A 126,864-nucleotide genomic window follows, 5' to 3' on the forward strand; every position below is an offset into this window, starting at 1 on the left:
TACTTAGAAACAGATGTTTATAATGAAAATACAGGTAGGAACTAGTGCACCACTAATGAGCTTCCTGAGTGAAACATCCCGATTCAGAATGGATCATAAAAAGCATTTTCGGATAAACTTCGGATAAACTGTCAGAAACTGTCAACAAAGTAAAGAAGTATGACATGAAAAAATTTATAGTAGTGCTGAGTAGTGTTACGCCCTATCCTTTTTTTAATCAGGTCTATTCACTGAATAAATGCCTTACAAGTCCTGTCCTAAGTAAATCTTTCACACAGAAAAATCATTGGTGACAGACTTCCTCCTATTTCTATTATCTATGTGATTAATCATCGGAATCTGTGTAAAGTATACAAAAAACGAAACTTATTCTTGGCCTGTCTCAGAGTCCTTGTTAACTGCATATTCTGGTAACTTCTAATCTGGATTTATATTACATGATAGCAAGAGAGTTATCAGCGGCAGGTAATATTTGAACTGTTTACAGCCTTTAAATAGAATCTTACTGAACTAAATCTTTAACATGTAAATTTGGTGAGTTTGGGGGAGAGCATAGAAATAATGACCAGTTCTTATATTGTATAGCTCTTTAATAACAGAGTAATACCGCTCTAGTTTTGTTTGCAAAACTTAACATCTGTGTCTACATGATTCCAAACAGATAGAGGTCATCTGCCACACTCAGATATCAACAGAGTCTCACGTTTCTTTTGATCTGACAAGAAAATCAAGCAAAAAGTACAGTCATTTTCTCACCATCTTCTAATCTAAACAGGCCTAATTACAGGCACCCATGTGAATTTGAGAGGTTTTATAGCCTATATATTAGAGCACACAGATTGCACAACATGTCAGGAAGCAGGCTGTGCTGTGCAACTCGAGAGATTACAGAGATTGAGAGGCAAGATCCTTTTTGGGGTTGCATCACACAAAAAATGTAAGTGTTGTTCTGCACTTTAGTTCATGAATGCTGGTGCAGATTGAGAAAGATGAAGTAATTAGAGGCTTTAAACCAGATAGGCAACTATCTGTTCTGCTACATATAAATAAGTCATAATTAGAAACTAGCCAACACCAAAGGTTTAGGTTACAAACACTCACTGCAACACACATACTTTGTTATTACCACTTTGGTGTTAACATTTGATATGACCACATCCTGTCCTGTGCTCTCCCTGTGATGTAGCCTTCACAAATCACACTTACAATTCAGTTGTGTTAAAATGAACAACTTATTCTCCTGCTGTTACTAATTTTTGGATGATTTAAGGAGATATTCAGTGCATATTTTTGACAGATGTTATGAATGGGGAGTAGGTCTTGTTCAAACATTTAAAGGAGTCATGTAAATGCCTTTTTAGGAACTTTTCAGATAATCTTTTCTTTATATGGCAAATGGAAATAGGAAGAACTGTGCCAGCAATTATTCTCTTGCATGATACACTGAGAATCACATTTGACTCTGTCAGAAGAGTTAGGCATAATACAAATCAGCAAATTGACAATAATTTAACCTACTATAATATGTTTGCATAATACACTGCTTTTCTTTAATACTAGGAAATTACTCTGATTAAAAACACTTTGCTGTTTTGTTTTCAGTAAGCGTTTTATTTTTAAGGATCAATGGTGGTGAACTTCCTTCTTCCTCCATTTCCTGTGTAAATAATTATAGGCTTCTCTCTAAATCCCTGGCAAAAGTGACAACTGATTTAAGGCACGTAAAATGTCATTTGGATAAAACACAGTGATGTTTCTAAGACTGAAGTTGTTTCTAAAGAGCTTAAGTGCACTTTGGTCTAGGTCGCCCTCTGACAGACTGTGGGATTCCCTTTAAGACACTCTAATCGGTATTTATAGTCTCAGAATAGCTTGAAGTTTCATAAAATTGTATTATCAGAAAGCAGCATAAAGTTTTGGAGATCAGATTTGATCTGAAACATCAACTAATTTTGATTTGCTTTCAATAAAAACGCCATTAGGGCTTGACATTGTACTTAAACCAACCCTTCTTATTTCACAAATTTTTACTTTCCACAATATAGTAACTATTTTACTGTAAACACATCTTTCCTGCACAGGCAACAGTTAATCCCAATAAATTTTGGGCTAAATCTGTTCTGCAATAAGTTTTATGAAATGATGGACAGCAAGAGTGAGGTTATCATGAGACATTTAATAATAAAACAAATATTCACATTTTCTTTACATAGTTTCATATAAAACAATATATTTTAATATATTTATATGTCACATATTTACAAAACATGCAGCACCATGTCTTTTATAATACTGGTGTTGACTTAATTCAATGAGACAAATAAGTGCCACTTACAGGATATTATTTACACTACAGTAATTTACTGCAATAACAGTGGCTCAAAGTTCCATAAAAGAGAAACAAAAGCAGCTCTGCCACTGACGACACAAATCGATTCCCCAAATCCTTCTGGAATGTCACTTCCTGATTTCAGATTCTTCACCTGATGGTGGGGAATCGGAGATGCTGGTCTCACAATGTTGTGTCCCTGCGGGTGTCTCGTTTTTCCAGGATTCATGTCCATCCTTCCGGGTGATGTGTTGGTGTCAGCAAATTTAGTGGGAAAGAATGTCTCAGGTGTAGAGTGTTTTGTGTGTGTGCGCGTGCATATGAGTGTGTGTCAGCATCTTTGGTAAACACAAGATTGGAAGTGGAGGATTTGTCAGTGTCTGCAGAGTCTGCACTGATTTATCGATGTGTGTCTTTGTGTGTGAGTTTTTATGCCCCTGTATGCGCCTGTGTGGTTGTGTCAGCGTCTCTGACAGGTGTGTAAGTTCCGGGCTGCAGTCCTGCTGACACCGTGGTCTCGGCTGACACCGTGGTCTCGGTTGACTCCGTGGTCTCGGCTGACTCCGTGGTCTCGCTCTCCTTTCTCTGCCCGGCACACCAGGCCCTCGCCGCAGTCGCAGCGCTGGAACAGCTCCAAGCCATGATTGCCTTTCCTGCGGTGGCGAGTGCACACCTGGCCCTCTGTCAGCACAGGCTTGCAGATGCGGGACCAAAAGTGCCTGGCACAGCACAGACCCTCGGAGCAGTCTGTGGATCTCAGACATGCATCACCCTCTTGGCCTGGAGACAGGGATAGAATTGACATTTGTCACATATAACACGTCTGAAAACATTTTGTTGACTCTGTGACACGAGGCCGGTTATATCTGACAGGTAACACACCTTTGACAGTGTTCGGTTGGAAGCCAGAGGCTGTGGGTGTCCTCTTTCCTTGATGCTCCATGGTGTTGTTGTGTTTATTCCAGCCAGTGGTGACAGATAAGTCTGAGCTGTGAATGTCATTCACCTGACAAACACCTTTAAGAGGACAGCAAATAAGAGTGTTAAAGAACTGTTTGCGACAGAAGATGACAAATGGAAAGTTTGAATGATAAACATGTAAAGTAAGCACAGAGAAAACTCAAACTACGTGAATCAGATGAATCACAGAAATGATCACATCTCTGATGTCTGCTCACCATTGATGCAGCGGTTTCCTGCGCAACACATGGAATCCCTCACACAGCGCTTCCGGCACTTACGGCACGGGAGACAAACACCCCGGGCGTCGTTGCAGAATTCATCACCTCCGCAATCTTCGTCATCTGTGCAAGCACCTGACTGCTGCAGCATAAAAAAAAAAAAGTTAATTAAAAAAGCCGAACATGTTTATGTTTTTACGCATGGTTTTGACTTTTACTCATACTAGAGTTAGTTTACCTGCAAGGTGTCAGAGGGTAATTTGTGTCCCATGCCACCAGGCGGTGAGGTGCGCGGACTTGGACTGACTGTGTCTGCACCTTTCCCCGCACCGGGTAAGGTTTTAATCGCGTTGGAATTCATCAGGACTGCTCCCGCGTAAACGTCTCCACAGTATCCAAACAGAAAGAGCTGCACAGCCAAAATATGGTGCGCAAGGGGCATCTGCATGATTCTTCTCTTCAATTCTTTAACAAACATAGAGAAAGAACGAAAAAAAAAAGATATCCCTTATGTTATGCTGAATAGCAAAAAGTGACAAAGTCCAAAACGGCGTGGGTATCCCAAAGTTTCCTTTGATCAAATCTAGATAAAATCTGATCTAGTTTCGGCACGATGCTCGGATGCCTCCTGACTCAGAAAAGTCCTGGGGTGATCTCTTTATACATGTAGACCTGTTTGTCTTCCCGCCCCTCGCTGTGCACAACAAAGGCGGAGGGGGAGGAATTTCAAACAGAGCCACACTGTACGGAAATAGCCATCCTTTGCACAGGACTACATTTCGTGGTGTTTGTGGAAAGATAATGACCCGCAGAGTCTGTCTGAATACCCATCAGCGGCGCGCAGGGGACATTCAGCAACACCCCTAGATTCCACAAGACATGATCAGACTTTAGAGTCATCAACAAAATCTCTATTGGATATCTCATCTATTTGTCTTTTAAATACACAAACTGAACAACATTTTTAAGTTTTCGCTGGTATTATCCGTCCTCTTTGCAAATACAGCATCAAATATGCACGTTTAAATTTTCTATACTTTTATAGATTGTTGAGATTCTAAAAAAAAATCACCTTTCAGTTCGTAAAATTGTAAGCATTTTCTTAAAATAAAAATTTAAAACCAACAAACAAAAAAACTTTCATCTATCATTTCAATAGCAGCCACAAGCAATCTTCATGACGGTGCAAAATACCGGCACATTTGATTCTTCCAGCCTCTTTCACATCCAAGATAACTCTAAAGTACCCTTTGGCACTTTCAGGACCAAAGTGACTGAAGTTACTTTGGTCGATTAACCACTTCATTTGATCCTTCTGATTTGCCAAAAGGTGGCAATTATCCACCAAAGTGTGCTTGATTACACCAGCGGCGGACATCAATGTGTTTAGGATATGCGAGGCATTATGGGGTGTGAATAGTTTGCCGAATTAACGGACTTCCGTAGGGGAGGCCTTCAAGGAGTGACTGGCACTTTGAGATTAAAGGCGACTCTGATCTGCCCCATGACCTGTTGGGCTCCAGCATCGCGACAGATGTCAATGAAGAGAGGATTTGTGTTCAGCAATATACAAAACACGGACGGACGTACGGGCAGACAGACAGATATGCTCTTGAATGTCACCTGCTGGTCAATTTCGATAAGAATGTGTCTGAGCGAACCAATCGGATTGCGTGGGGGTGCATGCGTTTGTGTGAGCACACATGGTCGTCCTTGGACATCTGACAAACACGCAGTACTTTGCGCGTCTGAATTGGTGCATATCTTTTGAAGTGGCGCTTTTATCTCCACCTTACTAAATGTCAGAGCAGGTAAGGTGGAGGTCCTTTGATGCAGTAGATCCCCTTTGATCTCCTATATGTCACCCTGTTGTTATGACCGAAGCCAGTTCCCTGCCCCCCAAACGGATTTCTGTTGTGCGAAAAACATCGAGCTGAATCATTTCCATTTCCCTCTAAAGTGCATGTCATTAACTCCAGGACTGATTATTACAGTTCGCAGAAGACCCTGGCTCTTCACCTAAAGGAAATTTTTCTAGCCAGGCGCTCCCTCAAGTGGCAGCTTCGGCAAACTGCAACTGACTGGTAGTTGGTTTACTCTTTTCAATCAACCACTCAACCAGAATGTTTTTATATAGTACCATATGTTTTAAACAAATGACCAAATGTCCCATGCACCACAAACTGTGAATGCCCAGGTTTTGATTTCTTTCTTTCAATCTCCCTTGTCCCCTGTTCATTTTTCCTGCTTCTAAGGTATCAACTTTAAGGACAAAATGTTGGCTCTGAATTATACCCCACCAACTGAAAGGTTTCATGATGATATTAAGCACTTGCATCCACTTCTTTGTCTTGTTCTTATCCCTAATCAGTTAAGACAAAAACTACAACAGACAAGCATGACTCAAAAGCATTGAGTTTTTTTTACTTTCTCTCTATATATTTTTAAAAAATCTGACACATGGCACTCTGCAAAAGTAAATAACAGGAAAAAATAACACAGGGCTGATGAAAGGCATTTGAGAACAAAAATAAAAGTCCTTGAGATTGGAGAGGACAAACATAAGGCTTTGTGATAAACATAAACAAAAGCATACATAAAATCTTTATTTACACAAATAACATCCCCATTCTTTTTCACCACCCAAGAAATAATGATTAAATGACCTTGACTTTTATTAGGAAAGCCAGATATTTCAGTTCTAATAAACAACAAACTGCAGGTTGAAATTGTGTGTTACACATTGAAAACTGCAAATCATTCTTGCCTTCTCTGATTGTTAAGATTTCATGGCTGTAACAAGTGATGGGTGGACCTTCTGGATTATAATTAATGCTCACTGGTGTCTCATATCAGGCCATAAGTGATTGATTTCTTCATTTCACAGAAGATCACAGAAGAAGAGAAAAGCATGTCATTGCAGCCAAGTCAGGTAATTTTTTTTAAATTAGTGTCTTCATAAAAGAAATTAAATATCATAAACAGGAAACGTTTTTCATTTATCAACTGTAAGCCTTAAAACAATTGGATTCTCTCCTTGGGTATTAAGCGTTTTTTTTTTTATAACAAAGGGTGAAACATAGCAGTCTAAGAGGACATATGTTTCTGAGGTGTATATGTGTTCATGCAGCATTGAAAAGGTCACGTGATGTTTATTTTATATGCCATTGACTTAAGGCACTTACAATCTGTTTGACTTTAAATTCAGTTGTTTTCTTAGTGTGGAGAGGTGAAGCTTGTTGGGTGACCAATGAGGGATTGTGACAGCTGTGTGTTCATAAAATGAGGGTTTTTTTCTTCTTCTTTTGCAATTAGTTTTCAGAACAAATATGAATAGGTTTGTTCACATATTTGAAAAAGATGTGTAAAAAGCCATAAAATATATGTATTTCCTATTACAGAAGCATAATTTTACAATATAAAAATTCCAAAAAAATTCTACTTTTAATTTGATCGGTGGGAAGTCCATGTTAGGAAGTACTTGCTTTTGAAGAAATGACAGTAGGCACAGATGTCTGTAATGCTAAAAGTCTTCTAGAAGAAAAGATAAATATAACTTAAAAAAATAAACTCATACTTTTATTTTTCAGTTGATCATGATATATACAACCTTATAACTCATAAACCATAACGTTTTGTGTGAAAAAATATAGTACACAAACCCACTAGAGAACTTGAGGGTCCCTGGTCTATATTGCCACAGTAAAGAGTAAGCACATAGATGAAAGAGACAAAGTTCACCTGTTAGTGAATTGCTACAAAGAGCCCCATATTTGGGACCTTGGGTAATATTGTCTTGGACATTAAGATTCGGTATTGCATGAACAAACATTTTGAATGGGTTTAGTGTGAAACAACAAATGAATATGAAGAAAAACACATCAGACCCACTGTAAAGTATGGTGGCAGATATGTTAAATTGTGGACCTGTTTGATTTTTAGAGAGCACAGCATAACCAACTCTGAAATTCCAGGATATTTTAAATAAGCCTCTGGTGGACTCTGCAGGAAACGGAAATAGATTTTATTTGTATATTTTAGAAGGCAATGCAAGTGGCAACCACAGAAATAATTCCCAGACAAAATGTACCATCTTCCATTGCTAACACAATCTCCAAACCTGAACTTTATAGAAAAATTTGGGGATGAGCTGAAGAGAAGAAGGCATAAGAGAGGATCCAGAACTCTAGACAATCAAGACATATTGTGCAAAGAAGAAACTCTATCCTTGGGAAATGTTATTAGATAAGTCCAACTATTGTCTCATTTAATAAAGCGATTTTGTATAATGCATTGGTAGCTGGAGTGCAAACAGTTGTGTTTAAAACAACTAACTCTTAATGGTTTTTATACTGGCTAAATGAAGTCAAATTAAAAGTTTACTTTTTTGTAATTTTTTTAAAAACTAAAATAAATGATGAATTTATTTTAAGGCATTTACACATCTTTGTCAAGAGTGCCAACAAAAGTATCTGGTTCACTATTGTTGAATTGCCCTTAAAGGCATTATGAAGCTGGCTGAAAGAGAAAGTTTGGAGAGATGGTTAAATTCGGGTAAGGAGAGATTGTCAAATTTGACTCATTTTAGTTAAAATTACAGTTAGCACAATGTAACATGGTGTCAAGATTTTCAGTCAAGTTTGAAAACTTACACAAGTCTCCATTTCTCTAAAGCATGACATCAATTACATCACAAAGTAATCTGGCACAACAAAAGAGGGCGAAAGAATCACAGTACAAAACAATAAACAGTACTGTCATCTCAACATTGCTGATCATAATTCACCAACAGCACCAAAGACACTGAAACCAGGTTCACAGTTATTTCAGAGCTGTACAAGAGCAAACGGGGAACATCGGGATTTGGTGAGCGGCGATAAGGATTTTAATGGATTTAAAAACAAAAAGAAGAATGTAATCTTGAAGCACAATAAAACGGCGACAAAGAATTTGACTCATACTAAGGTTTAAAACAGACTTCAGTTAATTTTCTTAAGTGCATAATGACACACTGCTTCATGGAGATGCTAGCCGAGCTGTCATGTGTGCAGATGTGTTTGATTCATTAAGCTTTAAGCAGGGCACTTAAAGAGTTATGACTCTTTCCACTGAATGCACAGTGTTTGTGCTTTTCAAGGTAGATAAAACTCATAGGAAGCGTACTAAGCGTTTTGTTTATGTTCATGTATGACAATGTAACGGGTATATTCAAACACTATGTGCCACACATAGCTTAATGTTATGCAGGTATGCTAAATAAGAAGAGAATCGTTGACATTCAGGTTAGTCTTGAGCACTTGATAACCGGAAACTATAGTGTGTACATCTGTGGAAAGTATCATAGATTGTTGCAAGTAGCTGCGTGTCACAAACCAGGCAGCAGCTGCAGTAACATTATAACCTATCCCAAAGTCCAGCGAACAGTTCTGCAGAGACAGACTTTGTAAATAAAATTGACAAAAGTTGCTCTATTTCTGAGCAACTTTCCCTGTTTTCACCCTCCTGTTAACCCTAGAATTCAAACTTAGTTAAGTTGTCACACATTCATACATCCAATAAACACCTTCCCCTGTTACAGGGGAAAACCTGGCTCCAGTATCAGGCTATGTTGTATGTGTGTGTAAATGTCTGAGTACCCCTGTGCTTTCTTTACCTATAAACTTGAGTATAAGACAACACTGAGGAAGTGCTACAGCAGTCCCAATATAAATGCTTTATCCAGAGCCACAGTGAAATAAAGGCATATCGGTGACCCAGAGGGTTTGCCATCCATCATCATTTCCATATCTTCTCTTTCATTTTTAATGCAGTTCCTTTTTCTACAAACAACTCTGAGTTGTCCTCTGAGTTGGCTTCCAAGCCATTAAAAGCCTACAAAAGAAGAGTTTCTTTTGGTTTTAAGTGGAGAGAGGTGAACTTCAAAAGTCAACATCCCAGCCAGAGGTGTCGTCAGGAGGCGGGTCCTCGTTGTCCTCAGGGAAGCTGTCGAAGTTACTTGTGTCGACTGCTGATGTGACCTTATCAGGACAGAAGAACAAAAAGCATTTCATATAAAAGCAACAACACGTTTAGCAGATTTTGATTATATGAGGCTGTGTAAGACGACAAGCGAGGAAAATGCTTTAATGAGAATTAATGTCAGCAGTGTGCACTCACATTAGGGATAATAGGAGGCGTCAATGTCCCCTTTTTCAAACCTTCCCAATTAAAGCCCTCAAACCATCTGAAAGAAAATCAGCAAGAAGCTATCATAAAAGAGAACAACAGAAACTGCAAATGGAAGTCCATTATGAAAGTTTGCTTACTTGTGCTTTTGGATGTCTTTGACACCATTTTTCAAGTTTCCAAGTCTTTCACAAGGATTATCCCTAAAGTGAAAACAGGTAAAGATTAAGCATTTAAACTAAATAATCAGACAAGAGAGTCTGGAGGCACAGACTCTTACCTGCATAGCTTTTTGATTAGGTTGGCAGCGTTTTTGGTGATTTTCTTTGGAAATTCAATCATATCGATGCCTCTCAGGATAATGTTGTAGGTTTTCATTGGATCAGGGCCAGAGAAAGGTGGACTGTATAACAGAGGCCATCATTAGTGTTGGGTAAAAAGAAGTACATCAAAATAAGCAGTTTTTTTAAACTCCAAATTAAAGTTTTTGTCTTTACATAAATAGTTTCCAACATAATTTTGCATAGAAATCTACAGTCATTTAATCTACAGCCTTTCAATAAATTAGAATATGCATTTCTATGAGGCTCGCCAGATTAAAGATATCAAATCACAATTTTTAAGCAGATATCCAGCATACATTTCATTTTGCCATACTTCTATTTTACTTCTATTTTCAAAATTGGTTTCTTTATTGGTCTGATGTAATATTTTAATTTTAAATGTTTTCATTAGCTGTAAGTGTAACAATTAACAGAAATAATGGCCCATAAAAAATCTGTCTGTGTTCATACATTGTGTCACAGTTAGTGAATTTAGTTACTGAAATAAAGTAATATTCAATAATATTCAACTTTGTTGGACATGACTGTATATTACCCCAGGGAACAGTGTAGAATCGTCTGTTGATTGGAATGAGCAGATTTTTAGTTTACTCTGACCAATAATTGGCAAACCAAAAAAATAAAAAGTTCCATTTTAATTTTGATTAATGAGCACAGCATAAACTAGGCATCTCCATCAGCTCTGGCTACCCACAACTGTCCTACACATGGAACTTTATTTTGTTTATAATCAATAGTACTAAACTTGTTAAATGTACTAACAGGCTAATGAGAGTTTAGCCTGTTAACTGTCTTTGTTTTAACTTTAAATAGTGATTTTTCTCTTGCATGCTTGACGTGTCGTTGCCTCTACGTCTATCATAAATAAATAATTCATATTATGATTTTGTTAACTAGAGTTTTTAAAGAAATATCAAAGTCAGCTAAAATTGGCATTAAGCAGGGCAAAGCTTCACAAAATCTGCAGAAATATCTGTATGACCAAAACATGACAAACATGACCAGGCTTGTATGTACCTGCCAGTCAAGAGCTCAAACATCAGGATTCCAAGAGACCAGTAGTCGGCCGAAATGTCATGGCCTTTGTTCAGAATAATCTCCGGTGCTACGTACTCCGGTGTCCCGCAGAAGGTCCAGGTTTTCTTCCCAAACCCAATTTTTTTGGCAAAGCCAAAGTCCACCTAAGGAGAAGATGAAAAAGTTATAATTTGCAACTAGTTTTATAACTAGATTTGATCAGAGTAAATAATATTTATTGCCAGGTATTCCGAAGCAGTATCGTTGATACTTTTCACATCATTAAAACAAAGCAACATGGGGCTTTTTTGTGCATACAGTGTTAGTATCTTTCTAAGATCCTAATATTTATTAGAGTAATCTGATGGAAACTTCACAAATTTATTAAACCCACATTTCATCTTATTCAATTTTGTGGTCATTTTCCACTTTAAGAGAAGGTCCATATTTCTTTCTATATTTATTTGGAAGAACTTGATATTTCTCCAGTTCATATAACATACCTGTTTAAAAAAGAGACAATGTTATAGCTAAAATGGGCAGACATTAAATATTGATTTCTTACCAGTTTGGCATAACCCCTGTGGTCCAATATAAGATTCTCTGGCTTCAGGTCTCTGTAGATGATTCCTTTGGAATGCAGATAAGCAAAAGCTTCCACTACACAAGCTGTGTAAAACCTGGTGGTTGAGTCCTCAAAAGAACCCCTAAGAAAACAGCAAGACAACAAAGCTAAATGGTGATCGACATAATGAGAAAAGGTTTGCAAACAAAATCCCTGTTGCACAATTTAAAAAAAAACTAAGGGTTTCTAAACATTGCATTTTGTCACTGATTCTGTGTTCATGTATGATCCAACTAAACTACTTGGATGGGGTGTAAAGGTTCTCACCGGTCCCGAAGTATGGTCCACAGTTCCCCGCCTAAACATGCTTCCATCAACATGTAGAGGTATTTGCTGTCTTTGAATGTTCTATACAGTCTGGAAAATATAATAAAACAGTTGATATCTACAATATTAAGAAATATCCAATTTACAATTAGCAATCCAGTTCTACTGCGCTAGGATGACATATTTTCATGTTAGTTTTAATTGCATTTTGTTATGGATGTTCTGAAATGAAAATACAATATACTCTATATATAATCTATGATGGCCCTCAAATGGTCAAATGATTATTAGCTCAATTTATCAGAAAGCATTTCAGAGTGAGTGATTCATCATCATCACAGACATTTGCATAGAATAAGTATTGCAATTAAAATGGCATTGTTGCAACATGGGAGTAGCCCTTATGTCAATTGAGTGGCAGTGGCACCAGTCTGCAGTACGTGAGTGTTACAGTTGAATGCTAATTCTACAGAAGGTTTTCACAAACCCAAAAAAGTCCTTAGCTACTATAGAATATTTGTAAAAAGGAAATGTTGTTTATTTACCTAAGACATTGCATTTTCCAGTGCCACTAAAATACAGTAAAGATGTCCAATTGTATAAAGAACAAGTGAGTACTGAACCATCGATTGGTAGCACAGCTCTACTGATCCAACATTTCAAACTCTTCCCCACTTTTATGAAGAGCCAACACGGGTCAAACTAGGCATTTCTAAACCTGAACCTCTGTAGCAACAACATGCTTAGTGGCTTCCTCAGAGTTTTGTACTCAAACAAATACATCTCTAGCTACAAGTAAACAAAGGTCAGATCTCAATGGCAAATCAAACTTATGTGTTTTTTAATAATCTACTTCGCCTTAAAAAGGTTGCTCATGTTATACCTGACAATAAAGTCAGAGTGAGCCTCTTGCATAATGAGCTTCTCAGATCGAATGTGCTCCTGCTGTCTTGTGTCAACAATGTGTCGTTTCTTCAAGATCTTCATGGCAAAAGTCTTGTTCTCATCACTCTTTAGCTGAACCTGTGGCCAAAAGAATTGAGTAACGGTTAATTATTTTTGTTAGTATGGATGTCCATCCTTTATGTTCACACTACAACGCACTGTTCCATACCAGCTCAACACGTCCGAAGCCCCCGACCCCTAGGGTGTCTATGATGTTGAAGTCAGCCAGATTGAGATTGAAGAAAAATGCATTTTCTGCTTCATACCTGTTGCGGCAGAAAAAAGGGGAGGAAAGAAAACATTGGAGAAGGATTAGAGACAAGTTGAAGGATGAAAGAACATATAATCCACTATCAACAACCTGAGGAAAAAAATATCCGTTTCTCCCTGAGCTAATTTGTTTGCAAATCTTAGAGGATTAGAATCACAGTAATCTATCAAGGATGTTATTGAGGATGTGGAGTGGATAAATACTAACACATGAACAGGATGTGTTTGAGCTTAGTCCTCTGGCAAATTGCTTCAACCTCCGCTTGAACACAGACTAAGTGTCCCCAGCCCGTCCCCATTCTCTACAGGAAAGAACAAACTGGAATATGTGTCGCACAAGCCTCCCGATTCTCATTTAGCACTGGAGACATACTTTGGCTCCGCCACTGGACATCACAATATGCCACTGATGACCCGAACATGCTGGCAGCAGAGATTGTTTCCACGTGTCTGAGCCTTATCCCCCAAACGCTCCCTGTCTTCTCAGGCTATAGTTTGATCCAGACAGAGTTTCATCAGCTCAGTTTCTGGATCAGTGAGCATAGGACATATCTGAGCCTGGACTGGCCTCCTGGGTCACTCAGAGCAGACTATCACTTCAGTGTCAGGTTTTAATTTATTTAGTTTTTGTTTGTTTGTTTGACCATAAAACAGCCTGACAGTTTGTGATTGATGAGGATTAAAAAGTACCCACTAGGAAGATTTTATTGGATTGCTCAGACAGGCTCTTTTGTGGAGCTGTAAAGACTAGCAATACTGTTTACTTAAGAGTGACTTTATTGAAAGCAGATATTTAAAATGTACGTACATTGTGGTATCACGTGTTAGCAGGCAGTTAAGCATGATGTTTCTCAGAAAACATACCAGGTTACCAGGAGACTCGCGTTGTATTTGTGTCTATGTATGCACTATTACTATCGTGTGACATTCCCCTGTGAGCCTTCTGCCCCTTCCTCCCCTCATCTAGGGTGTCCCAGATAACACTGCAAGTCAAAAGAAATATTGCATCTGTAAGAGAAGGAAACGACTTGGAGTAAATTACAGCACCTTGAAAAACTACTCATATCATTGAATTTTTTTAAGTTTTATTGTGTATTATCCCAAAAATCTTTGTATTTTATCAGGATTTTATGAGAGAACAATACACAAAGCATAACTGCTAAATGGAAGGAAAATAATACATAGTTTTCTTGTACGAATTTGTGCCTTCATAGCATGTCCATCTAGGTCAATGCATTAGATCCACCTTAAGCCACCGTGGCAAGCCTATTGGGTTATCTGGAAATATACCATCATCGTCCAGATGTATGGTTTCTACAGATTTCATCAAAGTTTCTTTCAGGATTGGCCTGTATTGAATTTCAGCCATTTTCCCACAACTTTAGCCAGTTATCCTACTCCTGCTGAAGAAAAGCACCTCCACAGCATGATGCTGCTATCACCACGATTCACTAGGTGACATCAAGGAAACTGGATTTTATTTGGGGGTATAAGATCATAGGGGTACAAGTACAAGTAGATGCCACAATTAGGCTTTTTTTTGTAAACATGTTTTAACCCAATAAATACCATTGTATCCCATTCCATTCTATTCTATTCTACAGTTATGCACTACTTTGTCTTGGTCTATCACATAAAAACACTACTGTAACACATGGATGAAATGTGACAGAATATATTAAAAAAATGGTAAGGATGAAAATGCCTGACATAAAATTTACAGATTTGGGAGATCCTAGTTGTACTTCATAAATATATTGGGGATGAGTCCTGTAAAAGACAAAAAATGTATGTTCTTTTAAGGCAGAAGGGTATTAAAAACTTAAGATTTTTGAAAATCCAAAGCATTTACTGGTAATAGCATTATTTGTCCAGCAGATAGCAGCACTTCTACTTATGAATTCACAGAACAAGAGCCTGAAGGAAAAAAGAAATAATGCAACTCAAAACTCAACCATAAAAATAACTACATGTAATCACTTCTTCACAAAAAAATATTTGTCCATTGTAGCCTTTTTGAGTGAGTGCAGTTAATTTCCTTTTTTTTTTAATTAATAGACTATTCATTAATCATTAGTCTCCCACTCTGCATATATATTAAATTCTTAAAAGGCTTTCCATAAAAGGAGATACAACCACACATGAACTGTTTGTTGTGCAAAACCAAGGCAGCATATCTCTTAAATAAACATACAGAACTGCTAAATTCCGGAAATTGCATTTGTGAGTAAACCCCATGGGGCTAGAACAGCACCACAACCTAAAATAAAATTAAAGACAAACACAAAGCTCAGTGGGATCAAGACCTATCAAGTAATCCTGGTTACTGTCACAGTTTAAAGGCCCATTACGTGAAACAAAAACAACATGTTACTTATTAATGTTACCTGGAAAGTCCATTACTGAAACCCTTTGTACTGTAATACTAAGGGTTTCATTACAGGTCAAGTGGGACCCTAGAGGGCGATAATCTGTATTACTGAATGGATGAGGTCATAAAGATGACGTAATCCCCATGGTGTGTTGGTGAGAGGATTGTTATGTGTAATGTGTGTGTGGGCGTGTGCGAGCAGGGGTGTGTGTGTGTGTGCCATTATTATCCTTATTTATTTTGTTCTTGAACTTTTTGGACCAGCCTAACAGGAAAAAGAGCAAGAAGAAAGCAGTCTGACCTTAAAGCTTAAATGCCAGTTTTGGTTAAAACTATATACTGTTCACTGAACTATAATGGTTGCACAGCTGACAGAGGCAGGGCTGAGTCATGTGCTTTCATATACACAGATCAAAAGTACTTTTACCACTTGAACCTGACTCCATTTTATAACAACAACCCTCTGTATAATTTTTGGGGAGTTTACATGATAAAGCAACACAAAGTAGTCAATAACTGAGAAGTGGAAGGAAACAAATCTTTTACAACAATGCTTTAAAAAGTAAAAATCTGTGATGTGTAGCTTGTACGTATTCCCTCAGTCAACACTTTGTAGAGCCATCTTCCTCTGACAGCCTTAGAGAAGTAGAAACAAGAGGTTTTTGCCTGTTATTTAATGTAAAGCAGCCCAGGCTTAGTTGGACTGGATGGAGAGCATCTGTAAACAACGGTTTTAAAAGAGTGTCACAGATCTCTGATGGATTAGAGCTTGATCAGGCATTTCTAACATAGAAAAATGTTTTAATCTGAACAAGTCCATTTGGCTGTATGTCTATGGTTGTTATCAAGCCTTTCGTAGCTTCGAATAGTTCTTCCTTCAAGATGGGCCGGTATATATATCTCCGTCCAGGTTCCTATTTATTTTAACCAGCTTCCCCATCACTTTCTAAATAAAGCGGCTCAACGGCCAGATGCTGCAACCACTGTTTTCCTCAACCGCTGTTTTTCAGTTTAAGTAAATTCAGAATTAAAGGTTTAATTCTAGAATAGAAAAAATGTTACAGTCTCTTTTTCTTGCATTGACAAGGCAGTCAACAGCAGAGATGACGGGGATGTATGCACAGTTTCACCCTACCTTCAGATAAACCAGTTTTTATGCTCGTAGAAATAGCGGAGTAAAAAGTTAAAAACAATCTACTTTATTTTGTGAACACGTAGCTTCTCCCCGTAACAGAAGAATGAGTTCAATCGAAAACAATATCAGCAGGTGGCACATAGCAGGGAGGTAGTCTTTGAAGAAAAGACTTGTCAGCCTCACAGAGAGCAGAGGCAGGTTGCGGTACAGTACTGCCGATATGTGCCGATTCTCTGTGACCAATTAGAGGCAGTTTCAGTCACCGTGGGACCTTGAGTCAGGCATGTTCACAAAGACACAAATATTCTCTGCCGGGGAGGGAGCGCCAGCAAGACAGGAGACGGCACGGGGCAGGGAGAGCAGCCTTAATCAGGGTAAAACGCTCTTTGATGCGACAGATCTGAGGGAGGCACGGGAGCAATTGATTCTATTTTAGGGTGAAGTTCTGAAAAGGAATCATGATCCAAATCATACCAAAGAATAGTATGCTACTGATTTGAACAGAACCAAGCATGTTTCTCTGAAGAGGGAAGGACAGAAAGAATGGGGTCAGCAATGTGCACAATGGGGTTTTTGTTATTCTCACTTCAGCTGGCAGAGACATTGGGGTACCTGGCCAGTATTAAACACCGCAATTAATCCACTGGACCCTGTTTAACAGCCATTCTCTTTTCTCATTGCCCTTATCTAGACTCAGTAACTGTTGCCTTTTACTGCTATTGGCTGACTAGATATTACCAACGTTCGAAGGATGAATCCCATTCCCAGCAGTCGTCTAGACCCAAACGTAAGTTTTGTCTGGTGACAGGTGAACTTCTGTCCCCGTCTCAAGTCTGTTGTAGCCTTAAAGATTTTTTATCTTTAGGATTGTCATTTAGTTTACTCAGCTACCGGCTAACTGTAACCCTCCTCCCTGTCCCTGATGAAAAAAAGGTGTCTCTTTACAGCATGACGTAGTCAGTACTATATTTTTCTGTACGGAAGGTGTGAATAGGGAGATTTGTACTGTTAGTTTTCTGCAAAGTGTAATATTTCATTTGGCTTTCAGAAAGCATAAACACAAATTTGAACAAAGAGCTCCCTTCATAAGTGCTAATGGAAAAGCACGAACACAGTATCACTCAGAAAATGCAAACACCAAAATAGTACACATAAAATCGCACATTAAATAGACCTGTATTTAATGGTCTACTGCCGTAGCATTTTTCTTGTGGAATAATAATTATTGTGCATGATCAGGTTGGATGTGCTGGAAAGTGAGGTTTGAAAAATTTGCTTAGTGTTTGTTCTGCAGTTCTCTTCTCCAACATTATGGTGAGCTAATGAAAAAGCAATTTTCTGCTGCTGTTCTCGTCCAGGAGGAGTACACGCTGCAAGTCAATGACTGTATGCAATGGCCTGTGTTTCCTTTGATAGACATTCTTTAAGCTACTTTGAATAATGAACTGTGCTTTCTGTACTATTTGATAACTAGAATCAGTTGGAAAATATCTATAGTTGAATTGAAATTATATTTTCTTTCTCGAGACAACAAGAAAGAATTGGCGCTATATGAATAAAATTGAATTGAATGAATAATGCCACACAGGTGCAATAGAATTAGAAAAAAACACCCTATTGGAGTTAATTCATATAAATGTATTTGTATCAGAATCTCAAAGTGGAACCATGTTGAAATTGCTCTGTTTTATTAAGTTTGTTTTGAGCCCAGATGGGACTGAAACTTGCATATAATTTTTAAAGATAAGATTGAACAGATCAAAAAATGTTGATTTCTAAAAGCCTGAAAAATGAGAATGGTACACATTTTGTTTTAAATAGTATCCTAAGGTAATAGAACCTGTGAGGACACACTAAACACAAAGTGGCTTCTTGATAAGTAGAGCTAGAAACCATTTCATGACTGCTTGCGTATTTAATTTTTTATTTTGTTATTTTTACAATGAAAATAAATACATAATAGTGTCCTCTGAAATAGAAGTAAATGCTTCACTATGTGGTTTTACTTTCTAGTCTCCTCTTGCTATTTATTATGGCTAAAGGTACAATTATAAACAGGTCCACTTGTGGCACATATCTTAAGAAAATAGCATGGCGTTGGCAGCCAAGATGTGCTGTAATTAATACAATAAATTTCTGCATACAAATTAGACATATTTGACTTACTTGGCTTTGGCATCGGCGTCCTCATGGCCTTTATTAGAAACATCTTCCAAACCTCCAATCAAGTGCTTGAATGAACTGGAACAGTAACAATAAATGTTAAAATAGCTCTGAGCAAACTTTTTCTGACACAAATTTTGCTACAAGAAATCACTGCCTATTCAGGATAAATTATTCAAGAAAACTCTCTTTAAAATGCATATGATATTTTAAAAGCTTCTGGTTACAGGGAGCAGTAAGGTGCAGTTTGTACTCTGCAAGTGATCTGCGAGCAGAAAATGACCAGACAGCCATAAAAAATACTGCCAGTTACTATTAAAAATTCATTAGCCTGCTTTTAGAGACGATCCTCTAAAAAAAAAAAATCACAGCAGGGAAGGTTTATCTATGCCACAGAAGTAAAAAGAAACCCTTGCGACAGCAGATGGTGAGTGAGTGGGAAGTTTAAGACCAAAAGTAGAGAGCACATAAATGTTTCACTGATTAAATTACAGAATTAAAATATATTCTGTTCTGTGGAGTGATAAGAAAGCCACTGGGCAATTTATAAATCATCATGAGGTTTAAAGTCCCAGTTGTTAGTTTGAACATTTTTTGTTTATAAAGATTGCATATGCAAATGTAGCTAAAAGAAAAAATTTATTTATTTTTTAACATCCTATGAGAATAAATTCAGCAGTGGATTTGACTCGGAAAATGAATGTCCTGTCATGCTTGTAAAATAAATCTGACACACTTACACTTAAAGCAAGTTACTTTTAGATTTTCCTTTAAATTATCATTAACGATTATAGTAAAAAACATCTAAACAAGGCAGTTTTCATGTGATGCTCAAGACCAACCCTCCTGTTGCCTGACTCTTTTTAAGAGAAGCTTTTGCTTAAATACTTGGCTGATCGAGTTTTGCTTTCCAGGGAGTCAGCGGCTCCCTGCCACTTGTTTTTATTACGTCTCTTTCCCACAGCTACCGCTGTTATCTTTGTTTTGCCACTTAAGCTGAGCTGCTTTCATTTTAAAGCATCCATGGGTGCTCGGAAAATGAATAAAAGTGTGCAGAATAACAAAGATTGAAAAACAATTATCCTGCACCAAAACTGGCCTAGCTGTTTGACACAGGCATTAGTCTGGCTTTGTGAGCTGTGAAAGCATTAGCTGCCTGTGTGACAGGCAGCAGCAATCACCCATGCTGGATGACTCCCTTACTATGTGCCTGTTTTCTGAGGCCAGCTGAATGTATTGGGTAAGATGACTCCAACTTACTCTGCTTTTCTATTCTGAACAATATCAAGAGGCCAAATAATACAAAAAAATCACCCTTATTTCCTTTCATAGCAGAAGTAAAACTAAAAATAACTACAATTGTCTAGCTTTCCTGTCTTAAGTCATTGAAATGTCACTAGAAAATGTCCTTCCTTTTAGGTCTATTTGCAGTTACAGAGCAACAGAAATCGCCGAAGAAAGCAAAGTAAAACACAGTCAAGTTCACAATTTTTGGCTGTAGATGTATTATAAATGAACATTACTAAAAAATGAGTAAATAATTGTATTGGAAAACAAAAATAGAGAAAAAATATTCTAATTTGCAAACACTTTTACTAGCAGAAGATGTGAAATATTACCACTATTACCTATACAAAGTAATCAAACCAAGAAAGTAAATATATTTACATAAAAAGTTCTGATGTAAATGCATTAAATTTAAGGACATTGATATGATTTTATTCATCACAGCAACTAATAACTTCCACTTTTTAAATGATATAATTAAATCAATTAACTTTTCAATGATATTCAAGTTTTTTTTAGCTGCACCTGTGTTTTGTTTCTTGACATGTATCTCAAATCATTTTGGCTAAGGTGAGGACCTTTAATGTTAGGGGTACAGAAAGGATCTCAAAAAGTTATGGGATGCAATGATTTGACCTTAGCGGGAGTAGCAGCAGAATTTAGGAACCAGCTTGCGATGCAATTAATTCCCTTTTCTTTTAAGTGCCCAACAGTGCAAAACAAAATAAATTTTGCTACTTACTCTCGATCGATAACCAAACAGGTGACTGCCTCTGCTGCGATGACATTAGCTGTTCTTATGTCCTCCCTGGAGAAAATAAAACAAAGAAAGAAGAATTAGCCTTTTTGAAACAGTGGTGCAAATAAAAATCAGCAATGTCATTATTAAAGTTCTCTGTTTTTATCATTAAAAGCTTTGTTACAACTGTGGGAGTGGACACAGTTCACAATTATTGTCCAATTTAGCTATATTCCCTCTAATTTAATGTGGCACGCGATAAAAGCATAATTTGCAACAGACATCCCACATCCCTGCAGGACTGGCATTACTCTTTATCATATTTGACACCGAGTTCATCTTCCTCTTCAGATGAGTCGCCCCAGTCACATGAATCTTCCGAGTCCGAATTCCAAGAATCCATCTTTCCCTCTGGAATATTTTCAGTGCATGAAGAACCACAACAATATGTTCTAAGTTAGAAGCAGAACTGAGCCAGAGGGAGCCTTCCAACAGAAGACATCTGTGGTCTTTCATCAAAAAAATTCAGTCCAGTTGAAGAGCAGTCAGTTCTGTTATAAAGAGTAGAAATGCAAAAAAAGGGGAAATTCAGATATTGTCCCATAAGCAGAAAACAGAATTCCCTATCTTTTCCAAAAGAAGAAAAATAAAATGGTTTATTTAAGGTCATTGGTATGGTTTAATTTCCAGCAAATCCAAACTAGAACACATGTTGGTCCTGATTGTGTGGGAGCAAATTCAATTTCGCTGAAGCGCTACCAGTAACTGGCAATCATTGTCTCTGTTTGCTGTGAAGTCCCAGAGATAGAGCGACCTATTTCAATGAACAGAGGTGACAATCCCTCTTCATGCCATCTCTACTGCCTCTGCTTTCCCTAGTCCAAACACACTCATAGGCACGGCCACCCACACCTCACCCCTCGCCCCCAAACACATAAACTCTGCCTCAGTCTTTCTGCTGACCCCGTTGAAAAAAGGTCACAGCTGGTGAGGGGAACAGAGTTTGAAATGTGAGGACGACAGTGAAGAACAGAGAAAGAGGAGAGGTTGGCAGCTTTTGACAGGGGGTAAAGGATATATCAACAGATGACCACGCACACTCTCCAGCTAGCATAATGCCTACTCTGGTATATTCACCCCCGGTAAGCTACTGTGACCTGCATCCATGATCTTAGCATAATACTCAGCATAATACTCGGTTTCCTCACCTGTAACACAATTTAAATTACTGTGAAAAAAACAAAAAGGGTGACTGGAAATGCAAAATTGGGACGGCTGCAAACAGTGAATAAAACTGTCATCCTGTAGCTAGCATTTTTTTTTTTATTTAACTTTCTGAACAATGTAACATGGCCTGAGATTTATTAAATAACAAAACTAAACACGTAAATATAAAAGGTTACTTATCACTTGTCCCTGCAGGTTTTGGTTGCTTCTTAAGATAATGAGAATATTCATATCTCTGTGATGTGCACAGTGTATATGTTACTATACAGTGCAGGTGGCAGGCTATGCTCAAGTTGGTGTCTGATTCATATAAAATTACTTGGTGCAAAATCAAAGGGCATCTTTAACAATTTCTAAATTATCTGAACTACATTTCTGAATGTGAGAAATAAATGGAGGATCTATCTTGTCCACTATTCATGTAGAACCCACCACTGGTAAAATCCCTTTTTTTGAAATTCCAACATATTGATACAAAATTCAATTTACCACTCACTCACATACAAGCACACACACGCACACGCCAACACACACTTTACATGTTTTTGCTTGTCATAATGAGCAACGGTTCCACCCACGATTGGTTATGCAAATTACTTGTCTTCAGAAAGTGAACCATGGGGACAGAACAAAACAACGTAGCACATAGGGCTGTCTTGAAATTGTGTTCATGCGGGCATGAAACATTCTGAGGAGACCAAGAGAGGTTCATATTACCAGGAGATTTTTACACCTGTCCCCTGCTGCTCAACTGCAGCTGAGGAAAACAACACTGGATCGCCCTGGCACTGATGCTGGCAATGTTCTTTATGAAATATAATCCCGAAACAATATCTGTCACCGTGACTCATTTGTACACTACTGAGTCTAAGTCAACCTCGATGGCTTTGAACCCGTTCATTGAAATGCCCTGGGAAGGTGACGAACACATTTGTACAAGAACCCAGTACGTTAAAAACAGCTGCGTGCTGAATCTGAAATGCCCTTTGGAGTCATACAGAAGCTTGTGGTGTGGATTTCCACACATGGCTGCAATGAACATGATAATTGGAAAGTGATCTGCTGTCCTGAAACCAGGGTTGTGAAAACAGTGCACACACACACACACAGACCGTAGAGTGGAAAGTGTATATCTGGTCTTAAGTGAGGCAAAAAAGAAAAAGAAGATAAGTTGATTGAAGAAGATATGTGGTTATTTTCCAAAATATGTACTTTTGCAAGCAAAATGAATAAAACCAGCAGAAAACAAGATTTTTATGTATTATTGGATTTTATCTCTAACAATTATGTCTACATAGAGATAATCTGTAAATATAAAAAATTGTGACTGCAGAAATGATTAGAGCTGCAACATTCTGACAAATATTTGCATCAGACCTTCGTTCTTTACTCATTTTCACTGTAGCTACATAAGAAACTTTCAATTTTAGTCGCATCTGGGAGGTCATCTTGTTTTGTATTGTATTTTAAAGTTGCACTGTGGACTGTAGCTTCATGCACTTTATGCATGTTAACATTCTGCATATGTATAACTTTAAACAATGCTACATTCACTCAGTACACGTATGCAAAAATGGAAGAGTCCTACCTAAAATTAAAAGGTACATGTTTTTGAACCATTACGCCCCTTGTAAAAATCACATTCTGCATAAATAAAACCTTTTTTCTGGCATACAGAAATAACTCTAAATATGTTGAGTTCAAAGCTGTTTATTTCAAATCTTTTATTAGATTCCAACATTAGATGAAAACATTAATGACTCACTCTCTGTTCAAAACTGTATTTCAGCAGAAAAAGCATTTATAGACCGATTCCAAACTGAACTGTAGATTTCTGAATATAATTCCAATGTTAGTGTCATACGGTAAACATTCCTGTGCAGTGTGTGTTAACATGTTGCAGAGGCATGCACTGCAAACAACAGCTATGTAAGCAAATGTCTACAGGACTTTAAAAATATTTGGTATGTTTTAGACAAATGTTTAACAACCAGGGATTACATACAAGGACATAAAACAGGAATGTAAATATAAAGCATGAACAGCAGAAGATAGGAATGTGATTTATAAGATGGGAAGAGTTGGAGTGAAAGGAATGAGATAATTCTATACAGCTGTGCTAACATCTTTGATCAATGCATTTTGTGCTGCAACCAAAACCCATATTAGGAAACGTTAGCAAAATTGTACTTGCGCAACACGACTGCTAAAAAGAAACAAAAAAGAAAACATTCAAATTCCGCCTAATATTTTGCTACAGCACAATAGCAGTACCTCTACTAGCAGGTTCTGGGAAGAAAAAAATATTAATACAGCAGCTAAAAAGATCTGTGCCTGCTGTCTTTCAATATATCAAGGTAAACTGCAAAATGATATTCCAGAATAAACCAGAATGAAATGATCAGACTTTAGAAAGCTAAAAGAAAAGAACTACTCGATAGTCTGTAAAACTAACTTCCAGCTTCTTTTATTTTTTGATTACAGATAGATTGGTCATGAATGCCAAAGCTGCAAAATATGTTATTGTGACATAAAAGAGTGTTTGAATAAAAAAATAATAACTTGGCTGACAGAGGCAACATACCAACACTAACCCTGGCTGTCGGTAATAATTAATGAGATCGCTGTTGTTGGTCTCTGAATGTAATCTGATATTCTGTCACTGAGATCAGCAGACATAGACAGTATTCACTCAGTGGATGTTTTAAGGTCAGAGATTGTTTGAAGTATTGTCACATATATTGTGAAGCCAACATTTTACTCTTTTTCCTGTAGAAGCTGTAAACTATTTCAAAACAGCACACCAAAGTGGATGCATTTCATTTCCTGGAACATGCATCTACTGGGATGTATACATAAATATCTACAGTGATGTTCATTCAGGGTTATACATAGACATTCTCAAGAGAAAGTGTGTAATCTATTATATCTTCTACTGTTTCCTCACACCAGCCCTCACAAGAATTTCAGCTGATTGTATACATAGCAGGAGAATAGACTTTGACTTGTAAATATGTTGTTCTCATAGATCAAAGACCAAATCTTCAGAAAGACAGGAAAGCTGGTGAATAGGGGCTATTGAGTTTCATGAGCGAGAACACAACTAGAACTCACAATTACAAGGATGACCCTTTCTTCTGATGAGGCTCATTTCTCAAATGAAAAACATTTAAAAAGCAACATTTAAGCAGGTAGCAAATTATAAGTAAGCATTGATTTTAAAAAATTGGCCTGATATAATATTCTTATTCTAAATGTCATGTTTTCATTAGCTGCAGGCTAAAAATTATCATAATTAATAACAAAAGTTTTTAGACATCCGTCTGTGTAATTACTCTAAAAATGTGTTTCACTTAATGAAAATTAACTTTTCAATATTATGTATTTTTTAAAAAGACTGGGCATGACTTCAGACAACTTTTTTTCCCTCACTGCCATTTAAAGGGTACACATCATACAAAACATATACTGTATGTATTTAAGGCTACATATTAGCCCTTAAATACATTACGTTGTGTACTTGGACGTCTCTGAAGTACAGAAATAGGGAAAGTTCTCTTTTTTTGAGTAAAGCACTTCACGGATGTATACTTGCTGAAAGACTTGACTCGGATTGAGGGCTGAGATTCTTCTGTCTATGGAACCGATGGACGCAGCATAACGGTAAGTTGCAAATAAAACTAAAATGACAAAAACCTTTTTATTTTAGACATGAGTTTATTGAATGCTCATAGGACGTCCTGGCCATTGTTTTTATAGAAGAAGCATCGTGTCTTCTGGTTATGTTAGCACTGTGTGCTCACCTTTAGCTCCTAGAGGTCATATCCACACTGTGTGTTTAATAGTATTATTATATCTTGGAGAACACATTATCCAAATGCATTTAGTGGCATTTCTGTGCCGCTCGATAATCATATATAGCTATGCTATCAAACTGCAAAAATAGTCCGGTGGAGTGGAGCCAGGACTATTGCTGTCCAGTTTTTGGCCTTAAGCAGAAACGCTTTGAGATGCCCCATCTACCGCCGAAAGGGAATGACCAACAATATTTATCAGTGCTTTTGTCTACATTTGGTCAAGGAAAATTAAGGTTACTGGAGATAACAGATTTTCAATCCCACTCATGTTGAGTGGGATTGAAATGAGGAAACAAGTGAAGTAAAATTAATTAAATGCAGCAATGTGGATTGTGATCCAGTTTGGATCACACACCACTCATCATATAAACTGAATAGAATAAGACTTACTGTTTCCACATGCTGTACTTGTTTGATGAAAACCCCTAAGAAAAATCCAAAATGTCTGACCTTACAAGAGCAGCTGACCCATATAATCATGACAGATTTTGTTTTCTTGAGGAATATTGAGGCCATTATTAAAACCAGAAAACCCTCAAAGTCAGCAAAACATTTTTGCATTAAGTAATTATTTTACATTAACAGACTGTAACACTGTCGATCAGAAAAAATCTTGAAGCAGGAAATTAGTCAAAATTCCAGCAAACTATTCTGAGATACTTTTGGAAGGATTCCCTAAATGTGTTACCCAAGTCATACAATCCAAAACAAAACTACCAAATACTAAGGAAATATATTAATATTTCTGATAAAAAAAAATTCTTTAAAAATGTTATTTTCCATTGATTTTCCTAATCCTAACAGATATAAACAAAGAGTGGAGAATGGCTTATTTTAATACAGTCTATGTAAATATATCATTTTGACTGCAGTACTCATGTTTTGTCATATGCATTTATTTAAAATGTACACAAAAGCAGTTGCAGCGAATATCTAAATTTACATAAGATGTGGTAAGATGACACTGAATTAGCATTGCCTTGGCTTAATTTTTCTCATTTGGTTTGCATATTTGTCTTGTTCCCTCTGCCTGTCTGACATTTGTCTTGCTTTCTGTCCCTCCCTCGCACTTGATTTTGGTTGCTGATTGCAGTCATCTGATTCTCATTTACCATCAGTTGTTTTGTAGAGATTCTCATTTTTTGTTCTACATTAGGGTTGACTAATTCAAGATTTGCACCTTTTTGACAGCCACTTTGCTATGTTCTTATCAAACAGCACATATTACAAGTCATTAATGTATAAAGATCACATTTTTATTTCTAACATAATACTTCCACTTGCACCAGATCATGTTTCCTCTGACTCGCATGCATTTTAATAATCAGCCTACTTTATATCCTGCAATCATTAGTTTTTAACATATGGGGAAAGACTAGCCATCTGTGTAGCTCCAGCTGTTGCCAGCTCATTACTTTCAATATCTCCAGGACTCCCTGTGAACTTAAACACTCGTGTGTTTTACCAACACATAAACTGAAAATCTTTCCTCCTTCTCATAATCCTGCTTCAGGTTTGTCGTAAGGTTTTTATGTTTCAAAGACAACATGAATGTTTGAAACCTGATTGGCTACGGATCTTGCATTCAGTGGCCACCAGATGGCGACATGTGCATTTATTTTTATAATGGAGGCTATTTCCATGAATGCATATCTTACGATTCTGTCTGACTAATTACAGATAAAAACTTGAGATTACACTCTGCCTTCACAATCTATGTTTGGGTAAAACTTTAAACACAGAGAAGCAACATCATAACAGCATTAAACAAACTGGAGAAGGGTAACACCACTGCTGGCCCTGGACAAAGGTCTTCAATACCAGAATCTGAATTTTGTTATTTTTTTTTAACAGGGAGTTGTTCTCTGGTGTCTGAATGCTGAAATAAACCAAATGTTAAACAACGTATGAGAATATTTTCATTTATATAACAGATCTTATTGTGGAATGTTGGATGTCTTGCTTTATATCTCAATATTTTATGCATTTTTCTCACAGATACATAATGCTACCTTTTATTAGGAGCAATAACAGTGAAATATTTTGTAGAAATGTCCATTACAGATACACAAAGAGAGAAACAATTTATTACAGTAGTCAAGGACAGCATGAAGATGTATTTGCTGGCAATGAAAAAAGGAAGTGAGAAAAAAGAGAAAAGATTGTCTAAATAAAATTTGTCTATAAATGGGAGCACGTCATTTGATCGTCAGACACAAAACCTATTGGATTACATGGTCCTATGTTTTCTGTTTGCATTAAGTACAAACAAACAAAAAATAAAGAAATAGAAATTATTTACTATGAACATCAATAGTCATTTTTTGCTGTTAGTAAACACACCATACCTAAGTGAGGTCATGCTAACTAGATAACTTGGTGTGCTTGGTTTTTACTGATGTAAAAATGATCAATGTCAGCAATGAGTTTGAAAATTAAGCATAAAGAAGCAAAATAGCTTTAAGAAAAATGAAAAAAAAGTGTTGTTGGCAAAGTTGTTGCTCATTAAGATTGTGTTTTGAAACTTAAGCAGATAACAGAAAGGCATAACAACATAAACTCTTATCCTGGGTTTTCAACATCTGTCTGTAAAGGAACAAGCTGGATTTCAAAATGTTAGCAACCTTACCTACCACATCGTTTTCTGTTGTGCTGTCGCTTAGACACAATTTTTTTCTTAATCATTTACAAAAGTTTACCATGTTCATTTAAAGGCTCCCACAAACTCTGGCGTACTTCAATTTGAGGAGCTCACCTCGAACTCGAAGCAAGCTCAATTTTTACAAACACAATTCAAAAGCCAAATGCCACTTACAGCATGAACGTCAGAGAAAAATGTTGCTTTAACCATAGTTCTTTAAGAGAAATCTGAACTGGCTGAAGTCTGTATCGACAGGTCAAAGTTGAACAAAACCGGCAATCAGCAGTAAACCCTTGATCAACAATTCTCTAAAACACAACATATTACATCAAAGATTTTCAATGTCAACTTTCATTGAGGCAGTCAACGGCACTTGATTTTACATCAATGACTAAAGCCTTCTCTGTGCGTCACTGTTGTTGCATCTCATTGAGTTGATTAGCAGATGAAGATTCTTAGACCAGATTTAACACCATTATAATCTCTGGCTGAGTGTTATTAGGCTGTTATGCACTCTTCTTTTACAAAGTGCAAGTGAGAAATGTCAGTTGTTGCTGGACTCAAACCAAATCTCACTCCATCTTTATGATATCAGCCTTTGCTGTACTGGATTTTAGGATTTCCCCCGATGTATCTCTCAATCAATAAAGCAGAAGGCTATTTTTTTGTTTGTCTGACAGCTTATGAAATATAAGAACATTTTAAAATGGATGATATAAAACATACACCATCTATTAACAGTGTAAAGAAAAGTGTGCCTGGCTAGACAATAATAATAATAATAAAAAAACATTTGGCAGTTTAATACAGGTGTCAAATGAAGAGAGTTGCAGCAAAAATAACATGTAAAAAAATTGGAGTCTATTGATGATAATAAAATGAAAAATGCTAATACAAACATTCACATCCCTCATCCTAGCCGAACCAAAAGCAGCAGTCACCAACACATCTCTGGTGATTCCCCTTCTTTCACTCCCATACACTCAGACAACATTTATGATAAATTAACAGGATATACTTTAAGTCGGTTCTTTCTCAGGAGAAAACAAATCAGGAAATCCCAAAGCCTAGAAGGAGTCTCCCTTCCTGCAAACCCAAAAGACCATCTGACCCCAGTCCTCATACAGATTAATAATTAATATTTGGAGTGGAGTGATGTCCCTTCCTGCTTCAAATGTTTTACCGTCATTGTGGTCTTATTAATAGACAGAATGATTACAGACCATGTACTCTATTGTTTGGGGTCATCAAGCATTGTGATAGACTAGTTTTAGCCTACCTAGCAAACATCCCAGCACAGCTAATGGGTAGTGTGTGGTTTGCCTAAAAGGGAACTAGACAATGCATTGCATTCTGGAATGCTTCAGGTGAATAGGGGTTTAAGTAATGATCCTGCTTAGAGACCATTGCATAAATGATCGTAATATAAACTATTAGTTTACATTACGACTCCAGAAGTCATGTCTTCCAAACTTTTTATACACAGGCTAAAAATATGATGACTAGAGCTCTGGGAATGTACATGCCAAACTTCTCAACTCATTCTTCATGACTTCAGCTCTATCTTGATGACAACTGTGTCACTTCCTTTAGGCCAATGAAGCTCACTTCACACAGGAAATGTGATTAGCCCACAGCCTGCAGTAGCTGGTTTACTATTACAACAAGGAAATGTTGTTCATTTGTTTCAATGTCTGGTCAGAAATTTAACCCCAGCTGCAGTTTGACTTCTCCATATTCCATTGTACATTATAGAAGAACTGAACAGTAATGTGCCACACCATATGTAGTGTATAGAGGCCAGAAATCAACCAACGTTCTCACTAAGAGCTAGCAAATAAATCTAAAGCTAAATGTGTCTTCTTTTTTTTTTTAGAAGTATGTCACTGGATAGTTTTTGGATGATAGCAATGAGCCAATGTTTTGTTTCTCAGCAGGTTGCTGGTCATTTTGGGCCATGATCAATTTCTACTTGGCAGATTTGATCTTTTTTTACATATTTTTACAATCAAGGATTTAAAGAAAATTTTAATCTGTCCATGCCTAATATTAGCAAATGTGGTTATTGGAATCTAATATTTACAAGCAGAAAAGCAATGAGTTAGTTTAGTTGAATTAGAGATCATAATCTGTTATATGTTATACAAGTCAACTGGCCCAAATGGGAAATCAGAGTAGAATTTATAATATCAGTAATCAGTACTTAGTGATAATACATGACATTTAAGCATCTTTATGATTACTCCATGATATCAATTATTTATCCATAAATACCAAATTAAAGAAACTGTTACAAGTATTGATTATCAAATGACTATTTGTGTATATGAAATAAGATGTTGAAAATTGGTGAAGATGAAAATTAATCTTGAACCCAAAGTGGCTGGTGAGAAAATGTTGTTTCCCACCTGTAACAGCACTGAGTTTATAGTTTTGCAGCAGCTTACGCAACTCAGGCTGATACAGTCAGAACGAGAACCTGAGCACACATAAAAGACTGGAGACATGATGGTCGAACTTTTGAAGGTAGCCATCAATACAGCTCCTCCTGATAATATCCACCAGCCCTATATCAACTCTGGAGACACAGTTTCTGGTTCCATTTATTTCTCAGTGCCTGTTCTAACATTCACTCCACCTTCAAAAGGCCCAGCAGAGCATGGACTTTCTGCTGTAAGTGAGGAAACCCAGCCGACTCCAGGAGTTGTTAATGCTTCTCTACATTGCACTCATTGAATCTGTTCTGTCACATACATCACAGACTGCAGCCAAAGAAAGGACAGGAATACATTTTAGAATTTTAACACAAAGCACTACAAAGAAAACCAATGGGGTACCTTACTATTTTCTCTCAAGAAGCAGGAAGCAAGTCAGGAAAATACTTGGCAACACATCAACAGAATTTGCAACTTTAACTTTTTTTTGTTCATGCCAAAGAGCCTTGAGTATAAAAAAGAAGCAAGGATGCAACTTCTTAGTCCTCATTTTCAACAACACTGCCTGTCTTCAGTTGCCATGTCTGACACAACTAAACACCGATGCACCTCGACAAACACCTGATTCTGAGAGGAGAGATTTAAGAATGAGTAGGAATTGGGAGAATGGGAGAGTTATTAGGCACAATCTTACCCTTGCAGTGCTTTCTCTCCAAACCAGTCACCTTTTCCTAGGCTGTGGAGGTACACAGGCTCTCCGTTGGGCAAATCTTCCCTGGTCACATTAACCTGCCAAAAGAGGGACATAATAGGAGGAGAGTAACAGGTAAGCAGGGTGTAGCATGAAGAAGGTGAGGAAGATCTAGACTGAAAGATGTCTTGCATCTAAAGGAAGATAGGAAGCATTTGATTAAATAACTGCAACAACATAAATTAATATCAATTATTTTGTTGGTTTGAGCACACTGAAAAACACTAACTTGTCTTTAAACATATTTTGTCACAGCCAGGTATTTATCTTCATGGTGCAGGAGTTAAGAGGCATTGCTAACTTCTTTATCAGCTAGATGGCACATATGAAATGACACTCTGCATTGAACCAAAGACTTACAAATTATAGGACTGGCACTTGAGTACATTTTCAGGGGAGCGGATGGAGATGATTGTTTCGCTTAATGAAGGCTCTCGTCTTCATCCATTAGGTGTCGCAACATAAATCCAGCAACAGCGTGCCTGAATGTAGTGAACAGCTGATTGACAGCCTAATTACCCGTGATCGTGTATAATCCTGTCGTCGCAGAGAAAAAGCAAAGAGAGAAAGTAGAGGAAGTGAAAAGTGTACACCAAAGAAGTTGTACTGCATCTGTTTCAGATCAGAAGGTGGAACAGGAAGGACAGAAAATCCAGCGTTTGGTTTACAAAAAGCTTTTGGGAATCTGTCACCTTGAGAGTGGATCCTTGGTTACCAACATATTTTCAGTACTACGGTTTGTCCTTTGGACAGCTTGTGAGTAATTTTTCAAAGCAATATTAACAATAAAACTCAATTACTTAATAACTTTATAGTTCAATGTGTGATTAAGTAGTGTTATCATTATGCAACAGTGGTGACATTTCATTTAAACTTGCATTGATTCTGCAGCAGTGGCATGTATATGCTGTGCATATGTCAGCTCAGAATTGATGCTACAAAATCTTTCATTTTTCAAATTTTGGCTGGAGACCACAGGCCGGAGCATTATTTATCTCAGACAGAGATATCTCACCATTGAAATGCAAGGCAGACAGATAATGTTGTAATAGGGGCAGCAAAGTATGCACAGGCTAATGGGCTGATTAGTAAGCTCAGTGTGTGCTCTGTACCAGTAAGGATGGGACCTTTTAAAGTATGCTGTAGCCCTATGTATATTGGCTGATTGATGCAATATGTGAAAACTCACTGCATGACGGATTGAGACATTTGTTTAAGAGGACAAGATGGAGTGATGCAGGCCAAATGTTTGTTAGTGTTTGTGTACCCTCTTGTTATGCTGTATTGCACAATTTCAGGTACAGTTTTATGTCCAGGTTGTTGGGCTCCACAAGCAAAATATTGTTTTTCACATATAGACCAGGCTTTAAGCTCTGTGAGGCTTTAATTAAACATGTGGAACCACTGAAGGCTTTCTCTCATTGTTTGTAATTAAAATGTTGTTTTTGGTTTTCTTTTTGCTTCGGATCTATATGTTTCTTTATTTAACTGAATTAAGTTAGTGTTGAGCAATTTATATTTCAATTCAATCTATTTTTTGCTGCTATAAATGTTATGGACAGATGGATGGATGAATGGATACATTTTTCTTTCCTGGTATATTTAGCAAGGCAACAGCTCAAAACAGTCCTGTGCAGCTCTAAATTTTCATTGGAAATGTATCTTAAACTGGGAACATTTTCAAACATTTCGTCTTGAAATCTAATTCTAATGTCAAGTTTGTTTCGTGATGGTGACATCCAGCCAGATGGATTTCCTGGTTTGTTTCTGATTTCCATTATACAATTTTTCTTTTCACATCTCTTTGAAGCTCAGAAAGAACATTTTTAAATTATCTTCAGTGGCTGGTTCCTGCAACGAGAATCAAATCACTACAGTTGAGCTGGTGAAAGGTGCAAAACAGACCTAAGTGCCAGTAAATACGCAGTAAACAAATTCCAATGCAAGTGGGTGGAAAAGCTGTTGAAGATGAGCATGACCCCCCCAGTCACAAAATAAAGAGGAAGACCAGTAGGCAAGTTGAAAGCCCTCCCACAGAACTGAGTCCAGTGTGAAAGCCAGTGTTGATTACTGAAAGGGGAAATCAAAGTGACTCCTTTCCCCTTTCCAAATACTCCCATCACTGCTGCAAAGGGATGATGAAAGAGGCAGCACTTTTCCCTATCCGCCAATCTGAAGATGACTGATGATAGCAAACTTCCATCCAAAAATATCACGCCTTCACTTCAAAGATTGGCATCTGTTGCTGTGTTTTATATGCCTGGATGCCCTGACTCGTGATGAGGACTGTCTTCAGGGTCTGGTCTGGTGTGACTGTCCTCACCTTTCCCTTGCTGATAATGAAGAAGGTGTCGCCTCTGGCCCCCTGTCTGATGATGTACTCTCCTTCTTCATAATGCGTCTGTCAAGGAAGAAGACAAAAAGGTGACAAACTTAAAAAAGAACTACTATTGAAAGATAGGAGAGTAGGCTATTAATATATACATACATCAATAATAATGTTTTTTATCCCTAAAATGAGGTAAACAGAAAAAAACAGGTCAAATCTATTCAATCTAATATGGATGGGAAATTACTGGTTCAAACCAAGAGTGAAATAAATAAAATCATTTATTTTCTACATCCTTGGTATTCCTGCACATGCTGGAAACTATCTTGGTACAAACTGGGTTTTGAAATGTTCGTCAGTCAACCACATAGAAGATGAAGGGGAAAAGCATCATATGGGTGAGAAAACAGTTCCTGGCTAAAATCTTCAAAACGTCTACAGAATTCCTGCAGGAAAAACCCAGAAGTAAAAGTTGAACAAAATAAAGGAGATGGGACTGAAGTAGAAAAGTCATGTGAAATCACAACAAAATATTATGCAAAAAAAATAAGGCTTTATTTCACCACAGGTGACAGCTATAAATCAGTGTGTTTACTTTATTAACTATTTAATAACCAAATAATCTACAATCTAAAAAAAATATTCACCAGTAGTTTAGACTTCATTAATATTTAAAGTCTTCTTGAATTAGTAAGCAAATCAGTAATAGAGAGGGTTCAAGCAGAACCTTTCCTATCTGAAATGTGAAAAATAAGCATTTTTAGCATAATGCAATGATACTTTCTGCTTTACACTCTATCCTGTTTCACTTAGTCAAGGTCAGTTCAAGCTCCATATGTTTGGCTGGTAAAATTTAAAAAAAAATTGAGCAAGTGGTATTGCAATAAACAGAGTTTCTCAATTCCAGTGGTCAGGGACCACTGCTCTACACTCTTTCCCTTCTGCCATGTACCTGACGTGAATAAGTGGGTGATTAACAGGCCTCTGCACCACTTGATGGAATGCAGAGAAAGTCATGCAATCGATTCAATCAAGTGGTCACATTTAAAATATGCAGGCCAGCGGTCCCTGAGGACGAGAATTAAGAAACACTGCCACTGGGATAAGTTAAAGTGCTGAAGTTATCAAACAGCAATTACAAAAAAAAAAAAGATAATTTTCTCCCCCACTGCATAAAATATATACATATGTGTGTTGCAAATAAATATATTCTTGAAGTTACATTAAACTTTTGAATATTGACATTTACTTTTCTCAATAAGTAATTATTTATTCATTATTGAAATACTTTCACACTTACATTTAAGTGTTGGTTGAACTAACTTCCAGCACTAGGTAGTATATACATGTTCTAAAGGGTCTGCTGCTCGAAGGGTAAAGTGATGAAGGTAAGTTGTGACACTTTTAATAATAGATGAAAAACACTTTTGCAGCATCTAGGCAACAAAATTTAAAGTTCTATTTGATCCTGCACACTGAGAGCATAAGCAGTCACAGAAACACTTTCCTGAGGTTGACTACCTGACATGTTTCAGTCTTTGTTTTACTAAAATATTTCACAACTTGTGAAATATCTTGTAACTGTTCCTGAGAAACTACTGAGATCAACAGCTCCTGTTAGACCAAATTACCTCACACTGTTAAATTTATGTTTTATTTTCCACACTATTTGAACCTTACTTTTTCTCCAAACAGAGTGCTACATGTCTGATGTGCATTTGTGAAAACACATGATGTTTATTTTAGCCCCAATAAATAGTTTTCCCCAAAGCAAATGAAACATTCTGATGCATTTTACTAATCAAAACACATTTATGGACTAATCAAAACTAAATGAATGACTAAACAGATGTTTATAGCTTCACTTTAGTAGCACCATTTGACTTATTGTCTCAAATTAAGAGAACGCCTTTGATAATACAACATAAAAATTAATGGTAATTTGTCGAAGCATTTCAAACAGAAAATTGGATCAATTAGTATACCTTGTAGATTTTTAATTACTTATAAATAGAAAAGCGTCTGGAAATTTATTATTTAATTTAATAAATACTATTTCTTAAATAGATATTTGGACAGAACAAACTCACAAAAAACAGTAATTTTAACAAAAGTACAGGCTGATCTCCACCAAGTCATGCTGTATGGATGCCATAATTTATGTAAAAGGAGGCCCACGTATTCAATTACCATAACTTTCAGAAGTCTGACATTAAAAAAAAAAAATCATGTAATATTGTAAATTTCTGAGACTTGGAATTTTATTTACTAAACATTTTAACCTTTAGAACAATTTCACTTTAAATATTTTATACTTTGTTTATAATTTAATAAGGGTCTTTTATTGCATGAACTTTCAACAATTTATTTGCCTCAGTGTAAGCATTAATACTCATTTCTAAATGTAGAAGTGTTTGTGTTTCCTCTCCAGAATATTTCTGGAAAAAAAATATCAAGCAAATCAGACTAAAGAAAGCTGGCAAACAGAATATTTGTTCACATTTGTGACAATAAGGAGAGCATTCTTGTCAACTAGTCTTTCTTTGTGTCTTTATTTCCGCCAGGAATTATTCACTATTCATTAGTATTTGAAACAAATAAGATCAAATAAACTTAAACGCCAGCATAGTTGATGTTTTTTTTTATTACAGTGTTTTTATATAGGACAAACATAAAATATCTCAATCTGCATTTAAATTGCATTGTCATATGATGCAAAATCTTTCTTAATTTTCATGAAATCTATGATTGATGCATACATTACGCTAATCTCTCCATCAGTGTTAAGTAATGGGAAAGCAGCAGTGAAAGCGACTGATGATGCTTTCCTCAGACCTCACACTTCAGTAAGAAAAGAAAAAAAAAGTCATTATAATAGGATTTAAATCATAATGGATGCCAAAGTGCACCATTGAACAAAACACAAAAATTGACTCATTTTGCAAAGCTTGGTTGAAAGTGGAATGACATCTGTCTACAACATAATTAATTCCTGAACAGATTAAGGACCACTATATAGTTGGTCTGCAAATTAGTTCAACATCACCACAGCAACTAAGCAACAATTGCACTATCTTCCATTAAACAAACTTAATAATCCCTAAACTGCTTTCAACAAGTAAACATGATCAGGAATTAGATTGTATTCTCTAAATAAAACAAAGGTCTGAATTAAAATCTGCTAAGGTAAATGCATGACTAGTGGGTTTTAAGATAGATGGATCAACTACATACCTCTTCAAGGACATCAGCAAGCTTGCTCAGAATGTCTTCCTGTAGGTCATGAAACGTGGGGACACTGCAGAAGAAAAAAATGATCTTTTTTATAAAATAAAATGTATAAAATTCAAATGTTTTGTCATGTACATTAGCCTACCAATCCACTTAGAAAGTTGCAGTTAAATAAGTTTGATCATCTGAACTCCAGGACCATTGTTTTACATAATAACGTGTGATGCCCTCACACAAGGACCTAGGAAGATCCTTCACACTCTTTACTCTCACTCTCATCAAAAATGTAAAGAGAAAATGTCAGATCACTCACTCAACTGCAAGGAAAATAATTTACAGAAACAAATATTTTAAACAACTCACAGGCTCGCTGTCCTAGCAACTATGGCCTGAGGTCATACTGTGTAAAGCCAGAGGTCTCCAAGACCTCAATTTTGTAATTCTTTTTGCACTCCCAGGTAACTGTGGTAACTGATGATGCAAAAGCACATAAATCTGCAGTCAAACAGAGAGTGAACAAATAAACCAGCAAGAGGAGTCTGCCAGGAAATATGTGTGCTCTGTCCAAAATGACCATTAGAGTAAAAGTGCAGTTTATCACTACTGGCAAAGACCAGGTCTTAGGAAAAGTTTGTTTTGGACAGTGACAGACAAACCATTTCTAACAACAGAATTATATGGCACAGATTAATGACCACATTTTAACATAACAGCATCACACTGGTAATGCTACTGTGTACAGGTGGTGATAAATTTGAAGGTGGCTCTGCCACTTTCCAGAGAGGGAAGCTTCCAGTTCTGATTTATTGTAACAACGCACAGCTCATTTTGAATGAGTGTATACAGACAGCATAATGATTTTTACCTTTGGACCCTATCTACAAGAGAATGGCTCCAAAAGATAAATGTGGGTAGATTGAATAACTAAATCCAAACGAGGTAGAGCACTTAAATGAAGACGTTACTTGAGAGATGGAGCACCATTATTGATGTCAGGCAGAGTTTCTGCAAGGTGCCTTCTTTTGCTAAAAAAGGAACAAAAAACATAGTGTCTGAGACTCAGGGTGTGTTTACAACGTAAACCCAGAAAAATATTTGTTCTCTTAACTTATTATAATAAATTGTTGATATCAAAGTACCCTGAATATGTTTGAAATGACATATTCAACTTTTTTCTACAGATTTTATACTTATATAATCTGAAGCCATCCATGATTTGGTCCATGAAGCCACAATTTCTATTAAAGCAGTTATGAGTACAAGTCTTTTGGCCCAAGTAATTTTTTATTATTATTTTGGGAGGGATATGAATTGCTTAGCAACCCATCTTTAATCCAGTCTTTGCAGATGATTATTTTTAGAAAATCAGTTTAGTGTTTCTTAAGCAACTGACCTATGAATCATTCAAGCACAAAAATAATTATCAAACCTAACTGATAAGCTCTGTTTTGTCAACACAGAACTGCTTCTGAACTGGCAAATAATAATAATAAACCATAACCTATAGGAAAAAAAGAAGAAAAAAAAAGCATATTGGGGCATATCATTGTGAAAAAAAGATATTCAATGAAAGCTCATGGAGATGAGAATATTTACCAATTTTAAAAACACATGAATATTGTAAAGTATTAAAATCAATAAATTAAAATAGAACAAAAGACATATGAAGACCTTGTGTGAAATAGTAATTCATACACCCCCTAAAAAAATCACTCTTAAAAGAACAGTCGCTGAAGGGTGCAGCCTATCATCTATGAATTCATCCAGTCGCCCAGTCGTATTGGCAAGGTAGAAAAGAAATCCTTGTAATTAGATTTCTGTCTTACATGTAGTATTATATTCTTACAGTATGCTGGTGTTAATATGTGTAGTTACAGCGTACGTCATCAGCTGCAAAACATTAATATATCAACGCGAGGCTGTGATGTTTGTTCCGGTGCTTCCAGGCAGCTTATATGAAGGCATTCTGCCTGTTATTGAGCGAACCAAATAAAACAGGGCTAATGTTTATCAAGAGCGAAAGAAAATAAGCCATGTTGCTGAACAAAGCCTTATCTTCCCATATCATCTCTTCCTCTTAGTTTCTCCAGCTCCCTATCACCCCCCACCCTGTGCTCATTTTCCATTTTTTATTACAGTAATCTTAGCCATCTTGTCTCGGCCTCCAGACCCACTTTGCCACTATGCTGATCTACATGTCTCCAGTTCCTCAACAGAAACACTGGATTTACTAGAGAGGCAGCCCAACTCTACATGAATTATACAGAGTTTGAAATGCTGGAGCTATGAAGCATGTCGACACAAACAAAAAGCTTCTGTTGTACAACTGTGATCCAACATTTAAATAAAAAATGTAATGTAATCCAACAGTTACATAAAATAGGATTCCTCTGTACCTCTAAACTAAGCAAATGCTGATTGTTCTCAAAGGCTTCTCTTTAAAGTGGGAGGGGAAAAGGTTGAGTGTTAGTCCACCAACTCTAAAATGTTTAGTAAAGAAAAAATGCATTTTGTAAATTTGTGAGAGATTGTTCACTAAGTGTCACCCTTACCTTTTCTCTCACAATGCATGAAAGTGATTTCAAAATATACGCTTGGAAGAGGAAAAAGCTCTTGACAAGTACACTCAGCTGCTGTATTTGAAATCATGTGGGATCAATGTTTCCTGAGTCTTCCTCCTCCACAACTTATAAGTGCAAATATGTAATTTTCACAGCAGTTAAAGGGCGGGTGAACGCTCACAGCAACCAGTCCGCTTTTGTTGTTCGCTAAAACCTATAAGCTCTTTTATTAGATCTTCTTCCGAGGAGCGCAAAGGGAATATAATTATGAGCTTATTAACAAATGCTACCATTAATCTCTGATTTCCCCCAAGACACCCGTCTATAAACCAAACATAGAGTAGATCTATTAAATATTTACTCATCTCTCAAACTCTTATGTAAGATCTGTGTGGAGAAGAGAGCTGCCATTCTGTATATCCTTATCCTATCTGAAAGAGGTTGTAAATGTTTTGGGATTTTTCAAGTCAAAAAGGTGTATTAATTTCTTTTTAAAATAATCTCTAAATTCTTAGATAAGTAATTACATTCTGTTTTTTCTACGAAGAACTTTCTGTGCAGCTTACTGCAGATAGTGAATTTCCAGGTTGAAAAAAACAATTTCTTTGCTGTAGGATGTAAAAAAAAATCGGGGTTGAAGAAAGACACCCTGTGCTGGCCCAAGGGTGTGAAATTTTCACAGTGGTTAATGGAAAAAGTGTTTTATATAGTATAGAATTTTTTTACATACTGTTTCCTCTTTGCAGTCAGATATATTTGCAACTCTTAGCAAGCAACATTGTGTGTATTGACCGAGAATGAGTTAATAAAAGCATTTTATTTCAAGTGAATAATCATTTGTAGTACATGTGGTGAGCATTATGCACGCATAAAACATTACTTCCAGCAAACATAAGCAATTTCTATCTACTTTTTTGAATCAAGTTGCACTTATTACCTTGCTCTAAGTATCACTTGAAAGGAAAAGCCAAACAGCATACTGACAGTTTGGGAGTTTATTAACATTGTAGCATTGTGAGCAGCAGTAGAAATTAGCCCTTAGCTCATACTAATATGTACTGTTCCCTTTCATTTGCCTTGGGTCAATAATTTACTTCAACAAATATGAGCAGTAGTGCATATAAATGATGTAAGAACATCAACTAAGTCATAGTAATTAAGGGTTACGTGTAAAAGAAAAAAGGTAGCACATAATTTCCCTAATTAGCTTGAAAATCAAAGCAAATTAAAGCTGAACAGAAAAAAGCAGGTCTATAAACGATTTAGAACCTGATTGTGTGTCTCCTTCTGCCCTTTGATGCATATTTCTTTTATCTTATACTTCATGCTCCGGGAACCTTTTTAAATGATAATAAGCTCCTCTTTATGAAAGTGGTTAGTGCTTTGTCGCTTCTTAACAGATAGGAACGCTGACGTTCTAGAAGAAAGACACAAGATATGCCTTTCAGATGGTCAAACGACGCTGTCTCTGAAGTTAGTTATCATAGTTATTGCAAAGAAAATCAAGAATTACAAATTATTTGAGAAACAGTTCACACACACACACACACACACACCCAATCCTGAATTCATTTTGTTAATTCATTCATTGAATTTCAGATCAAAGACCTATTCATACTGTTTCCTGTCACCATGAAACAATACGCTGCGGTTGCTCACCTTTTCAGAAACTCCATATACTCCGTGTGTTTAATGAGCCCCGTCCTCATCATGATCGTCTGAAAGCATTGTCGGTCGATGGCCCACAGCTTCACATTTGTTAAGGCTGGAAAGAAGACCACACACAGGTAAGGCCATGAAAGACAATTTCTGTCCTGTGGGAACCAGAATAACACAAAGGTGCATGCAGTTTATGCATAATGCATATTGTGGAAGAGCCTTATGTTTCGTGCTTTCACAAAATGAAGGTAGCAAATAAGCTGTGCACTTAAAACAGAAGAGAAATCAGAGTTAGTAGTGTAACCCAAGACAACTAGAACTGCTCCTTGGAGGTGTTAACCTTTATGTTTTGTTGCAATGTGTAAAAACAACTATCATCCAGGTGTTTTATTTTGCCTTAATTCTGGTCTGGAGCACAAGAAGAAAATTCTGTACAATTATTTTTTTTTCCCCACCCAGCAGTTGGGAGTTAATTCGTGTTACTGCATGGCTGGTTTGCCTCGAGTAATGCTACAACATTTATATTGGTTCGGGGTCATGATTTGACTGTGGAATATCCCATTTTTATTAGTTTAAGCCCCTGAGTTGGACTCTTTGTTCTAGGAGCAATTATCAAAATGTGTGACAAGACTGAAAGTCACTCTGATATTCTTCTGTAACATTTCAAAATTAATTATTCGCAAACTGACTGCTGTCTGTGCTGGCCCAAGGCAGCGGCAGCCCAGTACAACATACAAAGCAAATTTTGGCTAAAGTGGTGCAAGTTGTTTTCTTATGTAAATTTTGAAACGCATTTGCAGCATTTTCAGACTAATTAGTGAGAGAAGCTGGTGTATTAAACACCTTTTGTTTTCTTATTTTATTTTACAAGAAAGCAACATTATTTTTCTACTGACACATTAATGTTGGGTGATTTTTTTTTACAATATTCAAACTGTTACTTTTTTTCAGTGCCAGCAGTATGCGCTGTTATCAACACCAGTTTTTTAACAACTAAAGAGATCTTGAGCTTTTCACTTTGATACCGAACAGAACAAATCATCTCATGATCAGGCCAAAGTAGTTAGAGCTGCATTTAGGAAATCGCTATTAATCATGTTACTTTAATTCAGAAATGACCAAACAAGATTTTTTGTTTTTGAGAGACTCAAATCACATTTTGTAAAGTGTGAAAGTATTTAAGTTGGTTGTTGAATCATTGCTCCAGTGTTTGAAAAAAAAAAAAAAAAAATCCAATTGCATCATCAACAGCATAAATGTATATGACACTGGCATCCATGAAAGGTGTCCATGTAGAACTATATAAATTGTGAACTTTCAGTGACAGTTTTAAAGAAATGAATAGCAAAACCAAACGAGTGAAGGTAGTTTTTCAAATTACCTCAAGAATTTCTTTCAAAGCGTACAAATGATTCCTCTTTAAAAGCACATAATAATGCTTCTCTTTCATAAAATTAGAAATACAACGCTGAAGATGTGAAAGAATGAAACCTTGAAATAAGTTAGATTGTTTGCTTATTTCAACAAATAACATGCCATTTTAACCACTATTTTACTGTGGGCTTTCATGGTAATACAATGTTAATTGAAACGCATGACTTTCCAGTTAAGATATGCTGAAAGCAAAGGTTGAGAAGTTTGTATTATGGAGCTGGACTGGTGAATGATGTTTTAATCTTTGAAACCACCTGAGACTTACAGTATTTTTGCACTTTTAAAACAGCCCCGCTTTTAAGGCAGGTAGGTTTTGGAAGTAACAAAAAATTTCTGTTTCACTTAATGTAAGAAATAAAAACTTTTTGAGAACCATAAGATATTATTGGACATTTTAATGTAGCAATAATTAAGTGTGTTGCTCTTTTTTATATTTAAAAAGAACAACTTTTCCTATTTTTATGTACTCTCCTTATTTCAAAGATTACTGATGAATTTGATGAGCTCAAAAAGATTCTGCCCCAACATAAAGTAACTATTTGTTAATCAGACTGCTGGAAAGATGACCTGAAATACGAAAAGCTTCACAAAACAAATGCATTTGTTGGTTTCCTACTGTTTCAACTAAGACCTTATGATTAAAATTTTAGCAATGACTAGGTCGATCATTGATACAATTTTTTTTTATTTTTTACCCTCAAGAGTTTTTGCCACTCTTAGTAAATGACCTGTCCTGCTTTCTCACGCTCTAAAGAACTCATGTAGATATAATCAAACTTGGCTGATGTTATTAATGACTTTAGGGGAAAGGAGATTACTTTCTTCCACCCACCCCCAGCCCTGACAGCTGTATTCCTGTGAGACTCTCTTAAACAAAACACAGAGTTCACATCACTCTGTGGCTTTGTGTACAATTGTTTGTCAAAGTCAGGAAGGGGGAAAAAAAAAGACTGATGTTGACAAGTTCTTTAAAAAGAGAAAATGATGAAAGAGCAATTAATTAAAAGCAAGACTAGGACATTCACTGATCTCTTTCGCAACGTCGAAAGCAATAGTTTAACAGAATCCGAATTTAAAACCATTTTAGCGTCAAAACAATGTTCCTGACAGAAAACTCTTATGGCTGTTGCTCTCTCTAATTAGTTTGGAGACAAAAACTGTGTCTCTCGGAGCCCAGCAGCTCGAAGCTAATCATCCACAAGTGCAACGTGGATCATGACCAAGCATCAGTATGCAAACTACTCACATTTATAACTGCATTTGAGATTTTGCTGTACATTTCCTTTTCCAGGCAATTGGATAATCTCCACAGTAATATTGTAAAATCACCTGCTGCAGAAGGCAGATAGAAAAACACATCATTTCACAGCCAATGGTGTGATGAGGAAGTGAGACAGAAACTTCGTTTTATAATGCATGTTTTGTATCCTCTGACACAGTAAGATGTGTAATTTTTCAGGTCTTTTAATATTTTAACTGAAATAAACAAATTTATGTGAAAAATACCAGTTTTACCCATATGCAATAATATTTTAGCACATACAAAATATTTCACAAGGGTATTAGCAACTGACTGATGACTAATAACTAACAACTCTGAGATCCTGTGTCAGATCTGGTCATAGATTTTTTTTTTTTTTTGTCTCGAGAAGACATGACTTTCAGTATGACTTAAAGTTCACAGTATGACATTAAGTCATACTCCGGAAACTACATATAGACTTTCATATATTTGATACCCGTGACAAAATTGTGAAAAATGTCACACTAATTCGGGAATATTTTTTTTTATTCCTTCCATAACAATCTCTGGATGTAAAATGTCAGGAGTACAATAAATCAATAAAATTGTTTCTCCTATGTTCATGTGATTTTAGCCATAATTGTATTACAAGAACTAACACACGTGGCACATTTGCATAATCTCTTTAGCTTAAACCAAATTACAGTGAGTTATGATTGAACTGAATACAGGAGTAACTGCTTCCTCTACATGTATCTTTTTCCTGCTTGCTTCCTTTCACTTGCAATGTCTCCTGTATTTACAATTTAACCCAACATGGGTAGGAAGCTGAAAATTTTAGCAGTACGAGCAAACTGCACTGTTGATCCATTAAAGAAGGTAACTTGAATAATTGGTTTTCAATTTTCATCCGTTCTAAGGCAGAAATATGTGTAAATTAGAGGAAGTTTCCAAAACAGAAGGAAAATAGATGTTGAACGCCTGTCAACATGATGGAGTTAAGAAATGAGTTTAGCCTGTTTTAGTGGAAATTTGAAAGGACTCCAGATGACAAGAAATAGGAGAGATGAATTAACTTAACTGAGAATTCTGTCTACATATAAATATCTGGTTTATCCAGAAAACAAACAACGAGAACGAGGAACAAACACAATGTAGAATACCAACAACAATTTTCTGGCATAGAAAGATGGAGATTAAGAGAACAGATACTGCTGAAAAACAGAACATATGCAATAATGTGCATACCCAGCACAGACGAAAAAGTTATGTGTGATAAAGAATTCTAAAATATTGCGAAATGATTTCTATTGTTTAAAGTATATTCAACCTCCTGTGAATATTCAAGGGCACATTAGGATAACGAACAAAAGGAAATCACATTCGATACTCATGTATTGTCCTTTACACTCTGTATATCACATAGAAGTCCTGGGATATTTATAAATACTGTTGATGCACATCTTCATATTTGTCCTGCTCAGGATGTGCTAGCACAGATCCACGGAAGCAAACTGTGAAGTAAGTGGTCAGTAACCCTTGAGCACTCATATTTATCTGTACCTTCAGCACAAGCTAACTAGCTCCCCGAGTCTCACCGCAATTTAGCCAAGTCCTCAAATAATACGTTTACCTACTGCTGTGCGCTGCTAGCTCCCTACATATCTTATTTCCCAGTGCTCTACACTCCCACTTTCTTCCCAAATACTTCACTGCAAACACTACACAATTGCCAATAATGTCTGACCTCCCACTCACGTTGCTTCTGGGTCAAATCATTTCTCTCCTCGGACCTATTTCTATACACAAGATTTGTTGGGTCTGTGCTCCGAGTTGGGGCAATCTGTCCCCATTTTGCGCATCACAACAGTCCAAATAACCTTTTTGATTAGATAAGGTGTAACCAGATCCAGTTATGGCTGAAACTAGTAACACACTTGGAAGGGTTGAAAAAGTGGAAGGAGAAATGAAATATTGTGGAAAATATATTTAGACTCTATGTTTAGGATTCAAAGCAATTTGTGTGATTTCACAGATAAAACATGTATTTGTGTGCATTCTGGGTATGCTGGCCTCTCCACATAATTCTGAGATATGTGTCTGTCATTCACATTATTCACACTCTATGTCTTAGATTTTCTTCTCCAGGAAACAGTATCTATCTGACAGCAGTGTCATTTTCTGTAATGAGGGCATTTCTCATGTGGTTTGACCTAATTATAAAGTGCTGCCAAATTATAGCAAGATTCAAGTGGTGAATGAGGCAGAGAATGTGTCCTTACAGACAATACAGGTGCTTCTCAAATAATTGGAATATCATAAAAATGTCACGTTTTTCATTAATTCAGCTGAAAAAGTAAGACTCAACTACATTATTTCTTCATTGCGCACGCAGTATATTTCTAGTGTAGCTTTTGAGACTTAAACAACCTTTACATTAACCTCATAGTTCTTCATTAAAATGTTTTACTATTGGTCACTAACTGATTTCCTAATTGCAAAGTTTATTTAAAAGATAACTTTGATCCACCAAACAACAGTGAATTTTATTTTTCATGTTTAAGTAACTCAAACGCCCCTGACATTGTCTCTGTTTCAGGAATCAATTCCTGAAACAGGATTCCAAGGTTGTACCTCCTCTAGGTACAACTTCCTGTAGGTTGTAGTTATCCCTGTTGGTTCTGCAACCGTCCATCAATATGCATGGATGCAGCTCTCTGTGAGCAGCCATCTTCTTACCAATTACATCTGGCTTATCTTTTCTTGTAATAAGTGTCAGTTCTTGCCTGTTGTACGGCTATCATGTCAGCATTCATTTCCCATAACTCTACAGTGTATAACATGGCCATAACATAATTATGGTAAAATCTCTTTTTTTAAATTATTATTATTTTTATTTAACTCAGTTGTATGTAATTTTTTTATTTGCTAACAAACTTAATTGTCATTAGCTGTAAGCTACAGTCATCAAAACAACCAAAAATTAATTCTAATAACATTTTATACCATATGATATGACTTTCACTCTTTGGTCTGCATTATTCAAGTAAAATAACTTTCTCTTTACATTAAAGTTACTGATATTTACCAGTGTTGGACAGTAAGTTGCATTTGATTTACCCAGTTCAACTCCTCAGACATCGGACAAATGGAAGCATTGGTCTACGTATAAAAAATCTAAATTTTTAAAGAAATTATGTATGAATAGGAAAACCTCCATGTAAAATAATCTTATTTATGAGTTTGGTACGGCTGTATCCTATTTAATGCCAAGTGCATTCTTTTTCTTATTTTTTTTCCTTTTAGAAGTATTACTTGTAAAACAAACCACTGCTCCACCGTCTTTAATATCGGAGCCAGCAAGAGAAAAATAATCCCTCTATAATCAATAAACTCCAGAGCTTATCAGGAAAAAAAGCAATTTTTATCTTTAAATTTCTGAGAAATTTCATGCCTGGAGGATGAGATAGGGTACAGCAACACTCAGACAAAATAACAAGTAGTCTGCTATCTGAACTATTATTTATTTATTTTTTATTTTTTGCAATATCACCTGTTGTCCTTGTGCCCAGTTGTCACCTCTGGGGGTTTTTCTGTATTCTGTTGTGGATCAGGTCATAGATTTATTTCACTTTATTGCTACTCTACTATTGAGTAGGTACACAATGGAGGTGTAGAAGCTGAAATAACATTTTCCCACAGAAGATGCTGATAATGTGGATAATTTATATGAAACAGAAAGCAATAAGATGAAGCACTGAACTAATTTTACAATCAGCCAGATAAATATTTATTTTTTTACTTTTTTTCGTTCAGGTTCCGCCTCAACCAGCCAATGTCTTATTTAAAATGGAATTGAATTCTAGATGAATAAAAAGACTTTCAGATGTGGGTTAGAGGTTCACTGTTTTGATGAAACCCCACGTGGCCTGGATTTCAACAGAGGCTGCATGTTACACCAGTGATATTCTGACATATTCTGATCAAAAATGATGACAGAGGAGTCAAAAGAAGAAGAAAAAAACAGCTGTTGAGGCTTAACGTGATGAAAAGAATCTCAAAAACTGAATTTTAAAAATCTGTGCCTGTGTGAATCAACAACAGATAGAAAGATGGCAATTGGACGAGATTCTGACAGGTTTTTTACTCTTTAGAAGTTTGGTTCTATTTAATATTTCATGTGTAGGTACATGTAAGGCAGTAAACACTTATAGCCAAATCTAATATATGGCCCCATCTTAGAATAGAATAGAATAGAATAGAATAGAATAGAGATAAGCATTGTTGTCACTCAGTTGGAAAATTTTGGTCTATCTCACGTAACATATTTTGTCATCCCAGACATACCATATAGAAACGTTGGTTGCTCACATTTGACAGGACACTTTTCTGGCTTCAGTGGTCTTTATTTAACCGTGGTCAGACAGGAAAATGGGTTGTGAGAGAGGAGGAAAAGGTCAACAGGTCAGGACTCGGGCCTCTGGCTTTACCCCTTCGCCATCGGCATGCCCAAGGCAGATTTTCTTTACAATTGTGTGATTCACTTTATTAAATCAAGACTGTATCCAACCTCAAAGTTTACAGATCACATTGCAGTAATAGTAACTTGTATTTTTACTGTACTGGTCGTTTTGGATCATTAGATTTAAATACTTGGGGTCAATCAGAGACTAAGCTTTCAAGGAAACACCACACTGATACACCTTTTAAGCATTTTAATATCAGAACTGACTTAACCAACCATGCAGTAAAAGATGTAAAACAACAAGACATGTTGAAAAAAAATGTCATTTCCTTACCACCAGCAAATTAAATTAAACTGTGTGAAACACAGACCAGGATACAACTGTGGTAATCATTAATATATAAACTAAAGAGAAGGGAAGAAGTAGGGCAAGAACTGAGCCTTTGGATACATCTGTATTGAGTTTTAGAAATTAAGATTTCTAGCTGAATACAAGTTCATACTTAAAAGAAATCTTGAACAGAATCTAGGAGCACAACTTCTGTTTTTTATGCCAGAGTTTCAAAAATATGTGTGAAGATTCAAATGTAATTAATACAACTGTGCCAATATTTTGTTCAAACTCCCTTTGCCAACTAAACCTCAACACAACACTGTGTGAATAATGAAGCATTTGTTAAGCATGGTGATAGTAGAGGCATGCTGAGGTTATTTTACTGTCAGCTGCACAGATGCACTGCAAAGGGTGGAATAATGAAGCACCTCAGCGTAACATCTGATTCAATGGTGCCTAAAAGTGATGCCAAATAAAAATAAAAATAAAAAATTAGTTATGTTTTTCACATTTACATGTTCAACTACAAATTAAAGACATAATATTTTAATGGAATGTACAAAGCAGTGTTTTTGTGGAGAAGAGATCTATAAATTCGGATTAAATATGGTTTCCGTATTTAAGGAAAGGAATTCTATTTCTGAATGATTTTTTTTCCTATAGAGAGTTTTGAGGTTACGCTTTGAAAACTCTTACTGTCTATCGAATGGATGCACCAAGGTCTGCTTTTGAAAGTGACTGGATGTTTTGGTGTTCTTGTCTAACATCTCATTAAAATGAAAGCAAAAAATGTGCCAATGAATTATTTGTCCTCTACTTATAATCTGTTATTATATTCCATATTAAGAACATTTGTATTTCTCAGCACCTTTTTAAATCATTGCAATAAACCGTTTCCCTTGTTTATTTCTTTTAAAATGTGCATTAACTAATGTGTGCCTGAGGGCCTCATTTGTGCGATGATCTGTGTTCAGAGCTGCACAAAAACCTTTGAAGGGCTGCAAAACCCTTCCAATGGTGGCACCTTTGACGACACAGATCCACTTGGTGGAAACACTGGGCGCTCCAACAGGACAATGATCCCGCATCAGATCAAATTTTGGAAGAGCAGGCTAGCATTGACCTTCTTGAATGGGTTTTATCCCTAAAATGTAGGAGCAATGGATAATAAAGCAGCACCATGACAGGAAGCCAACCAATTCAATTAATCCTTTCTGCCGAGAAGAATTGTCACATATTGCAACTCTAACAGTCTGCAAAAAACTCATGGTGCCGAGGTTTAGCTTGCTAAGAGATACCTAACTAAAAATGTATTAGAGATTAGATGTATAATCCACAACAAATCTAAATTGAATTTTTCATATCAAAATTTTAATTGGTTATTTCACCCTGAAAAAAGAAAGAAGTGCCTTGTGTAGCCACTAGCTGTACAGAAAATGACAGAATCTACAATATACAGAACTAATGACAAATAGCACAGAAGCAAACAAGAATGCTTTGCAATAATAATACAAGCAATATGGTTGTGATAACAATGGTAACAAAGGGCAGTTGGCTAATCACTATTATGAAGGTACTTGTCTATAAAGGGAAATACTGAACAAAATTAAAGATAAACTGGATCTTCAGAGCAATGGCCCTGAAAGGTCAAGTGTACGTGCAGGTTATTGGACCAGGGGACAAGTGAATCAGGTCCAAATGTCACACAAATCCATCTTAAAGTTCATCAGAAATGTAAGCATTAAATATAAATGTTAACCTTATGCTGGTGCATGAAGACAAGTCAGATGAAAAAGTCAGAATTTATTAGCATTGATCCAATCTCCTAGAAAGCTAATGGAACTTGTGCAATTGACTTTTTGTATGAAGCAAGACTGATATGGTTTTTAAAGTTTAATGATGAGGAGAGTCATGACAGCAATTAGATTTAGATTGAAATGATAAATCTAATTAATGGATACACACTGTTCATGTACACCCAAAATGCGAACTGCAAGGAACAGGATAAACTGCAAAACCATTAATGTTCATTTTAGTGGTATGGCATATTTGTATGAATTTGTGGATCAACAGAATGACATTATATGAACAGAAGGGCATCTAACATAGAACATACAATTGATAAAATAAATAATGTAAGAGTTTAGTTATTAGTTATCTGTTTACAAAAATGTGGCTTTGTAACGTGTTCAGAACATTTATTTGATTTAGATAGAGTAACCTATCTAAACTCTGTCAAGTATTCCTTACTATATCCAGAGATGTAAGTGATAAGAAAAACTTTTGTGATAAAAAGGAAAAACTATTTTCCTTCCCCGTTCTACTGTACCTTAACATTAATCAAAAACTTACTTTGTTCTATATAAATTGCCCTCTTCTTGGTTTGTGAGATAAATTCTAATTATTTATTGTCTTCAGCATAATGGATATTCATCAAGAAACCATTTTCCACAGAGGAAATCAGTTTGAATAACTCTATAAATTTCAGTCTTGCCCGGATGCAGAAAATCAAATGGAGGAAATGAAGCGCGTTTGCTATTCATCAGCAGGCTGGTTATTTTTAGGTCCAACCTCCAGGTTGCACCAGGTGAAACTTTCAAAATGTGCCTTTTTTCTGTGGATCAATTCAAGCCCTGTACTAAAAAGTGTTGAATTACCAATTTTGCATGCTAGAAAAAAGGCAAAAAGAGCAACTTAGTAAACACTGCCAGGTCTGTTGTAGTGATTTCATATAACAGCATGCAACAGAGTGATTTTTATTTTTTGGGGGGAGGATTCAGCGAGCACAAGAGAATTGCACTTTTCATCTTCTCCAAAAATAAGCACAGACATAACTTGTTGCTGCATGTCATGAGGCCGTCTGTCAGTAAACACAGATGCTTTGCTTCCTGCTGAGAGAGGAAAAAAACATTCAAATCTCTTCACCTAAAAATAACTTGAGAATCCAGAGAGAATTTCCCACCTACTGCTTGGCTTGTGCCGTTGTATGTTTGAATAGACTTTTGATTATTTCTTGTTTTGATGAAACTTCAATTATTCTGACAAGAACTGCCTCCACACTGTGGGACTCCGGTGTTCTGCTTAGTGTCTGTAATATCCACAAAGAAGCCATTCAGAAGAATAATCATATAAACATTAGCCAAGTCAGCAGGTGGCCCAGAGATTATTAATGTCTTTATTTCTGTTTGAGGATGTTCGAGGGGATAAATTATTCTGATGTTTCAAATATTACATTTGACTGAGAATTTATTTATATGATAATGTCATGTTTGTTACATTCATCTTGCCAACTAATGCTCAACTCAAGGAGATTTGTCATATTTTCAAGATTTTATTTTTCTCTTAGCTGCCACAACCACTGAATGGTATGTTCAAAAAAAACTATCCCCGGGTTGGCTTGGAGTTGCACTATTTATAAATATACTGTGCAGAATGTAAATTTGAAACAGGATCCAATAACATGCTAACCATTTATAACTACTATTTAAAAGAAAACAGTCCATAAATGTGAGTGAGTTCAGTGAGCTCTTCCAACAAAGCTTGGACAAGTTTATATTTACCAACGGGTTGCATCACCGCTTCATTCTGCAAAACTCTCACGCATTCCTCACTTACAGGAACTGAGAGGAGCAACTGGTGTAATCAAAGCGAGAGGCTTTGCCCTATCCCTACTTAATGTAACATTTCAGAGATTAAATCATTTGCCTCGTTTTATGCATGTTTTTTAAAGAATAGTAACATTTTAAAAGGTGTGCTATTTATATGATTGCTTTCTTTTTCCACTAACTCTCCAATGATTTGCTGTCTGCTCCTTAATAAAAAAGTTTTTTTCAGTTGCTGTCCATTATTTTATCCTTCAGATCCCTCAACAGTCTCAGACAGCTATTTAATGAAGGCCAAAAGATAGGACTCTCTGTATTGACTGAAATGTTGCAAACCAACAACCAGTGGTTAGAGTATACATTTCTTAAAGGATCTGCACTTATTAAGTGACAATAATGGATGGTACACAGCTTTTGCAATACTGAAAAAAGCCAACAAATACTTATGCTAGTAAAGAAATAAACATCTTTATGTTAGATTTAACAGTTAGAAAGAATCATGAAACATTAAGTACAACAAACAAACAACTAAATATTTTTGAATAACAGCAGCTTGTAGTTGAGAAAATAAATATATATAATCAATTTTTCTAATTTCATGATTCTACCAGTTATGTCTTTGAAGTTTTATTGGCGTTTATGCTCTGAGTTTACATTCGCTTGTATAATTTCTGAGAAACCACCAATGAATATCTTAATGTTATTGAGGCATCAAACTTGCATGTTTCTTATTTTTTTTATTTGATTCTTAACATTCACATTTATTCTATGAAGTATAACAAAATTATATATTGAAGTAAATAGAGTTTAAATATGGCTTCTGCCATATTGAAGGGTTCCTCTTCAGCATGATAACTTTTTATTTTTTATTTTCTACAGTTTTCAATTCATTCATATTTAGAAGACGATCCTGAGATTTATTATGAAAAAGATCACAATGAAACAACTTTGACGGACATGTAATGTCTAAAACAACTGGTGTGCTATGAAAAAAACAGTACTGTGCTGTCCCTTTCTCACAGTGTTATCGCACTCACTGCAGGCCTCACAGCATGCAAGTGTGCTGCTCTCATTTTTTTATCAAACTGTTACAAAAAACAGCAATCAGTGCTCTTGAATGGAAACCATATTTCCCCCTTTGATCAGCACAGCAGTACTAACTGCACCTGTTTGAAAACACATTGTTAAGTGGTATGTCTATTTAGTTACTCCACCAAAATGCTGACCTCTAAACTGATATCCACTCTGATGTTACAGCATTCTGAATCTCAAAGCCAAAAGTAGAAGGGGCAAAGTCTGCAGGTCAAATTTCAGTTCATAAAATACCCATTTTTATGGTGAGTTTCCAGTGAGAAGGATGAAGTCAGAAGACATAATGTCTGGCAGAAACAGCTTGGACATTTAGCAAACTGGCACCCTAAACTAAGGACTTAAAAGCTATCTGGCCAGTCTGTCCCATTTTTCCACAGTACAAAATAACAAAAACAACAAGGTTTCCCCCAGTGTATTATAAGGCTTATGAGATACAGAGAAAGTTGGTATTATGCTGAGAAAGTTGTTTTTATCAAAAAGAAAAATGTACAAGCTTCAAGATGATGTTGTTATAGACAACATTTATTTGTCCACATCCTTCTGAAAATGCCTTCTGTGTCAGATGGCATTTTCTTTAAAAAATAAAAAAAACAAAGGCTGGCAGCACTTTTAAAATATAGATTTGTTCAATTTCTTCAACAATGATCATCAATGAACTGTAGTTCATTGTCTCACTACCATCCTCCTCAGTGTGAACACATCTCTGTAAAGCAATGCTTATCACAGATCCAATTGCTTTTCCAGTTTAAATTACTGCTCACTGCTATTTTGAGTCTTTCTCTGCATAATCTATTTCACTTACTATGTTTTGGTATGTTTGGTTTGCACAGTGGCACAGTTGATAGCACTGTTGCCTTGCAGCAAAAAGGTCCTGGGTTCGAGAAAAGTAAATCAACAAGATATAGAGTCGCTTCAGCTGCTCAACATCGTCTAATGGAAAGATTCCAGTGCATATTATCTCATTAGCCTTTCCCTATTGTCTCATGAGACAAGTGTAAAAATGTCTAAGAAAAGCAGCTGCACCTGCAGGCCTGTTTTCTAAATCATCGCCATCTGAAGCAGCCTCTCTGGATGTTTTAACCTTTCAAGTTGTCTATAGCCTCAGAAGAGATTCTAGCTCAAGGCTCACACCTGCGCACCAACTTAGAACTGGGACAACAACAGCAGCAGCAGGGGCCCCTCAGTCCAACTACTCACAAACACAAAAAAAGTATAGTGAATCACGGGAGGAAGTGGAAACAGATGACAGAAAAAGCAAAAAGTTAACTCCAAACTGACTTCAAACAGCTGGGGAAGGAAAATGCTCCTAACCTCACCATGGTACCACACGGTTTTTTTTTTTGCATGCTGGCAACAGTGCTACCATGGCAGCCATGGAAACGGAGCAGATTTCTTTCCTACTTCATCCCACAGGATTTCTATCTGCCAAAGCTATTCTTTCTGTCTTCTCCTCTCTGTTGTAGTGGTTTTTATGGTTATCTGCTGAAATCCTTTCTCCCATGACAATTATTATCCTAAACCTCTGCATGTATAATATGAACATACAAAAAAGATTTGACTCTCAGATATGAACTATTTTTCAAAAATCGTAGGCCAGAACCATTCTAAAACCTCCTTTCAGCAATTGTTTTATAGTTTCTATAGCTCTCCTCACAGTTCAGTCACAACTACAGTAATGTTATCTCAGTTCCTTCTCTGCCTTTCTAATTGCTTGTTAGTGCACAAGGCTAAAGTGTGCAGCCAATTTGTCATTTTACTCATTTTGCAGTTGCATCATTATCTTTTAATGTGTCTGTAGATCTTTCTCATCAGCCCTTCATTTCACTAAAATATGGCTCAACCTCTAATTAAGGTCAGCTCTCTAAAATTGGAAAAGAAAATGGTTCAAGAAGGGTTAAACCTCTTTAATTCCTGATAAACCTGCTCCTCAGGTCATTATCCACTTTTACAAGTTGGTCATGAATAAATCCATCATACAGCAAGTAAAACTCCAAAACATAGGGTTTCATATTATATTAGATAAAAAAAAGGTTTCTAACAGTTTAGCAGAACCACAGAGTGATAATTTTTATTAATATACTGGCTCTAGATTATGTGTTTATGAACTATTATGCACAGAAAACTCCAGACTAACTAAAGAGAAAGACAGATTCTTTCAGAACTGAGCAAGTATTATTATTATTATTATTATAATCTTCTCCTGCTAGTGTCTAGACAAGGACACTCTTATGAATGAAATTTCAATCTCAATAAGTTATTTTTTCCTGGTTAAATAAACAGGTGTCAGGTTTCATATGTGTCCTCAAATTAAAGCTCATTCCTGTATTTTATCTCCAGCAAAACAAAATTGATTGCAAAATGCAAAACCTGCAGCACAGTCAGTAGTAATCTCCAACAATGAAAATAAATAAACTAAAAAGCAAATGATTACAACATATAGTTTCTCTCTGTGCAGCAACATTTGCAAGGAAATTTATTTAAAGAGTTGAAAGTGTTTTTGTTTTTTGTTTGTTTGTTTTATAGCCAGACACAAATAGGTAATGGATTTTGCTAATGGCGTGTTTCAATAATCACAAAAATTTAATTACAATGCTAATTGGCGTTCTGTGGCTCATGCAGAAGTGGTGGAATCTGGCAGACAAAAGAAAGCTTCTGCTTACTGCTACTAAACTATTTGTGGAAAATATTAAAAATGTTTCATTTTGTGGCATCTATGAATTACTGCTCATATGTGAAGCATACCTGTCAGAGATGCAACAATAGATAATGTTTCCCACAGAGAATTGAGGAGTATTATTGCTACAATAACCGAGAGAAAGAGAGGAAACTGGCATACACACAATCTGACAAGCCTTGTGTTTTATTATTTAAACAAGAAAAGCTGTTATTCGCTGCGGTCAGCACACGCCATCATGTTTAACTTTGAGCCTGGTTCTCCCAGAAGTTGCATCCTTAAGTTTTTACAAAGAAAATACGCTCTCAGTGGACAAGGTGAATTTTTTGAAACACTGCGCAAACTGTGCTGCACTCACACTGATACATTAACACATGAACATTTTCTTCTCTGAGGCTGATTTCAAAGACAACTGCACTCACGGCAGAAGGAGGGGTAGTATTACAGCAACACACTCGAAGACGTCTCCAGAACCATGTTGTTGCTTCTGCTTTATTGACCAACAGCAGATCAACGTGACATGATCTGCTGTTTTTTAGTCAATCGAGCAATTGTATACTTTTCTTTTAAATACAGACAACTTAAAAAGGAACTAAACTAATTCAAAAATAACAACTCAGATAATTATATTTTACAGAGGCATTGGTCTGTGTAACTATTACAGACTCCAGATCACAGCTGCTAAAAGTATTGGTGTGTTTTCTGGATGTTGTGAAATATAAGCCGACTGTTTGGCCTATTGAAAGAAAGTTGTGTACTTGGTAAAAATGTCAAGATGGACCACAGAGTTTAATGGTAACATGTGTTCTGTAAAAGATGTCCTTGCACTCTCTGGAGGTCTTGGAGTACATTCTACTTCTTTCATTTTTACGAAACGGTTACAAAACAGCAATCAGTTCTCTTGAATGGAAACTGTCCCTTTACCTTCCTTTGATGGTCTCAGCATTGATCACTGTACCAGTATAGCTGACACAAATTGACACATATACAGATACAATGGTCACTTTTAGTGTGGTGAATCACAGTTAATGTTAGACTTTTGGTTCTTTTGTTGGACTTTTGGTTCCTTGTTATATGTTGTCCTTCTCAATATATGCCTGTCACAGTTTTCTTTTTTCCATTTATTTACCGACAAGAAAGAAAAAATGTTTTCTTTTTCTTCTGCTTTACAGAAATTGTATTTGTGCTGGTCTATCATGTAAAATGTCTCTTCCAATGAAATACGGAGAGGGACTTTTTTACTTTACAGAATTATGCTACATTTTCCAATAAGGTAAATATTTTTTGGCTGTTTGTTGCTTGCAAACAGCTCTTTAAATTGACTTTCATAAAGTAAAAGATGCACACTGTAACTGATTAAAGATTTCGTAACAAGAATGATGCTCTGGGTCTTAAACTTCTGGAAGTAATACTGAGTCGGGTAACTTCTATCTCTATGACCATAAGTCAGTGAGTCACAGTGCAGACTCCAACGTGCCAACATGCATATCTGTGAAGTGGAGCCGTTAAATCTTAAAGGATATATTTGCTTATATCTTGAATGATCAACAGTAGAGGGAATAAAAATCTTTCATCATAATGAGAATTCAAGGGATAAATGTCAAAAAGCTGGGATCATTATGAGAAAGAAAATGTCAGTTTGAGATTAATGTTGATGGTGAGCATATGAAACACAAATATATACTGCTTGGCACAAATATGCATGGAATTCATGTATGCATCTGGCAGTCAGTGGTTTTTGCTCCCTTTTTAATGCTCCCTGTTGATGTCAATTGATGAGAGCAATTACAAACATCAGATTTTTATCTAAATACATCCTACTTAATTTCCAAATTAAAGTGGACTTTGTGACGGTATTTTTTAGCTATAGATTTTCTAATAATTGTTTTCTGTAGTTCTAAAAGTGCCGGGTCAGATCTGGAAACAATTTTAGTCAGTGTTAGTTCAAATATAATCCAGTTACACAGTCTTCTCAGCAAACCCGCTAGAAAAAAAAAAGAAGTATTCGCTAGGGTGTACATGCACCTCACTGGGAATCTGCAATAAAGTAGGACAGAAAAAACTAAGCCCTGATTTTTGTATTGGGAGAAATTGTCTCGAAGTCAGTAAATGTTTGACTTTTTATTATATAATTCACGCATGGAAAGAGCTTCGGGTCTAAAACCTGCACACACGCCATCTCTCCTAAGGAAATGTACACAATCAATTGTCTGCTAATGTGTGTCGGCTAACTGGAAATACCCAGCTGTGCCCTAATGGCTTCTGTTAGGGATTTTTTGGTATTATCATTTTATTCTTATTTTAGTTCACATTAAGTCTATAGATCTTTGTGATTTTCTGTTTAAAGTGTTCTCTTCTTTAAATGACCTGGAGGTCACTACTGTCTGTTCAACTTTACGAGAAATAGATAACACTGAGTTTCTCAGCCCTTTTGCAAGAACACCCCCTAATTTAGTAACTACCTGTGAACAGTCGTATTTTGTTTTCTTGACAGTATTGACCGAGATTTGAACCGGGCTCAGACCTTTGATCAGATATCACATCTGGACCTGGGTTGTTAGATGTTTGGGTTAGAAGCTTTACGACCTCTGTTGTTTTTCCTGACTGCCCTCTTGCCTGTTCTCCTTTGACAATAAAAACAGGAGCTCATGTGAGAGCAGTTCAGAATGCTTTGTGGATTCCTCGGAGGAAGGATTCTCAGAGCCTTCTCCCAGGAGTTCTTAAAGCCTTCTCCTTTTGCAAAAGCTTGGCTATAAAATTCATATACGTTGTCTGTGGTTCTTTCTTTTATTTAGGTTCGAAAGGAAAATACCTATCATTTTGGTGCCGAAACCCGGGATCTCTCACCTCCCCCGCTGACAGGCAGAGGAAGACCCGCTGAATCCGTGCACGGCCAGATTCAATTGAACCTGGAAAGACAGACTCAGGAAGCAAATTCTTCGCTGGGCCAGCGACGTAGATCCGACTTTGTCTGCCAACGGCGGAGTGACGAGATCCGACTGGACAACCCGAAAACTACAGAAACGTAGGTGAATTTTAAGTCATATAGGTTTGAGTCCTTGTCAAATATTATTTTGACTAAAGAAATACAGGTTTAAGTCCTTGTCAAATATTATTTTGACTAAAGAAATACAGGTTTAAGTCCTTGTCAAATATTATTTTGACTAAAGAAATACAGGTTTGAGTCCTTGTCAAATATTAATTTGACTAAAGAAATACAGGTTTAAGTCCTTGTCAAATATTAATTTGACTAAAGAAATATAGGTTTGAGTCCTTGTCAAATATTAACATTTCAATTTGACTAAAGAATAATGAAGGGTTAGAGTCCCAGTTGACAGAGAGTTTCAACTAAAGGCAAAAGGATAGGCTCTTAGAGCGTCCTTAATTAGAGAACGCCTCTTAAGGGAAAGTCCTCACGTAGATAGGAAGTTTGTTATTTGCTGTGCTGATATTGGTGTTTTGTTTGCTGTTTTGTTGCTGTGTGTGCATGAAGGAGTGAATGGTGTTTCTCTCTCTGGGAGTAAAACTCTCTGCCTTCGGAATTAGAATCCAAAGTGAAGAACCGCTTGGAGCTCGGCTCTGAGTAGAAGCCTGTTCTTCAGGAGGCACTGAGCGCTGACTTACAGCACTTTCTCTGAGAGAGCACGCGATACTAGTATTTTTTAAGCTACAACTTTAAACAATGGGAAACACAAATTCCTGTAATTCCTCACTTATTGAGGGCCCCGAAGGGGATGAAAAGTACATGATGTCCAGATTTCCTGGCAGCATTTTATATATAAAAAAATGGAAAAAGAAATATAAAATAGATGGGAAGCTAAAAATTGATCAATGGCAAGCAATTGTGGGAATTTTGGAGAGTAGTGTAGCAAGAAAAAAGGTTAAAGACAAAAGGCCAGCAGATATTGACAGGCGGAATGCCTCGGTGGGACGGGGAGAGCAGGTACGGCCGACTGCTCCTCCCCCAACCGCTGCGGCAGATTCGTCTGCCCTTGTCTCAGTATTAACAAACTCGGTAGATAGTCAGCCGAGTGCACTTCTTAATATCAGAAAGTTAGAACAAATGTCTGTAAAAGGGCAAATTACAGTCATTTGTCAGGAACTAAACAAGAAACAAAAACAAAAACCACAACGTCCAGATGGATGTTGGAATTGTGGCCATTTTGGCCACTGGGCTAGACATTGCCCAGAAAACAAAATAAATCACCGGAAGGGTGGCAGATGGGAGAAAAAACAAAAGTATAACTCCTCAGCATGACTAGACTTTTCCACAACCGAACAAAACTTAACACCAGATCAAATTGATGAAATAGTGGATGTATGTGCAGCTTGGGATATGTTAAATGCATTAAAAGAAAAACCTTATATCACACTGATTGTTTGTGGGGAAAAAGTTGAATTTCTATGCGACACTGATGCATGCAAAACAGTTCTAAAAACTAAAATAGAAGGTGTAAACCCCACAAATAAGTCCATTTGGGTGAAATCTGCCGATGGTCAAACATATAGGGAATATATGTCAAAAAGCATATCTTTTAAAGATCCTGAAACAGGAATTAAAGTAAAAGCTTCTGTTGTAATGTCACTTAAGTGTCCAATAAATCTGTTAGGTAGAGACCTAATGACAAAATTAGGGATGGCAGTAGTCCCTGTACAAGATGGCATGAGAGCTGTCAGACTAAAACATTCAGATCTGTATACAATTCACAAGGATGAAAAATCTACTGTTCATAAGATCTAAAGTCAGCTGACAATCCTCATGTCCCAAGAAAGCTTCTTAGAGAAGCTCGAGGACAGCTGGACTCGCCTGAAACAGAAATGAACTATAATCAGTTGCATGTAACAATGAACATCCTAAATGATTCACAGGATGATTATGTGCAAAAACAATTTTGATGAGAAATGGAATGAAACAATAAAAAAAAAGGAAAAGAAAATTTTTCTCAGAGAACAATGTTTTTAAATGTATTGATTACTGGGTAGAATAATTATAAAAGATTAAAACACCCACTTGGTGCTATGATCCTTTGGTTGTATGTCTAGAGGTGTCAGCGATCAGAGTTTGGTACCGACCTGGACTTTATCCAGCCTCATATCTCACTTAAATTCCAAATGAGAGGAGGGCTGCTCGCTGGCTTCACAGATTCAGCATTAGGATCAATAAACTTAAGGTAATTCATTGATCTCTGATAAAATGATTACACAGACTAAGTTAATTTAAATGTAAATTAACTTACATTCTACATTTTAAAATTAAACATGGCAAAGGATGAAAGAGACTATGGGTTTTAACATGTTTCATGTTTATATGTGTTTTAAATGATTTATGTTTATAACATATAAACAATGTTGGGTACTAAGTGGCTAAAACTATACAATCAAAAGAGAGAAAATATATATATATAAAGGAATAACAAACTAATAAACTCCTATTTGCTTCTTTCCTTTTCCTCTGTCTGAGCCTCGCTGCGGTGCGTCTAACCTCTGACCTCAACTCAAACCTGTCTTGCTATGGCCGAGATGATGTCCCTCTTTCGTCACTAGCTAATGACGGCAATCAAGAAGACAAAGAAGAGTTCGATCACCTCCAGACACTGAAGAATCTGCTGATTTTAATTCCCTGACACCTGGGAACTGCTATTCAGCAAACTCCTGCATGGTGTCTTGCTGGACATTGGACTGAAATTACATTCTTGTGTTTGGATGCAACTGAACTCTTACAACCTCTGCTGATCTACTCCCTGACATCAGCGTGGAGAAGGAAAAGATAACGTACTTCTGAGACAAAGACAACAAACTGAACTATTTGATGCTTGTTTTATTTGTGAACTGTTTGGACATTGACAGAGGGACAGTTTGGACAACTCAAGATCCAACACCAGAGCCAGTTGGACTGACAGGAAACTGCAGAGAGAGTAGGAGGGAGGAGGGAGGATTACACCCCAGCGACGCCAGCACTGGGAGGAGGAGGGAGAAGTGAAACAGAAAGGAGAAATCCAAAGATAAGTGTATCACACACACAGCTGTCATACACTGTTATTGCATTGAAGATTTGCTTGCTAACCCTGCACACAAATTATCTAGCCAGAAGAGGAAGTCTTAGAGGTTTTTATGTTCAATGATAGACAAATTCTCTCAGTTTGTCCCTGTTAACTCTGAGTCCTGAACAGCAGGACCACTGCTAAGGATCCTTTTAGGGTCCACGAGCCAAAGGTTGGGAAACCGTGAAGGGAAAACTGCAATCATTGAAAGTTCAGCAAAGAACTAGCAAAAACTTATGCCACTAAATTACACCAACTAAAAATCATCAAAGATTTTAAGCTAATAATTATTTGCAAAATTTCCTTTTTCCTTTTTTAAAGGACATGCTAGTTTGGATTTAAAATTAAAATATCTCTAAGTGTTAAAACTAAAAATAATAAATAATTGATGCTGCAGTGTTTGTAGACCATTAAATATTTGTTGCACAGTCAATGTAGAGTTAAATTTTTTAATGAATCTACATTTTATTGAATTGGGTGAAGTGTTACAGCAGCAGGAAAATCAGTTACTGCTGGATTCTAACACATGTAGTTCCTTTGAAATGAGCACGTTGCCTACAACAGGATTCTGACAACTAGAGATAAATGTTAACAAATTAAAAATGTTATTAAGAAATATTGGAAAAATTTTTAAAACGTCAGAAAATTTGATAATAATTTGAGCAAAGAAAAACAGTGAAAGTAGACTGAAAATTTGTTAACTGACTGAAAATCTAATAGATTTTTATGTTTCTGTTTGTGTCATTTTGCACTGATGAAAATGAATGTGATTAAGAGAACAAACAAACTATACTCAAGAACTGAGTAACTGATCAAATTATTGATTATTTAATATTTAGATAATAAATTGTCAGCTGGTTTGGAATGTGAGGTTAAAATAAACTTAGATGTCAAGTAACTGGATACTCCAAACTGATGATTGTGAATAAGAATAATATTTTCTAGACTAAAGATTAAACTTTGAATCTAGATTTGATTGATTGATGATTATTAAATTCATAAAGAAATACTGAATTAGAGGATTTGAGATTTTTGTTTAATTTTGGGAAGGTCATTTTTTTTGAAAGGGTAAGGAAATGTTCTGCAGACGAGCCAACTCTGGGTTGTGCCATCTGACAGGAGTAGAGCAGAAGTGTTCCACCTTGATGAATTTGACAACTTCCACATAGACAAACCTTCCTGCCACAATCCCTGTAAGGCAGTTGCAATTTTGACACATGGATATTGTCAATGTGTCAACTGGGAGGAATGATTATTAAAATGAAATGAATCACGGATTAAAATGAAAAAATCAAATTCTTACTTAAAAATTTTTTTTAGTGCTGTATAGTACTGCATGACCTCTTTGTGTTAAAAACAATCCTCAGGGAAACATGAGACCAAAAAGAGGAAGTTTCCCTAAACCTTCTTATCAATTCCAGACAATGCATATGGATTTTAGTGAACTTACACAAAGCGGACCATATAAATATTGTTTGTTAATGATTGATGCTTTTTCTAAATGGGTTGAAATAGTCCCAGCAAAGCACGCAGATGCTTTGACAGTAGCTAAAGCTATTTGTAAAACTGTTATTCCATCACATGGCATACCACTACCTTTTTATAATAAAAAGTAGATTAAGAAATGTATGGAAACAAATGTTTAGATTTGGTAAAGATGTAAATAAGAATTACACTCACACAAGAAGGATTAACCATTTGAAATAATTCATGAAAGACCATACAGCTTGCCAATGTTTTCTGCAGATTTGCAGAAAGCAGATGTGGAGGAAAAATTGACAGAGTACATGATCAGGACGCTAAAGCAGAAAGAGGTGTCAAATGCAAATTTACTGCCCTCTGCCTCTACTCTCCCACAGAAAGCCCCTCCCATCAAGCCAGGAGACTGGCTTGTCAGAGAAAGGAAGAGCTGGGCCAGCCCACTGTGGGAGGGACCATTCCAAGTGCTGATAACCACACCAACTGCTGTAAATATTGCTGAAAGACCCAGATGGATACATCTCAGTCACTGTACGGTACAGAGAGTGTTAGACTTCTAGATTGAGTGATGGGGAAGATCTGGCTACACAGGGAATTCACTGTATAGATGTGTTTTGTCTCAACGCCAGCAGAAGAATTCAACAGATCCTCACTCTTTTAGCCTAGAAATTCTGACATCTCTGTAATCTGAGCAGCAATGGGACTCTCACAAGCCAGGTGGAATCCCTGCTGTGCTGTGACTGCAGCATGTTTATTGTGTTGGAGTGGGGGCTGTCTCACCCTCAACAAGATAAGGAGAGAAGCAGACACATCCTTCCCCCAGACTCATTCACAAGATTACAGCCCCTATTTGTGGTGGCAACTGATGAATAGAACTGCATATGAAGAAAATGGGACCAATACATAACTGTGGTCTGAGACATGGAAACAAGCACACACCCAAGTGACACCATACATCTGCCACAGATAGACCTCTGACTACCAGAAGTAATTATTTTGGTTAGTCTTAAGCCAGGAGCCCTTGGTGTCTGTGTGTATAATGGCACCACCTTTCTGGGGACAGCTCCATAGAACCTGTGAAACAAAAAATCTACACCTCCTGTGACAAGAAAGCAGACATTTTCGACTGTGACGACTGCCAAGCGACGAACCACATCAGTACTGCCTGTTCCAAAAGATGGAAGTCTGACCGCAACTGTACCAGAGTTATTTTTCTAAAGATGAGGAAGTTCGACATCGGAAGCAAGACCAGGGGACGTCAAAGTCACCTTCTGCAGCACCATCATTCCAGGGAACAGAGGATCCAGGACAATGGCAGACTGTGACTTTCCTGAAAAAGGTCCAGGACGTTCACAGCCATGGACGCTACTGCACTAGGAGAGATGTCATGCCGAAAGCCCAGCCCAAAGGTGGGGAGGCCTTACTAAAAAAAAACTGGATTTCCTTGGACATTCCGGATCTGGAGCGGCAGAGAAGAGTGTATCCAAAGTCTATTCCCATCAGTGGGAGTAGCTGAAGTTCGAGACCATGTTGAGATCAACAGGAACTGGAGGAACTATACATGATGCCCTGCATGAATGGGAAGAGCTTAAAGACTATGTGGACGATGCAACTCAGAGGTCACAGCCTTTTGACTCTATTTCTTGGCTCACCTCCGGACCCTGGTGGCAGCCTTTTTATTAAAGATTGGAACACCCATCATGACTGTACTGATCCTATTCTGTCCCTATACAACCTGCATCATTCCAAGTCTTCGTAGCATGATGTTAAAGACATTTAACACTGCTTTGATCAGCTATCAGATGGACAGGGTAACCTCTGACACAGATGAGGACTACATCTGGTTTCCAGAAAAATGAAGATAAACAGGAAAACAGGAACATATGATGATGTGCTATACCTAATAAACAGATTAAATCATTTGCTCAATGGCTCCTGCACTGAACATGTGACAATAGATGATGTTCGTGATTTAAGATGCATTTGGGGTATACTGTTTCTTTTATTTTTCATTTATTGCATTATATTCCATATATTCATTGTGTATTTTCTGTGTTTAGATTAGAAAAAAAAAAATCTTGCATTTATTGGTTCTTTTCTTTTCTTTTCTGTGCTTAGCTTTTGCTTAATAAAATGATAAAAGGGGGGAATGTTAGGGATTTTTTGGTATTATCATTTTATTCTTATTTTAGTTCACATTAAGTCTATAGATCTTTGTGATTTTCTGTTTAAAGTGTTCTCTTCTTTAAATGACCTGGAGGTCACTACTGTCTGTTCAACTTTACGAGAAATAGATAACACTGAGTTTCTCAGCCCTTTTGCAAGAACACCCCCTAATTTAGTAACTACCTGTGAACAGTCGTATTTTGTTTTCTTGACAGTATTGACCGAGATTTGAACCGGGCTCAGACCTTTGATCAGATATCACATCTGGACCTGGGTTGTTAGATGTTTGGGTTAGAAGCTTTACGACCTCTGTTGTTTTTCCTGACTGCCCTCTTGCCTGTTCTCCTTTGACAATAAAAACAGGAGCTCATGTGAGAGCAGTTCAGAATGCTTTGTGGATTCCTCGGAGGAAGGATTCTCAGAGCCTTCTCCCAGGAGTTCTTAAAGCCTTCTCCTTTTGCAAAAGCTTGGCTATAAAATTCATATACGTTGTCTGTGGTTCTTTCTTTTATTTAGGTTCGAAAGGAAAATACCTATCAGCTTCTTTCATACACAAACACTCCCTTATACGTCATCTGGATCCCCCCTTAAATACTCTAAGAAGCCTTGAAGTTATCACAGATTTATGACACTGTCAATGTTTACGAGCTAAAATCTTCATGTGTGTAACAGTTAGTCCTCCGAGAGATGCAGACAAAGACTTGCTTTTCCATCACTGCTATAAAGATGGAGCTTACAGATATAATCTCTCTCACTGATTGTATTTGGAGTGACTGGCAGAGACATTACTCTCTTAGAGATGACTGCTCTGAAAACAAGGCCTGGATTCCCAACAGCCTTTTATCTGTGGCGTTACTGAACAATCGTTGTGTTTGTCTGTCTTGTATGCATTTGTGTGTGAGCCCCGTGTTGTGGAGTTAAATGGGTATCACAATGCAGGTCACATGTAGGTATTGTATGTCAACATTGTGCATGCAAGCTGTGAATTCATTCTGATGCATATGATTCAGCACAGGTCCATATTGTTGTGATCAACACTGTGACAGTACAAAACGTCCCTCTTTGTTATTCTGACAGCAGTGCACACAAGCTGAAGTATTACTAACATGATCTTTAAGACGTCATTTTGCCTTAGGATATCCTCTCTATTAGACTGATTTTGTGCATATAAATGGAGAAACTGACAGTCAGCGACTCATATGATTATCAACCATTCATACTGTCTCTGCTGTCAGAAGGAAACAAGATACACCTCATAAAGATAGCAGATGGAAATGAGATCGTTTTTGCTTTAACATTACTGTGATAAAATAGCCTCATAACTTTGACAAAAGGCTAGTTAGATGCAGCCTCCAGTCGCTATGAAGCTAAACTGACTTGGAGTGGAGGAGATAATGACTGACTTTTTATTTTAGGAGAAACTGTTTTCTGAAACGCTCAAGGCTCAGAACCATTACTTTCTACATGCTGATTTACATGCAGGCACTGAGCTGTAAATTTAGGAATTATTCATTTTTGGTCAAATCGGCAACTTATTCTGAACATCAAAAGCAAGTTAAAAAGCTTAGGTTTCATGTATCAAGTCGTTTTAAAAACTGTGATTTCAAAACAACACATTTTTTTGTCTTTCTTGTTAAAGTCCTGAAAGTAATGGAGAGTAGCCCCTCATTTAAATGCTGATGCACATGGCTGATCAGCTGGCTGAAAGAAGATTCCTACTCCTGGCGTAAAAAGAAGATAAATTCAGCTGTTTGGTATATTTTTGGTTCCCAAAACAATCCTTCAGTTGACACTAAAGGATCACCACTTGTTACATACTTTTACCTAATATATGTAACAATATATTGGAGTAAACTGAGTGGGCAGTTTACTCCACTGCCCGCTCAATTGCAATGCCTGTGTGACATAAATTTCTTCATCTAGATCTGCCAACTAGATGTCTGCAGATGTCCGTGTGCAGCGGAGCGTTTTGTGACCATGGTGGCTGTGTACCCCAACAGAGACGAAACAAATCCCATTCTAAGCTTGGTGCCACATTGAGCACATAACCAAACACATTACGAATTTAGGACTGAAAATGTGTGGAGGAAAAATAAGCTCCACTGATATTCTGTGGGGACATGAAGTTCAAATCGTACCGGTGCTTAGATGCACTTAACAGTTTGCAAAGACTGACTGAAACATACATTTAGACGGATTTATTTCTTCTGCATCAGAATTAAATTTAAAATTTGCACTTGCAACTTAAAGCCAACAAAATTTGGATAGTAAACTGCAGATTCAAACAGGTTCTCTATGAAGTGGAAACTAATGTGAATGGTTCTCAACAGCAGTGTTGGTATGAGAATTCAAATACCTGTGTATCTGTTTCTTATTATAGAGTTTATTGGTAATTAATTTGTCATATACGTTCTCTGTTATTTGTTCATGCTTTTTGTGGTACTATGCTGAATAATGTTTTGATATACAATCCATTCAAAACACTTTGATATTTAAATGCTTAAAGAATTTATTTTTTCCTACTGTCTCCTTCTCCCGTTTCAAGACAACATAAAAACTATTTAGTCTGCAGCCTTTTGATGGAGCTTCCTCCTTCTATTGTCACTGCTGTCCTGTTATCATCTCTATTTGTCTCTGACTCAAACCTTTTTCTTCCGCTTTTATTTCCAGTCGGCATCTACCTGACTGCCATCATGTGGAAATAATGCGACACAGCTTGATGACAAAGGAACTCTTCTGAGTGTCAGGAGAGTCTCAGGCTGCATGTGAAATCTTACTTCATTTGCCGAGACTGGCTGAGTCAAACCCCAAATGAGGCCAAAGCTTTACACTTAAGTGTCTGTATCTAGGAACTAAACATAACATATTGATTAGAGGAGCATTCTGGGGACACTAAGCATCCTGGAAGGTGTAGTGCTGCTCATAATGTCTGCGTAAGTTATTTTAAGGGCTTGTTTCTTTAGGGAGAATGCAAGCTAGCAAATACTCTAAAAGGATGAAAGGTTGGGGATGGAAATATTATTTTCAATGTGCCGATGCAGGAAAATTTTACTATGCAATTAAAATAATTGCATAGTAATTTCATGAATTAATGGTAATTAATTAAACAAACCATGGCAGTTTGCAGCTGCCCAAATCACCCTTGAAATGGTTAAGTCAACATTTTTAAAAAGGCTCAGAGTTTAAAAATTGCAGCAAAGAAATTGTGAATAAAAATGCCACTCTAACTGTTCAGGTCCAGTCTGTCTGTAGAATAAGCATGTAGGCCAAAAATGTACATATAATTTCTCTTCTAGTGGTCTGAAAAAAGGTCTTAGCAAAAGTTTGTCCTTCACATTGTGTTGGAACTGCAGGGTTTTTGAAATAACAAATACAGAAATGAAACAAAAAGTACTCTTATGAAGAAACAAAATATCTAATAACACTGAATATTTCATAATAATCTCAGTTCAGAGCAGCTGGTTCCTTCATCAGTGAGCCGCTGAAGTCACTTTGGTGAGTCGCATAAGTTTAAGATTTTTCCTTATCAAACTTTGCCTTATGAGATGTTCTCGTCCAATGCAAACCCAATACTGCTTATCGTCTCGTATTGTGAGCTTGTAAGGTAAACTCCTAAGTAAAAGCCTTACCTCAACACAAATAGGCGGTTCATCCAAATTCTAAAGATATAATTACTCACAGAGGGGGACTTAGGAGATTACTGTATGTGATTAAAATTAACTGAGGCTACATCCTCCTACAGAGCTGCATGCACAGATCAAATTAAACTGCTTGATTGGAGTGTGAGTCTCCATAAGCACTACTGGCTGCATGATTTCCATTAGAGACTATCACCTTTAATAGACACCCTGGCAGCTGAATTCCTTGGTACATTCATGTGTAGCGACACGCATTAAAGTAAAGACAGTCATCCTAAGAGACAGCGCCGGTGACCCTGTTAAACCAAACACACTTTTGCCTGTGTAGACAATTACATCATTTGTTCCATGCATGGGTTTTTATTAAAGCGCGGCAGGAAGTATGGGCCGATGGGCTGGTAGATGGGCAAAATAAAACACAAAAGAGAAAGCCAGACGCTCTGTCGCCAGTGGGAAGGGGAATATTTTATCCCGTAAGAGTTGGCTCATCTCCCCGTGGACACCTGTTGCCATAGTAACTAGAGCTGGGAGTTTGGTCGGTTTGACTGGTTCATTGGACTTGAGAAGGGTCAGCACAGGCTACGCAAGTTTCCAACCATGAAATGGTTGACCCCGCCTCGCCACACTTTAACATGTGAGGATGGAGGAACCTTTGCCCTTCATGTATTCATTAAATCCAAGGTCACTATCTGATTTTTTTTTTTATATAAGACTTGGAAATATGAGCCAGCTCTTGATATAAATATATATTGAAATCTCTTCTCAGTACATCCAGAATATCCAGAATGTTCCTTTGTTTCAGTTCGCCCCAACTCTGACCTACCTGCATCTATCTTAATCCATGCATACAAATATCCTTTCATCAATTATACCATGCCTCACCTCGTCTCACCTTTTGTCTTTTTATTATTCCGCTCAAACACAAATTTGGAGCTACTTCCTATTTCTTGCCTCACCTAAACACACATTTTTCATTTTGACATGCTATCTTGCGAGCTTTCAAATGTGTGTAATCCACCATCTGTCCTGTGCTTTCTCAGTCTCCTCTCTTTAATCTATCAGGCCGATTATTCAAATTGCCAGTCTGATGGACCACCTACTCACCCACTGTGCATCTCTCTGAGCTGGGGCTCTGACATGTGAAAGAGCAAGAGGCAGTAAACCTTGACATTCGTCTCACTCCGGGTCTCGCAGCACACTTGGCTGAAGTGTTGCGAAAACTCACACTGGGCTGATGGGCAGCTTTTGATAACTCAAGAACAATACTAGACACACATTCCTACTGCAACAGACCTAAAGTCTTCTACAATGAGACTGCATATTTCAATGAAGTTGTGTGTTCAATGCGTCACCTTGTGTCGCCTTGGCAACATGTGGACATTTCAACACGGACTTGTGTGGAAATGTTTTAAGGTGTCTGTGAAGACTCACTCTTGACAGTGGCTGTCCTGGTGCAGTTGTAGAGAATAGCCAGCTCCCCAAACACCTTTCCTGGCCCCATGGTGCAGAGCTTCAAGCTTTCCTTTGTCACCTCCACCTTACCATCTGAAAAAGGCATAGAGATGCAAAAAAACATTTATTGTAATAGTTTCAGCTTGCACGGTAGATTAGCCAAGTTTGACACTAAATTAAGTTTCTGTGGCAAAGTTTCAGTGAGAAAGTGGAGTGGATGTAAGTGTTTGAGTATTTCGCTTCAAAATAAGTATGTTAATTAAGGCAATTGGTGTATATCTTAAGTGATGTACACTAAGAGGACTAAATTACAATTTTTTCATCTTAATTTACCACTTTCCAAAAGTATGAATCTGCCATTAACCTTTCCACATTTTGTCACATAAGAACCATAAACCTTAATTTATTATTTATTATTTTGAATTTTAGTGATAGATCAACACAAGTCATATACAAAAGAAAATGCAAAAATAGTTTCACAACTTATCTCCTTAGAAAACTGGATCTTTCTTTCGATGAAATTCCAACTAATTTCAGGAGTAAGTCCCTTCTCTATTTGTTATTTTTTACTATTGCAAGAAAATAGTAAATTGGAAGTGAACTGTATATTTTTTACCCCAGTCAGCAACATGTTATCTATTCCCACCCAGGATGAAACTATACATAGAGAGAAAGTCGTTAAGTGTGTCACCATCTCACCAGATTCCTTCCTGTGACTCTCGATGTTCTTATGTAACAGCTCTGTTTCCTAAAGGGAGAATTTATGTAGCATGAAGATGAAAATTTAGAGAAAGAATGAAAAGTCTTTCTGTCTAAGCCTTTAATAAATTTTTACACTAGCACTTCTATTATCAGCTGAAGTATTAAAACAAGATTCAAATTGTCAATAGTGACTAACTGTTCAAATGTCAATGAAAAGTCTGAGCTTTTAAAATAACTGAGAAAACCTTCAATATTTTAATTTGTGAGAACATGAAACTAAACACAAAGTAAAATACAACAATCTGCAAAATCTGCTTCCTCTATTCTTAGGTCTTTTGGAAAAACTGATGCTAATAACATCAACTCTTAAGAGTGTGCCCTGGTTTTTCTCTAGGGACAAATTAAACTCTTTCCTTCCCATTTTATAGACAAAATATTTCAAAAGCTTGACATAGCTGAAATAGATGTAACATCAGCCAAGTCTTACAGAGCACAAAACAATAGTTCTCTGCTAAGTTAAGAACAAAATCTCTGCCTAAAGGAAAGCTACTTATGGTTAATTCTAGGAAAACAAATCTATTCTTTAAAACAGATACCTCTCCTCCTCTTTTAACAGAGGATTTAAATGAAAAAGTATGCATATTTCAGAACACAGTAAATATTTGAAGATAGCTGTTTATCATCTTGAAAGCACTCACCTCATATGCAAAGATACTGATTTAATTTCAAGCAACTATGAAGTATGACTACCAATTTGCAGTATAAAATTAAGTGGTTGGGGTTTAAATTTATTTCTGGCTACTACCAAGACAGACATGAAGAAAGGCCAATGCTACATCATAAGTGAGATTACAGGGTGGCTACTATGGAACCAGTCAAAACCACAGCCTTGTCTTAGTTACATTTTAATATGCTGTGTGTATAATTGTAGCTGTAAATAAAATAATACAACTAGCTATCCAAGGGATGGACATAAACAGGACAAAGGCCTGGTTAATGTATCTGTTTTATACTCTGAATCACTTCTGGTATCAGTCCTCATACCCAGGCTTAGAGCACCACACTCTATGCTTCTTTGGTCAAACAGATGAGTTTTCCACCGTAACAAGACATCTGCAATTTTCTCCTCTATTCGGGTATTCCTGTAGTGTCAATTAAAACCTCCCAAAACATGAATTATAGAAGCAGACAGAAGGAGAAAGACTTCTAAGCCCAAGAAGAATGACTGTGGCTTTGTAGAGCGACCCCACGGCCCTCTACAAAGCCCTGATGCACAGAATGTGGTTGTTTTAGTCATCCACCTTTAAAACTACCACATTATGTGCATCCTTGCTTTGTCACCCAGTTGTCTATTCAGTAGTTGGCCATGTAGTTCCTTCTCAAAAATAAGCTGTTATTAGTCTTGCATACAATTTGAAGGTTTATTTATTTCCCCTTTTCTTTTTTTATTTTAATAAAAAATGGAAAACTGATTGTTTGGGGATTTTCTGAGGCCATGAAATACTTTCAACTTGACAGTTCCAGCCCACGTGGCAAAACGTTTGGACACCTCTGCCCCATAGACATCAGGGGTCGGTTGTATTTTGTGTTTTGTCAATGTATTGTTGATTGGTAAACACAATTTGACGTTAGAAAGCAATCTTGAAAGAGGTCAGCAGTGACAAAAAAAATCCTGATTTTGGAAAGCTCGCTGACCGCAGACCTCAAGGGAATTGCCAGGAATAGAAATAATAACAATGTTAATTTATTTAAATTTCATAAATGATCTGTTTGTTTCTTGTTTTGTTTTTTTTCCTAAACTGACTCTGGGAAGTTCACGCACACACCCCCACCGCACCTCCCCCGACAAAAACACACATGCTCACAGGGTCCAGCTCATTTCCTGTTTTTGCATCTAATAATACCTGCTTTATCATGCTGCTTTGTTATCCAGTGGAACTGAAAAATTCACCAGAAATTTAACTCTCTCATGATGAAGCCTCATTCAAATTAAGGCACATGCAAAACCAAATGATCACATTATGTAAAAAAGCTGATATGGCTGTACAGTATGTACTGTCATCAGTGGATGTGGTGTCAAAAAGCAAACAAGAAATGTGATACATTAAGAAAACAGCATGCGCTACATGTGTAGGATGCTCACTGCTATTAGCTTATCACTATCAGTGAACGCCAGCATGTCTTCCTCCCCCCAGGCTGTATGAATAGGTTTAATGGTTGATCATTTGAATGCGAGTCGCAATGTGCCTCACATAGCGGGGCATTGGAGCACACCTCAGAGCAGACTTTTCTTTGGCTCAAGATCAGATGAATTTTTTGGCTGGATTTCTGATTAAACGGCCTAACTCTGCCTCACACCATGCACTAGTGATGACTTGTCATATAATGAGAAACATCAAACCTCTATCAGTCGGGGTTTGAGTTCTCTCCTGCGACGAAGGATGTCTTGAACCCTTTTATGAATCGTTCATACGTATACAGAATTTTGTCTTTTTGACTAAACGCCATTTCTTTGCAAGAAATGTGAGTTCAATTTAAATAGAAAAGGAGGCCAAACATGAATTCCCAACCAAAACAGAAGACTGCCTCTGATGTTTTTAAAGTCAAGGAGCAAGACACCATTTATCTCCATCCCGGCCTTCCTTTTATTATGTTTTTCTAAGAGCATAAAGTGGACATAAGGAAACAGGATGTTGGGGAGTTCAAATCTCTGAGGATTTAACACAACCAGAATCCCATTATGATTGACCATAATCTTCCGGCAAAGTTCAGGGGTCAAATTACCCAATGTAAATTTTCTTTTCATCTGACCATTGCAAGAAAAACTAAATGAAGCAAAGCATGTTTTTATCCTGCAACAGCAGCTCAAAAATGGAAGTCATGAAGAGTTTTTGGTGCTACAGCACTTAAGTTTACACTTGTGACTTCAGCTCAGCAATAAAAAAAGAAACAAGCTGCACTCTGCACTCAATGGATTAGAGCAGTTAAAACCACAGTAAAACACCACACTGAAGCTGAAAGCCCATGTATTGAGTTTGACCAAGGGATATATTAAATGGCCATGGAAATGTGTTTCATAAATGGCGAGTTTTACAAAAAAAACTGAATCTGTTCTTTATTAGGAAAAAATTATGCTGTTTCTCTGATATGGTTGGGTCCTAACTCTGATCAAATCTATCAATTTTGGTATCTATCTATCTATCAGCTGTATAGCTGTATAGTATTTAAAAGCACTGTGTTCACTGCTGACTCCAATAAAGGTAAGTATGATATCATTGATATCAAAAGCGTTAGTCTATGTTGGGTTTGCTCTAAAGTTGAACATTGATCTGTCCTGCTCTGTAATGAGTTTGATGCCCGTCAGCTGTGACAAACCTGATTGTTTACTGGTAGCTGTGCAGAGAATCCTGATCTCTGAGATAGATTTTCCTCGACATCGATTAGCTCATCTCATTCTCTCTGAATTAATGATTAGTTGAAACGGTCAACATTCGCACTAAATTTATAAACCCAAGTCCCTTGGACCGCGGGGCTGTGACAAAATCAAGGACAAGGCCTTGTCATGAACTATTAAGTGCCTCCCTCAAGTTAGAAATAGAATAAATCCTTAAGTTTGAGAAAATACCAATGCAGACTTGAGGCAAGGGCAAGAGCAAACAAAGACTATCGTCTGCTTATCAGCAGCTAGAAGAAGCGTTGACAGATTTAGAGTTTTTTTAATCACACAGAGGAAAATGGGAATGACGTTTGTTGAGTTCAAAACACTACCGGAAAAAAAACCAAACACGTTGTTACAGCAAGCCTCTGTGAGTGTGTCAGTAGGCTGACAGATAGCATAGCCGCAAGATGTTACACACCAAGGAGAAGCAAGGCTTCAATAGACTGCCATTGAAGAAGTTTATAGAAAGAACTTTTTTTACTTAAAACTTTGAATGATAAAGGTGAAACATTAATCAACCGTGAGTCGTTAACTCAACCCTGTCAGCCAAAGGGCTGCATCAACACATTGCCCCTTTTGTGCCTCTCTGACCTCCTCAAATCATCCAGAAGTGCTGCATGTCAGAGTTCTTCCATGCATTTACCCCAGTCATGTCAGTATGTAGCATCAATGATCTGGTAGCAGCTGAAATGTGAAAAGAAAGAATGCATAGATGGTTGGAAGGATGGAAAAATACATCTGGAAAGAGATAATTAAAAAACAAACCAATGAAGGGTTTTCCTGTGAAGATTGGTCTTAAATAATTAAATTAAATTAAAGGGTGTTTTCCATCTGACATGTAAGTGTCTGACTCCTTCCCTTGAGAAAAGAGATCAAGTCTTAGCTATTATCACAGGTAAACAATTGCTCAAAGATTTCAGAAAATCTCCAAAAGGGAATTGATTCTGAAGCCACCGGAAAATGTTAGAAACCTATTTGAGCCTCTGAAGAGTTTTGACCACACTAACCCATTGTTAGATAGATTGTGTTCAAATGGGGAGAATTCAGGACAACTCCCAGCCTCCCCAAGAGTGACTGGCCATCAACAATCCTCTGAAATGACAGGTCTGTGACAGTCTGCGAGATTAGGAACCCAGAAAACCCATTATTAGACCAGGTGTTTTTCTCAAATCAGTGACTGTAAAATTGTATCATCACAATCACCATGAGCAACAATAGTGTGCATTTTAGTGGTATAAGAAAAAGCAACTCTGTTGTCCATCTTAGAGAGGCAACGTTCAAGAGTCAAAACCTTTGCAGTGTTGTGGACAGGAAGTGGGAACCAAATACCCTTTTCTTGTTTTAGGCTCTTAGTAATTAGAGATGCTCTAAGGATGTTAATAAGTTTCAGAAAGAAGCTTAACTGATTTCAGAAAATAGTGATAGCTCAAAAAAGCCTCTACCTTGAACTAAGAAACTACTGCATCTGGTGACAAAATGGCTTTATAATAGTGTCATTTTACAAGGCTTTCTGTTGTGGTCACAACCTACTAATTCAAGAGCAGAGACAATGTTTCAGACAGTGAAAGAAGCAACACCCAGAAACTCAATAACATACATTTAAGATAATAAAAAAAATAAAAAAGACATGATGGTGACTTTTCTAAAAGAGTATTTAAAAACTCTCTTTCAGATTAGCACTGTTAGCTAACTCTATCTGCAATCTCGCTGTGAGTTTTCCATATTTTAAACACCCCCACCTTGTGTCAACAGTCTTCTATTAGCCTGCTAACATTTTCAAATTATTTATGCTATTTAACAGAGAAGTTTTTGTAACTAAACTTCCCATGTTTTAGGTCAGTTAGGATTAGCAAAATTGCTTCTGTTTTCTAAATGCCACAATCAAAACCATGCGATGTTTTCAGACAATTTTGTTTTGATATAATTTATTTTTTTCTGAAAAGCATCAGTCACCCTGCATCAAAGCCAATCTATTTACATAATGCAGCCAACCCTCGTACTTCACAGCTGGAATGGTGTTCTCAAGTTTGCAAGCTCATGCTCCTTTCCTCCAATAATGATGATCATTATGACCATAAACTAAAATCTCAGTTTCATCACACAACAGGAGATATCTCCAAAAAATTATGGTCTCTGCAACTGAAAGTGTTTGTAAACTGCACCCTGTCTTTTCTATGTTGCCTCTGGAAGAAACACTTTTTCTGTCATGAGTGGCCTTTAAACCAATGGCCATAGCACTTGTTTCCTTGTGGTTAATAACATGCCAGCTTCTGGTACCATTTTCACAAATTCTTTTATGTTTCTTCTGCCGTTTATTGGCACATTTCAGACCAAATCATGTCTATCTCAGGGGTCAAAAAGCCCTCCTTCCACAGCAATTTGATGGTCAGATATTCCCATGGTGTGTATAATTGTTTGAAAATATTAATAAGGCAACTTGATTTGTACTCTAACAGCATCACTATTATTTTTTAATCTTTTGTCAAATACCTATGGACAAAATCCTGACTTTTGCAAAGTGTGTTTTGTCAAGAAGCAGTGGAGCAGCTATGCACCTCTCTGTAAATCAGACCTTGAGAGTAGACCGGCTGACGTCAAACTGTCTCTCTTAAATGTAAGCTACCAAAACAGGGTGACGAAAGGTGGGGGTAGAAAGGTGAGCGCAGCAAGAGGAGTCAGGTGAAAGACGGAGGCAGACTTGAAGAGAGGACAATAAGAACAGCAGATGAGGGAAGACACTGCAGGTCAGGTGCACCTGATGCGACAGGTATACTCAGCTGAACATCTCATCATTGAAGTTGAGAGAACTTCCCGTCTTTTTCACCTCGACCGAGGAGCATTCCTGCCGCCAGCACTGAGAAAAATTGCACTGCAGCTATGCAGAGAGAGTAAGAAAGACCTAAAGACTATATTCAGTGACTTGTCAAAAGAAACGAAAGGACAGCTGATTTCAACCTTTTTACATCATTGTGCCTCAGAGACAGTATTCAGCACGAATATGCTGCAGCTCTTCAGGTCTTCCTTTCAAGGCCGCTCATCTTCACACATAAAGTTAGTCCCAATGTGTGGAAGTGATAGGACATGTGGGGGAAGATATCACAGCTGTCCACTTGTCTATGGCTTCTCTTTCTCTCTCTCTCGCTCTCTGCTTCCATTTAAACATTATAAAAGGCCTGATGCCATGCCTGCTGCTCTACTTCCCATCAAACTCTGATTATGGTTGTTGTGTTGACAAGTTGATTGGTTGGCCAAGCGGGGAGGCAACTGAAAATGATCATTTATTCATACATTAAGTGCAGCTTTGTAATTAGCAGCTAACAATCTTATGTGCAGCATTCCTTTTATGCAAATGTGCCAATTTACAAAGCTTTAACATCAGTAAACACATTAATGTGGTATCTTAAAAAAAACAAAGTACCTCTTTAATTTTAGCATCCACTCATTTCAAGTACCTTGCTGTGTCACTTCAGACATGAGAGGGGATTTGCAGCACAATAAAACACACTTTTTGATACTTCATATCAGCACAATACAAAATATCTTATTCACTTCTGATATCCGTCTAATTTATCTCATTACACAGAGAAATTCTTCTTTTGTTTTTTCTGAAATTAGCCGAATCCTTCAAAATTATCCAGTAATCTTGTGGAAAATTAGATTGAAAATGAGTCTCTGCTTCATGTGATCCTATGCAGATTTCTAACTGGATGCCATGACGGCTGGGGAGGGGTGTGGGACTGGGAGTCCATGACTGAGGAGTTGGATGAGGCACAAATGCTGCAGAAACTAAATGCAAAGATGACAACATAAATTACCAAACTGTCACAACAAAACAAGCGACGTTATCTCAAGATGAGGATAATTAAGTGGCGTTCTGCTTATGATGACTTCAGCATCATAAGCAGCCATTTTGTTTGACAGAGATAATGTTCAGAGTTCCTTCGTAAGTGAGAGAGGTAGAAATGATTTATTGATAATGTTAATTTACTTTTTACAATTATGAAAACAATGCAGTAGGGCCCACCCAGGGTTTATTTAACAAAATTTTAAAAATATGTCCTTTTCAAATTTGTTTTAAGACACATAAAGTTGTTTGAACTGCATTTTTAATTATGTAAATAATGTCCAGTCTCCTTTCTCTTCTTTGATGTCCTGTTTTTTAGGGGGTTTTTTTTGTTTTTTTCTCAGTGATAAATGTGAAACTCGGAGAGGATGAAATTCCAGATGACAGAATGGCAAAACACCAACCATTCTTTCTGACCTCAATATACGCCTTCGACTGTAAAACAAAAAAGACAAGCTGCACTACCTGCCTTTCTAGCACCTCTTTGTGTCTCTCAGTAAAACACATTAGCAATAACAATAAGACCACTAAGGTAAACATCATTAGATGTACAGACAGTGAAGAGAGAAAGAGAGTTGGAAGGAGAAAAGAACAATGATGCACTGGTACAAGGACATACTGTCCTTTCTACTTCCAGGCTTCTGTGGTTGGAGGAACAGTTTCAAGTGTTAGTACATCTATTCATAGTTATTGATCATTACCTGAGTTAAAAAAAAAAAAAGAAAGAAATAGTAGCAATGTCTGGAACAACATAAGAGATGAAGAAGAGCAGGAAAGGAACAGTTTGTTTTTTAGGCTTGATTCATTTTGTGCTTAAATCTTGACAAAAAGGCAGCACTATGACTGCAACAGCACACTGCAGAGATTTAGAAGACTTTTCAAAATCCACAAATAATGTTTTCTTGGAAGATTGTGCCGTATTAGGGTGTGCTTTATCAAGGTAGCTCTGGAATGACTTTCGTTTCTTGAGAAATCATTGTAGTGTGTAAAAGAACTGCACCTTGCATCAAAAGCAGTTACATACTGGATGGCCACTTCATATACCCATTTATTGTAGCTGTTCTTGCTATGGCTTAAGCTTCCTCTTTGCCTATAAAAATCAGCTAATTAAGTATTTGAAATGCTTTTAATTGTTTTCTATTTGTCCATGACACACGTAAAGAGATATTGTTCTTTCTGCTTCCAGGATAGAAAAGAAAAGACAGAAGATTTTCTGTCCTTTTTGCTTCAACATCCAGAAAATATGTTGCTGCTCATTCGTTTTCTTAAACTATCCATTTTAAGAAAACTTTGGTTTGTGGCTGTATGATTGCATTCATTGTGTGTTTTACTTAAAATATTTAGGTACATATTTTTAGAAGACAACATGGGATTGAATGTGAACTGTTGCCTTTGGCAAAAAGGTCCATGTGTAGACTACTGGCTGCGTTGTTCTGTAATGTCAATAAACTTTGAAGAATAAGAGTAAGTCAGAATTAAAGGAAGTCAAATTTCTTTTTTTTTTTCTTGAAACAAAAATATGTAAAAGTCCAGCCACTACTTTGAGTCTTAGGTATTTCCTGTAGATGATGAAAAAGAAAAATGCTGTCAGTTTAAGTTGATTCTGATTGTGATCACAGGCAATCAGAATTTAAGGCGAGAAAAGCTGAAATTTCTTTTTCATTTTTTACTTTTGATATTTTTTTGTGAAGCTGATATCCAGCGATATTCCTGGAACTTCACCTAAAGGCTGCTGGAAATAACGTGATGGAAAATGAAAGGCTCAACACACTAATCTCTGGGATTAGTCCATCTTCATCCAAGATTTTGTACTCACTCCATTAGTGAACAATCACCATGATCTGGGTTCGACACCAGGGAGCGGTTGTCATTCCAAATGCTGCGACTATTCCAATAATCTACCAAATATTTACTGAGACATTTCAGCAAATACGCCAAAACCAGACTCTTTAATTAATTCTTGAATAGAGAGGACATTCTTTCACTTAGCTTATATGTAGAACACACACTCATACGATTTATAATAGAACACAGAAAACTCCCTAGGGTGAGGTATTTGATACAGACAATCAAAGTTTAAGAAAAAAAAGATCAAAGAGATGAATTTCAACAAAAGGGCAACTAATAAGAAAAAGTCTCAAGAGAGAGAGGAGAAACTCAAAATGAACCCGCTTCAAAAAGAAGTGTAAAACCTGACTCCAGAGACATTTATTGATGAAACTAGCCTTTACAAGCGCTCTGAAATATGGATTTCTCCTGCAGGAGAGTCACTGAAAACAAGAAATACCTTCAGTTATCCACAAAAAACTTATTTGTACACGTTCTTCAGTTGCAGTTTAAAGCAAAACTAGTTAATATTTTTTTTGTCTTTTGTGAACAGCTGTGCACAGCGTGTGGATATATATTGTGTCCGCAGTGGACTTTGCTTTCTTGCTGCGCAGGCGAGGACTCTTCCATGACTGTAAAAGAACAGATTACTTCTGTGTCGTCTTGTATCCTCCGTCTGAACCTCTGCAAACACAGCTTATCCAGTCACAGCAGACTCTTTATACTGCTGCCAGTCTGTGAGCAACACCTCCACATACTGTACACACACACAAACCCACAGTCGCTCTCACGACAGCAGGCGTATAATGCAGTACATATTTCAGTCTAAACAATGAGTCGAGTTTGAAACATTTGCATAATATTCAACTCATAAAATGGTTTTAAGCTGTTTTTCTTGTTTTTTTCCAGTGTCTGCCTTCCCTTCTTCATACTCCGATCCTCTAATGTGATGCACACACACACACACACTGCTGTTGTCTTTCCACATGAAAAACTTGCAAAAGCAGTGTTAGGCTCAGGGATAATTTGCAAATTATTCATTAACTCCTACTCCGAGGGGTATTCATCGGCTTCTGTGGAGGGACGATGCAGATCGATTAATTCAAAAAAAAGAAGAGAGACTAAGTGGGAAGGAAAAGAGAAAGCATAGTTAGACTGCAAGCAAATACCAGAACAGGAATCAGGTAAACTAGACGGATCGGTGAAGAGTAAGAAGGGGAATAAGACAGAATTGACAAAGAGGCGATGAACATGTGTAGAGGGACAGTGACAAGAGGACAGATTGGGGTCAAAGCCGGTAAGATGAGGAAGTAAACGTCTTCGGTTTCAAGCTTGGGCGTTTTGAAATAACTTGTAGCAGCACGGCTGTGTCTGTGACAATAGGAGGGAATTAAAGAGGAAAAAAAGCGACAAAAAGAACTTCTCGCTGGAAGAGGCGGCAAATCAGACAAGACACTCACCAGAGAATGAGTATTTTCTCTGTGTGCTACAGGCAGATGGGGCTCCGCTCACTGTAGGTTGAGATTATTGGTTTGCGATACACACTCTCAAACTATTTGCACATGAATAAGATATTAGCTGAAGTTGCGTTGCTCTAAATTGATGTATTTCAGACAGTTGAACCACTCTGTGTTGCCACAAAGCCAACAATTCTCAAACTCAACAGTTCACTTGTATTTGGTGACGTTCCAATACAGGTCTATTTGCTTTTCTTGCTTCCTTTCCCATTCATTCGTTGCTCTGTTTTTCGCTGCAGATTGAAATTGTCCACTTCATGTCTAAACCTTCAGAGGCTTCGTGCTCGGTTAGGTCACAACTACATTCTCATCTTTAAATTAGACAATAAATTTCCAAGATGTTGGAAAGTAAATACATTCTCGATTGACAATGCCATCAATCAGCTCAGTAACAGGACTATTACTCACACAAAAGCAGGAATAGGCATTTCTAATGGTCTGAGCAAGTTAGTATCTGTTTCTCTGTGACATTTGAAGCAGCAGCTTCACAGAAAAAAAAATGTCATTACACACATATTCACTTAATAACTAGATTTTAGACTTTCAGCGCACTGGGGAATTTGATGCAGCGCTACTATCACTGTATTGTGACATGTCCTTTTGTGTGTACCGTAATTCCAATTACAGACTCCCCCTCACCTTCTCCCCCCCAGTGACACCTTAATGAGGCTCCGCTGGGAGCTTGTAAAAATTTATCATGTGAGCTGATGTCAGGAGAGGTTGTGTGGGTCATGTTCCTAAATCTAACTACACATCTGGAAATCGACAAAATTTTGGGCACCTTTAACAAACTTCCTTTTCTTCCAGTTTCTCGCCTCTTCACTGAAATTCTGTAGAGAGACATGATACTTGGAAGGCAGCAAAAAAATGTGAAATGCAATAAAATCAGTCATCCCGCTCCAAAAGTTGACAAGTGTTCCGGGCGCTGCTACAGATTAAACTCACGATTACGCTCCCCTACGCTGAGCAGCTCTCTGATAGCAGATGGCATGCACCCCAATGGAGATGATGTTTGGAGTTTACGAGGTCCGGCCTTCTCGCATGCAGAGGAATAAATCACAGGCAAATCAATGCATGCAGTCTGTTGTCAATCACATCACTTGCCTGAAGATAAACATTAAATACTTTCCTTTAAAAACTGTAAATTGCAACCATAACTATGATCAATCTGATTGAGAACTGTGTTTTTTGTTTTAATGAAATTCTCCTGGATGCGTGGGTTCTCTCCGGGTTCTCCGGTTTCCTCCCACAGTCCAAAAACATGACTGTCAGGTTAATTGGTCTCTCTCAATTCTCCCTAGGTGTGAGTGTGTGTGTGCATGGTTGTTTGTCCTGCCTGACTCTGTGTTGCCCTGCGGCAGACTGGCGACCTGTCCAGGGTGAACCCCGCCTCTCGCCCCAAACGTTTGCTGGAGATAGACACCAGCACCGCTCCTGACCCCACTAGGGACAAGGGTGTACAGAAAATGGATGGATGGATGGATGGATGGATGGATGGAAATTCTCCTGCCAAGAACAGTTATATGGCAATCTAGGGCAATGAACCAAAGTGCATGCTGGTGTGAGACACAGAATTAAGAATTGACAAAATCCCCATTTTCCACTGCAGACTCCAAAATCATATCAAGGCACTACGATTCCTCACGATTGGCCAGGAAACAGGCATGCAAGAAAAAAGCAAATGTCTCCCAGAAGGAAATGAAGACATAAATGTTTTTTTATTTACCAGGAGAGTTGCTGTTAGAGAGCAGGGTGTGTTAACAGGTAAAAAATATGAGAATGAGTGGAAGACATGAGATTTAAACCTTGTTATGAAAGTAACTGAAGCTATTTGATTTCCGCTGCTCTACATTGTACACAGCTGGCAAAAACTCCAGTCACTTTCTTTGGCATCTAATTGAAAGGATTATAAAAACATTACATTAAAAATGTACTAATTGTCCTACTTGGTGGGGCCATTATTTAGTGCCTGATGATTGTAGGGACTAGCTTCAAAGAGTCAGAGTTTATGTTTTTTATCGATGAAGATAAAAAGTTGATGAAGATATTGATGAAGACCTCGGCAAGACTTCTTAACGCTCAAATCTTTCACAGAACTTTTCAAGATGCGCCCCCACTTGTTCTCTCAGAAAGTTAACAAAAATAAAACATTAATGATGCTCAAAAATATTTGCTGCACTGAATTTTTAAGATGACATCGACGTCTTCTTTCTTGCTTTAGAAGTGAAGACAAACTCAAACAAAATCAGACAGCATCAGGCATACAGCCTATTCCAGTTCCAAGTAATTTTTATATTTAGTTATCCAAGATGCCTTTTAAGCAGACATTTTAAGTCTGAGCCCCTGCGGAGCGTTGCGGTTCATTATTAATTTGATTGGCTGCTGTAAAATGCAGCGCCTGTCGTGTCAGTGTCTGCTACATGCTGAGTTCTGAAGGCCCAATAAAACCAAAAATTTGTGAGCCTCAACATTTCACTTTACAGAGTCTATCCGCCCCAAGATGCTACTTTGACAGCAAGTGCAGCATCCATTCGAAGTCTGCATAAGTTAAGTTGCCAGGCAACAATGCACTGCAATGTGTTTGGGAGCTCACGTTTCTGTAACCAAGCGAATTCTTCAGTTTTCACACCACCTTATGAATATGCAACTATGACACACAAAAAAATTACTTGACAGTTTATTAGCAGCAGCTACTCTAGTATTGTTAAACGTCTAACGGATTTTACTCATACTGCATGTAATTTGCTGTACACATTGTGTTCTTGCACACTTTTGGAGTCACACACAGGTGCCTCTAGTGATTTTATCTCTAAGCTCCAGACTGCAGAGGGGTTTACCTTCCTTTATCCTGCTACACCAGGCACATAAAGGATCCTTCTGAGAACTCCAGCCCACAGCACAACCTGGTCCTCCAACCTGAAACAGCTGTCCGAATCTCAGGCAGAAACAATAATGCTGTCTCATAAATTTTCTTAGGAAACTGGCCTATTTACACATGCTATTGGACTCATCCGTCCTCCACTAAGATGATAATTGTATTACCTCCAGGTGCTTGTTTGATTAAGGAATTATGAGATAAAATATGTATATATAGCAGACAGAAAACTGATTCCACATCATGTTTTCAAAGTGCTGCTAGAGAATTAGAGGACAAGGTGGTAGAAAGGCGATAAGGTGCTTGTAGAAGCTGAGGGAGATTATCACGGTCTGAAGCACACCCCTCAATTATTGGCACCCCTGGTAAGGTTGTGTAAAGAATTCTTAAAGTATATAATTTTTAATAAGCCAGAATCTCAGTATGAAATATAAAATAACAGGGAACTTCAGGGATTTTCTTTTGCTTGTGCTGAGTGCCCAGATTCGCATTTAAAATATCCTGGAAATGGAAAAAGTTCATATTGGCATGTACTGATGTGAGGGAATGGTACGGGTTCACAAGTTCTTTGGAATAGAAACAGTCCCACATCGTTACATAAACAGTTGCTTTTACACATGTTGATATGTTTCATCCCAGGACCCACCTGGAATAATTGTTGTTAAAGCTTTATTTGAACAAGGTTCCAGTTAAAGTCCCAGTGGACTTTATCACCTTCCAAACATTTATGTTTCAGATCTTATGACAAAAAAAAGGCTTTTCAATTTGGGTTTTAGTTGAGTTGCAACAAATAAGAGGAATTATTCTAAATTTAAGCTTAGATTGAGGTAAATATATCTGCAGTTTTCTTGAATTACTATCTTGAGTTTTATTGATTTAAAAGAGTCTGAATTTCATTTCCTTCTATTATGGCAATTTATTAAATTTTACACCAGTCATTAAACTACATATATATCACATGATGTATATTTTACATATTTTTTTTAAATTTTGATTTTGTGCTTCTGTGAAAGAATGGAGTTACTCTAAGGTTTTAAATTATTTTTACTCCAGGAGGGAGGTGTAAATTAAATACTGGTGTTTATTAAATAATATAAACAACAAGTGCTTTCAATCAACGCGGTTGCTCATTTTTAATAAGTGACGCGTAGAAACTAAAGAATTGATGTCAGGCTTTCACTCAGTCAAATACGCAGAGTGCCACTGTTGGTAAACACTGCTGTTCGTTGTTATTCTGTGGTTTATCTCTGAAGCAGTGAGGGAGAAGACTGCCAGCAAACATACAGCTTAAGCCTTAAAACAGCGCATTGACATTCGACTCTGTCACATTGAAGCATTGAAAAGACCACTTAAGCCTCCCCTGGGCCCCTGTGACAACACTGTATTTGTCTTTCCAAGCAGCGGGTCAATAAAATAATTGGAATTCAATCTAATTTGTGTCAAGAACTTGTCAAATCCTGAGTGTAGAACTGAATTCCCAGAACACCTCCACCTGAGTGAATTGGTCTGCAGTTGGTCTGAATATAGCAGGCTGTCAAAGAAGCTACCAATGTACCGTGAACACTTCAGCTTTGGAGTTGATTCTTTTTTCTTTTTTGAAAAGTCTCTTCGTTTACATTTCACTGCTTCTTCTCTCCTCCCTGCTGACAGTCTACAGCCTCCAATAAGAAAAAAAAATCTTTAAAAATAAATTAATAGAAGTTTTATTCACTTTACTGCTTTGAACTATGATTTAATTATAAAATCGATTTAATAAAGTTACAATTTCCTAGATAAGAAGGACATAAACTTAACAATAGTAGCAGTGAAGGTTCAAAAGAATCAAATTGGAGATAAAGAAACCCAATTAAATAGAAATATTGAACAAAATCATTTTTAATATTGCCTTAAACAGTAATTCTCTATGCACATCTAACAATTCATATAAAGTAAATGTAACTGAAGCATTGTCTAATTTTTACTATTTTCTGAGCTAATACGAGTGCTTAGGAACTTTACATTTGGAATCTATGAACTTCTCTCAATTCACAGAGAGGCCCACTTAACTTAGCCATTCTTCAAAATGGAAAAGAGGACAAGCAATTCAAGTAAGGTGGATGTGTGATGATCCTCAAAACACTCAGGAAATAGCCGCAAAGAAATAACTTCACACGTTAGCCTGCCCATATAAGTGAGCACAATAATCAAAGAGTCTGAAGTGAGGAGGATGATGATGAGGGAGCTAAACAATATCTTCAGCGCTCACCGTTAGAGAACATCAGCAAAGAGAGGCATCTTAGAGTCACTAAGTTTCCATGACAGCCATTAGGCATAAATATATCCAGTGTGCTAAATGCAGCTGAGGCTTTTATGTGGAACTATGTGCTTTGATCAAATGACAATTCAATTTTCAACAACAAACACTTCAGGTGGGTCTAGAATGAGACAAAAAAACTTTATCCCCACTTTTAAGCATTGGAGAGAATCTGCGTTGTGGGCCAAAAGCCCAACAAACAATCAGATTTCAAATGGCATGACATTTGAAATCTGATTAATATTTAAAATAAATCATATAGCATCTGAATGATAACGCAAAATGGGCATTTTGGGGTCTTTTAACAAAACAAGTATCCAAAAAATTATGACTAATTAAACAGAAATGATTGGCCAGACATTTTTACACTTATAAATGACAAATAAGTGTAAAAACGTGCTTTTAGAATCAGTGTGGTTTTTGCCAGCTTTTCTCAAATAAATTATCTTTACCTGAGATGCAAGCAATCTGTTATTTAATTTAAATAAGCAATATTTACAAGTCAAAAACACATTCTTTTTTTATGTTTCACATGCTTCCCATTCTATTCACTAAAGAAATCTAATTTTTGAAGTTATTAGCTGCAGAAGACAAACAACAACATACTATACTAGAGTATACTAGAAATGTTGCCCTAACCCATCGTGTTTCTGAAGTACACGGGTTTGTTTTAGAAAACACACTTTCATTGGATTAAGTTGCATAATTGCTTTGAAGGAAATTGTGGGGATTTACTGTGCATAAAATACTTGTTAGTAATTGGATTTGATTATGCTGATCATTATCATCATCATTAGCCACCTGGATGTGTCTTTGGGGATGACATTGCCAATCAAAAACCAATCTCCTCGCTATGGAAATGTGAGCCTTTGTCTCAGATGTAATCAGTATTTTAAAAAGGACAGATGCTGGTAACGGCCCAATGGATGCAGACAAAATACAGCTGAGTTTTATTTCAGCAGCTGATGGTTAGCAGGCGGCTTTAGCATAGCGACAAACGAATACTGATATTTTTTCACTGTTTTGTCTGAACTTGATGCATTTGGTAAATCTGAAATTCAAGAATGGAGGTGAAGATTCTTCACCTTCCTCTTGACAACACTCTCTAGATTCTCTATTGGGTTTAGGTCAGGCCAACATGCTGACCGCTCAAACACGGAGATACGATGGTCGCTAAAGAAGACAGTTTTACTTTGGTTGTGTGGGCAGGAGCTACTGGAAATTAAAATTAGTATCCTATGAAGCATCCAGGCCAGAGGTCTCAAACTCCAGTCCTCGAGGGCCGCTGTCCTACAGTTTTTAGATGTGCCACAGGTACAAAACACTGGAATGAAATGGCTTAATTACCTCCTGCTTGTGTAGATCAGTTATTCTATTCAAATGTGGTGCAGCAGAGGCACAGCTAAAAGTTGCAGGACAACGGCCCTCAAGGACTGGAGTTTGAGACCCCTGATCTAGGCAGAGGAAAGCATTAAGTTATCAAAATGTCCCATTAGGACTGTTGCACTTACTGCTACATTGACAAATCACAAACCCATAAATATAATAGAGGCAGCACTCTGAGAAGAGCCAGAATCATCAGCAAAGATCTTGTGTCATGAATCCTCATTCAGGACGTCGGAAACGATCATCTGTGACACGGTTGTGTCGGCCATAACGTAAGATTTGTGTGTGTGAATTTTTTGCCTTTGTTGGTGTTACACAGTATTTAAATCTTTTTAAGAAACTTAATTTGGGGTTTCTCTGTTAGCAATAATAACCAAAGTAAACATAATAAATGTGTGAAATATGTTTGCTAAATGTTGAGTAATATGGAAGTAGTATATACTGTATATATATATATATAAATGTACAAGTTATTCTAATCTTTTATTGAGATGCATTGGCATTTATATACCAGATAATCAGGAAGTCAAGGATGAGTTTTAAAAGTACAGTATAAATTACAGAAATGGTTCAGTTCAATGTGTTTAATTAAAAATAAGTGTTCTTAATAAATGGCACCAAATGATCTTGTAAAATATTTTTTTTTCCGTAGGAAATTGTATTACTAAATGAAAATAAATTAAAGGCTGGATTCTCCCTGTGAGAATAAGCTAATGTAATGAAAGATTAATTTATTTTAGTTATGGTATACTCTTATGAGGGGTTGCTGACACTCCTATGGCCTTTTGTCCCATATGTTTTGTTTCCACTAAATTTTCCATTAGCTTGCTTGAAAATCCCGCTCTGTTAACTGTGAGGTTCTTTATTAATCTTTTGTGACTGACTGTGACGTCCCCCTCCACTTAACGTGGAGGGATCCGTCAGTTATTGTGTTTTGTTCTGAGGCGGAGCAGAGTGGGCGGGACCAGGATTTGCCAGGACCAGCGCTTCATCGCTATAAAAGGGAGTCGGCTTTTCCACCCAGGAAGGCTCTACAGAGGTGGCTCTTCCCTTACCTGTCTGGCCACCCTGTTCTGGTTATGTTTTGTTTGTTTGACCTTTCTTTTCTTTTGCAGAACTTCTCCGGTTATCACTGATTTCAGAGATGCCATCGACCACCGAGGGGGATACCCGCTTGTCGCTGTTTGGCTTTGTTTATTTGTTTGGGTTGTTCAATAAAGAACATATTCTTTATTTGATGGCCGTGTTTCTCTGGCTTTTGTTACGGCTCATGAGTCAGGTCGTAACACTGACCTTCCTTAAAGAAGGTGTCATCCGAACGACTGTCTTCCCGTGTTTGTTTTGGCAATAAAATAGCCTATTTTTACACATCTTTACCCAGGGTTCCAATAAGCATGTAAAGCACTTGTACTCCCATAAAGTTAGATTGGATTTGGATTCAGATGATCACAAAGATAGAAAAATCACAGCATTCTTATTTACCGCTAATGTTAGCAGTATTATTGTACCTCTGCTGGCTAAATTTAGCCACGCCGTAGATGTTCTGTGACAGATAATGGGCCATCAGCTCCATAATCAGATATTATTGGCTATCATGCCAATAAATAACACAACTGCCTTGGCGCTGCTCATTTCATTTGCGAGGAAAATGATGTACAGTGTTCAGGTGACGCAGCTGCATGTTTGACAGGCAGACATCCTGTCAGCATGTATTTAAAAGAGACTCTGAAGACCTTGATACAAAGTCGACCAGTGGGCTGTGAATGCCTTTTTGGGATTTGTTTAATGCAAAGCAAGCCTGGGGACGGCTACAGTGAAGACTGCAAGCAGAGCTCACGGGAAAAACGGAGAAAAAGAAGCCTGACAGAGAGAGAAACAAAAAAAGCCTCACGGCGGTCAGTGTCTGTTGAAGATAAATATCCTCGATCCACTCTTGGGGACTATGAAATGAAAAACAATTAACCAAACAATTAACATAAAGTGGAAAATGACCACAGCTGAATTTGAAGCCCCGCTTCCAGCTACGGTACAGTTCAGTATTCTATCTCTGTCCAGGATGAAACCACAAAGCCCCTCTACAATTATTTCCCTTGCAGATTTGAATCATTCTTTTCTCTCTTTTTGTTGCGCTCGATAGGAACCAATTCATCATGCCAGTGTGAGACTTGTTCATTGGTGACCTACCATGACAAGTCACCTCTGCCACAGTCGTCTCCCTCATCGTGGGGGGAGATTGAAATACATTGACTACAGATCCAAAGGCTTGATATTGATGCTTGGGCTACATTTGCAAAGCATTTATTTTTGATGACTTCAGTCACATTTCCCCAGGTGTAATTAACGATGATGTTGCTTCTTATGGCTTTTAGAGAGAAAGCCCAAATATGTAAAAAGAAAAAAAAAGTCCATCTCTTTTTTTTTTTTATAGAGCCCAGCTCTTTTCCATTTGCCGATATTCCATATCGAGTCGCAGGTGTTCAATCCACAGAAGGGTTTTGCATGGGATTTGCATAAACTGTTTGCATATTTGACTTCTCTCTGGGGTCAGCTGATAATGTATGGTTTCCCAGAGGTACAGGAAACAAGACTAAAATGTGAGCAGAAGTACCGCAATGCATTTTCAGCAAATAATCTAACTTTAACCATGCTCGTACAAAGTGACCATAAAATACGCTTTAAAGTTTCCGTCTGAGTATTACTTGTTTTGAGAGGGATATCACCGTTCTCATCAACATGTGTGTACACCGCGTTGAAAAATATCCAAACCCCTTGAAGCTTTTCATATTTTACAATGTTGCAAACACAGACTTCCTGTGTTTGCAACACTAATACAGGTGTATTAGGGTCCTAATACAGAACCCTCACTATATTAGGTTTCATTCATATCCCCATCAGCCCTGACCAGATTACATTAAACAAATAAGCTTTGTTTCATGCTGTATGAAACAAAGCTTTCATACAGCAACAACTTTTTTCTTTCCACTCTTTCATAAAGGGTAGCTATACTGTATACAGTACAAAGTTCTTAGCTGTAAACAGATTCCCCAAGCTCAGTTGTAGCTATCAACTACAGTTGCCATCGATCTCCAGACAACTAAATTAAACACAACTGCAATTTATTCATTAATTAGGTGATGTGTGAAGGGAATAGGTCACACTTTTCAGATTTTTTGTTTTTTGTTGTAATAATAAAAAAAAAAACATGAGTACTATTTCACTTCATCTTCATGTATTTGTGTTAGTATTTGAAAATGTGATAAGGTTCAATGGGGTGTTAATAGTTTTAGCATGACATTATAAGCTTAACTAGCAGCTGTCTGCATACCAACAGCTCCTACCTGCCTGGCTTCTCATTGCTTTCCAATAAGACTATTTTTACCAATGTTTGTCTCAATCAAGCATCGAAGAAGAAGGTGGCCAACAACAGATGAAACAATCGATTGTCATGACTGATTCTCCTAAATAAAATATCAACCTTTAAATGCTGCTACCTCCACACCAACCAACAAGATAAACCAATTCCTTTGGTTTATCTGAGTGTCTCTGTGCTTGATCACATTTTGAGCTTGTCTTTAAGTAACAGAAAGTCCCTTAATACATTCGGTATTGCTGTGTTTTTATTAGTATTACATTTGAGTGGTACTATATGGGCTAATTTCTTTACTTTATGTCTTCTTAAGTGAGCAATTTGACTTCCAGGAAAACAAATCAAAAGGTGAAACATCACTTTCAGCACATCAAACTACGGTATGTAATTCTGTTTTGTTCCAAGATGCTAGAGAGAGGAAAAAAAAGAAAAAAGAAAGACCACACTCGATCACCCATAAACACTTAATTAAGTTTTCATTTGCAGGTTTTAACTGGCTTGTAGAGGTTTGGGTATATATAAAAGCTTTCCAAAGCATACTGATTTGGAATTTATAACCAGCAGCAACAAGCACTTGATGCATAGCACAGTTAGAATACTAAAAGAATTCCCACAAAAAGAAAAAGATTTGAATGACCTGGAAGACCAAACCTTGAAAGATTAATGTTCATAGATTTTTCAGGAAAGCAGATAAATAAATCCAAATCTCTGCGTGATGACCTACGACCTTTATGAATAGTAAGCTGATTCTGAAGTGGATGTGCACTGTTCAAGTATGCAGTGACACCTGAACTATGACACTTGATCAATCAACACAGGAAAACATGTTCTGCACGTATTTAAGGCGCAGAGAATTTCTGGCAGCATTCAGGTAACAGTTGTAACTTCTGACCAGCATTTGCTACACTGGTGCAGTAACACTCACTCTTCCCTGAAATACTTTCATTAGAACAGCTTATTGGCAAGATGTGTCGTGGTTGTGTGAACAGTGGCAGCAGTGAAGAGAAACTGCTAAGACTCTCAATTTCCTACACATAATCAGTCAATGTTTTAGATTGCAATAAGATTTTGCAGTCTAGAAATACAACAGCAGTGGTGAGGAAAGCTCAGCAGCACCTTCACCGATTGGGGGTCCAAAGGAGGAATAACCAGATGACCTTCAACTGCTCAACAATTGAAACTGTACTAATACACGCAATGAATGTGTGGCACACTGGATGTGCAGTGTCTGACTAGAAGAGATTACAGAAAGTGGCCAAATCAGCTGAAAAGACTACAGGCTGTCCTCTGCCCCCTCTGGAAGAAAATGCAACCTGTTGATGAACGTACAAATATTATAAAATCATTACGGGCCACTTCCATCAAAGCCACCATCTGTTCAGCCAAATGTCCTGTAGACGGAGGTGTAGGAACAGAACAGAAACAAACACAGTGGGAAACTACTTCTAGACACAAGCCATGATAACACTAATCTTATCTTAAGTGCAGTGCAGCATGGTAGCTGTAAAAGAGTTACTGCAAGAACTTTGTTTTCCACAATCCATGTTTCCTAGCAGCAGTAATGTTTGAAGATGCTAAAAAAAAAATCACTTTAACATTACAAGTACATCTAAAAAAAATAATATTGTATTGTGAAAATAAATCATTTTTGTCAACCATTTCAGAAAGTGAACATTATGCACAAAGGGAAATATTTCAAGCTTGTTTATATATAATTTTGATGATTGTGACTTACAGATAATGAAATTTTAAATATTGTAATAAAGTGAAATATTGTAAACTCATGGTGTCACACTAACCAGCAAATTAACTCAAAATACTTGGAAAGGCATCTCACTTGTGTCTCAGTCATGAGGAAGATTGCTGACTGGATAAATGTCCAGAACACAGTCAATGACACCCCTTCACAAAGAGGTCAAGCCACAAAAGGTTGTTGCTAAAGAAGCTCATTGAGTTCTGTGTTTAACCATTTTCATAGAAAGTTAAATGGAAAGAAAAAGTGTGACAGGAAAAGGTGCACAAGCAACATGGATAACGGCGGTCTTAAGAAAACTATCAAGTAAAATGTATTCAAGGGTTTGGACGAGCCTCGCAAAGAGGTGACTGAGGCTGGAGTCAGAACATCTAGATCCACTATGCACCGACCAACCCTGCACACCAGCTAACCAGGGCTAAGGGGAAAAAGAACTGGACTGTTGTTCAGTGGTCCAAAGTAAAGTCCTCTTTTGAAATGAAAGTACATTTTGCATTTCATTTGGACATCAAAGTCCCAGAATCTGGAGGAAGAGTGGAGAGGAACATTGCTTGAAGTTTCCCCAGTAAGGGGTGTCATGTCATCTGGTGGTGTTGGTCCACTGTGTTGTTTGAAGTCAATGCAGCCACGTACCAGAAACTTAATAGCACTTTATGCTTCCTTCTGCTGACAAGCTGCAAAGAGGTGCTGATTTTATTTTACAGCAGGATTTGTGTCAGCCTACAACGCCAAAGGTACTAAAGCTGACCGTGTTGTTATTGTGCTTGTTTGGTCAGCTAATTGGTCTGACCTGAATCCTATAGAGAACGTACGACAGATATTGTCAGGAGAAAGATAAAGGACACTGGACCCAATAAGGCAGATGACCTGAAAGCTGCTGTCGAAGCAACCTGGGCTTCCATTACATCCCAGATGCCGTAATTTATGCAAAAGGAAAACCAACCAAGTAGAAATGCATAAAAGTGAAAATGCTTGTCAAAAGCCTGACATTTCTGTCAGCTGGGATGATGTTCGCAGGCTTCTTGGGACACCAGACCACAGGACATGTCTCAGAGAATTAAAGTCTTTCCCCCAGAGTGCATTCACAAGCTGTAAATGTCTGTTTTTTTATATTGCTGTTGGAAAAATAGCCTCTCTGAGTGGCTTTTCAGCCTTTGCACCCATGTTAGATCAAGACTCATTCTAATCTGGATATTGATGCTTTCTTATTCATTTTTGTGAGCACTTTCTCAAAGTCTTTTGCTGTTATTATGTGGTTGGTTTGCAGATTTTACACCCAACATATGTACATCTATGAGACACAGAACACATCTCCTAACTGTCTACAGATATTCAAAGTTGAGTTTAATTAGGTCTTTTAAATATGAATCGCTATTTATGGTATATGCATTATGCAATGGGAAAGCTTAGAGAAAGTATATTTCACAAATATTATTCTTATTTGAAAGTGTTAGGGGTGAATCTGTAAAATACTTTTGGGTAAACGAGTAACAGGAACTTTGATGATGAGAGCTCAGTCTTGTTTTATGTCTTCATCTCTGTCAGTATCCGCCAAGTTCTCCTTCCAATAATGATCAATCACAACTTCCAGACATTGACTGAGACACTTTTCATTGAGGTCAAATCTATTGTCAGGGACAAAGACTCAATGAGCGTTTAACTGAAGCTCCTCTAGTCAGAAACTATGGGGTGAAGCTGCCCTTCCAGAGTCAAAACAGACATTATGTTCATTTTGCCATGAACCATAGGCTTATTGTACACTTCTTTTAAAATAAAATGGACATCAAAATGATGTTGGAAAAGAACAAGTCAGTGGGTGCACATCATAGAAAATAAAAACAGAAAAATCATTGGTGGATTACGATGTGTCACAGCCCTTGAATATTTTATTTTGTTATGTTTGTAAATAAAGAGAAAAAGAGTTTTTTTTGTTTTTGTTTGTTCTTTTAAGAGTTCATCCACACCTCTACACAATCTTAAGATTTTTTCCTTAAGCTAATTAGGGCCTCAAGATGCCTGATTTACTTGTCATTGAAGTGTCATTTTACCTTCCATGACATACACCAGCGATCCCACGTCGCCTTCCTTAATGATGCAGCTGTCCTTCCCATACTCCACAGGGTACATGCAGTCCACGATCTCCTGGATCTGAGACAGCTCCAGGTTCTTCATGAAGTCATTGTCCAAGATGGCTTCTTTGATCAGATCCTTGGACCTGGAAGCAAAGCAAAACAAAGTTAGAACAAAACAAAAAAAAACATTTGAGAGGTGGCTTAAACATTAATCGGGCTTTAGCTTTCTTACACATACCAGAATTTTATCTAACAGACCAAAACAAAGTCATCCACAAAGCATGATTCTGCCACCCCCATGCGTCACCCTGAAAATGGTGTGTTTAGGATAATATGGAGGGCTTTTCAGTATGCATAGTGTTCTCCATGTTCATGAATGAGTTTGATGTTGGTCTAATCTGATCAAAAGCTACGGTAATTGGTTTTCATTTAGTGTGAAACATATATGCATTCATCCTGTTTAGATTTTTGATGGCTAAGCATGGTGAAAATCATGTCTCCTTCACTTTCAATTACAATTACATACAATATTTTGGCGATCGTACACAATCGCATGGAAATGAATTGAAATTTTGCAGTAGCAACGTAGCAAAACAGAAAAAAGTTAAAGGCTTGTGAATACTTTTGCAAGGCACTGTACTAGATTCACATGACCATCAATAAAACGATCCAATTAGCACAATTTAGTGCAAAAAACCTTTGCTTAATTAATATATTCTCAAGGACACTGACCTGCTCAACATGTAGCTTTCTTTCATTAGGTAATGACTGCCTAAATCAAACAGCACAGCTGCTTTTCAAAAGCAAACCCTCATTAGACTTCAAGGTAAAACTTGCTATAACCCCTTTCAAATACAAGATAATAAATGGCTAAATCCAAGCCTCAAGGTAGAAGAGTTGTGGATATTCAGGATGCATGGCTGAAAGCCAAATTTGCCTTCAGGCTGCAGAGGAAGAATTAGTCTTCTCTAGCAGCTTTCTCCAACCAATTCGCAAAAAATGGAAGAAAATATAAACCATATAACTAACATGCAACGTTTTGTCGGAAAAGTTAAAAGGAAACCAGGGTAAATGTGTGGCAGCCACGTAATGAAAGGGAAAATTATCACTGAAATCCGAGAGTACACATTAAACGGCACTTATCTTGCCGAGGGGAGATACTTCTTTATAAAGAATGTCCGCACTGACAGCAGGTGAATGCAGGCCAGGTGCAATGAAACACAAGACCTCAAAGGAAACGCCGGTCTGATATTCTCCGACTGAAAGACGTGAAGAGAGATGGGAGAGATGACGGGTTGAGCGGGGATCGCTCATTCATTGAAGTATGTCATCACCAGCGCTTGAGCCGCTCAGCCGAGCGACACACGGCTGCTTCTGACAGCATGTGGGCTAAATGAATGAGGTTAATAATTAGCATCTGTGTTAATCCAAAGATGAGACCACTTCTACGGAGACAGAAGGCCTTTCTAACCTAATAACCTAGATAAACGCCACCTATCCAGAGAGTGTATGAATTATGAAAGAATGTGGACCACATCTTGGGGTTTTTTGTTTGTTTTGGTTTTTTTTTGCTTTTTGGCCTTTCTGTGTGCATTGTTTAGGCTGATCATGGATCACTTATAGCTAAAAGGGCAAACAACCTGGAAGACATTTATAAAGCAGCTCTTGCTGAAATACCAGCCATCGGCAGGAACCCTGCAGCTACATAAACAGAACGTCAAGCTACCGTATCAGCAGTGCCCAGATTTATTCCCAGTCCTGTCCTGAGCTCAGAGTCTGTGTTTTTAAAACAAACTCCTCTGCACATTCGTGTGTTTATGATCTTGTGTTTTATAGGCACTTCTCGTCATGTTGAACATTTAAGGTAAAAAGAACCTGCTTGTCCATTCTGAGAATTTAAGTGTTGAAATCCTCCAACTTTTTCCTACCAGGCCAAGAAACAACATTTCAACAGTGATGATCAGTACATTTTCTTAAATAGCCTTAAAATACATCAAATGCAAAAATGCAATATGCCATTGAAACATGTAGAGCAATCAAAATTTTTAATTTAGTGGTTTTATTTAGTTGCAAAACAGAATATCATGCCAAATAAATAAATAAAAATTAATGTTTGAGTTTTTTGTCAATTTTTGCAAATCTTTCATCAATCAAGTACCCAACTGCTGCCACATAAATGGTCTAAAGGTGTTGTCAGTCAGCAAGACTAAAGTCTTCATGAATTGACTGTCAAAATAACAAAGATACTTTGAGATCTCAATTTGTACTCAATTGTACTCAAGAGTAACTTCCTTTTGTACCTCAAAATGCAAGTCTCAAACATTCATGCAACATATTTGCATTTATTTGAAGTCTGTGTATTCTTCTAAACTGATTTACGTTTCTTCTTTGGTTACATTCATCTACTAGACTATATTTTTTCCTAAGAATGAAATGTATTTTTATTTTATAGTTGAGCTCCCGCATGGCATTTTTAGTTTCAGAATTCATCCTAAATTGTACACCCCCTCAAGTCTCTAAAAACTGTTTCTTTAGTGTACTTAAAAGTATTACATTTGTATCATGAGCTGAAACTTTAAAGTCTAAAAACAAAAAAGAAGAAAGTTGAAAGGGGGCAAATACTTTTTCACAGCACAGTAGAGGACTGCAACTACTACTACTACTACTGTACTTGGATGATCCCAAAAGACTCATTAAGTTTGCCCTTGAAAGTCTGATCATGCAGCTGCAGGAAATTTAATAAGAAAGGACCGATGTGTTGCAGCTGTTTTATATTCCCACTCTTCAATCTTTGTTAAAACCTTTGTCTTTCTTGGCAGACATGGAAGATTGCTTGGATTTAATCTTGAAACTTCCTATTAAATTTTTTGGGAGTAAACTTTAAAAAAAAAAAACTGCTTTTTTGGCTCTGATAACACAAGCCAAGATGGTGATGCTTAAAATAGTTTTAATTTCATGCTGTTGTAGACTCACGATGAAGTGAACTGAATTACCCTGATCCAGCTGTAAGCCTTTTCTTTCTTTTTTCTTTTTTTCTAAATTGACCTCCTGTGGGCTGGAAACGAGTTTTGTTGACCCTGTTTCTGTTATATTTCCACCCGTGAGACCTCCAGCCTGGCGGTCCTGATTGCAGCCATTGTTAAGCAAACTTCTTCCAACCAGACCCTATAAAAACATCTGCCTCCCTCGTCTTTGTGAGAATGACATATTTGCTTTCATCTACCAGTAAAGTTTAGGCTGAGCAAGTTCAGTCTTCCTTAAAAGGAGAAACTATGCTCTTTAAAAAGAAAAAAAAAGGAAAATGAGCGGGAGAGGCTGACAGAAATGAGACAGGCAAAAAGCGATATATGGATAACGTATGTGTAAAGAATGCTCCACGGGCCTCATAAAGAAGATGAAGTGGGTAAAAAGTGGAAGAAAAACACAAACATTTAGCCAAATGCAACAGGCATTACCACTGGACTACAAAAACAGCAAAAACATGATGAAAACGCTGCTTTTGCTTGAGAGGTGCACTTGAATTGCTTATCATTTTGTCAGGTTGGTACTTTTAAAGTCAATGATAGCAAAGGCGCTTACACAGAAGAATGAAACTAAATTATTTAAAGTAGAATCTGGAATCCATGTGATCCCATAGTGAGTTTCTCAAACAAACAGTCCTTAGAAAAATTTAAATGTAATATTGATACTTAGCTGAGGAGATTACACTGTCTTTTTAAAGAGAGACATGATCACAAAGACAGCAAATTGTACAAAAGAAATTACAACTATACTTTTAAAAAAAGATGGAAACGAGCAATCTTTAAGCATAAGCAAGAGAACAGCCAAAACAACAGCAGCATGAACATCAAAAACAGTCACTTTGACTGACTGAACTCTTATCTTCATTTTATTAAAATAAGAAACGCATCATGTAAACTGACCAAGATCGCAGCCGCCCTGTTTTCCCTTGATCCATTCTGACAGGTGAGTGGCAGGTCAAAGACTAAAGAAATTGAATTTATTTTAACTACACATCAAATGTGTCCAAACTAAGAACTCCCACCTTTTTTAATCTATAAACAAGTCAATCAAGAACAAATGCTTTGATGCACGTTTTTTGTTGTTGTTGTTTTTCACAAAAATCTGTTAGAGGTGAGGAATGTATCCTGTGATGCATGAAGGAGGGAAATCTAGTAATTCCTTCATTTTCTGTCAGATTCAAAGTATCGTCTTGATCAGTGGACCTGCAGTATTTTTTATGTGGATGAAAAGATATCCAAACCAGTCAAAACTGGAGTCACAGTAAAGAAACCCACATAATTAGCTAGGTAAAGCCTTAACAGTATGTCTCTAAATAAACTTGAAATTTCTAAAAATAACCAGTTCTTACGGGTTTGTTTTTCTTCAGCACATAAGAAACAAGCACTGCACATTTAAATTTGTTTTTACTAATTTTGTTCTGACTCTGCATACAGACATCAGATTAACCAAACATGTATTTTATATTTTAAATTAGGAGGGATAAAATGCAGTCTAAATGATTAATGATTAATTTTGCTCTGAATCAGAAATTCCTGACTGGTTACAATTTTCATTAGCTATGCCATACTGCCATTTTTTTTTTTCTTCCTTTGCTTACACTGTAAAAAATACTGAATAAATGTTTCAATAAGAAATAATAAAAAAAATAAAGTTGTTAATGCACAACAGGTATAATTTTCTCTTTTTTGTCCTTGTTCTTGTGCTGCTCACCCCAAGCAAAATGGCACCCAGGGCATTGAGCCGCATTGCTCAGATGATAAATTGGCATTATAGTGAAGAGTTGAGTGCAGGAGTCAGAAAACCATCAACGTGCATCACAATCCTCCAGGTTCTGGTCATTTAGCCGAGCTCAAAGTCATTGTCTCACTAAACGTCTCAGTAAATTTTTACAGATGGATACACATGTGCACTCATACAATAAAAGGCTCAGGGTGATGAGTAATTATCATAATGAAGTGGTCACTTGTGTGTTTTCTGCTTCTGCAGTACTGAACCAGAATCATACGGATATAAAAATAGAAATTCAAAGAGAAAAAGTCTGGCTCGTGTTTTCTCCAGCACAGAGCTGACAGGCGTGACAAAGACTAATAGCATTTTTGGTGTTCAAATAAATAACACCTTTCATTTTTAATCTGTTTTGATTATATCCATACAGGTTTGTTCCCAGGCATCTCTGAATCTGACACATGGTCTTATTCCAAAATGTGACTCATTTTCTCCCTTTCCCCCAGTTTCACATTGAAAGCTCAAAAAAAAAAGTTATTTAAATGCCTTGTGCTTGAAGAGTGAAGAGGACTCTTCCTGTCCACCTTCCACCAGGAAGTGCAGAGCTCAACATTGGCTGAAACCACACACACACACACCCACACACACACACAGCTGGAGTATTCGGACCTCTTCTTGGAGCGGAGCAGGGGACACTGTTTGCTTGAGAGTTTGAGAAGAATGAGACCTCTAGAGTAAACACGAACAGGGATGCTATTAAACTGCCTGTCACGTAGTCAGAATTTGTATAAAACAGACGGCGGTACATTAAGCAGAGCTGCTGCCATTATCTATCGTGGGTAATTAATTTCCCTGTGTATGGTTTTAATATGGAAAACTTGGTCGTTTTGCTGCAAAAAAAGAAAGAAAAAAAGAAAGAAAGAACGAAAGAATTCTCGTTTTTCTTTCAACTTTTCTATTTCTGGGTAAAGTAGTTACAAATATAATGTATTTGTGCATGAGTGCGATGAGTTTACATCCCCCTCCAACCATGCTCGTTCCTGTGTGCGCTACAGGTGAAGCACCTGCTACGCCTCACGCAACTATACGCACAAGAATCCCACAGGTGGCGGGCGAAAGAAAATGGTAAAGCACACAAACAGAGCGCGAAATTGTAGCATGATTATTGTCATGAGTATAAGCCGATTCTGGACACCTACTGTGGGCTTTTCGCGTAGAAAGGTAGGGTGACATGGCTGAGATCCTGGATGTCGAAGGCGGTGGGTTCGGCCGAGATCGCCTGCCTCTTGGTCCGCTGCTGCTCCTGCAGGTCGGTCTGCTTGTGGACCTGCTGGGTCGCCGGCTTGATGATGGAGCGGTATTTGTCCAATTCGTTCTGCAATCTCTGTATGAGCTCGTCCTTCTGGTCGAGCTCCAGCTCCAGCTCGTCGATGAGCGCGTCCCTCTGGCGCAGCTCCTCGATCTTCTCCTGGAGCGCGTACTGGAGGTCGCGCAGTGTGCCCATTTCAGTGCGACTTTCCTACAAGTTTATACAAACGGTGTTCAGCCGAGTCTTTGTCCTCTCTCCTCTGCCAAGCGGCGCGCAAACTTTATCCGGCATGAACGGACTGGGAGGACGCAGCTCTTGTCTCCACTGAGAGAGGGGAGGATTCCTCGGTTCCAGGCAGATGCCGAGCATGTAAAGGTTACCGGCGTAGTTGGGGCTTTCCCTCTTTTGCCATAAAATGTATAAATCGCAATTGCGCAAATAAGTTTCCTCCTCTGTCTCTCTCCTTCTCCCTCCCTCGGCGATGTGACATTTGAGGACCGTCCTCCCCGAGTGCGTCAAGCTGCGACCCGGAGAGAGCGCATGGCGAGAAGGGCGCCTACAGGAATCTGTGGCACGGTGCAGTTTGATACACCAGAGAGAGCGGCGCTTTGTCTAACATGAATAATGAAGTCAGTGAAAAAGCCACAATTCGGTCATCATACCTCGGCAACTTGCCCCGAGGCCGCCGAGTTACAAATAGACGAGCCTTAATGGAAGCTGGAGGTGATGGAAAACTTAATGAGCCACTGTGCAGAAATGAGCAGCTGCTTCTGCCTGTTGTGTTTGTTTGCTTGAATGTGTCTAAATATCTGTAACCGGTCCCAAACCTGAATATCTCAACTCAACTACACAAGTGATGAATATTAAAGCATGCAAATAATGTTTTTTATTTATTTATTTTTTTATTTATTTATTATTATTTTTGGAAACTTATGCTTCAGGTAGCCACCCTGCAAATATTATGTTGTGACAACTGGAGCAAGTAAAAGGTGCTGGGAGCAAGAGGAAAGGAGCATCCTCCGCACACCTCATCTAATCTAATGTGGTGCATGCACTCTGAACGCTGCTGGTGTCTCTGTCCACATGTCCCAATGAGTCATCTGGAGCTCTGCAAAAAGATTTCGGCCCCGTGTGAGCTGGACAAATTCGGAGAGAGAATAAACTGCCAAGGACAATCTGATAGGATGGGGGTGGAGGGTTTACTCGGGGTAAAAACAGCAATTACTGCTGGGAGGTGAGAGCTGACAGGTATGGACCTGAGGAGGCTGAGGCTGAGGGGAAAGGAGATTTCCCTGGCTGAGTGGGATACGCCTGTGTGAGTAAGGCATATTTTTCCTGACATATTGCATGTAAACAATTCAGAACGGAGACAGAAAGCAGGGGGAAAAAAAGGTCGCCGCTGCCCTCTTGTGGTGCTTTAAAGAAGTGACAAAGGAAACGGATTTCAATTTTTTGGCGGAAAATAAAATGAAATAATACAAACTTTAGATGAAATTAAATAACTAAAAATAAACTTAAAACTGATTTTGAAATAAAAATAATTAATTATGAATGCCACAATAATTCTGTATGTGGATTTCATTTAGTATTTGTAGGAAAAAGTTGACATCCTACTATGATCAGGGGAAACGTGAAAACAAGAAAGAGACATATCTCTAACCTGGTATTACAGTGTAAAAGAAACAACTATGGACACAATGCCAACCATATTCAATCACAGCATAACTAGGAATTTTAGAATAGGTTTCCAAAATATTGACTTCCTCTGGTATGAATGGGGAAGCTGTATGAGTCAGGGAAAGCAAGAAAAATGTTATATCTGTATCCAGGTGGTAAAACACATTCATATAAATAATTTTAATTAAGATTCTATTAACTAAAAAACAATAAAATAAAAATGATTAAGAATATGATTAAGCCATCTGTGCATAGAGAGAGATGTTAGCATATGCTGCTTGTGAAGTGTTGACTCAGGACATCTAGCAGTTGCACTAAAACATGTCGGCCTAATAAGGAGACATTGTTCAAAAGAAGGGAATTCCTTAAAAGAAATGTGTAATTCTTAAAAAAGGACATCGACATCAAACTATAAAGTGTTCCAAAGCTGTTGCCAGACATCAGAGTTTAAATGAAAGCCTTTTGTAGGAGCATCTGTGAGGAACATCTGTTCAACTAGCTGTGCACCAGCCTGTGTTGTTAAATCGTTAGTCTGGACGTATTCTCCCAAAGCTTAGCTTCTTTGTACGTGTCCACAAATAGAACAGCTCAGTGTTTTAATTAATCCAACAGTCCCTTGTCTTTATGTTACTTCAAATCCATTTTCATCCCAGTCAGTTGAAGTAGGCACAAAGCTTCAGAAGCAGCAAAGTTGACTTCCTATGTCAGGAAGCGTGCAGCTGCCTTCAGGCCCTCTAAGCACCATTTAGCATCCCTGCATCCAATCCTACATCAGAAGGCCCTCCTACTGTCCTTCAAAGCTCCTCTGCGCTTTAAATTTCACCTCTTCAGCCACCCAGCTCAGCCCTTTTCCTATACAGATCAATAGAAATAGGATCCGTATCTCCATGCTGCTGAAACCCGAGAAAGCGTGCAGGGGCGGTCCGCCGGCTCCACGGTGCCACGTCCTGACTCCTAATGGGGGAGAATGAGGGAGGAGGTCACACACCGTCTCTGACCCCGTGTCAGCGCTCAGCCTCCTTACAGACGCAGCAGGAGTGATTGTCTTTGCATACATGCAGGATGTTCATTACACACAATTAACCTGTTTGTTCACTGGAAAGTCATCTGAGCATTACCTGTGACTCATCAGCTCAGGCTAAAGAAAGAGAGTCCCAACAGAGCTGGTTACGGGTTGACAGACATACAAATAGACATAGATATACATAGATAGATAGATAGATAGATAGATAGATAGATAGATAGATAGATAGATAGATAGATAGATAGATAGATAGATAGATAGATAGATAGATAGATAGATAGATAGATAGATAGATAGATAGATAGATAGATAGATAGATTGATTGATTGATTGATTGATTGATTGATTGATCGATTTTAATGAGCATCCTATCTCCTAATGAGCATAATGTGGACTTTAACTGCATCCTCTTTATTGATGCAAATCAAGTTTGGAAATTGTCTAGCCGCTTCAATCAAATTAACCTCAATGTCTGTGGCACGGTGTCAAGAAAGCCATGCTTCTTCTGAGTGTGCAGTATGTGTGAGATAGACCTCAAAACGACAAGTCAGTTGTGATGTTGATTGATTTAAAAGACAAAGACTGCCGAACTTTTCTTTCTGTGATTACAGCAGAGAGACAGGCTGAATGAAGGTGATGTAAGCCGCAAACAACGGTGATGACCTCAGGCTCACGAAACCCCTCAAAATAAGGCCATGTGAACCTAAAACGAGCGCCTGAAGGTGATGAAGTAAGCATATGGTCAAACAAAGCGCTTTCTAATGGAGTATTAAATATCCTCAGACATGCACTTTGGGTCCTCAGCGTTCAGCTACTAAAAGCCAATAATGCACATCACTTCCTCCAGTCTGTGTCCTTAGGGACAGGAGTGATGGGTCTGATCAATTAGGAAGCTCTTTCAGAAGCTGCGTCATTCACCCTAAGAATGAAAGTGCTCGTCCATTCATGACAAAGCTCCAAAGCTCTCATTTTTCATAAATAAGGGTTAGAAAAGTTTTATTATTATTATGATTTGAGGTGGGATCTAAACTCCAAACTGACTTGTTTGTAAACAGGTTGGATCAATTTTCACACTGAACCACCGTTAAAAGCTTTTATATTGATTAAAACCTTTAATGGAAAATATTAGATTTTGCCAATGAGTGGGGATGGAAAAGAAAAAAAACTCAAATATAAAAGATGTAACACGCATGAAGCACATGTGACGCAGGGTAGTGTCTCTTACCAGTCAGATTTTGGATATTTCCGAAACGTCTGTCTGGATAGGTCCTGGTGCGTCTGGGGCTCAGCGGAGATGCCCTGCGCCCTGCGGGTCCGGGGACCGATAAGTTGCGCGCTCGGCAGGACGGACTGGCATTTGTGCAGTTTCCTCTTCAGCTCATGGATCTCGTCCTCTCGGTCCGCCAGCCGCCGCTCCAGGTCCCGTATCCTCTCCTCCTTCAGCAGCAGGATCTTGGCAAAGTCATCCTCCAGCTCGCTCATGCTGAAATCCGCGTTAAACTTCTCCAAGATAACGAAACTCCCAGGAACTCGGACAGATCGGCACCAATCTCCGCAGCCGTTCTTTGATCTCCGACACGGTGATATGATGCTCCGACAGTCCCCTTCTACTAGCAGCTTGTTTGCACCACAGGAGAAGAGCAAAGCGGGCGTTTAAAGCCGAGGAGCGGCCGATTCATGGAGACTGTCCGCCAAGTCTCCAGGGAGCTGCTGCTGCTGCTGCTGAGCCTTCATTGAGAAAGCAATTACAGCAGATCTTCTTCCCAGCAGGCCGTCGAACTTGGGACTGAAGAGCCGAGACAACTCCTGTAGTTCACCAACACACCACGCAGGAAGCACCCCAAACCACAGACGCCTCCGCCGTCCCTACTCCTGCTGCTGCTGCCCAACCGTGCAGTGTTCGTTTACCATGTATGTGCGCATACCTTTTGGGCTACAATAGCGCGCACATCACCTCCCTGACCCTCCCGATTGCAAAAAAAAAAAAAAAAGCTTAAATCAATTGTTCCGCTCTCGCGTCACCAAACATAAAACTGTGTTTAAGCCTATTTGTAAACAGAAATCAGTGAAGCGAAAGTACTAATTTCTCTATATGACAGATTGCAATTGTTTTTTTATCAGTCTATTTAAAGACAGTTTGCTATTAGTTTACAAGTTTCAACCTCTCTGAAATTATGGAATAGTTTGTCCACAAAAAGCTCTAAGCTTCAATAACTGCGACAGTCAAAGATTATATTGGGCTCTAAGCAGAGTTTCATTTTGAGGGATAAATTCAGCTAATCTCATCATAATTCTGGAGGTGGAGGGGGATGAGATGGTGTGTTTCTAGCACAAACGTGGGAATTAATGCATAATGCAATGAAACCAGCTAAAGTCAACTTCCCAGACCCAGTTTGAGTCCATAAAATGAAAATTTGCATCGTCATGAATACAGTGAGAAGGAAAAAGTAAGGCGAAACCTTTGTGGGACACCTAGCAAACTGGCACCTTATACAGAGATTTAAAAGTCATATGTAGTTAGCCCAGTCTATCTGTAATTCATAACAGTTGGGAAAAATTATTTGGGATATAATCTTTCATTTGAAAATGTGCAATTTGTGGCAGCACTCAGCTAGATGTTGTAATTTCTGCTTTAATTCTGACAAACACTGTTGCTTTTATGTGCACAGGAATGAGTCAGCACAATCCTCCTAACAATTTTGACCTGAAAGTAGCTTGGTTTATATTAGGAAACCATGCACTGATTATGCTAGTCTCAGTTTTCTTTACTGGTGAGGGATTATCTTCACTATAGTGCAAAAACATATCTCTGAGGAGACATTTATCTCACTTCAACCATAAGTTCTTCTCCAGTTAGCTCCTTCAAACCATGCTTGGCCCAGTCATTTGAAGCTAACACTACACACTTGTAGGTTGGCAATAAAGTCAAAATACTAATATACAACGGCAGTTGCGGAAAAACGCTTTCCTTATAAATCAGACAGAGAAAAATACTGGAACTGAAGATAGCTATTCAGGTAAAGGACACAAAATTATTGTTTTGAAGGAGGACAATTTATTTTAGGGAATCTGAGAATATCAGTAGATATCTTAGTGCAACCAATGACAACAAAGCCTAAAAGCTCTATAAAAACACATTTTTCAACCTGATAACTTTTATGCTCACAAACAACACTAGCAGGCAACTTGATGGTTTACCTGTGGACCATATTTGTCCTAGATGAAGTTGTGCCATCATCCCTTAGCTTCGAATGTTTGCTTCTGTTAAATCTAAGGTTATGTTGACCCAAGGTTGCTATCTGGAAATTGCCGGTATTTTCGCAAGTTGATTGGGGAAAAGATCTACGTTTAGACAAGACACCTTAAATCCTCTGTCATGCCAGAGCCACTATAAGACGCTGTGAGCTTAGCATGTCATCAAAACATGCAGGTGCTTCTGACCCTTAGCTTCCACTTCACTGGCTTCGCAGTAAAATCCATTTCCGATGAACCATGTGCTAAAGTAACACATATACAGAAAGTATTAATACCCCTTTAAATTGTTCACTCTTGTTTCATTGCAGCCATTTGCTAAAATCCAAAAAGTTCATGTTATTTCTCATTAATGTACACTCAGGATCCCATCTTGACAGAAATAAGCAGAACTATAGAAATGTTTGCAAATTTGTTTTAAAAGATAAGAGATAACTGGACATATTTGGAAGTGCTTTAAGCTTTAAGCATGCAACTTAAAATGACCTCTTCATTTTGCAAAAATAATGGAAAACCCAATTAGTGGTTAATATACTGTATGATTCAAACATTTTCAATTTTCATGGTTTCTAGCTCTAAGATATGATGACATTTTGTCTTTAATGTTCTGTTTTGACCTACTAAAAAACAGTAATAGAGTTTGATAAGTTACTGTAGCCCAGACTCAAGCAGTTATAAGAAATTATGAGGATTTCCTCATTGAGAATAATTTGCCAATGGATCATCTTCCTTTTTTGTCCATCCATAGTCCCCATTTCCTTTTCCATATATTGCAAACTTAAGCAAGTTTAAAACAAAGCAGATTATCTTGTTGCAAAACTGAAAATCCAATGTAAACATCAACGAAACATGAAATTAATGTCACTGCATTTTTTTTATGTATGACAAGAATTTTGTAACAACAGTATCTCTCTGACTTCACCCACTGATCATCATTCTCACACTCACTGCAATATTAATAACTGAACAGGAGTCTATGCACCATTTTTCATCCCTCAAACTAAATCTGTTGCCAGTGAATGAATTCATTGAGGAAACGCAGGGAGGGCTCAAGGGTGCGAGACGGATGTTTCATTAAGATTCTGAGTTAAAAATAGAGTGAACAGATCTTCACTTTGCTGGTGGAGTTCAACAGATTTTCACCCTTGCTTTGCATTTCCCCTAAAAACCACCTTTTCATGTCACAAGACAAGTGCTTGTTACTGGAATGCATGGAGCAAGGATTTGTTTGCCATTTTCTTTTACAATATTATTTTTGCTGTAAATTTGTGGGAAGAATACCACCATTACAGGTGATTGTGCAGTGCTGTCATGAACGTTTGAGCATTTTATGCATGGTTATGTTACAACCTCTAAGTTCTATGTATTTTTTTAATGATAATCCATACACAAAGTTGTACATATTTGCAAAGTGGTAGGAAAAGGATTGATGGAAAAGCTCAAGGAGTGTGTAAGAGTGAATAAACCCTCACCTGACATGTGAGGCTCCAGAAAGCCCACTGAAGTCCTGCTTTTCTGGCTCTTATTAGGATCATTGTTGCGTTATTATGAGAAGTTGAAAACAAACAGTACTGAAAGACAGACTAACACAAAGGTTGTCCTTAATCAATAAAGAAGAACAGTCATGGATTAATTATGTATGCAGCAGACACTGTGTCCATTCTAGTGGTGGTAAATTAAGTGTCACCTTTTATCACCCAGTCCATATGAATGGAAAATATGTGAGTGACACCCTATTCAGAAAAAGAAGGGGATTTGTGCATTAGGACAAAATGATATGGTCCATCATCAATCAGGGTTTTCATTAACATGTCTTTGATCTTATAATATAACATCGATGCCTAAGAGGGTCGTTATATCGTCACCATGACTATATCAGCATCATCTGCCTGGAGCGTTGCCTCCACACCACAGTATTTCCATGTTTACACAGAGTGAGTAATGCTGTATTACCAGTTTCTGCATCTGTTGTCCGAGCGCTTTCATGGGTCATCTCCCATGGATTTTGCGGGTCAGGTAATGGACAGCCAGTTGACCTCACGGCACCCGGAGATAGATGCTCTGACTGCACACGAGACTGTGGGCGTCACAGAGTTCATGTTGCCGTGCACAAACGAAGCGTCCATGTGGGGTCTCCGCAGCTTCTCCAAGTGCCTGGACACAAAGAGAAGAAAAATGCTGTGCCCCCTCGAATGCCTCAGGGGCAGATCATCTTAGAAAAGATGGCCGGGCAAACATTAGTCACTGTTTTTCTGTAATACACTCTCACACACACACAGAAGAGGGCAAAGGATAGAAATTTCTTGGGTATACCCAGACATATGCTTGCACATCATTATCACTCACACCCACACTTGCGTACGAAGATTTATGTAGCTAATCACAAAGCAAAATAATCCCTGCAGATACAAACATAATCATGCCAGCAGTCTGGTTTCAAGAAGTTTGGAGGGATTTTTATGGGTGTGGATGACGAATCAGTGCATCAGTATGTTGTTGAAAGGTTTTGTGATTTTTTTTCCCATGCCTGTCTTGGGCAGACTTCCATCCCACAAAAGGTGACATCAAGTCTGGGACAAAGGTGATGCGAAGCGACAGATGTGTTTCCCACGAGCAATTTCTGTCCTTCAGCTTCCTGAGTCCCAGCAAGAACACAGCATATCCTGCACTTTCACATTAATACCATGTGTATGCTTTGCATTGCATACAGTGGATGTGTTCTCACATTGTAACATGAGCTGCTGATTGATCGCTTGGCTCACAGAGGAGATAGATAGAAGTAGAGTTCAGGAAATCGACTTAGCCAATGCAATAATGATACTTCCTTCCTGTCTTCCTGCATTAGAATCATCAAAATCAGATACAGTGCATGAGAAGAAGGTGTATTTCTTGTTTTTGTTCTTTGATTTTTCTTGGCAAGTCTTAGCCTGAATGGTGATTAACAAAGAATAATATTGTCAGAAAGTCACATCCTGGGGCTTAACAAAAGAATGGATCAATCTTCTTAGTACAGTTTGATCAAAATACAGAAAGCCGTGTGACTTGTGTCACTTGTGTTGAGGGTGTTTACAGAAAGGGACAAACCTGCAGAGGATCAATTAGTCAGTTAACATTTTACCTGCAGCAAAAATAGTGTTGTAAAAAGCTAGAGTGGAGCAATTGATAGCACTGTTGCCTTGTAGCAAGTAAATCATGGGTTCAAGTCCTGGCCTGGGATCTTTCTGAATGGAGTTTGCATGTTCTCCCTGTGCATGTGTGAGTTTCCTCTGGGTACTCCTGTTTTCCCACAGTCCAAAGATATGGCTGTTTGGTTAATTCGTCTCTCCAAATAGTCTTACGGTGTGTGTGCAAACCTTTAGCTTGCTCTCTCAATCAGTTTTTTTTTCCCCCTAATAAAAAAATACAACAAAATTATAAAAATATTATTTTAGAAACAGATATATAGCCTTTTCCAAACTTAAAGATGTAAGTGATTTTGTTTCTTATTTAATCTGGAATTTCTTTAGCTCAGAGCAGGATGTGTTCCTCTTTAAGATCTCTTGTCCTGCTTCATGTCTGATAGCTTCTGTCCTTCTTCATTTTGTATAAATCTAGATAGTTTAGTCTTTGAAGCCAAAGCTGATGGGCTGCAAAAATGTGGCAAGATCAAAGTAGACTTTTAGCATCTTAAAACAACAGTTTGTTTTTTGTTTTTTTTTGGGGGGGGGGTTGCATTTTTTTTTTACAGAGAAGGCAACTAATGTATAACCACAGAAATGGATGTCGGAGATATTCTACAGGTGATTCTGTTTTGATTTTCCTTTGTGTTTGTTTAGTTTCTTGCTTTACTTGTGTGTTTCTGTTCTTTGTGCATTTTGGTTTAGTCTTCTATATGACGCTAATATGCCTAATTTTAGACTTTCTCACTATAATTTAGACCCTCAGAACTGTTCTAGATTCATATTAAACAAAGAAGTCCACATGCCAGAGTATTCATCTTTAATATTGACTGCTTAGAAACTCTAAAAGGTCTACGCAGCATTAAAAAACCTTTTGAAAAAACTTCTAATTCCAACTCAAAGTTGCAAAATTGTTTAAAAGAAAGCTATTAGGTATTAAACAATGGATAACAAGGGAATACTTAATAGCTTTCAGAGAATGAAGTTCACCATAATGAGGACTCTTTAATTGATGAAGTTGCAGTGTCGTCTGTGTAAAGGACTTAACTGAATACAAGACTTTTTCAAATCAGATCATGATCCTACTTATTGGCAGCACTGGACTGTCACCTAGATTGGTTTTTGTGTTAGCACTTTTAGTATCACATAAAAACTTATAAAATATCCAAAAACAGAGCATACTGTTCAGCCTTAGCAGAGCTTCCAGAAAGAAAATACATTCCCGTTTAGGTTAACAGATTTGACACAATGCATCATACCACCTATTTTTCATTTAGATATAAACTTGAATAAATATGTCAGATTAAGACCTGCTTAAGTTTAGCTGTAGTTTTTAGGAAAACTTTCAAAATCCTGTCACTGTTCTGTCCTGCTTCTTATAAAATAAGCATATTTCTTATGAAGTAAAATATGCTTAAACTAGCTGGTTAGTTAGCCAGGCAATCTATCAGTAAGCGTCTCCATTAACCATGGAATTGCGCAAAGTGAAATTGCAAATTCGCTTAATGGAAGCACGCAAATTTCGAAAAAACTGACGCTTTTCCATAAAAAGTTGTTGCACTGGAAAGAGGTGGTTTTTCAGTCGTGTCGAAATAGACTTACATCGCAGAACTGTAGCGGAAACACTTTCTCACGTAACACGAGTCACGTGATCAACAGCCAGATGTCACTACTGGAGAAAGCCACAAAGAAGACAACAGGAGGTTCTTCTGCGTGGTTTGTAATTTCTGTTGTTGTTGTTGCTGTTGTTGTTGTTGTTATTGTTTCCGGACAATGTGCAGCTATCTCCACCAGAGCTTTTTGTGCTTTTTGACTGCTGAAGAAAAATGTGTCACTCACAGTTTCCCAAGCATTTTTGAATTTTCAATCATATTAATAGTATTTGTGGGGAAATTTTCTTATTTAACTTGATCATACAGACACTAAATTCAGAGTTTCTTCAAACACATCTAAAGAAGACATTGATGTAAAGGTGACATGACAGTGAGAGTGAGAATAGGTGCAGAGCCTGCTGTGACAGGAACCACAAATGTGTTTGTGAGGTGAGCAGAAGGTCAGAGTTCATTGGCTGGAATGCTGCACCCCCGCTCTCTCCCAGGTGTGCTCTGCCACTGCTGTTAATCTTGCAGACCTCTGCGTCATTGATGGTGAGATATACATATCAGACTTCTAAAAGTCAGATTTAAAAATCAAAACATCCCAGACTGGGAGTTACGTATAATGCTTGTCAAAAAAAAAAAAAAATGGAAGAAAATAGTGATTTGTTACAATTTCGTTGCTTGTTATTAAAGGATTTGGAACATAAAACACTTTACTGTGGCAGCTACAACGTCATGAACAAAGTTTTCTGGTAAGATAACAGACTGAGTCCGTTCTGTTATAAGGCTACAGTTTACCGATTTTCTTTTCTGATGAGATTCTCGTAATGAGGTGGGGGGATTGCCTTTAAGTGGCATCTTCTGTTGACAATATGTAAACTGAGATAAAAATCAGAAAAACATTTTCAGTGTGTCTCACAATAATAAAAAACCTTTTTCAACAGTAACATAAAGTAGATGTTTCTTCATTCTAATCTGTGATAGACATTTTGACTGATAAACCACCTGTAATAAATTTATTTCTTCTTATTAACATATTTCAATAATTATGCTATCAGAATTCAGCTGACTCAAAAACAGCAGGTAGTGCTTCCAAAACAAATGTAATTATTATATTTCCAATTGTCTAGTCTAATTCTTTATTTCTTTATTATAATAATAAAACAAACATTCTTCTTTTTTATTTGAGTTTCTGTTTCTGAGAGAAGATTCAGACACTCTGAGTGCTCGATCCTGAAAGCCCAGTCTGGCCTAAATACTTAACCTCACTGGCGAAAAATGTCAAGGGGTGAGTCTCATGCTCATTTTTTCCATGGAGATGTGCCAAACCCAACTAAGACCACACAAATACCTACCTGGACTATAAAAAGGGTGTTTCAGGTAGTTCAGAAGCTAAATACTTTGTGGCTAAGAAGGCTTTACTGTGGCCTGGTAACTCCGTAGACATTTTACTTTAAAAAAAAAAAGATAAATAAGATACTCTAAAATTAAAGGTAAAATTTCTTAAAATCAATATTTAATGTCCTCTTATTTATCGTGACGTTTATTAGCTTTCCAGAATGGGAGACTACAATTAAACACACAATCTACATTTATTGCAACACTTGGCAAAGATGTGATGAAAACATAAAAGTAAGCTATCTCTTATTGTATCATCCCATTAGAGGCATTTTTTGCATTTCTCTAAACATAAACTTTGAATGCAACGTCTGCTTGTCATTTCAATTTTGAAAGGTAGCTGAGCGTCATGTGTCTGATGTCTAAGGTCGCGAGGAGGTATGTACATCTGTACAACTCTTTCAAATCAACCTATAATGATTCACAAATGGCCAGGAAGACCTTGATGGTACACTCATCTAAGTATGTTTTTGATGAGAGAATAACATTGCAGTATACTATACAGCTCAAAAAACACCCTTCCTTTGAGTACTTAAAGTCAACAGAGCAATGGAGAGAATGGAAAAGAGGTGAAGATGTTTGTGGAAGCAGGTAGGAATGGGTGAAGAAACGTGTCAGGTGTTTTGTGTGATCAAAGAGAATCAGCTGGAATGACAAGAAATGTGTACAAGGAAAAAAGACAGAAGGCAGAACTGGAGGTTGCAAAGCTCAAGACGTTGAGGTTCTATTAAGGAGTGATGAGGATGGATTAGATCAGGATGGGTACATCAGAAGAAAAGCTCATGTTAGATGTTTTGGAGATAAAATCAGAGAGGCCAGACTGAGATGGATTGGACATGATCAGAGGAGAGACAATGGTTATATCGGTTTAAGCAAGCCGAGGTTGGAGCCACCAGGCAGGAGGCCTGCAGGAAGGAGATTTATAGATGTGGTGAAAGAGGACATGATATTACTTGGTGTGAGGGTAGAAGATGCAGAAGATAGAACTAAATGGAGACAGATGACTCGTTATGGTGACCCCAGAAGGGTAGGGCTGAAAGAGAAGAAGATCCAGAGATTAGGCTATAAGACCATGTGACTATAATTAAACAACCCACCTACAAAATTCTCTCTGGAGTCAACAACAAACACTGCACAATCCCCGAAAACACTGATAACGCTGTTGAAGCATGGTGGTGGCAGCACTGTGGTGTGAGAATATTTTTTTCTTTTATTATTGATAGACAGCTTGTCTATTAAAGGCTGCAAAATACTTGATACTGATGTGAAGCTTCACTTTCCAGCATTTTCCATATAGCCAGAGATACATTGGAATTATTAAGATCAAAACACCTAATCCTAACCCTATGATCAAAACATGTCACTAATGACACCAATCTGTTAGAATGGCCTGGAGAACGCCCAGACCTAAATCCACTTCAGAACCAACAAATGACTTAAAACTTGTTGCTCAAAAATGCTCTCCATCCAAAAAATATATTAAAAATGTTTTACCAGAGATGTGCAAAGCTGGTAGAGACGTACCCACAAAACCCTGCAGCTGAAAACACAAAGTACTTAAATAATAATCTACATTCCATTATGCAAAATAATTTACCTGGGTTGCTAACGTGTCTTCGTCAATAAAGAGCCTCAATGGTTGATGGACGTAAGAGAGGACACACGCTAAGAGAAGAGGACAAAAAGTAGACAGGCAACTATTGTCATGAGTCCTTGTCCCTCACCCTGTCATTCCTCTGAAGCCACTCGAGACGACTCTGAACTCTGTCAGCTTCTTTCTGCTGTAGAAAAAAAAATACTGTCTGTCTTTCTGTGCTCACTTGTGGAGCAGGATTATATCCTCATTCTTCATGTTCTCAGGCACAACAACGGCATGTCTTCACACTGGACTATCTGCCTCTGCGTCATCAAGAACCGCTGGGAAAACAGTGGCGATGTTATGATTGCTGAAATAAATTAACAGCTTTCTTTTTAGACTTCTGCCTGTGTTTCATTTTAAACTATTGCAGAGGTTGCTTACAGGTTGTGTCCACAAGTGTAATTAAATGCCTATTGCTCTTGTAAATGTGTTTATGAAAGGACTAAATTCTTTTTGGTTTGTTTAGACATTTTTATTAATGGGCACTGACTCATCTGCGGTGAATTTAAAGCATTACGTAAGGTGTGGAGAATCCTCCTGCCTCCCTCTGCAAACTGCAGTACTAAAGCAACAAAGTAATTTATGATAAAAGTGGGATGTAAAACTAGTTCTTTGTGAAATGTTATGGCCCTGTCAACATCAACTATTATTAGCACAAATAAACAAATATTCTCTCTCCATTTCAACCTGAGTGTTTGTGTAGGTCTTAACATGTTTGAAAAAGTTGTTCTGTGCAACACATTTTATGTGAGAAACAGTCAGATAGGTTGAGAAGTGAATACTTTTCCCTAGAATTAGAAAACCTATTGCAAAGTAAGCTAGTTTGTGGCCACTTGTTCTTGTGCGATAAGCTGGAAACACACCTGAGTGGTGAGTCACTTTATCAAAGAGCTGGGACCAACTAACATGCTATTATCAGGCTGTTTGGGAAGAATGTGTTTAATGGAGACTTGTTGGAGGCAGAGCACACGCCTCCTTGGGCCTAAGCCATATGGAGGCTATATGTCAGGGTTTCAGGCCAAAGAATCAAAGGCTTCTTCTGGGAGAAATCTGGGGCCGTGGGCACAAAACATCAACACAGGCTGCTTATTCTGCTGAGGGATTCAAGGCAATCAAGCAAATCGGAGCTGAACGAACTCAATACCAAGCAGACTCTCAGCACAACACATCGATTGTCAGTCGCATGCTGTTTGAGCCTAGAATGATTTATTTTTGAATATATTTAGATTTATTCATTAACAGCTTAGCTACTTTAAGTCCAAAGAGAATGGAGGTTTGGAGTTTTAAAATAAAGCAACATGACAAAAGTTGTCTCTCAACCAAACTCCATTTAAAAAAAATACTACATCCTTTTTTGTTAATGTGACATTGAGTCTCAGAAGGCAAAAAATATGGTGTTAAAACCAGGCAGGTGTGTCCTTTCGAAATACTGTGGACTTTGGAAGTGCATACATTTTTAAAAGTGGTTTTGTGATGTGGCAAATAAAACCATAGTAAACTCTTGGAATACCTTCTCCACCTTCAATGTGACACAAGAGCAACAGTCAAATAAATCAGGTCAGTAATATGACAATTTAGTCTTTATGTACTAATTTATGTAGTTAGTTTGTCCTTTTGTAAAGTACTTTTATTATTTTGAACTAAATCAGTAAGTCACTAAAAATATTCCAAAATGATAGCAAAACATCCTTGTCAGCAGTCAGACTAATATAAATCTGTCATGCTAATTAATTCATCAGCACTTTTTAATGTAAAACTGCTCATGCAAATGTGATTTAATGCTGCACAAAAAAAAAATATCCCAACGTAATCTGTGGAGAAATAAAATCACATCCAAAGATAGCTGACTTCTGAGTAACAAAGGCATATAAATAATTTCCGTTTTTGCCTTTTAAAATTAATTAGATACCACCCCATCAACGATACCCACAAAGCCAAATAAAGAAAAATTGCAGAAATTATATAAAATGATTATGTACTGTATCTATGTACACACAAAATTCCTGCTACGCATTAAAAAGAAAAGTTAAACAACACCTGAGAAACATGAATGCTCCCTTTCACCATGCGAACACAAACAGGTTAAGCTGTCCTGCACTGGCCTGTGTTCATTATGAATGAGCTGGAGGTGAGCTGAGATTTAGGCTAATGGCCATGTCAGACAGAGGTCGTTACAGGCCTTCAGCGAGATAAAAGGTTCTCTCTGCTCTCCATAAGTCGCCCTGGAAACGTTCCTGTGTTACTTCAAAGCTCTCTGGGATGCGTTGAGTGCATTCTCTGAGTATCTGGTAATCCAAACCTGGCTTAGACTTGAAAGCAAACGTCTCCTTTGCCAAGAGGGACATGGCACCATCACATTAGTAATCTGGTTCTTCTACGTTTACTTACAGCAAAGACAGTTTATGCAAAAAAAAAAAAAAAAAAAGAAAAATTGTCACAAAAGCAAATGTGAATCAATGAATGACTGAACAATGAATAACTAAATTAGATAAATAAATCAGTCCTGTATATATTTATTATTGTATTATGTTTATCACAATAGATAACTAAAAAACTTTAAAAAGTGGAAAAATTATAGAAGTTCACTTCTTCCAGAAGGGCTATGATCCCAAAAATACAACCAGAGCTCCAATAGAATGAGCTATAGGCAAATAGAATGGCCCAGTCAAACTCTGAACTGAAAATGTGTCAAAACTTGAAAAGTGATGTTCACAGCCACTTTCCATGCAATCATCATAGATCAGATATGACTTTGCAAAGAAGAATGAACAAAAATAGACAAACATGATCCAAAGTGGAAAGTGATTCTGCTAAACGTGAAACGGTTCAATGAGTTTGAAGACTTTTGAGAAGCACCCTATGTGCAATTACAGACAGACTTTTAAATATCTTTGCCACATGCCTGTGTGTACGCAGGATTCTCAGCAAACTAAAAGCAAGCTTTGACACAACACGGAGGGAAAGATAACAAAAAGCGTCTGGAGCCAGCTTGGGACAACAGTAGCTCTTGCGAAAGCATCTAAATATAGACAGAGGCTGTGATATGAACTGCAATAAATAGAAATGATGGTGAACACTTGGAGAGAAAGGGTCATGAGGTGCTGTAGTTCAGCTTCCTGCAGTTCTGTTGCTCTTTAGCCTCAGCTGAGAACAACTCCTCCCAAGATACCATGACCCGAAGACCTGCTTCCAGAGTATAGCTTTTCACTTCAAATTTCTGTAGTTATTTATTTGATTTTCTGAGCAGCCGTTGGTTAAAAAGTACTTTTCATGAAAAAGAAAAAATCCCTCCTTCCAACATGATCCTGCACCTAAAAGGCCTCTGTACATTCCTGACTCAGCTGGACATTCAACAGGCCACCACTTGCAGCACATGTCAACACACTCCGCAGGTTACCAACCCCCAGCCCTCTTCGACGCAAAACCAGTTAAAGTCACCCTGAACTGGAAGGTGCAGTAAAAACAAGACTCAGACTCTCTTATGAGACCTGTTATTAAATACTGTCAGGTCATAAATGAAAGAAATAGCAGAGGCAAAGAAAACTGTTTTATAAAGATGTGCTTAAAATGAAAAATCTCACATCAAACTAAATAGATCCTGATGTATTAAATACCTAATAGTATAGCAGATATTGAGAAAACTCGAAGATATGTTAAAGCAGCAAATGAGAGACAGATGTGTCTGCCTGATTTTAGCCCATGGCTGTGGTGAGTGACTGCGTGCGTGTGTGTGCGTGTGCTAGCAGTGGGAAAAGAGAAGCCTGGTGTCCTGTCTTCATCTGTCACTTTCTGAGGCTGCACAGTGTGGAAAATATGCCCACACCGAGGCTTTTGTCACATCTGCTATTTTTATAAACCCATCAGAAACTCTTTTGTTTTTCTCCGGGGCTTTGTCTCTCTCTTACTTAGATTAGCTTAAGTCTGTGCGTGGTGGCCATTGAGAGCTCGAGTGCTTCTTTAAGTTCTTTCTGAAAAACACTGAACGACTGATGAAAAAACATCATTAATTTAGTTTGAAGACAATCTCCTTTGATGTTTGATTTAAGAATCCATCCTTCAGACGGAAGGAGCTGTCTCACTGTTGATTCTGTGCAAATATAATTTAAAGATTTGCATATCAAAGACAGCAGTGCTAGATTTTATGAGCTGCTCCTCTTGGGTTTGTTGTTGATTTGGGTTGCATTTGCAGTTGCCTGGTAGCCAGAGTCAGCTCCTTCTTCGGGAATCATTTACGATCAACGTCGCATGGCGCCAACGGGACTGACTGGCCAGGCCTCCATTGGGAGCTCCTCAATAAATTAATTATACCAACTCAACTGGCCATCTCTGTATAAAGCGTTTGCTTATGTAAGATATAATAACGGAAAAAGAGAAGCATTATTTCCCTAATGAATATCTAAAACACAAGCTCTTATAAAACAAATGAAGATCATTGAAAAAGAGTCAAAAAATATTACACAAGGTCACGTGAAAAAACTGAAAATAAGAATAGTATTTGATTCTGTGCTTTTTTAAAAAAGTTTTATCACTTTCAAATAAATAGGCAACATTTTTTATAGTTGTTTCTATTTAATGTGGAATCTGAAAATCAATCTAAAAATTAAGAACACAAAACTTTACATCTGATTGAGTAAAAAACACATGATACCAAATCAAAACATGACTTAATATGTTTTTGTAAAACCTCAGGGGAGATTTTTTTCTTACCTTTCTGAATCCTTTAGAATCTCTGAGGCAGTTTGAAGTGTCTGCACAGATTTTCTGTATTCCACTGAGGACTAGAGACCGGCTAGGCTGCTACTTTTTCTTCATTTACCTCTTTATTGCCTCTGTCATGCAGGGAGGCTCATCCATGACTCATCATCATCTGAGTGAAAAAGGTTTACATCCAAGATTTTCACAATTTGCAGGTCTGGGGTATTTGTGTCTGTGTTAACACAATGCTAAGATGGAAAGATATCAGCGTCAACTTTTGACGTCAACCAATCAAATATGGATGACAAGCATATTTTCTAATATAGTGAATATGGGGAAGCTGCCCAGTAGATTTAACTCTCCCACGGTCTTAGAAGATGGGGTCACAAGTTTTTTATTGTGTGGTCATGCTGACCCCATATTACGAGGTTTTTTTTTGTGGGTCTCCACTTACCGCTGTCTGACCGTGACATTTGCCGCACTCCTCCTGAGCGTCGCACTGAGACCACAGGGGGAGGGCATTAGGAGAAAATAGCCTGCAAGTATAATACTTTACTATCTTGTCCCTAATGTCTTTTGAGATCCTTTTGGTCTTACTCATGTCAGTGGAGAGGTTGCAAATGAAGAAATGTATTATGTAGACAGAATGTGCTTTACAAACATTAGGCATTGAGATCATCACCACCTGTTGTGGATTGACTGACTGACTACATTGTGTGCAACACATACTGTATACACCCAACAACCCCTGCAAAATACGCCCTACACCACCACTAGGGGGCATGGACATGCTCCACCATGACACATACTGTACTTTCAAACTACCTCAATTTATATGATGTTATAGGAGGAGGACATATTGTAGCTCATCAGGTCCATGACATGATGATTTGAAAAATATTATTTTATTCAAATTGTGTGCTTTATCCATAGGACCTGTTTTGTCCCTCTTCTCAAGAATCACAGAGGGTTACAGAACTAGTCCCTCCACTATATGCGCTGCAATCTTTAGTCAGGTAAGAAAAAAGTGGGCGCACGCAACGCAAAACTCCAACCATGTTTGATGGATGAGAGCTTATCAGCATTTACAAGTGAAGGAGATGAAATACTGGAGGATGACTCAGCCTGAAAGACCTTTGGGAGAAATTTGGCGGAAAGTCCGGTGTGGCTGCTGGGAAACACTCCAAGTCTTCATGTTCCAGGTGTGAGATCGTTATTCACTTGCACGTGCAATCAGACGGTAAGACCTCCAAAGTGACAACACCTTAACCCAGGGGTCTCAAACTCCAGTCCTCGAGGGCCACTGTCCTACAGTTTTTAGATGTGCCACAGGTACACAACACTCCCAGCCTTGCTAATGACCTAATTATTCTATTCAGGTGTGGTGCAGCAGAAGCACATCTAAAAGTTGCAGGACTGCGGCCCTTGAGGACTGGAGTTTGAGACCCCTGCTTAACCTTTCCAGAATCATTAAGGGAAGTTGCATTACTGAGTGTTTTAAGTAGGTCTAACACATGTTTCTCTCTGAGGCTTATTATTTGCCCACGAAAAACAGATGTGAGAAAATGCGGTATAATAGTCCGCTTGTGAAAAACGCATAAACAAGTAATTGATTTTTAAATGTTGGACAACCTGAAGATCATTTGAAGTAATAAAATTTCCTCAGATGGGTTTTGCTATTAACTCTGTATCCTATAAAGCTGGGCGTTATCCAGTGATTTGCTGAGGGACCAAACATGCAGGGTGGGATCGCCGCTCGCTATAACAGGCTGAGCTGCACTCGCTATATTTGGTCATTACTTTGTCTTGAGTAATTTTGCAGCTCACCAAACAAACATGACAGTCACACACACAGGGTTGCATAAGAGTCTCTGCTCTTTGCTGACATTTTCCCTGTTCACCTGCATTCACTCCAAATGCCATCCCATAGATAAAAAAGCCCCAACGTTGTCTTAGTTCAAAGACGAATTTCCTCCCTCTGCGGCTGTTAAAGTCTTTTGGAGCTGGAAAATCATCCACATGTAGGAGTGAGGCGGAATGTAAAGCATCACAAAACAAAAGCTGTTGCAGAGCATCACCACATCTGGGGGAAACAGAATCAAAGCAGGAGGTGCTGCCATTATGAGAGAAATTTATTTAGGCTCGGACTCAACACACCCGGAAACAAGAATATTTGTTTTAGAAAATAAAAACAATACATTTTGCACTGAGAAATCACTGAAGTCTTAAATTATAAAGTGGGTCAATGCACAAGTTACAGTCCTACGTAGAAATGTCAGCTCTATATATAGTGGATGAATACTGGACTGGTGAAACAGGTTTGAACAGAACACCCCTGTACTCACTCTCTGATATATGCTCAAACATAGCAGTGAGTGTTAAGGTGTTCATTAGCGAGTTTTAGGGGAACTGGTCGGATGCTTTTCGCACCTTTGAAAAAGAACGGAGCATTTTAACACCTTGAACTGGGTCGCCTCCAACACGTACGGCACCGTGGTAAACCATAACAGGTGAATGTTGCCAATGGAAAAACTCCATCAATCTGTACCCTATGTCTCCACGCAGTAAACAAAGCCAACAGATAGTAAACACGAAGCATATTCACAAATCATAAGTTGTGGAGAGTAAAAGGAGAGCATAAAGCAAATCAATATAAAAAAACTCATTTGATGCTAAAAAAAGGGCATTGCTTGTTATTTTTGGACTTATAGCTGAACAGCACATGATGTTTCTTTTTTTACTCCTGCATACTTCAGCCAGTCAGTTGAATTTTATGATGTAGACAAAATAATCCCTTAGTGCAGCCAAAATGAAGACAATCAACAAACAAAAACATTACAATTCAGTGGTGAAATAAAGAGAAGGAACTAAAAGTTTGCAATCCAAACTAATATAATCTATGTTCCAGTTAGGAAAAGCAACTCTAAACAAATTTCCATCAGCCTTGATTTGAAAGAACTCTGTGTTTTAGCAATGTTGCAATTTTCTGAAAGTTTGTTCCAGATCAGAGAAACATAGAAACAGAAAGTTGTGTCTCCATGTTTGGATCTGATTCTGTGGATGTAGAACAAGACCTGGGTGGTCTGGAAGGTTGATACAATGACAACAAGTCTTTCATGTATTCTGGTGCTAAGCCATTCAGTGATTTATAAACTAACCAAAGTATTTTAAAGGACGTTAGAAATAGATGATATGCTATATTCTTGCTAGTTTTAGTGAAAATGCAGGCGGCAGCATTCTGGATCAGCTACAGCTGTTTGACTTTTGAGGCAGGCCTCTGAAGACACTGTTGCAGTAATCAGATCGACTAACAATAAATATGGGGATGAGATTCTCAAGATATTGTTGGGACATAAGTCCTTTAATCCTGGACATGTTCGTCAGGTGATAGAAGGCCAACTTTGTAAATGTCTTTATGTGTCTTTGAAGGTTCAGGTTTGAGTCCATCGTCGCTACATCCAGATTTCAGGCCTGATCAGTAGTTTCTTGAAGATGAGTGTCGACTCTTGATCATTCATTTAACAAAATAGCAAGCTAGTTTCTCAAAGTAATGTGCTTTTATGAGCTTGAAATTGGTTCAGTAAAAAAATGTCCATCATGTCAGTGTCTTAGGTTGGAAGCTGCTGGTATCCTGCATAATGTTTATATTCGTGAAATGTCTTACAAGTGAAAAATATTGTTGGGGAAAGAGTTTTGTTTTAGCTCAGATCTTCCTCTCTCTCGCTGTCTCACTAGACACCATACAGACATAGACTCTGTTAGTAGTAGTCTTTTAGTAGGTTTGTAGGTGTTGTTACAAACGCACCACATAAATTTACGACTTCTTCATCTGAATAATTGCAGCCTTATCCACGAGCTGGGGTTGATTTTGGCTCGGCAGCCGGAGATCAATGCGCTCGTTCAAGTGCGGGACATCAAAATCATGCTTCAAGGTGGAGTGACAACATGACTGCAATGTCTGCTTTGCCAGCACTGGTGTCGACAGATGGCACAGAAACTATTTCCATCAGTCATCAGACTGTCCCCTCAGTTTGTGTGAGCTGACATTTTGACATGTTACATCACAAAACATGTCATTCTTTATGGCAACTGCTGCTTCGGGGGGAAAAAAAGAAGCAGTGCACGATTACTGACGGCGGGGTTAGGATAAGAATAAAGAGTTCCTCAACTTACCAGCAGAGACCAGTGTAATCAGGCTTGAACAAAGACCCCCCCCACCCACCCCACCCCCCCCACACACACTGAAAATCACCACCTTGTGATATTGGCTGTAGTGGCTGCGAGTCACTGAGTCACCTCTCTGGTGTTAGCTAGAGTGAAAACTGCTGTGCAATTCCAAGCAGCCGGAGCCTTCAGGGTGGAAGTGCTGGCACAACTGACAGAGCGTGGCGAGATGAGCGAGCTCTGGAGCGAGGATAAACCCAACGGGTTGGCAGGGAAGGTGGGCAGCCGGCGATGCAGCCACCTCTTAAAGTCCCAATCATTTCGTGACCTCTGGAAATGCGGTGAAAGCCTCGTGGTGAAGCATTGCATCTTACTGTCACTGATAACGATGCGTGTGATGAAAATAACTGCTATCATTACAGCTGCGATTGGCTTCAGCCCCTGCGCTCGCATTCATTCAGAACTTTGAGTACTTCGATTATGTCTCATCTCTAGGGGGGAGGGAAGCTCGAAATGAAAGTGCAAGAGGGTAAAAGCCTCCATGCTGCCTGAGGCCTGGGAACTGAAATTTGGATGCGCAACACAAAGTCGGGTTAAGCAGCTCATGTTTAGAGGGCTTTCTACAACTTTTCCTTTCCAAGTGTGTTCAGGCTCATAACTCATGGTAGTTATATTTGTTTCCATGACAGAAATGGATAAATAAGTAACAGGAAAGAAAAATCCCATTGATGGTTCAACACTCAAAGTGGAGCATCAGTGCATAACAAAATGTCAAAAGTAGTATCAGATCATATTTGATTTCATTAATTTGATTTAATAAAATTCAGATCTGTGTGCTGATTTATTCAGCAACAAGGAGGACAGTAGAAATGTTGTCTGAGAGCAATAGCTTGGAAACCTACCAAACCAGTACCCCATACAGGGATGTAAAAGTAGTGCACAACAGAATGAAATTCTGACAATGTCCAGATAAATGTTGCCCTTTGTGTTCTGCTTCTGATATCCACAGGCAGACATTAGCACATTCCTTCCAACATATATGTGTGAACAGCCTTGATATGAGTTAGAAATGCTGTAGTTGTACGAGTCTTAATGGTCTTAGTGACTCTTTGTTACTTATGAGATTTTAGCTACTCTAAGGTAATAATAGATAACTCTTCGGTTGCATTTGAACAAAAAAATTCAACTGCAGCTAAGCATCATAGCTAAACATGTAAATAAAATAAAACGAAATGACATCACACTTATATTTAGTGCTTTTGAGGATACTCAGAGACGCATTACAAAGACATAAGTCATTCCCGTTCATGCACACATTTACACACTGAGGCATGTTTGAAGAAAGCAGCTGTTGGTTTCGTGCGACCTGCCGACATTAGTAGACATTTGGCACTGAAAGTTAAAAACATAAGTACTGCTGTTAAAGAAAGCATAACAGGTTTGGCTGTGCGCCTGTTGCTAAAGCTGTCTGCTGTAGCTTTAGCATAAACTGTGTTATTTTTTTCTTTCCTCAGGCTTGGGTTGTTCCTGTTGTGTCTTAAATCTGAGATTCCAATTATTTTATATTCCTGAGGAAAAACAAGTACCTACCAGAGAGACTGTTTTTTGTTTGTTTTGACAAGAAATGAAATGTCCCCTTCACCTTCATGTAGCTCTCACATGTTTCCTACGTATATGACTGTTGTGGCAAAGATATTCACTCCATGCTTTGTTCTCTGTCCTCTCACTCAATGGACATAAAAGAGGGCTTTTTTCCCCTCTTTTTTTGTCTGTTCTGTCATTACAGTGAGAGATTTCCAGAGCGTGCTTTTACAGATGCTTTGTTATCACACATCTATCATCTAGTTTTGGTGAACATGACTCAAAATGCCCTTTTTTGTTGTACAAAACTCTGCGTTCAAATCTTTTGAGAGAGCTGCGAAGCGTCTGAACATGATTTATGTAGGTTTAACACTTTCCAGATTTGCATGTTTTCTG

General features: G+C 37.7%; 2 protein-coding genes and 1 long non-coding RNA gene across 6 annotated transcripts; 1 reads left to right on the plus strand and 2 right to left on the minus strand.

Moving 5' to 3' along the window:
- Nucleotides 1–2,250: 2,250 nt before the first annotated feature.
- LOC116712598 (dickkopf-related protein 1-like) lies at nucleotides 2,251–4,283 on the minus strand. 2 transcript variants are annotated; one of them, XM_032552406.1, is made up of 4 exons: nucleotides 3,749–4,283; nucleotides 3,508–3,652; nucleotides 3,212–3,346; nucleotides 2,251–3,109 (listed from the first exon to the last, which is right to left on the minus strand). In XM_032552406.1, exons 1-4 carry the CDS (start codon nucleotides 3,986–3,988, stop codon nucleotides 2,790–2,792), a joined length of 840 nt encoding a protein of 279 aa, XP_032408297.1. In that variant the 5' UTR covers nucleotides 3,989–4,283; the 3' UTR covers nucleotides 2,251–2,789. The 2 variants fall into 2 exon arrangements, with proteins under 2 accessions (XP_032408297.1, XP_032408298.1); XM_032552407.1 differs by having other exon boundaries at nucleotides 3,508–3,649; nucleotides 3,749–4,282.
- A 1,802-nt stretch (nucleotides 4,284–6,085) lies between these two features.
- On the minus strand, nucleotides 6,086–106,928 carry LOC116713518 (cGMP-dependent protein kinase 1). 3 transcript variants are annotated; one of them, XM_032553696.1, is made up of 18 exons: nucleotides 106,209–106,928; nucleotides 96,201–96,367; nucleotides 71,129–71,242; nucleotides 41,530–41,635; nucleotides 37,313–37,376; nucleotides 34,073–34,150; nucleotides 31,693–31,787; nucleotides 20,842–20,907; nucleotides 18,816–18,890; nucleotides 13,043–13,139; nucleotides 12,812–12,951; nucleotides 11,929–12,018; nucleotides 11,602–11,743; nucleotides 11,037–11,200; nucleotides 9,956–10,078; nucleotides 9,816–9,878; nucleotides 9,667–9,733; nucleotides 6,086–9,527 (listed from the first exon to the last, which is right to left on the minus strand). In XM_032553696.1, exons 1-18 carry the CDS (start codon nucleotides 106,463–106,465, stop codon nucleotides 9,429–9,431), a joined length of 2,007 nt encoding a protein of 668 aa, XP_032409587.1. In that variant the 5' UTR covers nucleotides 106,466–106,928; the 3' UTR covers nucleotides 6,086–9,428. The 3 variants fall into 3 exon arrangements, with proteins under 3 accessions (XP_032409587.1, XP_032409586.1, XP_032409588.1); XM_032553695.1 differs by lacking the exon at nucleotides 106,209–106,928 and adding an exon at nucleotides 102,173–103,152; XM_032553697.1 differs by lacking the exons at nucleotides 31,693–31,787; nucleotides 34,073–34,150; nucleotides 37,313–37,376; ... (2 more) ...; nucleotides 96,201–96,367; nucleotides 106,209–106,928 and adding an exon at nucleotides 21,150–21,717.
- Nucleotides 58,923–65,969, plus strand: LOC116713519 (uncharacterized). The gene is made up of 2 exons (XR_004337885.1): nucleotides 58,923–59,398; nucleotides 64,274–65,969. It is a non-coding gene; the product is annotated as an uncharacterized LOC116713519 (long non-coding RNA).
- Nucleotides 106,929–126,864: the final 19,936 nt, after the last annotated feature.

The sequence above is a fragment of the Xiphophorus hellerii genome, chromosome 22, assembly GCF_003331165.1.
Source record: "Xiphophorus hellerii strain 12219 chromosome 22, Xiphophorus_hellerii-4.1, whole genome shotgun sequence".
Lineage (NCBI taxonomy): Eukaryota > Metazoa > Chordata > Actinopteri > Cyprinodontiformes > Poeciliidae > Xiphophorus > Xiphophorus hellerii.

Coding starts and splice junctions, on each gene's coding strand:
- LOC116712598 (XM_032552406.1), bottom strand. CDS start 3,988: ATGTTTGTTAAAGAATTGAAGAGAAGAATCATGCAGATGCCCCTTGCG. Junction 3,347..3,507: donor AGGAAACCGCTGCATCAATG/GTGAGCAGACAT, acceptor GTCCTCTTAAAG/GTGTTTGTCAGGTGAATGAC. Junction 3,110..3,211: donor CCAACCGAACACTGTCAAAG/GTGTGTTACCTG, acceptor CCCTGTCTCCAG/GCCAAGAGGGTGATGCATGT.
- LOC116713518 (XM_032553695.1), bottom strand. CDS start 102,477: ATGGGCACACTGCGCGACCTCCAGTACGCGCTCCAGGAGAAGATCGAG. Junction 96,368..102,172: donor TTCTACGCGAAAAGCCCACA/GTAGGTGTCCAG, acceptor CTTTGCTTCCAG/GTCCAAGGATCTGATCAAAG. Junction 31,788..34,072: donor TCATTATCAGCAAGGGAAAG/GTGAGGACAGTC, acceptor CTCTTTTGGCAG/GTTAATGTGACCAGGGAAGA.